Source organism: Oryzias latipes, chromosome 6 (assembly GCF_053564925.1).
Source record: "Oryzias latipes strain Hd-rR chromosome 6, Olatipes_Hd-rR_3.1".
NCBI classification, from domain to species: domain Eukaryota; kingdom Metazoa; phylum Chordata; class Actinopteri; order Beloniformes; family Adrianichthyidae; genus Oryzias; species Oryzias latipes.
In genome coordinates, this window is record NC_136242.1 from 35,423,218 (window position 1) to 35,566,307 (window position 143,090).

At 42.9% G+C, this 143,090-nt stretch overlaps 3 protein-coding genes and 3 long non-coding RNA genes across 38 annotated transcripts; 3 read left to right on the forward strand and 3 right to left on the reverse strand.

Annotated features, from left to right (window-relative positions):
- Window positions 1-40,634: 40,634 nt before the first annotated feature.
- On the forward strand, window positions 40,635-44,065 carry LOC144992585 (zona pellucida sperm-binding protein 3-like). The gene is made up of 9 exons (XM_078949437.1): window positions 40,635-40,894; window positions 41,432-41,739; window positions 42,193-42,311; window positions 42,385-42,488; window positions 42,567-42,744; window positions 43,211-43,328; window positions 43,428-43,510; window positions 43,679-43,764; window positions 43,955-44,065. Exons 1-9 carry the CDS (start codon window positions 40,741-40,743, stop codon window positions 44,026-44,028), a joined length of 1,224 nt encoding a protein of 407 aa, XP_078805563.1. The 5' UTR covers window positions 40,635-40,740; the 3' UTR covers window positions 44,029-44,065.
- A 9,298-nt stretch (window positions 44,066-53,363) lies between these two features.
- On the reverse strand, window positions 53,364-56,871 carry LOC144992586 (uncharacterized). The gene is made up of 2 exons (XR_013656656.1): window positions 54,574-56,871; window positions 53,364-54,495 (listed from the first exon to the last, which is right to left on the reverse strand). It is a non-coding gene; the product is annotated as an uncharacterized LOC144992586 (long non-coding RNA).
- Window positions 56,872-63,453: 6,582 nt separating this feature from the next.
- On the reverse strand, window positions 63,454-75,777 carry LOC101155654 (uncharacterized). Of its 26 annotated transcripts, none has more exons than XR_013656541.1 (15): window positions 75,419-75,771; window positions 74,814-75,092; window positions 74,530-74,717; window positions 73,539-74,331; window positions 73,291-73,434; window positions 72,935-73,073; window positions 72,680-72,847; window positions 70,456-71,061; window positions 69,892-70,260; window positions 69,343-69,528; window positions 69,061-69,241; window positions 68,491-68,985; window positions 65,598-68,415; window positions 64,084-64,217; window positions 63,454-63,468 (listed from the first exon to the last, which is right to left on the reverse strand). It is a non-coding gene; the product is annotated as an uncharacterized LOC101155654 (long non-coding RNA). The 26 variants fall into 26 exon arrangements; XR_013656539.1 differs by having other exon boundaries at window positions 69,626-70,260; window positions 70,456-70,513; window positions 72,666-72,847; XR_013656540.1 differs by having other exon boundaries at window positions 72,666-72,847.
- A 436-nt stretch (window positions 75,778-76,213) lies between these two features.
- Window positions 76,214-81,277, forward strand: LOC144992507 (uncharacterized). Of its 7 annotated transcripts, XR_013656550.1 has the most exons (10): window positions 76,217-76,655; window positions 76,768-76,900; window positions 77,071-77,162; window positions 77,246-77,620; window positions 77,719-77,958; window positions 78,077-78,171; window positions 78,629-78,708; window positions 79,200-79,394; window positions 79,478-79,852; window positions 79,951-80,854. It is a non-coding gene; the product is annotated as an uncharacterized LOC144992507 (long non-coding RNA). The 7 variants fall into 7 exon arrangements; XR_013656549.1 differs by having other exon boundaries at window positions 76,214-76,655; window positions 78,629-79,394; XR_013656548.1 differs by adding an exon at window positions 80,861-81,277 and having other exon boundaries at window positions 76,214-76,655; window positions 77,719-79,394; window positions 79,951-80,403.
- A 1,147-nt stretch (window positions 81,278-82,424) lies between these two features.
- Window positions 82,425-96,403, forward strand: LOC144992521 (uncharacterized). Its single transcript, XM_078949222.1, has 18 exons — window positions 82,425-82,734; window positions 82,929-83,047; window positions 84,637-84,735; window positions 85,096-85,291; window positions 85,486-85,604; window positions 87,194-87,292; window positions 87,653-87,848; window positions 88,043-88,161; window positions 89,751-89,849; window positions 90,210-90,405; window positions 90,600-90,718; window positions 92,308-92,406; window positions 92,767-92,962; window positions 93,157-93,275; window positions 94,865-94,963; window positions 95,324-95,519; window positions 95,714-95,832; window positions 96,353-96,403. The coding sequence occupies exons 1-18, from the start codon at window positions 82,575-82,577 to the stop codon at window positions 96,401-96,403; spliced, it is 2,400 nt and encodes a 799-aa protein (XP_078805348.1). The 5' UTR covers window positions 82,425-82,574.
- Window positions 96,404-96,463: 60 nt separating this feature from the next.
- LOC144992587 (uncharacterized) lies at window positions 96,464-98,911 on the reverse strand. 2 transcript variants are annotated; one of them, XM_078949439.1, is made up of 2 exons: window positions 97,292-98,911; window positions 96,464-96,852 (listed from the first exon to the last, which is right to left on the reverse strand). In XM_078949439.1, exons 1-2 carry the CDS (start codon window positions 98,498-98,500, stop codon window positions 96,820-96,822), a joined length of 1,242 nt encoding a protein of 413 aa, XP_078805565.1. In that variant the 5' UTR covers window positions 98,501-98,911; the 3' UTR covers window positions 96,464-96,819. The 2 variants fall into 2 exon arrangements, with proteins under 2 accessions (XP_078805565.1, XP_078805564.1); XM_078949438.1 differs by having other exon boundaries at window positions 96,464-97,861; window positions 98,108-98,909.
- Between the last annotated feature and the right edge of the window lie 44,179 nt (window positions 98,912-143,090).

Here is a 143,090-nt window from a genome sequence, read left to right on the forward strand (position 1 = left end):
GGAGTGAAGTTGTGGAACAGAACCAGTAAATGCTTGAAACAATGTCCAAACATAAAAGAATTTAAATATAGATACAGGAAGATGATCATGGACAAATATGTGCAAATACAAAAAAATACAGAATGTCAGCATTTATAAATCTGCATACTTTGACAATACGTTTTGTTATTCATTTGTATGTTGTTTGGAAATGAAAATTACATGTATATATGTACATATACACTTGGGTAGGGCACTGGACTCTGATGGTGGGAAAGTAAGGGCTTAGGGTAAAGGGGGGTGAGAGTTTATAAGATTTTTCTTCTTCTCACTCCCTTTTGGACTGGTGTTTATATCATTTTGTTTTGTTTTGTATAATTTACTCGTCTTTTTCTTGTTTTTGTAAGTTTTGTCTCGTTCTTGTCTTATTCTGTTATTTTACATTTGTTTCACTAGTCCAAAATAAAAAAGACTACTACTACTACTACTACTAAACTTAAATCACAAGACAACATGAAGCTGTTCATCACATTATTGACCTAAACATGTAAACATATGCTTGGCTCTGCAGCTAGGAAATGGTTTTTGGGAATCTCTTCATTCCAGGAGCCAGCTTGGCTATAGGAACATCGCCACAGCACCAACCCAGACTGGGACAGCAACGGGGTCCACTTCACAGCCGGGAGGCTGCAAAGTTAAACCCCAGCTGTCCCAGCAAGGGCGACAACTGCAGCTACAACCACCGACCAAGCCGACAAGCCCTGGCAGAAAAGATCCCCACAAGAAACACTGGTTCGGGCAGGCTGTTCCATAAAAAATATATAGTTTTGTCATTGCCTTGCAGCTCGCAGATCAAGTGGTTTAGTTTTCCAGTAATGTCAGTCAAGAATGCAAGTTCAGATTCACAATGTTCATATTCACCAAATTCAACAGACATCTCCTCCAATAGCACCTTAAAAATCCTGTGCTGTTTTGCTTTTTAGCTGAGGTTGTTTACGATTTTCAGAATAAGAGTCATTATATGTCAGGAGCCAATCACTTCTGCACATAAGGCCTGCTTGTGAATGAAGCAGCAGTAATGCAGACATTTTGGAAAGTCTGGGTCAGCTTTACAGTGAGTGATGAAACCTGTTTGTCTATTGATCATAGTAGGAGCCCCGTCTGCAGTCACTGCTACCAGCTTTACTAATGGTACCTTTTTCTGAACAAAAACTCCTTCACCATGTTATACATTTCAACTCCTCTTGTAGTTGTCCGTAGGGCAGTTGTGTCAAGAGTTCTTCTCTTGTGGAAACCAAAAGCTATGTACTGCTGCTGTCCACAGACTCATCACACTGGACATTAAACCACCTGCACTTTGCAAGATCCCGGTCCACCTGATCGGCCAAGTTATCAGACATAGCTGACACTTGTCTAGACATTGTAGTGAAAATTAGATCAGTTCCATTTTTCTCATCCTTAGGTACAGTGTCAGTAATTATCATCATTGCTTGATTGACACCTTCTTAATCTGAAAATGCCTTTCTAATCAAGGCTTCGGTTGAAGATTTTTTTCATGCTATATGCAAAAGTGTCTGTCCTTAAAGCCAACAGATTACAGCCCCAGCCCCCCCCCCCCCCCCCCCCCCACTGACATGCTGCTATCATGTTAAATGTAGCTTGCAGCTCCAGAAACCAGAAGGAAGAATGAAGCCAAACAGTTCGAGCAGGGCGTTGCTCTTGGGGCGGTCGCCCATGCCAGGCGGTCGCACGTGCTCGGGCCCGCTAAATGCTACTTGTAGCTTTAATTTTTATTGAACCTTTAGCAGCAGCTATACGAAAGAACCTCAACATAATTGGAATCCAGACGTCTCTAACCCAACATAAAATTAGATTATATGCTGATGATGTTTTATTGTTTCTACAAAATCTTTAATCAATTCTCAAAAATTGCTGATTACTCGGTTAACTACAACAAATCAGCTATCCTTCCGCTGAATAAAACTAAATGGGGAAAATACAGCCTTTATTGGTCGGCTGGTCGGGTGTGTGGCGCTGGGGGGGTCGGTCGGCCGGGGGGGGGGGGGGTCACTGCGTGGCAGCAGGGGGTGGGGGGTAACCAGAAGATTGGGAATATGTGTGCGAGAGTGCATGGGTGGGACGGACCTGGGTCGCTGGGATCCTCTGGGGCTCTCCCTCCCCATCACAGAGGGGGGAGGGCACTAAGGGGGTTGGGGAGGGGGGCTTAGAAAATATGGCGGGGGAGGAGGGTTGTAGAGGGTAGGGTTATGGGGGGTGGCTGTGGTTGCGCGGCGATCTCTGGGATGCTCAGGCCGGGTGCCGAGGCTGGCTCGCGGAGGCGGGGCGCCGGTTGGGTGGTCGGCGGCCCATGGGTTCTCGGGGCCCTGGCGTCGTCCCTGGCCCTTGTCTGGGTGTCCGGCGCCCGGTGGCCCCCATGGCTGCCGCCTGGTACGGCCAAGCGCTCCTATCCTGTGGCCTGGGGGCCGGACGCTGGGTTCGCTTATGCCTTTGGGCGTCAGGGGGGCCCCTGTAGGGGGGCATTCTCTGCGCCTGGCTGGGCGATCCCCTTCTCCCCCCCTCCCGGGCTGCCTGGGTCTGGCTGGGTAGGATCTGGTTCCCCTTATGAACACGGTTCACTTCGGCAGCATGCATGTATCTCCACCCCCACGTGCACACTGCCACACTGCTCCCTGTCTGCTTCACCCCTCCTCCTAACCCACAGTGTATTGATGGACAGATGTCTTCAGAATTTCACCTTTGATGTAACATTCGTCTTTCCAGCAGATCTGGTATAATTGTTACAGCTTAAAATAATAACTTATTCAAATCAGTGCTTGTATCCCCCACTTTCTCACCTCTTCTCCTTTTACTGTCTTCCACCCCCTCCCCCTCACATTCTTCCCCTCTCCCCCCCCACACACACTAAATGTAACAAATAAATAAAAATAATACAACAAAAAGGGGTTTCTACAAATCTACACCCTGGTTTCTCGAAGCCATATAACCTCTTTTTGTGATAGTAAAACCTGTCCAACACAAAAAGCCTTCAGCTCTAGTCTGTCTGCTCAGCTGTTGGACAGAACAAGTTAGAGAAAAGAAGAAAAAAAAAAAGGAATAGTCAATTTTTAGAATACCTACAACTTAAATCTTCAATAGAAGCTAAAATATCTGTAACTACAATAAATCTAAATCTTCCACCTGCAGTAACAGATTTAATAAAAATAACCTCAAGAAGGAAACTTCTCTGTAAAATATATAACAAAGTGGGAAAACGATCTTTCTATTTCTGGTAACACTGAGTTCTGGGTTCAATTATGTAAAAACATCTATACTATGACAAAAAACACTAACTTACAACTAATACAACACAAAACCCTCCATAGAATTCACTACACAAGAGAGAAAATATCAAGAATGAGATATGATTCAGAGATCTGCTCATTTTGCACTCAAAATACCTCGGACACATATATTCATGCAACTTGGGACTGCACACCGTTGAAGAAATCATCCAAAACTTATCTCCCTTCTTGGCCTGCCCCATCCCTTTATCACCCTCATTGTGTCTTTTGGGAGACCTATCAGAATGAACTCATTCCAATATTGACCTGTCTACGATTAAATTTACTCTTGTAGCAATAACAATAGCTAAAAAAACAATTTTCATGAGCTGGAAATCAAAGGACACCATAAACCTATCTTTATGAAAACATTTATTTCTTGAATATATTTCTTTAGCCAGTTTATTACCTTCTCTCCCAGACACGACCAAACCACTATCAGTACGGTCAGCCTTCATGGAGTTCCTAGACGAATATTAAGTTTCATCTGAGAATCAAATATGTGACTGTCGTGTGTCCTCACCTTTATCACCCTACTCTCTCTATAATGTCCTATTTACTTCATTTGCAGGCGTCTGTCTGATGGTTATGCGTAATTACTCTCAACTTTGTTTATTTGTTTTATCTATTTCTTTGTTTTTTTTAAACAATTTCAAGATGATTATTTACAGAGTGGGTTCCAGGAGGGAGACCGCTATGGTTTTTTGTTTTTCTTTATTTTTTTTTTCCTGTATCAAGAATACAATGAATGCATAATTATATATGTCTCAAGCCTTTCCGGTCTATCTATATGATTCTCTAATAATGTACCCCTAAATATGTATAGTGAACAGAATGTGTGAGGGTTAGTTCAAGCTTGGGGTGGAATTCTCTCTCGTTGCCCTTAGATCACACACACACACTCACGTTAGCACACACACACACACACACGCACACACGCACACGCACGCACACACACACACACACACACACACTTTATGTGTTAGTATTGGTAGCTTTCTGTGTTTGTCAGATCTGTTTTTTCAAGTGTTTGTTGTTTTGATTTGTTTTGTGTTGTTTTGTTATGTTGTTCTGTTGTCTCACTTAACCCTTGTTCTATCCTAGGCACTTTAACGTTGGGAGTTGGGTCATCTAGACCCACTAGACAGAGCTCTGAACCTTTTTTCTTCAATGATTTGTGATCTTCACTGGTGTCCATGGATTACATGAAATCTTTCCACCTTTATCCACCTTTGTCATTGTAGGGAGAACACGTCAATGGAAGGAGGGGGTCATCTAAGGCTACGTTCACACTGCAGGGCTTAATGCACAATTCCGATTTTTTGAAAAAATCCGAATTGTTTGCTAGACCGTTAACATTTCCAAGTAAATCCGAACTTTTGTGATCTACAGTGTGACTGTGAAACGACCCAGAGTTGACCCGCATGCGCAGAAGAGTACTCAACGTCGAATGACGTCACTCGTTGTTTGCGGGAGTAGCTTGCGTTAACATTGATGTCAACAACAGTGTTGTCAACAGTGGAGCTCTTTTTTCATTAATAAATTTATTTTCACAAAGGAGCCAACACAATAACAATCTTCCCATTTTTAAGAAGGCATTGGAGCCGGGATCGTTTGTAACCACTGTTGTGGAATGGGAATGTGTATGTATTGGGCCCATGTGTAAGGGACAGGAAAAGAGTGCGTGCAGTGGAAGAGAATGGGGGGGGGGGGGGTAGTGTGGGCGCGCATTCATGTTGTGTGTTACGGAGGAAGACAACGGTAATAAACGAAGGTTTCCCCCAGAATAAATGCTATGGACTCTTTATTAACCCATTCCGGAGAATCCTGGAGAATCTAAGGGTCAGAACAGGGAGGAGGAGGAGGATCCGCCTTGGGTCCCCCGCGCTTCTGATGATCACGGTCGGGAAGGGGAGAAAGAAAAAAAAATACTCGCGAGAAATGTTCAACACCACACTCGGCCATTTATCTGTTAATTTTTTTCAAAAACCGCCTGGTTGCGATAAGAGCCCTGGAGTTTGGCCTGAATAGTGCTGTCACCCCAAATATTAATCCAATCCGTGACTTTGCTTCCCTTCCGCTGACGGGTCTCTGCAGCATCGTCCGCCATGGTTGCTGTTTACGTTCTCGTTCCCGCCTATTTCAACGCAGAATGATGACGTTTGTTGCGTATCGATGACGTACGATTCGGATATAGGTGGCCTGGCCGGTCAGATGGCGGTCGCAATTGAAAAGATCGGATACGTTTCGGATTCAGGACAGCAAACCCAAGTGGCCTGGGTCGCATTTGAAAAGATCGGATCTGTGTCATTCAGACTGTCATGAAAAGATCGGAATTGGGTCGCATAGGGGCAAAAAAATCGGAATTGGGTCGTTTCAGCCTGCAGTGTGAACGTAGCCTAAGATAGCACAAGGGTTAAATAAAAAAAAAAAAATTAAATAAAAAAAGAGGAGACTGATGTAATTTAACTGTCTTAACCACCAAACCAAAGACCGGTTTGATGCAAATATACATTTTAGCAGTTATATGAACCCAAAATTATACGTAATATTTTTTCATAGCTGGAAATAAATTCAGGCTAAGAATTCCTTTCGCTGTAACTTGAGGGCAAGACCAGCACCTGACAAACATCTACACACCATAATGCTCCCTCGCCCAAACGTACTTGTCTTATTTCTAATTTGTCCCAAATATTAGTCTTCTGAAAACTTCTAGAACCAGACTTGTCCATCAGAATGTCAGATGAAAAAGAGGTGTGCATTCTACATCATTGTCTCAACACTTTGCAGTGCTTATAGTTGCATTCTGCTTGACATGGAAACCAATTCCAAAAACACCAACCTGGTGGATCTGCTGAACCTTTTTTGACCTGTTTTTATCAAATTCTTTTGTTTCTTCTTTCGAGACTGTCTCACATGTCAGGAGGGGTCATTTGCTAGTGTCCCACCTGTGAAACATCTACATGATGTTCTAGGAAATGAATAGTGGACTGATTATCTTGAACCTCATAAAAAAGCCAAACTTAAAGTATTTTGATCCCAAGCTCCTCCCCCTATCTCCAAGGAGCGCCCAGCCACCCTGTGGAGCAAAGTCATTTTAGCTTCTTGTATTTGGGACCTGGTTCTTTGGCCCTTGACCCAGAACTCATGTTCACAAATGAGTATTGGCTCAAAGAAAGCACGGTAAACTGAGAGCTTCGCTTTCAGACTAAGCTCCTGCATGTACAGTGGATGCCGCAACAATCCACCTGTCAATCTCAAACCGATCCTTCCTCTCTCATGAGCAAGAAATTTAAACTCCTCCACCTGGAGCAGCAGCTCTCCACCAACCCGGAGAGGAAAAACTACCTTTAACCCTTGTTCTATCTTAGATGACCCCCCCCCCCTTGCATTGAGGTGTTCTCCCTACCATGACAAAGGTGGATAAAGGTGAAAAGATTTCATGTAATCCATGGACACCAGTGAAGATCACAAATCATTGAAGAAAAAAGGTTCAGAGCACTGTCTAGTGGGTCTAGATGACCCAACTCCCAATGTTAACGTGCCTAGGATAGCACACGGGGTACGAAAATCTTTTGTTTAATTTACAGATAAACAGACTTTGAGGGGAATTCGGCGACAAATTGTTTATTTTGAGCTACCGTATTTTCTGGACTATAAGCCGCTACTTTTGTCACATGCTTATTCAAAGATGCAGGTAATTTATGCTTTTTTTTTTTACGGCTGCTAGGGGCGCTCGGGTAGATAAGGTGAGTGTGGGACATGTGGAAGATGATGTACATGTTGCTGCCTCAAACAGTCTCAGAGAGGTAGCTCAATGTATAACCCTATTTCCGGCAACAAGTCTATTTATATTTACACACCCATAAGCAGCCAAACAGCAGGTACGTCACTTCTGCTCTTACACCCCTCAGTCATGGTGCAACAAAAAGAAACACCCATGCTCAGCCCTATTTTGGCTGCATCCCACAATCCCTTGCTGCCATTAGACCCAACATGCATGTGACCGCCACTACAATATGACGCAGCTTTCAAGTTAAAAGCAATCGTTAAAGGCCGTTAACATTTCTGGGGGAATATTCTCATCCTCAGGTACAACCTGGAGGTTTAATAAATCTCTGTTAAAAGACCAGGAATTTATTGAATTCTTTAAAAAAGAGTGGGCAACCTTCTTAGAATCCAACAATACTCCAGACATGTCAGCATGTCTTCTTTGGGAAAGAGCAAAAGCAGTCATGAGAGGGGAAAATCATTTCTTACTCAACTCATAAAAAACGCAAAGAGAAAGCAGATTTATTAGAATTTGAAAATAAAATCAAAACCCTGGAGACTGCTTATGCTGCTTATGCTGAATATATGACGCTATTCCAATCCCACACTGAGGAGGAAGACTTCCATGGTTTCAGTGCACAGGAGGAAGATGAAGAAAGCTCTCAGTGACGTTCATGGTTTTTAAACCAGCCCTGTTAGCGCTGTGTTACGGTGTGTCACTGTAGTGGGAGGAAAATTCTGGCGCACGCGCTGTGCAGCGCTTGCCTCTGGGACGCGCGCTTATAAGTCACTGTTGCTCTGAGTGACTTTTACCGGGATGTTTTTTTAACCAGACCTGCTACCATATTGCTGCCGTGTTACTGCCGTGTCACAGACACTGTTTGGAAAGAAAAGCTCAGGTACATTGTTAAGATGTAAAGATTAAAGTGCGCCCTTACTCAAAGTGTTATGGTAAAGTTAGAGTCTATGTTTATGTATGTGTTCATACAAGGTGCTTTACAGTAAACTGTTGACAGTGAAGTCTGTCATTCTGCAGCAGAGCTGCGCATGTGCAATGTTCGGTGTGTATGGCAGACTCCCTGATCGGAGGAGCATGTTCTACATCTTTCCAATGTGAATAAACGTGCCTGTTATGCACAAAAAAGAAAGTGGCTCTACGTTTCTTCTTTCACGCAAAGAGGACACGGATGCAGACACCGTTCCCTCCATCCCTCTACATATGTTATTAAAATTTTGAAAACTCTTTCTGTGTACCATCTTTCTTTGTAAATATTTCACGTGTTGAACCTATCCTGCCATTTCCTGTTAATGATGCCTTACAGCCCTCAAGAGTACACTCGATGTTGTTGCCCCCCTGAAACCTAAGTTCGTCAGAAAAAAACGAGTAGCACCGTGGTTTAACGCTGAAACACGTTGTCTTAAACAAGAAACCTGTAAGTTGGAAAGAGAATGGCGCCGCTCCGGTTCAGAGCAGTCTCTGGATACCTGGAAACATAGCCTATTAAATTATAAAAAAGCTCTGCGTAGAGCTAGAAGCCAGTACTATTCAACCTTAATATCAGAGAATGGAAATAATCCAAGATTTCTTTTTAGCACTATTGCTAGATTAAATCGCAGTCAGAGCTCAGTAGAACCACATGTTCCTGTTTCTTTCAGCTCCGATGATTTTCTTGCATTTTTTTATGGTAAAATTTCAAATATTAGACATAAGTTGAATCAAGTTATTCCTTCTTTCAGCCCAGAGCAGGCTGAAGCGGTAGAAGTGGAGGCATCCATAGAAACCTCTGTAACATTAGACTGCTTCACTATTGTGGATCAAGTGGAAATAGCATCAGTTATTACGTCCTCCAAATCCTCAACTTGTCTGTTAGACCCAATTCCCACTAGATTTTTTAAAGGAACCTTTCCCCTAATTAACGATTCCATATTAACAATGATAAATACCTCTCTGGAAACGGGTTACGTGCCACAGTCTTTTAAATATGCATTTGTTAAACCTCTTCTGAAAAAGCCCAGTTTGGATCCTAGCATCTTGGCCAACTATAGACCGATATCAAACCTGCCCTTTATTTCTAAAATCCTCGAAAGAGTTGTAGGTAACCCTTGTGCTATCCTAGGCACTTTAACATTGGGAGTTGGGTCATCTAGACCCACTAGACAGTGCGCTAAAACCTTTTTTCTTCAATGATTTGTGAACCTCACTGGTGTCCATGGATAACATGAAATCTTTCCACCTTTATCCACCTTTGTCATGGTAGGGAGAACACGCCAATGTAAGAGTGGGGTCATCTACGATAGCACAAGGGTTAAGCAGCTTTATTGCCACCTACAGGACAATAGCCACTTTGAAGACTTTCAGTCGGGGTTTAGACCCTACCACAGTACGGAAACTACACTAGTTAAAGTCTCTAATGACTTGTTATTGGCCTCAGAAAAGGGACTACTTTCTATTCTGGTCCTGTTAGACCTCAGTGCAGCCTTTGACACTATCGACCACAGTATTTTACTCCATAGATTAGAGCAGGACATAGGGATCAGAGGATCTGCTCTCCTGTGGTTTAAATCCTATTTATCCCATAGGCATCAGTAAACATCATCAGGCATGTAAATGGACATTCCTCTCAGTGCACTCGAGTCAACTATGGAGTCCCACAGGGCTCAGTTTTAGGACCCACCCTGTTTACGCTTTATATGCTACCCCTAGGAAACATAATCAGGAAAGACAGCATTAATTATCATTGTTATGCCGACGATACACAGTTGTATTTATCCATGAAGCCTGACCAGAATGACCAGATAGAGAAACTGAACGCCTGCATCAGTGACATCAAGACCTGGATGACAATTAATGACCTCCTCCTGAAGCCAGAAAATACTGAGGTCATTATACTAGGTCCTAAAAACCTCAGAGATGCTCTGTCTGCTCAGATAGTCTCCCTGGATGGCATAAGTATAGCCCCCAATTCCACAGTTAGAAACCTTGGGGTTTTACTTGACCAGGATTTGTCATTTAAGGCTCACATATCTCAGGCGTGTAGAACTGCCTTTTTTCACCTGTGGAATATTGCTTTATCAGAAATCTACTTTCTAAGAGTGATGCTGAAAAACTCATCCATGCATTTGTTACGTGGAGGCTGGATTACTGTAACTCCTTGTTAGCAGCGTGTCCTAAGAGTTCCTTAAGAAGTCTCCAGCTTGTTCAGAACGCAGCAGCTAGATTGTTAGCAGGAACTAGCAGAAGAGATCACATCACTCCTGTGTTGGTTTCACTCAATTGGCTCCCAGTTGATTCTAGAATCAAGTTCAAGATCCTCCTGTTAACCTATAAGGCCTTACAAGGAATGGCCCCGTCCTATATTAAGGACCTCATAGTCCCTTACCATCCAATCAGAACACTTCACTCACTAAATGCAGGACTGCTTGTGGTTCCTAGAATTAGTAAAAGTACGGTTGGAGGTAGAGCGTTTAGCCACCAAGCCCCTGTTTTATGGAATAAACTCCCAGCTCATGGAAGAGAGGCCGACTCAGTTTCTACATTCAAAGTTAGACTGAAAACATTCCTCTGTGGACAGGCTTATTGTCAGACTAGTTAGTATTCAGAGATTATTTAACTTAATGTTAATTTGTTTAAATTAAACTTAATAGTAAATATTTGTTTTAAAGGCTGCTAGAAGTTGAAGCTGGGGTAACTATGGTGCTCTGGGGTTCTGTCCTCTTTTCTCATCTACTTCTACCCTTCCTCTCTTCTCTATTCTTGATCATTATTCATCATTTAGTTCTCCATGCCTCTGTTTGGTGCAGTGATTCATGTATTGTCCCTCTTTCCCCTCCTGGGCAGTGGGAGTGCTTCCAGACTCCAGTTGTTTCATCCGTGCTACAGTTCCTGACCGTCTACCTCGCCTTTGCTCCCGCTCCTACACCTGGCTGTGGATCCTCCCTCTAGCTCATCTCTGGCTCGTCTCTGCTCTGTACCTGACTGAGTACCTCGCCTCTGCTCCTGCTCCTACACCTGGCTGTGGTTCCTGTCTCCGGCTCGACTCGCGCCTTTGACTGTCCCCCCAACCACAGCTGGATGAAGCTCGTCTGCTGGACTTTATATATGTAGTTGTAGTGTTAGATAAGTTAATTCTTCTCTAAGAGTTCTGGTAAATCGCCTGTCCGTCCTGGGAGAGGATCCCTCCTTCATGTGGACACCCCTGAGGTTTCTTCGTTTTTTTTCGGAATCCGTTTTTTTTGGGGAGTTTTTCCTTACCACGAAGGGGGGTCTAAGGGCAGGGATGCCAGTATAGCTTAGTCTTTTTGTTAATTCATTTTAGTATTTTCCTATTGAACTCTTTGTATTCGTGATCCTTTTGAGTTCATGTTTTACTTCGAAGCCCATCGAGACAACTGTTGTTGTGATTTTGGGCTATACAAATAAAATTGAATTGAAATGAATTGATAGGCCGTCTCTCTTTCTCTGCGCGACCAAATCGCTGCCGGTCCAAAAATGTCTTCATAAGCTTGACGCCTCAGCCGCGTGTGGGAGGAGCTACCCCCAGATGTTCTTAGCCTCCACTTCATGGAGTGGTGTCTGTGTTGATCTCATTTACAGACACAGAAGATGTTTAGAGATCAGGTTTCTTTATTTTGAAAAGTTCTTCAAAGGCATTGGTAATTCCGTCTGCTTCATGAGATCATTCAGAGACTCTCCCGGTCCCGGACACTGGATAAGTACGGCGACTACTTTGCTGCAGCACCTGTTAATCTCAAACTCCATCTTTCCATTGTTAATCTTAACACCCCCTTGTCGGGGCAGGAGCTCTCCGGTTATCTGGTGGGGGCAAACCCCCTTTTTCAGGCCTTTAACTTGGGAGTGATAATAAGAGGAGTCAATTCTGTTATAAGGATGATGTTTGCTGTTAATTTCAACTTCAAAGTCAGTTTACTGAACATTTTTATCATAAGATTTAAACTAAACAAAGGTTGAATTGTCAATAATAAAATTGTGGGCGTCTATTAAACACATCCTAGTTTGTGTTATTTGGGAAGCTTAAGGTATGGCCGACTTCTGAGATATGTGGTTGTTGAGTCAGTACCCCACCCCCAACACTCACAAAAACCTTTGCTTTAGCTATCTTTTAAACTTTAAAGGATGAACAGAGCTTCCGGTCCGGCTTTCAGAACGTTCTGTGGCCCACCAGTCGAAAAGTTTGACCCCCCTGTTTTAAAGGCTCATTCATCCGTAGTTTCTTCACAGCATGGGGCCCAAGGGGCAGAGTGCGGTTCACCTTTGTCATGGCAGCTTGTCCATCACCAACAAGTCCTTCCTCCTCTGAGGAGCATGAACCTGTGAGGAGACAGACACCTGAAGGGCAATTAAACAAGCGTTCAGACATTGTTCTCTAAATTAATTAGACTGATTTAAGTGCAGGAGTGAAGAGTTTTTCTCAGGAAATACTTTTTCACTTCCTCCTTGTTTTATTCAACAAAACTTTTCCAGCAGAATGTCACTTCAGGGTCTCACTGTGGTGGTATTGACTCTACCCCATGGTTGTGTGCAGATCCAGCCTGACTGGTGATCCAGAAGGTGGCAGGCTTCCTCTTTCAGACATGGAGACATCTCACACCACTGTCGAGTCCTGACCACGCCCTCTGAGGATGAAGGCATCTCACAATTAAAGATTCCTCCCATTTTGTAAACACAAACAGTGAAGGCACGACGTCACCAAAGCACTGAGGTCCTTTGGTGTGTGCAGGCCACTACTCAGGACCTTCTACGAGACTGTCGTTGCATCAGCAACTTTCTATGCTGTGGTCTGCTGGTGTGGAGGCATTAGTGAAAGGGGTAAAAAGAAACTGGACAAGCTGGTCAAGAGAGCTAGCTCTGTCCTGGGCTGTCCCCTGGACTCAGTAGACTCTGTAGGTGAGAGGAGGATGCTGACCAAGCTGTCCAGCATCCGGAACAACCCCTCCCACCCCCTGTATGCGACGGTGAGGACCATGAGTAGCTCGTTCAGCCAGAGACTGCTGCACCCACAGTGCAAAAAAGAGCGTTACCGGAGGTCCTTCATCCCAACAGCAATCAGACTATACAATAACACGGTCTAGGACTGATGAAACCGCTGCTGCTATTTATTGCCTTATTTAATACGTTATTTATGACCTGTACTTTTACTTCCACCTTGTATTATTTTTATTCTTAATCATTGCTACTGTGTTTTTTTGTACTTTCCAACTGCTATTTTTTCTTGTTTTTGGCTGCTGTGACAACCTAATTTCCCCCCTGGGGATCAATAAAGTCCTATCTATCTATCGTATAAAAGGGACTGGAATCTGGAGTTTTATAGATGAGTTCGCTCTGCCCTTCTTTAAAAGGCTGGACTCCACAGATGAAGCCACGTTACTTTTTTTTTAAGTGATTTTATTTTAAAAAGCTTGTTTTTCTTAATTTATCAATGAAAATAAGAAAAACATCATAAATCATAAACAGGATGGGAGTCCTTAAACTGAGCCCTGTGGGACTCCGTAGCTAAATCGAGTGTAGTGAGAGGACTGTCCATTTACCTGAACATTGGATAAATAGGATTCAAACCACTGGAGGGAGGATCATCAGGGGGGGTATTCCAGAAAGCATGTTATGCTAGCTCCCACGGTAAGTTTGAGGCTTAGGAAGTGGATAACCTCAGCTTTCTGTTCCAGAAACAGAGGTATGTTTCAGGGTAAGTCAAGTTGCCATAGCAACTCATGCTCTGAACATAACCTGGTCTGGAGCAGGTTTAGTTGAAGGTTAGTTTGTTTACAGAGAGGTGAAGCAGCATGGCATGTCCATTTGAGGATGATTTGATTTTGATTTAATTGATTTATTTCAAGCATTCTAGTCAAAGCAATAAAGAATTTACACATATTTATTAATCATTAAACTCATTACAGAAATGATGAAACGCATAGATTAAAAAGACAGAAAACAAAATACATAAATCACATTTGCTTAATTAAATACAGTGATAGTTAACTAAAGTATAAGTAGAGTTTGATCTATTGCTTGAAAAGGAGTGGTAAGAAGGGAGTTGGTATAACCCCCCCCCCCCCCCCTACTGAGTTCATTCATTTGATAGTTTTACAGTGTTTTTAAATCCGGTTCTGATCAGATAGATTCTCTTGAAGTAACAAAATCCAGTGCCTAGAAATTATTGATGATCTTCAGAAAACATTCATTCATGATTTCAGTAAACAGTAACGATACGATATGTAATAATCATTGATTATCATTAGAACACATTAAACCAGTAATTATTGCTACACATTGCAGATCAAGTAAATAAAATCAATAGTTATTGATTTTAATTTAAACCTTTCAGTAATCATTATTGCACATTACAATGTAACACTCAGTGGTTGTAATTAAAAGAGCTTTGATTATTTCACCACAGTCAAGTTCACACATAGATTTGGAATTATTCAAACACCTGTTGATCCTTAAATCCTCTTATCTTCATATCCTGAAATAAGAGTTTCTTTATACCTTTTCTTGAATATTTGAACATTTCTTGAGCTCATTACTTAAACCGTTCCAGAGTTTAGTGCCACACACCGACACACAGAAACTTTTCTTTGTGGTTCTTAGTTTGATCTTGAAGTTCCTACATCCCCTCAGTCTGTAGCCTCCTTCATTTTCTAAGAGTTGTTTTTGGATATTGAACGGTTACGATTTCCAACTGGCTCTGTATAAAAGTTGCGCAGTGTAAAAATCCACAAGGTCATGCAGTTTTAAAAGTATTGATTGATAGAATAGATTGTTTGTATGATCAAGATATCCGGCTTTATGTAAAATTCTGACGGCTCGTTTTTGAAGTAGAAAGAGAGGATGTAGAGAGCTCTTGTAATTATTCCCCCAAATTTCTATACAGTAAGTGAAACATGGTAATATTAAGGAGCAGTACAATAAATATCTATTGTTGTATCCTAATATATGTTTAGATTTATTTACGATTGAAATACTTTTTGAGACTTTAGTTTGTATGTGTCTGATGTGTGGCTTCCAACTTAGTTTGTCATCGATAAAAACCCCTAAGAATTTGATTTCTGTAACACTTTCGATTAAGACATTATTTATTTCAATTGAGAGCTCTTTATTTGCATTGTAGTTTCCAAAAAACATCACTTTGGTTTTATCTAGGTTCAAAGATAATTTATTGGAAAGCATCCTGTTAGGAAAGCATCCTGTTGGCTGAGTTGACATGAACTCAGCCAACATAATTCTTCTTCTAAAACCAGACAAAGATCCCACTAGTCCTTCAAGCTATCGCCCTATTTCTCTAATCAATGCAGATGTAAAAATTATCTGCAAAGCACTAGCACAGAGAATAGAAAAAATCACTCCTCACATAATTCACTTCGACCAGACTGGATTCATCAAAGGCAGACACTCGGATGATAATGTCCGTAGACTAGTTAATATAATAGACTTTGCCACCATTAAAAACCAGGAAATGACGGTACTATCGCTGGATGCTGAAAAAGCCTTTGACAGAGTTAATTGGAAGTTCCTTATTGCTGCCCTCCAGAAGTTTGGTTTTGGAGAAGCATTCATCAATTGGATCAAAATATTATATCACAACCCCAATGCATCAGTTAGAACTAATAAACAGACTTCAAACAGGTTTTTTCTTGGAAGAGGAACCAGACAGGGCTGCCCACTCTCTCCTTCTCTTTTTGCTATATTCATTGAGCCTTTAGCTGCAGCAATAAGACAGAATGAGAGCATTATAGGAATAAAAACCAAACACAGCCATCATAAAATTAGTCTTTATGCGGATGACATATTACTGTTTTTAAGGAATTTACATTCTGTAAATGAAACAGCAATGATCATAAATGAATTCTCCTCCATATCAGACTATTCCATTAATTGGAATAAGTCTGTTTTATTACCACTCAACAGGAATATGGAACAAAGACTCACAATTCCAGTTAAAACAGGAAATATCAAATATCTGGGTATCTACTTTTCCCCCAAACTATCAGAACTGGTGCAGCTAAACCACACCCCATTACTGAAAAGCATACAGGACGATCTAACACGCTGGACCAACCTGCCTTTGTCCCTTATGGGCAAGGTAGCCACGGTTAAAATGAAAATCTTACCCAAGGTTAATTATCTCTTCTCAATGATTCCCACACAACCGCCATTAAAATGGTTCAAAACATTAGACTCATCCATATCAAGCTTTCTATGGAACAACAAACCTGCAAGAATTAGTCTAAAAACTTTAAAATCTGCAAAAAACTGTGGAGGATTAGAATTACCTAACTTCCACAAATACTTTCTTGCAAATAGATTACAATACATCTTAAAATGGTTAAAAAATAATCCAGATACCAACTCATGGTTAGACTTGGAACAGGCGTTATGTGGAAAGATCAACCTGTCACAGCTACCATTTATTAGCCAAACAGTTAAAAAACAGGATTGTTTCAAAAGCATTAATATAAATGCCACCTTAACAGCCTGGTGGGAATTTCTCAAAATATCAAAATCATCAATTCAACCGTGCAAAATGACACCCATCTGGAACAACCCGGACATCCTTATTAACAAAAAAATGATTCACTTCCCAGCTTGGCAAGCAGGGGGCATAAAACAACTAGAGCACGTAATTATTGATAGAAGATTCATAACCCCCCAGGAACTTCAAGACAAACATGGAATAAATAACTTCTTGGAATATCAGCAACTTAAATCAAGTATTACTAAAAAGTATAAAATTAAAGACGACGATTTAAAGCTACCAGATGTAGTTACCACTCTGATTAATTTTTCAATGAATAGAACTCTCTCCAAAATATACAAACTTTTATGTAATTTAGATAACAATATTGCCCTTCCAACAAAAAAATGGGATGCAGATTTGAGCATCAGCACAGATGAAAGCTTCTGGTCAGAACTTTGTCTAAACACCTTTAAACTGACAAAAAGTCCAAATCTGCAGCTAATCCATCTCAAAACTCTTCACAGAATTTACTACACTGGACAGAGGATGTTCAAGATGGGTCTCAGTAACTCAGACATTTGCGAGCACTGTGATAATAATCTACCCGACAGCTACATGCACGCACTGTGGTTCTGCACTCCTGTCCAGGCTCTCTGGCAGCAGGTATGTGCCGATTTATCAGTCTGGCTTAAGGTTTCAATCACTGCCTCACCGTCACTTTGTGTGCTTGGTGACATGAGTGCCATCGATAAAGAAGAAGGATTAGCTTCTATCATTTTCATAACTCTTTGTATTGCCAAAAAAACTATTCTAATAAATTGGAAAAACAAGAAAAATATAAACATAAGTCAACACAGAAATCTGCTGTTTGATCATATCAGCTTGGAAAAAATGTCAGCCCAAAGCTCAAGTAACTTTGAAAGAATTCAGTCTCTCTGGTCTCCTGTGGTTGACTTCATGACTTAGGGGGTGGGGGGCTTGGTCGTCGCTGCTCCTTGCCCTTCTGCCGTGGTTTGGGGTGGGGGTCGGGGCTTCCGGTGCCTGGCGGGGGCGGTGGGGGGCTCCGTTGGTCGGGGGGTCTGGTCCGGTGCCTGGGTGGGGCGGGCTGGGGCGCTGCGTGGTCCTCTGGGCTTGGGTTCGGGGGTGCGTGGTGGGGGGGTGGGGTGGTGGTCTGGCTTGGCTTGGGGGGGTGGTCCCTTTGCCTGTGCTGGGGGGGGTTGGCGGGGGGCCCTGCCCGGGTGGGGGGGGCCCAGCGGCGCCGGATGGGCAGCCCATCTGCACCTGGGGCTGGGATCGGCCCTTCCCTGGCTCTGGGGCGGGACGGGACAACCCTCTCGGGGCCCCCGGTCGCTCTGGGTGTCACCCGCTTCGGCTGCGGGGTCTGGGGTGGGGTGGGGTGGGGGGCTTGTCGGCCCTGTCCTGTGGGGGGGCGTTCTGGGGGGGAGGGGGGCCCATTATTAGTACGGTTCGGGGGGGCTAGCAGGTCGGGGTCTCCGCTGAGGCAATCAGTGGTTGCCTCGGCCGGTTGGCCTCCTCGGTCCCGTCGAGGCCTGACCAGAGCTCTTCTAGGGCCGGCGTCTGGGGGTGGGGGCCTGGGCTTGCTCCGGGGGGGGCGACGCTTTCTGGCTCCTCTCTCTCTGTGTGGGGTGGGTGGTGCCGGGCCTGGGGTGTCGGCGCCTCCGGGGGTGGGGCCCCTGGGCTGGGTGGCCCTGGCCCCTTTGCTGGGGGTGGGCTGGGGGACGGCTGTTTGACCACCGGGGGACAGTCTACCAGCTGTCCCCAACTTACCCCCTTCCTTATATAACCTCATATTAGGGTGAGGGGGTGGGGGGTCTAGCCTGCGATGCGCCTTGGGGGGGGGCTACTTGGGAGTGGCCCCCCTCCTATGGTTGCCGTATGGAGTGGGCCCCCCCTCTTTCGGTTTTATTTGCACCTTAGACATGTAGGGTCCTTGGTAGGGGGGGTGCTTGGACATCACTGCAAGCAAGCAGCAGATGTCCTCCTGGCACCCTACCCGCCAATTTTAACCGCACCTTAGACATTTAGGGGCCCCTTGGTGTGGAGGGTGAGGGGACATCACTGTGAGTAATCAGGAGATGTCCCCTTAGTGCCCTACTCGCCAATTTTAACTGCACCCCCCTTAGTACACACACACCCCTCCCCCTTCAATATATACATTCAAACATAAACACACACACATGCACACAAACACCCTCTCAAACACCCATACACGCACACACATTTTACAAGGAAGGTGGGACCTGGGTCCATCTGTCCCCTACCCCTTCCCTGGTGGGGGGTGCGGGCCCCTTGGCGATGGCGGCCGTGTCCCTTGGGTGCCGGCTCCCTGGGCCCGGCGGTGCTCTCTCCGCACGGTGGGGGGGTTCATATTACACCTGAGCCGGGGGTGTTCGTGTCCCTGGGGGGTGGGTCCTGGTCCTTGCCCCTGGGCGCTGGGCCCCGCCAAACTTCCAACATGGCCGAGCCTGGTCGGGCCATATTTATAACATCCCTTGTGGGCCGCCCTTTTTTCCCCGGGGTTCCCCCCTCCTGGGCGGGGGCGCCGGGCCCCTGCCTTGCTCCTACCTGGACCAACCGTGGGCCGGGTGGGTGGCTGCCTGGAGTGCGGAGCGGGTCTCCCTTGGGGGGTCCTGGCTCGTACCTGGGGTCGGGGCGGGGGGATGCCCGGAACTCCTGGGTGGTGGTGGGGTGCTCGTCTGGGGCTGTGGGCGTCCCTCTCCGGTGGGGCCCTGCGTTGGGCTCTTCCGGCGCGGCGGGGGGCTGCTTTCCTGGCTGGGCTGGGGCGGCGCTCTCTTTCCCTCTGCGCCTCCCTGCTCTCTGGCTCTGGGGGCCTCGCGGCGGTCCGGCTGGCCCTGGCCTGGGTGGCGGTCTTGGTCGCCCGGGGGGCGGTTGTTCCCTGCCTGTTCCCGTGTGGCGTTGGGGGAATTCCGGCTGCCGCTGCTGCTGCGGCGGGGGTGTGGGTGTGGGGGTGGCTGGGCGCTCCTCCTCCTTCTTTTCACATTCCACCATCCATTTTAGAAGAACATAAACACTCACCTGAGCACAGGTGTTAGCTCACCTTTGCACTAATAGTTTGCATGATTGAATGAATGAAAGATTTCACACTAGTTGGTTTAAAGGCATAGGTATGCGTTCGTGAACACTATCTGTTTTGTGTGCATGTTGACATGTGGACATTTTTGCGGCTAGCAGGTGTGTTGATAATATTTGAGTGTGTGTGTGAACAGGCCCCGCCCTTTTTGTACTACATTTGAACCGTACCGTAACGATAAACAACCAGTAAACCTGTCTGCTCTATGCTGCTTCATGGTCTTACCCCCCTTCCCCTCCTATTATCACCCTCCTACCCCCCCCCCCTCTCTCTAACGTCCCTCTCTCTTCTTCCCCTCTTTCCTTTTCCGTCCGGTCCAACACCAAAGATTTTCAAACATGATTGAAATTAATAAATTTTGGCCTCAATTACAAAAGGGGTTTATTCAGACATACCTTTGGTTTGTCTGAAGATGAATAACCCCTCTTGTTAAAATAAAATATGTCCAACACAAGAGGCCCTCAGCTCTCATCTGTTTGCCTAGCTGTTGGACAGGACAAGTTAAAAAAAAAAAAAAAAAAAAAAAAAAAAGGAAAGCATCCTGTTAGGGGTAGGACACGTGATGCTGTAGTATCGCGAGAGCCGACGAGAGGAGTGTGGTGAGTTTACTTGGCGGCGCGTAAGTTGTGAACAAACATTTTTGATTTATTTTATTACACCGCCATATTTAAATAATCCAGAAAGTTAAAAAATAAAAATCTGAAAAAGTTTGTCAAGCATTTGCCAGCCTGGATGACCTGGAGGATCTGGAGAATTACATCGACGAGTGTTTCAATACCTGCCTCATGAAGAAATCCAACACCGCCACTCCGTCCACCAAACGCAACCGTCCCGAAGACTCCCCGGGGGCTGTCTCCTCTCCAGGCAGCAACATGAGTACATCCTGGATTCAATTGATAAAAGGCTCTCCAGCCTTGATTGCCGTTTAAATCTGCTGGAGATCCTCCATAAGGAATTCCCAGGTCTGCGAGAGTCTCTGGAGTTCAGCCAACAGCAGGTGCAGGAGCTCGCAGCGGAGAACCAGGCCCTCAGAGAGACCGTCAAGACCTTGGGCCACGACACCGCCCGTCTCTCTGAGGAAAACCGATCCATCGAGGAAACCCTCCTGGATCTTCAGGCGAGGAGCATGAGGGACAATCTAGTGTTCGCAGGGATTCCAGAAGAGGCAGGAGAAGTCCCGGAGAACATTGTTAAGTCCTTCATAGAGGTCCACCTGAAACTCCCCAAGGAAGAAGTCCAGAAGCTCTCCTTCCACAGGGTTCACCGGCTCGGAGGAAAGAGGCCGGACAATCAGCGTCCCCGTCCTATTGTTGCTAAATTTGAACATTATAAACAAAAGATGCAGGTAAAAAGCAGAGGGCGAGAGCTGAAAGACACACATTACAGCGTGAATGATCAGTTTCCAGGCGAGATCCTCCGCCGGCGGAAAATCCTCTTCCCGCTGAGGAGGAAGCACCTGTCTGCTGGAGCCCGTGCGGTGGTTGCCGTTGATAAACTTTTTGTGAATGGCAAGCTGTTCCGGGACCCAGAGGTAACACCCTGGCTGTGCTGAAGGCTTTCAGAGGCGCACTGACATCTGCGCCGCCCAGAAGAAACCCGCAAACTTATTTAATTGAATAGGAAATAATCGGATCATCAATAATCCACACCTCTCAGGAAAAGGTTTTTTTCTTTCTCTCACATTCATGTTTCTGTTGTTGTTTCGTTGTTTTTGTTTTTTGTTCTTTCTCTTTCCCTCTCTCTTTTCTCTTGTCCCCCCCCCCCTTCCCATGTTCTCATATGTGAATCAGGTAAAGTCAACGCAACCACGGTGAGTATTTATTTATGCACGGAACGGGCGCGCGCGCATACTAGCGCGCATAAGAGCATGCACACGCGATCCCGCACACACACGTTGATAAACTGCAAAAACCTCACTTAGGCTCACACGGGACGCACGCAACATGCAGCTCATAGCCAAGACACGTTCACCCACAACGCACAGCGCTTGTCAGTGTAGCAGGTACGCACAGCGGGCACGGGCACACGGACGGGCACACGCACTATTTAGCCTTGCACTCTCCCGGTTAGAACAGCTATGAACAGTCTTAACATCGTTAGCTGGAATGTGCGTGGACTTGGTTCTGGGCCAAAGAGATTGAAAGTGTTAAATCACCTGAATGATCTTAAAGCAGATATAGCTCTGCTGCAGGAGACCCATTTATCTTTATCAGCTGGTCATCTCCTGTGCTGTTCCCAGTATCCAGTTATGTATTCTGCCAGTTTCAACTCCAAACAAAGAGGGGTTGCAGTTTTGATTAATAAAAATGTTACATTTACTCATAAGGATACAGTTACTGACCCAGAAGGCAGATTTGTAATCATTAATATATCCATTCAGAATAAGGACTTTTGTATAGCGAGTGTTTACGGCCCTAATGTTGACGACTCTTCCTTCTTTCACAGATTCTTCACCTCACTCTCAGCTCACTCTGACTCCACAATCATTATAGGAGGAGACGTCAACCTGGTTTTGGACCCTGAACTTGACAGACTCAGCACAGCAGCAAATCAGCGTACATGGCAGTCTGCAAGTATTCTAAAGCAGTACATGAATGATCTGGGTCTCTGCGACGCGTGGCGCTCATGTCATCCAAGCACTAAGGGGTTCACCTTTTTTTCTCCAGTTCACCACTCACACTCGTTTAGATTATTTATTAGTCAGTAACTCCCTTTTGAAAGAAATTAAAAGTTCCAACATTCATCCAATTATTATCAGTGACCATGCACCAGTTTCTGTTGCTATTTCAAGGGAAGTACCCAGACCCTCGGGTTCAACCTGGAGGTTTAATACGTCTCTGTTAAAAGACCAGGAATTTATTGAATTCTTTAAAAAAGAGTGGGCAACCTTCTTAGAATTCAACAATACTTCTGAAATATCACCAAGTATTCTTTGGGAAGCAGCAAAAGCAGTCATGAGAGGGAAAATCATCTCTTATTCAACGCATAAAAAACGCAAAGAGAAAGCAGATTTATTAGAATTAGAAAATAAAATAAAAACTCTGGAGACTGCTTATGCTGCTTCTGCACAGGAACACATACTGGGCGACATGAAAAATTTAAAGCTACAGTTAAATGACATCATCAATAAACAAACACAATTCCAGATACAAAGGCTTCGACTGGAAAGATACGAAAACTCAAATAAATCTGGCAAATTTCTAGCTAATCAGCTTAAAATTAATAAAGAAAAATCAACAATCACTTCTATTATGGACCAAACAGGGAATGTCACCCATGACCCGGTAAAAATTAATAATGCTTTTAAAGACTTTTATCAAAACTTATACACTCCACAGATCAATCCATCAGAACAAAGCATCAACTCTTTTATCAACAATATAAACCTGCCCAAGATAAACGAAGATCAAATCACAAATTTAGACTCTCCGCTCTCGTTGTCTGAGCTTCATGAAGCTCTGTCACTTATGCCTAATGGTAAAGCACCAGGGCCTGACGGCTTTCCTACAGAGTTTTATAAGGAATTCTGGGAACAACTGGCACCAACGTTTTATAAAACGGTAAAATTTATCAATGAAAGCCAATCTCTACCACCTAACATGAACTCTGCCAACATTATCCTTCTTCTAAAACCAGACAAAGACCCCACGAGTCCTTCAAGCTATCGCCCCATTTCTTTAATTAATGCAGATGTAAAAATTATCTGCAAAGCACTAGCACAGAGAATAGAAAAAGTCACTCCTCACATAATTCACTTTGATCAAACTGGATTCATCAAAGGCAGACACTCGGATGACAATGTCCGCAGACTCGTTAACATAATAGACTTTGCCACCATCAAAAACCAGGAAATGACTATACTATCACTGGATGCTGAAAAAGCCTTTGATAGAGTAAATTGGAAGTTCCTCATTGCTGCCCTCCATAAGTTTGGGTTTGGAGAATCATTCATCAATTGGATCAAAATATTATATCACAACCCCAATGCATCAGTTAGAACTAATAAACAGACTTCCAACAGGTTTTTTCTTGGAAGAGGAACTAGACAGGGTTGCCCACTCTCCCCCTCTCTTTTTGCAATATTTATCGAGCCTCTAGCTGCAGCAATAAGACAGAATGAGAGTATTAAAGGAATAAAAACCAAACACAGCCATCATAAAATTAGTCTCTATGCAGATGACATATTACTGTTTTTAAGTAATATACATTCTGTAAATGAAACGGCAACAATCATTAATGAATTCTCCTCTATATCAGACTATTCCATTAATTGGAATAAATCTGTTTTATTACCACTGAACAGTAATGCGGAGCAAGGACTCACAATACCAGTTAAATCAGGCAATATAAAATATCTAGGTATTTATTTTTCCCCCAAAATATCAGAACTGGTGCAGCTAAACTACACCCCATTACTGAAAAACATACAGGACGATCTAACACGCTGGACCAACCTGCCTTTGTCCCTTATGGGCAAGGTAGCCACGGTTAAAATGAAAATCTTACCCAAAGTTAATTATCTCTTCTCAATGATTCCCACACAACCGCCATTAAAATGGTTCAAAACATTAGACTCATCCATATCAAGCTTTCTATGGAAAAATAAACCTGCAAGAATTAGTCTAAAAACTTTAAAATCTGCAAAAAGCTGTGGAGGATTAGAATTACCTAACTTCCACAATTACTTTCTTGCAAATAGATTACAATATATCTTAAAATGGTTAAAAAATAATCCAGAAACTAACTCATGGTTAGACTTGGAACAGGCGTTATGTGGAAAGATCAACCTGTCAGATCTTCCATTTATTAGCCAAATAGTTAAAAAACAGGATTGTTTCAAAAGTATTAATATAAATGCCACTTTAACAGCCTGGTGGGAATTTCTCAAAATATCAAAATCATCAATTCAACCGTGCAAAATGACACCCATCTGGAACAACCCGGACATCCTCATAAACAAAAAAATTATCCACTTCCCAGCTTGGCAAGCAGGGGGCATAAAACAACTAGAGCACATAATTATTGATAGAAGATTCATAACTCCCCAGGAACTTCAAGACAAACATGGAATAAATAACTTCTTGGAATATCAGCAACTTAAATCAATTATTACCAAAAAGTTTAAATACAGAGACAACGATTTAAAGCTACCAGATGTAGTTACCACTTTGATCAATTTCTCAATGAATAAAACTCTCTCCAAAATATACAAACTTTTATGCAATTTAGATAACAATATTTCACTTCCGACAACAAAATGGGATGCGGATTTGAGCATCAGCACAGATGAAAGTTTTTGGTCAGAACTTTGTCTAAACACCTTTAAAATGACAAAAAGTCAAAATCTGCAGCTAATCCATTTCAAAACTCTTCACAGAATTTACTACACTGGACAGAGGATGTTCAAGATGGGTCTCAGCAACTCAGACATTTGTCAGCACTGTGACAGTAATCTACCCGACAATTACATGCATGCACTATGGTTCTGCACGCCTGTCCAGGCTCTCTGGCGGCAGGTATGTGCCGATCTATTAGTCTGGCTTAAGGTTTCAATCACAGCTTCACCGTCACTTTGTGTGCTTGGTGACATGAGTGCCATCGATGTAGAAGGAGGATTAGGCTCTATCATTTTCATAACTCTTTGCATTGCTAAAAAAACTATTTTAATAAATTGGAAAAGCAAAAAAAACATAAATATAAGTCAACACAGAAATCTGCTGCTTGATCATATCAGCTTGGAAAAAATGTCAGCCCAAAGTTCAAGTAACTTCGAAAGAATTCGGTCTCTCTGGTCTCCCATAGCTAACTCCGTGACTTAGGGGGTGGGGGGGGCCTGGTCGTCGCTGCTCCTTGCCCTTCTGCCGTGGGCCGGGGTGGGGGTTGGGGCCTCCGGTGCCTGGCGGGGGTTGTTGGGGGCTCCGTTGGTCGGGGGATCGGGTCCGGCGCCTGGGTGGGGCGGGCTGGGGCGCTGCGTGGTCCTTTGGGCTTGGGTGTGGGGGTGCGTGGTGGGGGGGTGGGGTGGTGGTCTGGCCTGGCTTGGGGGGGTGGTCCCTTTGCCTGTGCTGGGGGGGGTTGGCAGGGGGCGCTGCTCGGGGGGGGGGGGGGGGCCCAGCGGCGCTGGATGGGCTTCCCATCTACGCCTGGGGCTGGGATCGGCCCTTCCCTGGCTCTGGGGCGGGACGGGACAACCCTCTTGGGGCCCCCGGTTGCTCTGGGTGTCCTCCGCTTCGGCTGCGGGGTCTGGGGGGGGGTGGGGTGGGGGGTCTTGTCGGCCCTGACCTGTGGGGGGGGCATTCTGGGGGAGGGGGGGGGTCCACTATTGGTACGGGGCCGGGGGGTTTACGGGTCGGGGTCTCCGCTGAGGCCATCGGCGGTTTCCCCGGCCGGTTGGCTGCCTCGGTCCCGTCGAGGCCTGACCAGAGCTCTTCTAGGGCCGGCGTTTGGGGGTGGGGGCCTGGGCTTGCTCCGGGGGGGGCCGGCGCTTTCTGGCTCCTCTCTCTCTGTGTGGGGGGGGTGGTGCTGGGCCTGGGGTGTCGGCGCCTCCGGGGGTGGGGCCCCTGGGCTGGGTGGGCCTGGCCCCCTTGCTGGGGGGGGGGGCGGGGGACAGCTGTTTGACCACCGGGGGACAGTCTATCAGCTGTCCCCAACTTACCCCCTTCCTCATATAACCTCATAATAGGGTGAGGGGGTGGGGGGCTTAGCCTGCGATGAGCCTTGGGGGGGGGGTTACTAGGCAGTGGCCCCCCTCCTATGGTTGCCGTATGGAGTGGGCCCCCCCTCTTTCGGTTTTATTTGCACCTTAGACATGTAGGGCCCTTGGTAGGGGGGGTGCTTGGACACCACTGCCAGCAAGCAGCGGATGTCCTCCTAGCACCCTACCCGCCAATTTTAACCGCACCTTAGACATTTAGGGCCCCTTGGTGGGGAGGGTGAGGGGACGTCACTGTGAGTAATCAGGAGATGTCCCCTAAGTGCCCTACCCGCCAATTTTAACTGCACCCCCCTTAGTACACACACCCCTCCCCCCTCAATATATACATCCCAACATAAACACCCACACATGCACACACACACCATCTCAAACACACATACACGCACACACATTTTGCAAGGAAGGTGGGACCTGGGTCCATCTGTCCCCTGCCTCTTCCCTGGTGGGGGGTGCGGGGCCCCCTTTGCAACGGCGGCCGTGTCCCCGGGGTGCCGGCTTCCTGGGCCCGGCGGTGCTCTCTCCGCGCGGTGGGGGAGTTCACATTACATCTGAGCTGGGGGTGTCTGGTCCCTGGGGGGTGGGTTCTGGTCCTTGCTCCTGAGTGCTGGGCCCCGCCAAATTTCCAACTGTGGCCGAGCCTGGTCGGGCCATATTTATAACACCCCTTGTGGGCCCTCTTTTTTTCCCCGGGGTTCCCCCCTCCTGGGCGGGGGCGGCGGGCCCCCTGCCTCGCTCCTCCCTGGACCAACCGTGGGCCGGGCGGATGGCTGCCTGGAGTGCGGAGCGGGTCTCCCTTGGGGGGTCCTGGCTCGTACCTGGGGTTGGGGCGGGGGGATGCCCGGAACTCCTGGGTGGTGGTGGGGTGCTCGTTTGGGGCTGTGGGCGTCCTTCTCCGGTGGGGCTCTGCGTTGGGTTCTCCCGGCGCGGCGGGGGGGCTGCTCTCCTGGTTGGGCTGGGGCGGCGCTCTCTTTCCCTCCGTGCTTCCCTGGCCTCTGGCTCTGGGGGCCTTGCGGCGGCCCTGCTGGCCCTGGCCTGGGTGGCGGGCTTGGTCGCCCGGGCGGCGGTTGTTCCCTGCCGGTTCCCATGTGGGGTTGGGGGGATTCCGGCTGCCGCTGCTGCTGCGGTGAGGGTCTTGGGGTGGGGATGGCTGGGCACTCTCCCTCCTTCTTTTCACGTTCCACCATCCATTTTAGAAGAACATAAAACCTCACCTGAGCACTGGTGTTAGCTCACCTTTGCACTAATAGCTTGCATGACTGAATGACTGAAATATTTCACACTAGTTGGTTTTAAGGCATAAGTATGCGTGTGTGAACACTATCTGTTTTGTGTACATGTCGACAGGTGGACATTTTTGCAGCTAGCAGGTGTGTTTATAACATTTGAGTGTGTGTGTGGACTGGCCCCGCCCTTTTTGTACTGCATTTGAACCTTACCATAATGATTAACAACCAGTAAACTTGTTGCTGTATGCTGCTTCATGGTCTTATCCCCCTTCCCCTCCTATTATCACCCCCTACCCCCCCTCTCTCTAGCGTCCCTCTCTCTTCTTCCCCTCTTTCCTTTTCCGTCCGGTCCAACACCAAAGATTTTCAGACATGATTGAAATTAATAAAGTTTGGCCTCAATTACAAAAGGGGTTTATTCAGACATACCTTTGGTTTGTCAGAAGATTAATAACCCCTCTTGTTAAAGTAAAATATGTCCAACACAAGAGGCCCTCAGCTCTCGTCTGTCTGCCCAGCTGTTGGACAGGACAAGTTAAAAAAAAAAAAAAAAAAAAAAAAAAGATAATTTATTGTAATCCATCCATGATTTTATTTTGTTTAAATCTGTAACAAATTTATCATTGAGTATTTTTTGTAAATTTTTTGAGAATTGTGGAAGAAGAGAAACAGGTGTATAGTTTGTAAATTGGTGTTTGTCTCCACTCTTATAGATAGGAATCACTTTGGCTATTTTCATTTGGTTTGGGAATCTCCCAGTTCGTAATGATAAGTTACATATGTATGTTAAAGGCTTAGATAAACTATAAATGTCCTTTTTCACCACCTTCATATCTATATCCTCACAATCTTTTGAGTTTTTACTCTTGAAATTATTCACATTGATATCAGTTCATTTTCGTTCACATCAGAGAGAAAGATTGAGTGTGGGATCCTTTCCATGGGTGGATTATTGTCTTTGCTAGTTTTGCATTTTGGAATTTCCGCTGCCAACTCTGGACCCACGTTTACAAAGTAGTTATTGAGACCGTTTGCTGCTTCATTGATGTCATAGCTTTGACCCTTCTCATCTGTAAAGTAATCTGGATAAGTTCGCTTTTTTGTCCCATTTTTAATGATGTTATTTAATATTTCACAAACTCGCTTTAAGTTGTATTTATTTTCATTCAGTAGATTATTGAAGTACACTTTTTTACTGTACCGTGTCATTTCAGTTAGTTTATTTTTATATGAATTATATCTTTGTTCAGTTTCTCTTGTCCTCTGTTTTAAGAATTTTTTATGGAGGTTATTTTTCTTTTTACAAGCATTTTGTAGACCGCTGGTTAACCAAGGGCATTTGGCATATTTGTTCTTGAATTTATAAATTGGGCAGTTCTTATTGTAAAGTGAGCTAAATATTTCTAAAAAACATTTATAAGCAATATCGACATCTTTCTCTCTGTACACAGAGTTCCAGTTTTGTCTGGATAAGTCATTATTCAGAGCATTCATGGTTTTTTCATTTCTTAACCTTTTGTAGACTGGTTCTTTTATAATTTTCTTTGTCTTCATCTTGATGTCAAATAGTGCAAAAACTGGTAAATGATCAGTTATGTCACATATCATTAGTCCACTCATATGAGTGTATTCTATATTATTTGTAAAAATATTATCAATAAGAGTAGAACTTTGAGTAGTGATTCTGCTGGGTCTTGTTATGGTTGGATAGAAACTCATAGCATACATTCTGCTGATAAAGTCGTCGGTGGCTTTATGTTTGCTGGGGTTTATCAGATCGATATTGAAGTCCCCACAGATGTAGAATATTTTGTTATTTAGAGAGGTAAACATCTTTTCCATCCAGTCTGTCATGGTCTGTCAGCTAGTCCCTCCTCCCCCCTCCTTCCTGTGTTGGACGCGACCAGCTGGATCCACTTACCTCATCTACACCTGCCTTCATAAGCTCCTCCAGGATCATCAGCCGGTGCCAGTTCGTTGTTCCTCCTATGGTGCATAGTCTGGTCAGCAGTTTTTGACTCACGTCTTGTTGCCTCATGCTCATGGTTTGCTCTCGCTCTGCTTCAGGACTAAAAACCTGTTGGATCCTCACCTGGTCGCTGTCCTCCTACGCTGCTGTCACGCCGCCTCAAGAAACCTACAGCCAGCCGCCTCTCCTCGTCTTGGTTCAGGCCTCGCCTACGCCACTGTTCCCCCTCAAGGAAATTCCACCTCAAGATTCCTCTAGCCTGCCCCCGCTCTCTTCCTAGGGAAAAACCTGTCAAGATCTGGTTCTGATTAAATCTCTTGAAATTTACCGTTGAGTCCTAGCCTCCTTCCGGGTTCCAGCATCTGGGTCATTCAGAACTCTCGTCCGAATCATGACACAGTCACTGAACACCTCTAAGCTTGACCCTGGTGACCTATAAATCAGAATCAGAGATACTTTATTGATCCCACACGTGGGAAATTTGTTTGTCACCATAGCAACTGACAGCAGAGGGGAAAAAAGACTTAGAATTAAGTAAAAAAAAAAGCAAGAACAAGAAAATGTAGCATAAATACAGACATCAAGGTATTATAATTTAAAAAGCTATTTACAGAACAGTAAGTAAAAAGATGTGCAAAATAGAAAACAACTAAATAAAGAGATAATAAAAAATGTGCAAAGGTTATCTTTTGCATAGTGAGTTGAACACAGCATATGATGAATCGTTACATATTTCAATTGTAAGACATTCCAGTATTCCATCCACTGCGACAGACAATTTATCAATTACCATAAACTTCATATTTTTTTTCCACATATATTGCGACTCCTCCCCCTTTTTGTTCACTCTGTTCACATAGTTAAGTTCATAGTTTTCCAATTCAAAGTCAGCGTCCTTGTCGCGGCTGAACCAAGTCTCAGATGTGGTTATATCAAAGGAATACCCGATGTTCTGTAAATAGTCCTTGATGTCTTCAAAGTTGGTATACATGCTTCTGCTGTTAAAGTGAATGATTGACAGTTTTTCTTCTGGGTTAACAGAGTTTTTAAAGTCATCTATGCTGTAATATTTGCAGTCCATATTAACAGTGGAAAAGAATTGATCAGGGTCGATGTCTTGAGGGTTGTTGTCATTATCACTGAATATTTGAAGGTCGGTTTGCTCACCATTCAGATCTCTCTGAGAGTTGTGGTTGCGGGTGATTGTTGTAGAAAAAGTGTTTTTTTCAGAAGCCATGGATAGTAGAGTTCGTCTCCTCATCTTGTAAGACCAGCATCTTCATGTATCTCTTGTTTAGACTGTAGTGGGTAAATATTTTTCCAAATCTTGCAGGCTCCTGATAAGAACAACCTTGGACTGCTCAGGGGAGCCACAGAGTTTGGCATAAATTTTACAGTCTTTCACCCAGGTTCCCTGAATTTTCCCCTGCTTTTTCAAGTAACGTGCTCTTCTGGCGATGTCGGCATTCCTTTTCGTGAGGTTGTCATTCATGAAAACGTTGGTTCCCCTCAGATTTCTTCCTTGCTTCAATAAAGCTGCTTTGTGTTTCCGATTGACAAACTTTAAGAGGATTGCTGGTTTGTCGGTGTCTCTTTTCCTGGGCAGCGGTCTGCAGATCTCCACATTGTTGGTGTCCAGAAAAATTGCATTGGACTTTAGGAACTCCTCCACCTGTTTTTCCACAGAGCTCATCTCCTGCTCGTCGGATTCCTCACCGTTCCCAGCGGTCACTGCATGCGGTTATGACCGGGGTTTGATTTTCAATCCGGTGATTATCACGTCTTTAGATCTGGAGATCTGCTCTTGGTCATCCATTCGTTTTTCAATTATATCCATCCTGTTGAAACACTGCTCCTGCAGAGCCCGGACCTGCTTCACCTCTCCGATAGCATCCATAATTTGTCCGTGAACAATATTCCTAGCTTTGATCTCTTCCAGCACGAAATCAAGCATCTTCCTCAAGTCCTCATATTCCTCATACACTGGGTTTCTTCTTGGTGGCATGTTTAGGAATTGCTTTTCTCAATATTTACGCTTTTATGCGGTAAATAGAGTTGAGAACTGCAGCTGCTCTATGCCTGCGTGGCGTCTTCTCCGAGAGCCGGAAGACAAACTCTGAAAAGTTCATCCACGCCTCAGCCTCAGCTCCGCCAGAGATCCAGTCTCACTATTCACCAAGACCCGCTGGTTCTACAAATAAAACTCATGACTTATCTTTCCACCTGCTGCCTCTTCCTTCCGGGTTACAGCATCTGGGTTCGTCTCGTGGTCTGACCATGACAGAATCTATGTTTCACGTTGTAAATCCGCATTGAATAATTCATTTTAATGTTATAATAATGTGAATATCTGAGGCCCTAAAACTTAGACATATGAGAGTTCAAGTACTACAATAAATTAAGATGGAAAAATATTTAATTTAACTGGAGTAAAAAGACATTTAGTTAGATAAATATGTAAATTTGAGTTGTATAAACAACCATTGAGTTGGATAGACGTAATAATTTAGGTTGGATAAATGTATTACTTGTTACCAACTGAATTCATTCATTTAAGTTGGATAAGTTTTATATATATGTATATATATATATATATATATATATATATATATATATATATATATATATATATATATATATATATATATATATATATATATATATATACACGAAAAGATTCTCACCATGCCTGGAGGGTTCCATCCCAGATCCAGCACCCTGAGGCTGTATGCTAGCCGCAAGGAAGGAGGCCGAGGACTAGTGAGTGTAGAAGCGACTGTCCAAGATGAAACATCCAAGATGCATGAGTACATCAAGCTCAAGGCCCCAACTGACAGTGTGCTCACAATGGAGAGTGTGCTCAGTGAATGTCTCAGGCAATGGAGAGCAGAGGATACAGTGCTGGAGGACAGATCCTCATGGGAGGACAAACCCCTGCATGGGATGTACCTCCGGACCATAACTGAAGTGGCTGATATCAAGAAGTCCTACCAATGGCTAGAAAGGGCTGGCCTACAGGACAGCACTGAAGCGCTCATCCTGGCAGCTCAGGAACTAGCCGTGAGCACCAGAGCAATAGAGGCTCAGATCTACCACACCAGACAAGACCCAAGGTGTAGATCTACCACACCAGACAAGACCCAAGGTGTAGGCTATGCAAAGAGGCGCCTGAAACAATCCAGCACATAACTGCAGGATGTAAGATGCTGGCAGGTTAAGCATACATGGAGCGCCACAATCAAATGGCTGGAATAATATACAGGAACATGTGTGCAGAATATGGACTGGAATCCCCAAGGTCAAAATGGGAAACACCTCCGAAGGTGGTAGAGAATGAGAGGGCAAAGATCCTGTGGGACTTCCAGATCCAGACTGATAGGATGGTAATGGCGAACCAACCAGACATTGTAGTGGTGGATAAAGAACAGAGGAAAGCCGTTGTGGTGGATGTGGCAGTGCCAAGCGATGGGAACATCAGGAAGAAGGAACATGAGAAACTGGAGAAATACCAGGGACTCAGAGAAAAACTGGAGAAAGCCTGGAAAGTGAAGGTGACAGTGGTGCCTGTGGTAATTGGAGCACTCGGGGCAGTAACCCCCAAGCTGGAGGAGTGGCTACAACAGATACCTGGAAAGATCTCAGACATCTCAATCCAGAAAAGCGCAGTGCTAGGAACAGCTAAGATACTGCGCAGAACCCTCAAGTTCCCAGGCCTCTGGTAGAGGACCCGAGCTTGAGTGAGAAACCACCCACGAAAGGGTGAAAGGGGCAAGTTTTTTTTTTTTTTTGCGCTTTTCTGGACTGAGAGGTCTGATGTCTTTCCAGGTATCTGCTGTAGCCACTCCTCCAGCTTGGGGGTTACTGCCCCAAGTGCCCCAATTACCACAGGCACCACTGTCACCTTCACTTTCCAGGCTTTCTTCAGTTCTTCTCTGAGTCCCTGGTATTTCTCCAGTTTCTCATGTTCCTTCTTCCTGATGTTCCCATCGCTTGGCACTGCCACATCCACCACAACGGCTTTCCTCTGTTCTTTATCCACCACTACAATGTCTGGTTGGTTCGCCATTACCATCCTATCAGTCTGGATCTGGAAGTCCCACAGGATCTTTGCCCTCTCATTCTCTACCACCTTCGGAGGTGTTTCCCATTTTGACCTTGGGGTTTCCAGTCCATATTCTGCACACATGTTCCTGTATATTATTCCAGCCACTTGATTGTGGCGCTCCATGTATGCTTAACCTGCCAGCATCTTACATCCTGCAGTTATGTGCTGGATTGTTTCAGGCGCCTCTTTGCACAGCCTACACCTTGGGTCTTGTCTGGTGTGGTAGATCTGAGCCTCTATCGCTCTGGTGCTCAGGGCTTGTTCCTGAGCTGCCAGGATGAGCGCTTCAGTGCTGTCCTGTAGGCCAGCCCTTTCTAGCCATTGGTAGGACTTCTTGATATCAGCCACTTCAGTTATGGTCCGGTGGTACATCCCATGCAGGGGTTTGTCCTCCCATGAGGATCTGTCCTCCAGCACTGTATCCTCTGCTCTCCATTGCCTGAGGCATTCACTGAGCACACTGTCAGTTGGGGCCTTGAGCTTGATGTACTCATGCATCTTGGATGTTTCATCCTGGATAGTGGCTTCTACGCTCACTAGTCCTCGGCCTCCTTCCTTGCGGCTCGCATACAGTCTCAGGGTGCTGGATTTGGGGTGGAACCCTCCATGCATGGTGAGGAGCTTTCGTGTTTTAACATCCGTGGTCTGTATCTCTTCCTTTGGCCATCTTATTATTCCTGCAGGGTATCTGATAACTGGCAGTGCGTAGCTGTTTATTGCCCGGGCCTTATTTTTGCCATTGAGCTGGCTTCTCAGGACTTGCCTCACTCGTTGTAGGTATTTAGCTGTTGCAGCTTTCCTTGTTGCCTGCTCAAGGTTGCCATTTGCCTGTGGAATTCCAAGGTACTTGTAGCTGTCCTCAATGTCTGCTATTGTTCCTTCTGGGAGTGAGACCCCTCCTGTGTGGACTACCTTGCCTCTTTTTGTCACCATCCGGCTGCATTTCTCGAGCCCGAATGACATCCCAATGTCAGTACTGTAGATCCTGGTGGTGTGGATCAGGGAGTCAATGTCACGCTCGCTCTTTGCATATAGCTTGATGTCATCAATGTAGAGGAGGTGACTGATGTTGGCCCCATTTCTGAGTCGGTATCCATAGCCAGTCTTGTTGATTATTTGGCTGAGGGGGTTCAGACCTATGCAGAACAGCAGTGGGGACAGAGCATCACCTTGGTATATCCCACATTTGATGGACACTTGTGCAAGTGGCTTCCCATTGGCTTCAAGGGTGGTTTTCCACAGCTTCATTGAGTTTCCTATGAAGGCTCTTAGAGTCCTGTTTATGTTGTACAGCTCCAAGCATTCAGTGATCCATGTGTGTGGCATTGAGTCATAGTCCTTCTTGTAATCAATCCAGGCTGTGCACAGGTTGGTGTGTCGTGACTTGCAGTCTTGAGCGACTGTTCTGTCGACCAGGAGTTGGTGTTTGGCTCCTCTGGAGTCTCTACCAATGCCCTTCTGTGTGTTGCTCATGAATTGATCCATGTGCCTATTTATCTTGGTTGCAATGATGCCAGACATGAGCTTCCATGTTGTGGACAGACAGGTTATTGGCCGGTAGTTGGATGGGACTGCACCCTTTGAGGGATCAGGATCCTTCTGGATCAGGATCGTTCGCCCTTCCGTTAGCCATTCGGGGTGAGTCCCATCTCTTAGCAGCTGGTTCATTTGTGCTGCCAGGCGCTCGTGGAGTGTGGTAAGCTTCTTTAGCCAGTAGGCATGTATCATGTCAGGGCCCGGTGCATTCCAGTTCTTCATACCTGAGACTCTTTCTTAGATGTCTGCCACTGTGATGGTTACTGGATTCTGTTCAGGGAGGTTGCTATGTTCTTTTCTTAGAGAGACCAGCCACTGGGCATTGCTGTTATGTGCTGTCTCTTTCTCCCATATACTTTTCCAGTACTGTTCAGTTTCCAGCCTTGGTGGGTCTGCTCGGCTGTTTTGACCCTGCCACTGAGCGTACACTTTTGCAGGTTGAGTTGCGAACAGCCTGTTTATCCGTCTGGCTTCATTGTCTCTTGTGTACCTCTTTAGGCGGCTGCTCAAGGCTAGGAGCCTTTGTTTGGCAGTTTCCAGTGCTTCAGGTATGGGCATCTGGCTGTATCTCTTAGGTACTTGCTTTCTCCTTGTACCTCTTTGAGCCTCTGTCAGCCTACTCACATCCTTCCGAGTTGCCTTGATTTTAGCCTCTAACCGTTGCTTCCATGGTGGGTACTGTTTTCTTCCATGGTTGCTCTTATAGCCAAGCATCTCAAGGATCACTGCTGCTGAAGTGTAAACCAGTTCATTGGTTTCTGTGATGGTTGTGGTAGGAATTGCCCTCAATGCTTCATTCACAGTTTCCAGTAGACTTTCAGGTGGTACATCACTTAACTGTTGTAGCTGGTGTCGGGGTTGCCTAGTGTTCATTGTAGACATGATCTTGTCTTTCAGGTCAGTTGCTGCCTCACTCAGCGGAATTGTGGTTGTTGGGGCTGTGTACCCAATCTCAGGGTGGGATTGTGGTATAACCTCCTCTCTGACCTGTTTTTCTGGCTCTCCCGTGGAGTTGTATTGTATTGCTTCAATCTCAAGTTGTGATAGGAGTTGCCGTTTGTGGATGTTAGAGCACTGGGCTACCAGTTGTCTGGCAGTTAGCCTTGATTGTGGGTTTCGAAGCATCCATTCATTCCACATTCTCTGGGTGATGTTAATTGCCCGTCATTGTTATAGTAATTGCCCCATTTCCATTAAGCCCTGGGAATTGTACCCGTCTTTCCCGCATGACAGTCCTGCACCTTACCCACCGAGCTACCCAGACGGTTTTATACACATATATATATATATATATATATATATATATATATATATATATATATATACATACAGTAAACCCTTGTTTTTCACGGGGGTTACGTTCCAAAAAGAACCCGTGATAGGCAAAATCCGTGAAGTAAAAACCTCTATTTTTTTTTTTTTTACAATTATTATCCAATTAAATACTCTATTATACATTGAAAAGAAAGAACAAACCATTTTACAAGCTCAAGCATTTCTTTCACTAATTAAAGTAATTTAAAACGTTTTTTCAACAAATAACTTCTGTACTGTACCGTCAAATAATTTTAATCATCGATGTGAACAGAAGGCTTCAAATCGCGGAGATTACCCCCGCCCACCACGACCCGAGTGTCATTGAATTAAACGGGAGAAAATTTAAAATGATAATAAAAAAAAATACAAAATACAGTGGGACAAATAGTGACTCAGGTGTATTTCACTGCTATTCAGACTGAGCCGCTGCATCCTGACTCCGCTCTGCAGTGTTTTCTTCTTTTGAAGGCCGCGGTGCAGCTGTGTTTGTTCGGGAGAAGAACACAGTGAGAGGCAGTTGTTGTCGCTCTTTTTTCTTCTTTGAAAAAAGACCCCTATACACCGACATGCCACCATCAAGAGAATTTGCACGTACATAATATAAAGTTGGCAAGCTGTTTTACGTACGTGTACATATTGAACTGCAACGTTATTGACGGACAGGTAGAGAAGAAGCAGAGTGACTTTTTAGCCAATCAGAATGCAGAACACAATGCACGATGCAAATCCGTGAAGTAGCGAAACCGTGAAAAGTAAACCGTGTTATAGCGAGGGATCACTGGATCGTACCTGGGCTTGGGGCGGGGGGATGCCCGGAACTCCTGGGTGGTGATGGGGTGCTCGTCTGGGGCTGTGGGCACCCCTCTCGGGCAGGGCCTTGCGTTGGGCCCTTCCGGCGCGGCGGGGTTGAGCTGGAGCTGCGCTCTCTGTCCCCCCATGCCTCCCTGCTCTCTGGGGGTCTCGTGGCTGCCCGGCTGGCCCTGGCCTGGGTGACGGATGGGATCGCCCGGGGGGTGGTTGTTCTCTGCCTGCTGCTGTGTGGCGTTGGGGGATTCTGGCTGCCGCTGCTGCTGTGGCGGGGGTCTTGGTGTGGGGATGGCTGGGCACTCTCCCTCCTTCTTTTCACATTCTACCATCCATTTTAGAAGAACATAAACACTCACCTGAGCACAGGTGTCAGCTCGCCTTTCCACTAATAGTTTGCGTGATTGAATGAAATATAATTTCACACTAGTTGGTTTGAAGGCATAAGTATGCATGCGTGTGTGAACATTATCTGTATTGTGTACATGTTGACATTTGGACATTTTTTGCAACTAACAGGGGTGTTTATAACATTTGAGTGTGTATGTGGACAGGCCCCGCCCCTTTGAGATTTGTATTACTTCTGAACCTCACCGGAATGATAAACATCCAGTAACTTGTTGCTTTATGCTGCTTTATGGTCTTACCCCCCCCCCCCCCTCCTATGACCACGTCCTATCCCCCCCCCCCCCCCTCTCTAACATCCCTCTCTCTTCTCCTTTCCTTTTCCATCCGGTCCAACACCAAAGATTCTGAAATATGATTCAAATGAATAAAGTTTGGCCTCGATTACAAAAGGGGTTTATTCAGACATACCTCTGGTTTGTCAGAAGATTCAGAACCCCTGTTGTTAAAGTAAAATATGTCCAACACAAGAGGCCCTCAGCTCTCATCTGTCTGCCTGTCATGGTTTGGGTTTCTTTTGTATTGGTTTTTCCTTTATATCTTTTTCTGTCATGATTGAGTTCTGTTTCCTGTTTTATTTTGAAAGGTTTCCTGTTTTGTCATGTTTTTGAGTTTTACTTCCTTTGTCCCAATCTGTCCTGATCATGTTCACCTGTGTCTTGTCTGCCCTGTCTGTATATAAGTTTTGTCTCTGCCTTCCTCTGGTGCTGGTCCATTAATGTCTTAATGTCTCTAATATCTCTAATGTAATGTCTCTAACGTCTCTTCCCTGACTCCCTTCTGCCATGTTCATGTTTTACCACAGTGAGTTTAGTTTTTGCTTTGTTACCCTGCTCTGCAGCGCCTTTTGTTAAATTAATAAACCACTTGGTCTGGAACTGTGTGCCTCCCGTATCTGCATTTTGGGTCCTTCACGCTACCACAGCCTCCCCACCTGACACTGCCCAGCTGTTGGACAGGACAAGTTTAATAAATAAATAAAGATTTCTAATGGGTTTATTTTTGAAATTCCACATCAGATCCTTCGTATTACTGGGTACCGGTGAGTACTGGCCCACTTAAAGCACTGCTAATAAAAAAGTGAACAAAGTTTCTTTTTATACAAATGATAATTAAAATCAGAATCCCTCAGATTACTTTATCATTAGAAATTATTGTACTCAAAACATTTTATTCTTTAATATTTTCCGCTGATAATCATTTTGGTTTTATTGCTAAACATCAGACCGGCGTTTGCATTTATGCATCAAAAGGAAGTCATAAGTACAGGCATCACAAATCATCTGTGGCTCTGTGTTTTATTGTTCACCCTAGAAGTTCACTTTTATTTCTCAGGGAAATAGCACATGAAGCCAGAGTTAGCGGCTCTTTGTCATCTGTTTTCCCCGAAACAGATGTTAACTTTTTTATTTGACCTTAAAAGCTAAAAGAACAGTTAAAAAAACAATTGAAAATATCAATAAAAGGATATACAAGAAAAATGCAATGATGAGACAATGAAAATTAAAATACCTATTCATTCATTCATTCAATTCATTCATTCTATTGATAAAAAAAATATGCAACATACATTACAAATGCATATAAAAGATATCTGAGTACAGATCAAACTAAGAGGGAGAGGAATATTAAAATTCAACTCCAAATTCCTGTTCTCGTTCAGTCTCGTTCAGTCTCGCTGCAGCTCAGCATTCACCTTTATTTCAGCCAGGCGAGGCGCTGGTTCATCTCAAACAGGCCTATAGTCTATGTGTTCTAAAGCCCCCTAGAACGCCAACCTGTTGTCCCACATTTTCCCTTTTGATCTTTGTATATAAACATAAGTTTGTTTCAATCTGAGAAAGTATGATTGCATCACTTAAGCTGAAAATAGTTTTGAGTTTAAACCGTGACCGCTAACCTGATGATTCTCATGTACGGTATTTGTTTCGTTTTGTGTTTAGAGGGTTTCCTAACCCTGATCCCCGGGGAACACTGTCTTGGATTTTTTTCAATCTTGCTCAAACCCTCTGCCTTTGACAGTCAAAGTTTGACTGTCATTGCCAGGCTTCTGCAGAGCCAGATGATGAGCTGCCAGGTGAGCATAGGCAGGGCAACATGGAAAACATACAGGACAGTCCTAATGTATAGTTACCCAATCCCATATTTCAAGTCAAATTCCCCCTATACATGAATAAATACACGCCAATTTTTATTTTTTATTTTAAGAAATTAAAAACTTCTATCCTCTCGTGGGCCACATAAAATGACAAGGAGGGCCACATTTGGCCCGTGGGCCTTGAGTTTGACACATGTGGTTGCATTCATTTATCTTCTCATCTGTTTTGTCCCTTTTGGGGGTCACTGGGCTGCTGGAGCCTATCCTGGCCACTTGTGGGCAAAGGCAGGGGACACCCTGGACAGTTTGCCAGTCTGTCACAGGGTAGAGCATCCACAATCACACACCCATTCACTCTCAATGTAGATTAACCAATGAAGCATGTTTGGATGGTGGGAGGAAGCCGGAGACCCCAGAGAGAACCCACAATTACACAGGGAGAACATGCAAACTCCACACAGAAAGGTCCCCATTGATGTTGTGTTTCAGTTCCAGCCATGACTTGAACTGGGGGCCTTCTTGCTGTGAGGCAAGAGCGCTAACCACTGCGCCACCGTGCATCACTGTATGATTTGCAGATTAAATAAAATGCGCTCTTAAGTGCTTTCTCTGCTTATAAGTAAATCATTTTACTCAAAAACATTAAATTTAGCCAAACTCATCTTGAAACTTTTGTTTAGAGTGTCTTAGGGAAGAAAATGAATCCAGAACTTTCCATGTTTGAATGAAGGTCTGCTGATTCTGGAGAACAGAGCTCAATGACGCACAGGTGGAACTCCATCAGGCTCGTCAGGTGTGGGTGGCTCAGGGTTCATTCAACTCTACAAAACCACATCTTGAACAGGGCAGGTTGTTTCAGATCTTACAGACATAATTACATACTTTGAACATAATGTGGTTTACAGTGGGCTTGTTTGGCCTGTTTTGGGCAGTTTTTAAAGCTGTAGTTACGGCTCAGCTGGGTAATGAGAACATGCTGTCAGGAGCTGTCCACAGCAGGATGCAACCTCAGAGAAGATCCCAGTTGGATGCTTCACAGCCACAAGGTATGTGTGAATCTTTATGTTGAGGCTAATGCAACACCTTGTATTTCTTATGGAATTCAAGGACACTTATTTATTGCATTTCATTTCTCCAAAGTGTTGTCAGCTTAATTAGAAGTGACTGAGTTCATTTTCAAAAATTAATTCAATAACCAGTAGAAAAGGCCTTTCTTGAAAATGTGTAGCATGGACCACAAGTGGCCTTGCAAGTTCTAGATCTACCTTTGCATATTATGGTTAATTTGGCAGCTTCAACTTTGTGTTGGCTGTTAATCATTCTTATACTTCTGTTAGTGTTTAGTGAAAATTAAATAAATGGGACACTGTTGTGGTGAACCTAGTATGTTTAATTATTTTAACTGTAGCTGTTGCCTTTCAGATCTTTAATAGGCTCAATATTGCCTCTGGTGTTAAAGAGAAACTGATCAATAGAAACAGGAAAGTTGTAAAATGTTAAGAACTCTCGAGCTGTTTGCTTTCATAATTTAAGTGGAGGTATTTTTTTTTTCTGATCTAATTTCAATAAAAATTTTCTCCCAGCTTTCCATCAAGAGAAACAGACTTTCAGTGAGCCTTTAACCTGGAGGTACCCTAACCCACCAGCTGAGGAGGAGCCTCACTTTCCCCCAAACTATGAGATCAGGGTTCCCACACCAGCTGAGAGTGTTAACGTCTTATGCGGGGAGAACACTGTCCGGGTGGAGGCCAAGAAAGACTTGATGGGGATTGGTAAACCTGTCCTGGCTTCAGATGTGACTCTGGGAGGATGCACTGCCACAGGGGAAGATTCTGAGGCTCAGGTCCTGATCTTTGAGTCAGAGCTGCATGGCTGTGGCAGTCGACTGCAGGTAAGTTATCTTGGGGGGGGGGGGAACTAAATAGATCTGTGCTGTCTGATAAGTCCTTTGCAAGAGTGAGAGCTGAGGGTGGCTTGGCTAAATGCAGTACAGTTGCACTAGACCTTGTCTTTTGAAACCCTATAGTTTGTTTCTTGGCCGTGGAACTGGTTTTGCTTATAGTTAACTATGTTGTATGTTATGTAGGAGAGGCATGCCGCATCGCTAACGAGTGCAGGAAGTCCTTTCAACCTGTCAGTATATTTTATGCTTTGAAACAATGGTTTAGAAAATGCATGTTTTTACTGACCTGGATGTCTTTGTAGCTTTAAGCTAAATTCATTTGCATTAGTGGATCTATCAATATCTGCCTATAGGACTTGGTGTTTTAAATTGGTAGTGCAGTACTGAAGTTGCCATTTTCAATCAAGATTTAAGGAACAGCACCTTTTTTATATTTTTTAGATGTTTGAGGACACATTCATCTACATGTTCACGCTGATCTACACTCCCAGCCCTTTGGGTGACGGTTCAATCACTCGGGGGAGAGAGCTGTCCATCAACATCCAGTGTCACTACCAGAGGTGAGTTTATTTTATTTTTTTTTTTAATTTAAGCACAGGTTTTAAAGTTTTTCAGCAACGCGTCTTCTTTCAGAAAACATGCCGTGAGCAGTGGCCAACTGAAGCCAGAATGGATTTCGTACATTGACAGCAAAGAATCGGAGGATAGTCTGTCCCTGTCCCTACAGCTGATGTCCGGTGGGTTTGTCCTTCTACCCTGTAGGAAGGACTTTCTACACAGTTGGCATCATTTACAGTTTCTGATTGTGTTGGCAGATGACTGGCAGTTTCCTCGCCCAGTTCCCGAATTTCTGCTTGGTGACATGATGAAGTTTGAGGCATCAGTCAAACAGTTGCACCACACCCCCCTCAGAGTGAACGTGGACAGCTGTGTGGCAACCGTGGTTCCAAATGCAGATGCCATTCCACGTTACGGCTTCCTGTTTAACAGTGGGTCGGTAATTTTTTAAAGATGTAAATCACGCATTTTTACCCAATTCTGTGTGTTTTGACAAATTACATTTGAAGAGCAAAATAATCTTAATTTGTATCATCTGGCTATTTCTGCTAACTTTTTTGTAATTGACTGCCAGTTAGAAGGCAAATTCTTGAAACCACATTTAAAACTTGCCAACTGACTAGTTGATCTTGGTTTACTGTCATGATCTGTTCTGCACCCACTCTACATTTAAGGAGAGTTTGAGTCCAGTCAAAACACTTGGTTATTTTTGTATAAATCTGAGGCAGAGAACCATACACCACTTCCAAAGTTTGTCAAGCAACAAAACTCTCGTAAGAACTGAACTGCCTTAAAGCATTTGGAATATTTTCTGTTTCTGCAGAAGCTGGAACAGTTGCGCTCAATTAGTGAATATGCACATCTACTCAAAGTTGACTGCATATCATTTCTTTTGGTTCAGATGTCTCTTTGACAGCAAGCTGACTAGCTCCAGCTCGCGCTTCCTGCCTCGGACTCATGATGACAAACTGCAGTTTGAGGTGGAGGCTTTTAGGTTTGAGCAGGATGAAGGTGGCATGGTGAGTAGTGAAGACTTCTTTGGTCATCTGAGACTTGTTTGCTGAACTTTTTTTTTTTTTTTTCTTTTCTCCCCTCCTGGAAATGAATAATTTCCTCAGCTTTACATTACCTGTAGCCTTAGGGCTGTTGCTGCTACTGCTCCCATTAGCGCCACAGACAAGGCCTGTTCATTCTCCAATGGGTGAGACCAACATTTGTTAAACTTCGAAGGGATTTAAGGGGAACTGTTTTGAATAATTTATATGGCGCCTTTCTGAGCACTCTAGGTTGCCACCAACATGTATGTAAATACAATCCATGCAAGATTATAAGTGATATGAATGCACTAAGCTTATGCTAACTTTGACAGGTGGAGGGAAGCTAGCGGCAACCACCGTGCCTGTTCCTGCTGCGACACAGATTGTGGGCAGGCAGATGGGATAATTAGCAAACCGGGTAGGTTCCTCAAAGCTGACACTTATCAGTGGAGAATTATTTAGCACAAACTGCTGTTGGCTTCAAATGACATGTTAATATTTGAGGAGTGTGCATTTTCATAGCCTAGAACTGTTCATTATCAGCTAGTTGTATGTATTTTCCTATGAAATAATATTTAGCATCGACTTTTTTTTATTTTTCCCCCTAGGTACTCAGTTAAGACATAATGCACTCGTTGGACCAATTGTGGTAAAAGAGACTTATCAGAGGAAGAACCTTTAAAAATTGTCTAAACAATAAAACTTGTACGATGAATGTACTTTGAGACTTGGTTTATTTTCTCTTCTGGCATGAAGAAAAGCAGCTTTAATGTTTTTTCTCCTTTTTTTGATGTATTCACTGTAAAAATTCTTAGTCAAATAAAATTTTCTGGATGTCTACTTTCTGTTTCAGACAAAACTCAGATTTTTAAGTGGAAGAACAGAATCTGTAGCAGAAAAATACTTTATGTACTTATTTCTTGCTTTCATTAAAATATTTGCTAGTCGCATCGCCCAAAAAGTAGAAAACTTGGTTACTGCATCTTAAAAGTAATTACTCAGACTCCAGCTACAAATTTGTTAAACTGCAGCAATTAGAGATTCTTTATTGATCTCACGTTGGGGAAATTCAATTGCTACAGCATTTCAGTGCAAAAAAGCGAACAGCAATGTGCAAAAGAATGAAGGGTGTTCAAAATGTGCTAAAATACAAAACGTAATACTTATGACATAACGTATGTTATGCGTAATAAAATTAAAGTAAAAAGAATATACAGATGGACTGTGATTAGACTTTTCCTCAGCTGCCTGCAAATAACTTGGGTGCAATACTTTAATGAATGTGACTTCCATGATGGCATAGTTCTGCCAGACATTTCCTTTTTTTCTTCCCAATAGAGGTCATTAAAGTGTACAAGTTGAATTTAATGATTATATAATCACTGCATGGTATAAACATTTACTTAACAAAAACCCCAAAAACTTTGCATAAAACTTAGCAAATGTTTCCCAATGTTTTTAAAAACCTGTAATGGAAATGAAAAAAATTAGCAACACCCTAACATCTCTTCCACTTGAGTAATTCACATTTTACAGATCATCACTACAAAATGTAAATTATTTCACCTAAAGGAAAAGACACTTTGCAGAAGTTTTTTTTTTGTATAAACATAATTGAAGTAACTTAAAATTTGGCTTTGGCTGAGTTTTCAGTTTTGAAGTAATGTAATTATGAAAGTGTTCCCGCATGGAGGGGAAAGTCTGACCAGGACTCCACAGTGGGCAGCAGTACCATGTCTTCAACATTGCAATAATTTTCAGCTCTGTGCAAACGACTAGTTTCTGGGCTGTAAAACAGTTGTGCTTGTTTAGTGGCGTTGCTTTGTCACAGGAGCACACGCTGCAGCACTTTCAGCGGCTCTGTGGAGAGGAGGGTGGGTGGGAAGTTCGCGGGTTTGGTGCTACATTAAATTGCAGGAGACTCTTTGTACTAGGATGCAATGTGAATTTGACGTAACAATTTAGGTTTCAATTAAAGAATAGACAAATGTTCTGTTTACTCCAGTCACTAAGGCACAGAGGCTAAACCAGTAATTTATAAAGCATGGCTTTTTCTTCGAATGAAGCGAGTGGGGGGGGGGGGGGGGGGGCATTTTCTTTGGTGGTAGAAATGAGTTTTAGACTTAGAAGTGGTATAGTCCATTCAACCTTAAGAGACAATTAATCAAATACTATATCCATTGAAAGTGCAACAAGCCCTTAGACCCAAAAGTCCATTAGGGACTTGAAACAGTTTTCATTTCAAAACAGATTTACTTTTCATACATGCATCAGTAACTATTTTTTTACACAATCATTGTGCATACACACTCAAAACATTCAGAAAAATTGAGAATTGAACAAAACCAGTTCTTAAACCTTTTTTTTGTGGCAATTAAACTTTATAAAAAATTTGACGTTGTATAAAGTCATTCAACTTTTTTGAGGGGGAGGGGGTATTCTTCAGGATTTACAGAACTTCAATCAACCACACTTTAGCTAGAACCTTTAAAATCAGTTGACCAAAGTACTGCAAGAACCATGAAGTAATGAAATACTTGAAACAAAAAAAGGCAATGCCTGAAGTTGGGTTAGGGTTGAAGTTAATACAATATTTTTTCCCACCAACAGAGCTAATTGATCTGTGGGCAACTTTTGGAACCTAAAGTTTGGGCAAAAACAAAACTTCCATTCTGAACTAAGATGAGTCGTCTCCTCCCCCCAAAAGCAGTTTTGTAGACAAACTTCTAAACCATGCTGGACCAGCCAGTTGCTTAATGTGCAGCCACTTTTAAACTAATTGAACCTCCAGAGATGTGATTAGGTAGTTTGATAAAAGCATAGAAGCTTTTTTGGCTAATTTTTATTTTTTGTTTTTCTCAGTTCATGACGTTGAGGTGAAACTGAGGGTCTTTAAAGCTTACTGAAACATTTTCTGTCTGCCAAATCCCCCATAAAGTTGGAATAACAGACTGGGATACTTTTCAGCCCCTCTAAATTCAGGTAAGAGTCCAATGCTCCTTCAGAGCACAGTAAGCTTTTTCTTGATCTTTGCTCTACAATATAAGGGAGCATTTATGCCTTCATCATGTTCAATAATTTTTTTTCATTGAAATGTTTGTTTTTGTTTACAGCTTCCTTCAAAGTTGAGTGAATCCAAATCCAAAATCCAAACACAAATTGTAAGCCATATTAAAACTTTCATCAACAATAATTTGTTTAGACTTCTTCAGGCCTCTATTCTACAGAAGCTAACTGCCGTTGAAACTGTTCTGTGGTTCTTGTCTCTGCTCTGTTTTACTTTACTAGCAGCGATGTTTAGTTGGCGCATGAGAGAATAAACCTTAACGTTCAGAAGGCAAGAAGTCTCTTCATCATTGCCTCAGATTTTGTCAATGATCCCACCTCCTGGTTCCAGCATGTTAGGGCCCTTTTTCATCTGTGCGGCGTGCACACAGATGTCGCCAGGTCCTGACTGGCCTGGGAGACACTTTGGTTGTGGACTTGGACTCTCGCTGCTCGGATGCAGTATTGGCTCACTCTCAATTCTCAGCAACGGGAGATTTCATTGTGCAGCATGAGGACATACTGGTGTCGGTGTCTGCAGTCGGCCATTTCCGTCCCGCCATGTGCATTTTCGAGTTTGGGAAACTAGTCGGCCGGCACTCGGTGGGAGTTGTGGGTGCTTGCAAATATGGAGAACTGCATTTTTTTAGACTCTCGCTCCTTTTGTTACACTCTGCCTTGGTGGACTCTGTGGCTCCCAGAAGAGTTTAGTTCCCCCATCGGCTCGGAGACGTCCACCAGTGGACCGCTGCTATGTGTGGGCAACAGATCTGTTATTAGGAATTTTTGGACCGAACAGAAATCTGTTTATTCTCAGGGACGTAAGTTTAGTTGGGAATTTGTTGCCTCTGTTTCTCTTCCCATTGTTGGTGCAGATTTTTTGTGTGAACATGGGTTATTAGTGGATATGGCTAACCGCAGGCTAATTGACGTGATCACTTTTGCAACTGTCCCATGCAGTTGGGGGATCTGGGCCAATCATGTGTGCACATTTTTTGTCTTGGGACGTTTTCCAGTGTTCAGTGGCAGAGTTTCAGTTTTTAACCACCCCTGCTTTTTCCTACACTGAAGCTAAGCACGGAGTGGAACCTTCCAATTGCATGCTCCCTCAAAACTTGCGACATCTGTGGCATTGTGCTGTGTGATACAACTGAAGATTTCAGAGTGGCCTTTTCTTGTGGCCAGTCTAAGGCCCACCTGTGCAATAATCATGCTGTCTAATCATCATCTTGACATGGCACACCTGTGAGGTGGGATGGATTGTCTTGGCAAAGGAGAAGTGCTCACTATCACAGATTTAGACAGATTTGTGAACAATATTTCAGAGAACTGGTTATTTTGTGTATGTGGAAAATGTTTCACATCTTTGAGTTCATACCATAAAAAATGGGAGCAATAACAAAAGTGTTGCCTTTATATTTTTGGTCAGTGTATATTTTTAATGTAACATTAGGCACTCAAAAAATGACATTCCCAAAACTCCAACTTATTAAAAACAGCAACTTAATAGAAAATCAAATAACGATAAAACAATCCAAAATAAAGAACACAACAGCTCAATGAGGGGCAGTCTGCTCCTGCTCCTACACCTGGCTGTGGTTCCTGTCTCAGGCTCGACTCGCGCCTTTGACTGTCCCCACATCCACGGCTGGATGAAGCTCGTCTGCTGGACTTTTATATATGTAGTTGTAGATTTAGATAAGTTAGTTCTTCTCTAAGAGTTCTGGTAAATCGCCTGTCCGTCCTGGGGGAGGATCCCTCCTTCATGTGGGCACCCCTGAGGTTTCTTCGTTTTTTCCGGAATCCGTTTTTTTTGGGAGTTTTTCCTTACCGTGAAGGGGGGTCTAAGGGCAGGGATGCCAGTATAGCTTAGTCAGTTTGTTAGTTCATTTTAGTATTTTCCTATTGAACTCTTTGTATTCGTGATCCTTTTGAGTTCATGTTTTACTTCGAAGCCCATCGAGACGACTGTTGTTGTGATTTTGGGCTATACAAATAAAATTGTATTGAATTGAATTGAATTTATCAGTATGAAAAGGACCTCTATGCACCAAATCCAAAGTTTTAAGATTGCCGGTCTGGATTGCACCACATCATCAATCTCGCAGGAGGGGGATCTGCGAGATTGAGGATGTGCGGCAATCCGCCACGGTGGTCTCACCATGTCAATCCACACCAGACACCTCCGCAGAAGCCCTTCATCTGACATTGAGAAACTTCAGGGAAAGACGGGCATCAGCGAGGCCACACTCTGGCTCGTGCTCCTCCACCAACCTCCGTACGTCGGATGAAAGCACATTCGGCAGCTGCTCCATGATGGCGACCCTTTTGATCTGCTCTTGGGTGCGTCGCTCTGGTCGGATCCAGCAACGGCAAAGGCCCCTCAGTAGACTACACCCCCCCACCGGCTTCTCCCCGATGGCACCCCAACAGACCGGAAACGCCAATAACAAGTCTCTGGCTCTCGCCAAGCCGGACCTGGAGTGCTCCATTCATCCGTTTGTAGACGCGGGCCCACACCTTGTTCATCACCGTGCAGGCCCTCAACGCCTGGGTAGGCAGCAGTGGGACTGGGCGGTATGCCCATCCAGACTCCGGCCACCTCTGTGTTCTGGCAGTCCGCTGTTAACCAGAAAGGCGCTGCAAGTTGGGGATAGATGCTTCCAAACCCTGAACCGCTGAAACGATGCTGTCCTCCCACTCTTGCTGTCGGCGAAATCTGCTGCTCATCATGGGCGCCTGGGCCGTTGGCCATGTCTGATGCACTGGGGGGAACACCCGATTTCACCCCCTCTTCCTCAGAGGATGAACCGCATGACGGACGAGCTGAGCCTGAGTGAGTTGGAAATGGAAAAGCTTCCATTTCATCGCACAAACTCCGCAGAAACGATGCTGTCCTCCCGCTCTTGCTGTCCGCGTAGTCTGCTGCTCATCATGCACAGCGAATCGGATGCCAAAAAGTCACTTTCCGGGTCCCAGGCCAGGCTTGATGCACTGGCTGAATAGAATAGTGTAGATTAGAATACAGCCACATTTAAGCTCTGCTTCAGCAAGAAAAGTCATAACTCCATAACGACATTTGGAAATATTTATTGCAAAACTGAATAAAAAGTGTATCTTTTTCGCCCCAAATATTTTTAGACAAAAATTTAGTAAACTAAAGAGAAAAATGAAAACATCGGCACAGTGGCCAAACCAAGAAATGAAGAACTCACAGGTTGAAGATCTTCCTGAATTTGTTTAGAAGTTGACCCATAAAGAAGAGCTGCACTTCCAAAACCGCCATGCTCGGCCATCTTTCAGGTTTCTGATTGGACCTAGTGCTACACCAGTAACCTGTTTGTTCTGTTCTTTGTGTGCTTGACGTCCAGTTAATTTTCCTGAACAGGTGCCGGATTTCCAGCAAGGAATCCTGGGAAGTAAAGCAGAATTAGAATAGAGCCATATTTAAGCATTTCAACGCAAATGAAATTTGCACGCAAACGTAACGCAAATAAAATTCGCAATTAAAATGCAATGATAATGAAATTTGCACTGACAATGCATTGAAAATGAAATTTGCACTGAAAAAACATTGAAAATAGAATTCATAATAAAAATGCATTGAATATGTAATTAAGATGCCATGAAAATGAAATTTGCTAGGAAAATACAATGAAAATGCTCTTGTTCTGGAATGAAAAAGGAACGCCCTCACCTTGGCTCCTCTGCTTGCTTTATTTCCCTGAGGGACCCGCGTGGTGTCAGAACTGGGATTGCAGATGGCCAGCCACAAAAAGCTGGAGAAGCAGAGGTCTGGGGATGAAAAAACACTACATCAGGCTCAGACCCGCCGTTGTGCAGTTCATCCTCCAAGTTGGATCCGGGTGCCCCCCCAAGTGCATCAGATCTGGCCAAGGGCCCGGGAAGTGACTTTTCGGTGTCCGATTCGGCGCCCATGATGAGCAGCAGATTTCGCCGACAGCAAGAGTGGGAGGACAGCATCGTTTCAGCGGTTCAACGTCTGGAAGCATCTATCCCCAACTTACAGATGCACTGGTTGAATAGAATAGTGTAGATTAGAATACAGCCAAATTTAAGCTCTGCTTCAGCAAGTAATGTCATAACTCCATAACAAATTTTGGAAATATTTAGCGCAAAAACCAACTAAAAAATTTAGTGTTTTTTGCCCCAAATATTTTTAGACAAAAATTTAGTAAACTAAAGAGCAAAATGAAAACATCTGGACAGCGGCCAAACCAAGAAATGGAGAACTTACAGGTTGAAGATCTTCCTGAAGTTGTTTAGAAGTTGACCCATAAGGAAGAGCTGCACTTCCAAAACCGCCATGCTCGGCCATCTTTCAGGTTTCTGATTGGACCTAGTGCTCCACCAGTAACCTGTTTGTTCTGTTCTTTGTGTGCTTGAGGTCCAGTTCATTTTCCTGAACAGGTGCCGGATTTCCAGCAAGGATTCCTGGGAAGTAGAGCAGTATTAGAATTCAGCCGTATTCAATTGTCTTGAACAATCGAAATGGTTGTGCATCTATTACAATCATAACCACCAATTCAGAATAAGGTTCTTGCTTTCTGGACACTGAAAAACATCCATCATATGAAGATTTAAAAAACAAAAAATCATATGAGCTGAGCGTTAAACTCATGACCTGAGGTTGCACATGCCACTAACTATATCACTGAGCTATCTGTTTAACTCCCTGTAACATGTGCCATTTGTTATATATATATATATATATATATATATATATATATATATATATATATATATATATATATATATATATTGTTATTACCGACATGAGGAGGATTGAAGGTTTGGTTTGCCACCTGCGGAGTTTCAAAATGATGAGCGGAGATGTCGCATCATGGAGGATGTACTGTCATTAAATGCCAATTAATGTTTGCAAATCAAACGTTGCACCTAAAAAAGAAATGGAAAGAATAAAAATTATTCATTTAAACTGACAGACATACCTATAAAACTAACAATCAGCAGTGGCTATTAATAAAATAACATTAATAGTGTATTACCTTCTTAGGAGAATTCAAGATGAAATGATCCCAAGCCATAGAACGTTTTTTTACCGGGTGCCATGACGTTGATTCTGACGATAAACACGGGAAACAACAGAACTGGTCGGGAAACGTTTCGCTAACCACAGATCCTGAGAGACTACTACCAAAATAAAGGAAAAGCCTCGTATCATGATCAGTCTTTATACTGAACTGACTTCACTGAAAAAGCTGGACAATGAAAGCGTGACAGAATATATAATCAGCGCTGAGACAGCTATCACGGCCTTGAGAAACGCCGGTGAAACCCTGAGCGATGGTCTGGTGGTTGCCGTCGTCCTGAAGGGGCTACCTGAGTCATTCCAACCATTTGCAATCCATGTGACACAACAGCATAAGACCATGTCATTTACAGAGTTTAAAAAAAGCTACGGAGCTCTGAGGACGCGACCGCAGCAGGTGACAAGGTGATGAACGCCCGCGTGCACCAGAGGGGGAGATCTGCCAGCCCAGGTGAGCGAGGAGCAGGGAAGGCGACAAAGGACTTTGTATGCTTCAGATGCGGCCTGAAGGGACACCTGGCCAGAACCTGCCAGCGCAAACTGTGGTGCAGCTTGTGCAAAAGCAGCACGCACCGGGATAGCACCTGCAGACGCGGACGGCACCTGCAGACGCGGACGGCACCTGCAGACGCAGACGGCACCTGCAGACGCGGACGGCACCTGCAGACGCAGACAGCGCAGAGGACGAGACGACGCACACAAAGCCTGCAGCGAGACGGAAAACCAGGAGAAGGAGTTGCTTTCCGAGTGAGCGAGGGAGCAGACATTAACCTGAAGGGCCTGATGGTCGACTGTGGAGCAACTTCACATATCATCACTGATCTCCGGAAGTTCAGACGTTTTGATGAGAAGTTCCAGGCTGGACCACACTGTGTGGACCTGGCTGACGGCACAAAGTGTAAAGAGGTCGTGGTGACGCGCAGAGGCGCATAGGCAGACGTGTGAAGGCTGTGTTGGAGCAGGCCTTGTACATCCCATCCTACCCACAGGACATCTTCTGGCTGAAAGCAGCAACAGCTGGTGGAGCAACTGTGATCTTCAAGAACAGGAAGAACGTTCTGATTCACAGAGACGAAATTTCTTATTTATGTACATGAAAGGTTATATTATTTACACACAAGTAAAGATGAAACTTATGCTATTCAGTGTGATGAAACGTGTAAAGGATGCTTTAACATGCAGACGTGGCATGAAAGTCTGGGACATTGTAATTATGCAGATATTCAGAAGTTGCAGAATGTCGTTGATGGCATGAAAATCAAGGGTTCAACTACCAAACTTCCAACATGTGAAGTGTGCACTGAGGGTAAACTTTACCAAACCAGAAATGGAGAGCCTGACGGAAGAGCTAAAAAGCCTTTAGAGCTTGTTCATACCGACCTGGCTGGACCACTGCACCCAGAGTCCAGAGATGGTCACAGATATGCAGTTTTCATTGACAGACTTATTTGATGTTGGAGAAATTTCTCCAAGGTAAAAGTTGACACGGTAGTCCAGGTGCCAGCAGCACCGCAGTGCAGTTACCAACCTGCTAACACGGAGGAGGATTTTCTAACAGCAGTTATAACAACTGTGAAGAATAGTTAGAAACTGCCTTTAACTTTTATTACACTAATGGTTTAAACTTAATTCACTGAGCATGTATTGTCATCTCAAAATTATATTACATTTGAAGAAAGCACAGCCAAGCTATTGTTTTCACAGTTTATTGTCATCCTCCCTTTTTCTGTGCATGTGTTTTCTGCTGAGCAGGCCTCAGACTTATCTTCACTTTAGCCTTGAAGCGCCTTTCCAGCAGTAACCTGTGGGCGTTATTTTCACACGAGGTCCATCGGACGATCTTCTGAATATGCAAATGCAGGGTTTTTATACCAAAGCCCATCCCTGAGCTCGTTGGTTCGGACTTTGAATGTACCATGTTCATCTGTCTGTCCCCTTCGTGTTTGTGCGAAGTAAAACCTCCACAAAAGCTAAGTAACTGTCTCTGAGTCATTATTCATTATTTCTGTGTGCAAGAAACTGACGGGTACGAACCTAAAATTTAATACAGTCCTTTCTAGAGAATCCAGTTTCTTCACAACAACGCTCACAATAAAGTAAGAAAAAGTGTGGAGATGTCAATTAACTCTGTATGAATGACTGAGTTGTAGAGAAATAATTTGGTAAACTGTAGTTTTGTCAAGAGGTTTAGCCGTTACTGTATGAGAACTGGACTGAAGGACCCCCCCCCCCCCCCCCCCCCGCCCCTGGATCCGGTTTTGCCCTCGGCCACGTCGGACCCTCATCAAATAACGAGGTTTATTGCTTGAAGTGAGTACGCCACACAGAAAGTCTGTCCTCTCTTTACTTGTTAGGGCTTTATGTTGACTGTGTCTGTGTCTTTGTGTGTGCGTGCATCAATGTTGGGGGAAGAATAGAGAAACGGCTGCAGTCCGCTGCGCGAGCACGCTGAGCAAAGCACCGCTTGCAGGCCCCGCTTGCAGGCAAGGTGCTGCGCGTGCACGAGTCATCTTGCGCAGACGGGACAAGTGTGGTTCGGCGCGCGAGGCCGTCATTGTAGCCGCCTTCCTTCCGCGGAGGAATGGCAGTTTAGGGATGGAAGTGTAGGCACAAGTGTAGGGAAATAAGTCCTCCAGGGAAGGAGAAGAAGTGTAGGGACGTCAGTGTAGGCCGGAAGTGTAGGCATAAGTGTAGGTGCAGCCGCGGCGAGTGAAGCCGAAGAAATAGAGCCTTGGGATGGCTGAGTATGACTTTTGAGACGAAACGGAGCTCCGGGGAAACTATGTGTGTGTAACGCTTTTTGTGTCTCTCTGTCTGTGTCTGAGTTTGCCCTTTTTTTCGACAGCCCCTGTGGTGTGTGCTCGCTTTGATTAATGCCTCGTTCTAAAACAAAATAGTGACTCAGTTGACAAATAATTAGGTTTCTTTTCTGATTCTCCAAGCTTTTTCTGCTGATTAGATTCAGTGCTGGAGAATCCATAAAAAGGGTTACTTGGGTGGGAACTCTGGTTTGTGATTGAAATTGAGAAGCTGGTTGTCAGGACAGCCACATCCGCAAGGGATTTAGCTCTTGTAGAAGCATGGTGTGGTCTATGAATTCCTGAGAACGTTGTGGCTGATCGTCGATCAAAAACCTCAAAAAGATGGGTGGGACTCATTCACAAAATCTCACTAAAAAGAAAGACGGCACATTGGTCAGGTCCAGAAAGCTTTTCATGAAGTTTGGAAGTATGTGGAAAGTCAGGATCAGACATTAATCAAGTATTTTGATAAATTGGTTAAAGATTATGGATTTCATGGAAAGTTAAGCAGCCCCAGAGTGCAGGACAGAGCAGAAGGAGGGGGGAACAGCTTCACAGATCAGAGTGCGCGTGCCCGATCCTGCAGACAGGCTGATGAGAACTCGCAGAAAGGAGGGGTGATTTCTCCGTTGTAAGCAGATATAACAGCTTTCTCTGCTCTCCGAATACTGATAGGACGTGTTTTACTGTGTATTTTAGTGTGTATTTTAGTGTTTAGGACATGGACTAGGGTGGATGTTCAGAAAAAGCTATAGAAAGTATCATTTCTTACAAAGCAGACGTGGATCATTTTCTGCAGTACACACCTCCCTCTTGAATAAACATGATCAGACTCAGATGGCTGATGCCGCTTCCCTTTTTTAGTTCATTTTCCCCTGTTCATAAAAAGTTTGATTGCAGCCTTCTGACCCCACTTCTCAGGTCCCTGCATTTCTGCTTGTAAATCAGGATTGACCCCTTAAAAGCATTCCTGAGGATCTCTGGTTCACTAACTCGTCCTTACATTTTTTTTTAATGGACATGTCTGCTAATCTTTCTAAGTTTCAACTCTCAGGGCAATAAGTGCGGTAAAACTAAACTCCAGCTGGCCCAAGCACTGGTTAAAATTTTTGGGACATTTAGTTTCTGTTTCTAGCAAAATTATTTCTCTCCCTGGACCTCACCACCTTATCTGATCAGCCCCCCACCTTTACTCACTCGCTGTAAGCTGTAGCTGCTTGCGCGGCTGATAGTTGAAACAATGTCACCTGTGATTCTCTTGTGCGAATTCTCCAGAATCACATGCAGTGTGCTCTACTCCCTTCCGTTCAAACTTTCCCATTAGTGAACGTGCCTGTTTTTACCGTTTTACTGTTTCCGTGTATGATTTATTTATTTACGACCTAACGCTCATGGTGCTGTTAAAATGAGACGCAGTTCTTGTCTGTTTCACTTTCAATGTGTTTTTTTTCCCCACAATTTTATTTTTATTTTATTTATTTATTTTCCTGATTTTTTCCTACTCTCATGCCTGGCTCTACTGACACCATTGATGATTTACATGATTGTTTGAAGAAAGCTGTGAGAACAAAGGAACGCATTGAGTCTGCCTCCAGTTCTCTCCTCCCCACAGACTCTGCATCCCGACCAGAAGGCCCCTGTTGGTGACCTGCTTTACTCGAAGGCCATTCAACGGACTGATTGGTCTCACCCGAGGTGGACAGGACCCTTCAAGGTTCTCCTCGCTATGCCAACTGCAGTACACATAGCTGACTGACCCTCCTGGATTCACGTAAGCCACTGTAAATTGCTGAGAGCCTATGAGACTGACAGTTTGAGACGCACCCCTGGTTGAAGTCCAACTACGAAGTGTGACACTACTCCTGGCGAGGGGAGCTCCCTGATGTGTTTCCTCTAGCGCTCCTCTCTTCCAGCTACAGTGAGCTTCGAACCAGCTAACATGGGTCCAGCTGTTCCTCGTGGTTTCATCTTGTACTTTTATTCCCTCTTCCTCTGGAGATCTCATTCACATCATCAGTGAGGTCAAGGCCCTTAAATCAAACATTTCTTCTCAGATGACTGACGCCTACTGGTCTGGGTCCCCACTTTATTGGCTTACTTCTGGTGGAGTGTACTGATAAAACTAGTCACTCCGGTCCTCTGTGTGTTGTTTTTCTTTTTTCTTTTCGTCACCTGTTTGATTCCATGTGTCAAATGAATTATCGCTGCCAGGCCGACTCTATCAGCATTATGCCAACAATTAACCTAATGCGCATCCGCTCATGGTTGAAACTGGTCTTTACAGATTTATTTTATCGTTTTTCTTTTGTTTGATTTGATTTTTTTTTATTTTCTTTATTTCTTAATTTGTTTCTTGTTCTATGTAAATTTAATTAATGATTTTGTGCCGAGGTTTGGACTGGTGATGCATGCGTATCCTTACGGATGACTACTGAGGGGCACAGAGTCGTTGATGAGTTTTGCCCTCCCTGATTGCTCAATGAAGGTTTCCTACAGATGGTATAAGTTTAGCCCTGGAGGTTTTCGCATCAACACTCATGTATCACCTACCACCTCTGATATGCTCATTTATTCACGTTGATTTTATGTTTTCTTGTGTATTTACCTGTGCCTCTACACTTTTTTTTCGATGCAGAGCCAAAATGCTGCCTATACTGATGATCTTCGTGAAATGGTATATGGTTGATGATAACAGGAGTTCTGCTGACTTTCCATGTATAATTTTGATATGACAAACAGGGGGGTATGTGAAGAATAGTTAGAAACTGCCTTTAACTTTTATTACACTAATGGTTTAAACTTAATTCACTGAGCATGTATTGTCATCTCAAAATTATATTACATTTGAAGAAAGCACAGCCAAGCTATTGTTTTCACAGTTTATTGTCATCCTCCCTTTTTCTGTGCATGTGTTTTCTGCTGAGCAGGCCTCAGACTTATCTTCACTTTAGCCTTGAAGCGCCTTTCCAGCAGTAACCTGTGGGCGTTATTTTCACACGAGGTCCATCGGACGATCTTCTGAATATGCAAATGCAGGGTTTTTATACCAAAGCCCATCCCTGAGCTCGTTGGTTCGGACTTTGAATGTACCATGTTCATCTGTCTGTCCCCTTCGTGTTTGTGCGAAGTAAAACCTCCACAAAAGCTAAGTAACTGTCTCTGAGTCATTATTCATTATTTCTGTGTGCAAGAAACTGACGGGTACGAACCTAAAATTTAATACAGTCCTTTCTAGAGAATCCAGTTTCTTCACAACAACGCTCACAATAAAGTAAGAAAAAGTGTGGAGATGTCAATTAACTCTGTATGAATGACTGAGTTGTAGAGAAATAATTTGGTAAACTGTAGTTTTGTCAAGAGGTTTAGCCGTTACTGTATGAGAACTGGACTGAAGGACCCCCCCCCCGCTGGCTCCAAGACGCCAAAATCCCACATGGAGAAAAAAACATCTGTTACTGTTTATGCTTCTTTTTTAACATCTTATTATCCTCAATTTTTTTCATATTTTTTTATGGACTGAGAGTGTCTGGCTCTTTCTCTCCAACCTGGTGCTGTTCATCCCACCCAGAAAATGGGGACTGAATTGACTTTGGTTGGTTTTCTGTTTTTTGATTTGATTTGAAATGGTTTATTTCAAGCAATTAAGTAGAAATAATACACAACAGCAATATAATCATCAGTTATACATTCATACAGTAACTAATCAAACTTAGGATAATTAGACATTAATAAATATTGCTTGAAAGGGAGTGGAAGGAAGCGAACTTATATAATCCCACCCCGTTATACTATAACCATTTTATTACATGATTTATCAATATCTGGTTCCCAGTTTTTATCAGACAGAATTAAAAATCATAAGATATCAATAAAGCACATGACAAAGATGAATTACTTAAGTATTACGTCAAAAATAAATATTTTTGAAATCAACATGGCAAATGCAGATCAGTCATCTGAAATATATGCAGATTATGTTACTTATAAAAACCATTCATATGAATAAAACATAATACTATATCAGTAAAGTAGACACTGTTTCAGGAATTTTCATAGCAAAATTTGATCAAGTATCAAAAGTTAAAAACATGTGCAAAATTATGCTACATTAGGAAAGATTTTTGAATCAATTTATAAATTTTTGGAGAAAGTGAAGTAATATCATTAAAAGTCAATCAATTTAACAATTTTCAATAAGTGATTAATCATTTGTTTTACTTTTTTTAATATTTTTTTTTGTACTTTTATTTATTTTTTTACAATAAAGTAATGCTGTAGGGGAAAAATAAAAGGCTCCATAACTGTCGATTGTCCAAGGTTGGTATTTCTTCTTTTACTGATAACAACCGTTCTTCTGGGTTCAAAACAGTTAATAGTTCTCTTCGATGTTATGTCTGCAGACATTAGATTCAGGTCCATATCCTTCTTCAGCTGATATCAGCGACGGTGAAAGTTTATGTCAAGTTGTCTGCATGTCAGAACTCTGCTGTTATTCAGGTTACGTCAGACATACAGAGAAAGTGATGAATCCACGTGTCATATTTCTTTAAATTATTTGGCTCTTTGGTTTATTACTCCACGTTGTTTCAGACGACCGTGATCAAACACTTCTCAAAGTCTGTCATGGTGTTCACAACCAGAACCTTGGACCGGTCCTCTGGACCGAGCGGTTTGACATAAATCCTGCAGCCTTTAACCCAAGTGTTCTCAATCTGCTTACGTTTCCTGAGAAGCCGTGCATGTTTTGAGATTTCAGCATTCCTTCTAGTCAGATGGTCATTCAGATAAGCAGCCGAACCTTTCAGGTCTTTCCTTTGGGTCATCAAAGCTAGCTTGTGTTTTTGATTCACAAACCTGATGAGGATCGCTGGTTTATCCGTCTCCTTTCTCCTGGGAAGCGGGTGGCAGGTCTCGATGGTATTGAGATCCAGGGAAATCCCTATAGATGTGAGAAATGAATGTATTTGCTGCTCCAACTCTGCACCGTTCTCCGTATTAGCACTGCTAGCTACGCTAGTGCTAGCATTAGCAGTGCTTGCTCCTGCTGCATTCAGTTTCGCTCGAGGCTTGATTGGTACTCCAGTGAGAATGACATTATTCATCCTTACTTGCTGTTCCACATCGTCCAGTCTTTTCTCCAGAATCTCGACCCGGTTTTCTCGCTGCTCGTTTTGAGCCCGAAATCTTCGGAACTCTTCCATCATTTGCCAAAGTGGCGTTAGCTTAGCCGACACTTGTTCCATAAAACTTTTCAGCGTTTCTTGAATAATGTCAAGAGTCTTTTTGAGGTCTTCGTATTCCTGGGGTTTCTTCGGGGGCATGGTCAGCTCTCTTTTTTGGGGAAAATCAACCTTTTAAGTAATTTGAAGACAGTAGTATTCGCAGAGAGGCACGCCACGCGTCCAGCTGTGTAACCCGGAACCGGAAGTTGAGGGCGGGGTCGAGGTTTCTCCTGGGGGAGGAGGTGTCCCCCACACATGACTTACTGTCATCATGGGTTATGGCAGTGTTTATTATCACATGATTATTATCAATTATTATCCATGAAGGAGGCTTATGAGGACGAGAGCAAGGAGGCCCTCATCAACTATTTGGTTACGGCACAAGCCAACATGGCAATTTTCAAGACATACGTCATAAAAAGACGGGTACCATCTTGTGCTACTGCCTCTCCAGCTGCATCTTCTTTTGCCACTGCAACTCCATCCTCCACTGCAACTCCATCCTCCAGTGCCACCACCCCTTCATCCACCCAGATCCGAACCGGCGTCCAGCAGACTGCAGCTGTGAAGGCACTCTTAGGACTTGGCAAAAATATCCCTACTTCTTAGCTCATTAAAAAACTCGCATCACCAGCTAAGCACTGTGAGTATACATGGATATTTATTTGTTCTCAGAGCAATTCCACGTGCATCCACCCATTCAGCAATATGCTAAAAATGTCCATTTGCTCTTTTTTAGATCCTGTAGTGCCTCCTCCCAGAGGAGGAGAACCTCCAGCCAAACCTTTGGCCCAAAGGCAGCTTTTGACTGCTGGTGAGGAAGTTTGTCTGTGTGTGTTTCTTAGAGTAATATGTTTCTCATTTCCTCTAGACACACTCCCATGACGAGGAGCTGCTTTTTGCTGCAGCACAATGTGAAGCACAGCTAAGTGCATGTGTGTTGTCTTCTTCTTCTTCCACTTTCGGCTTCTCCCATCAGGGGTCGCCACAGCGAACGAGTCGCATGGTAAATTTGGCAATGTTTTACGCCGGATGCCCTTCCTGACGCAACCTTCTCAAACCGGGCTTGGAACCGGCAGAGGTAGAGAAGGGAACAGGGAGCAGCCCGGAGTCGAACCCGGGTTTCACGGACGGAAGGCGCCGCAAACCAGCACGAACTAAACTGGCTCCCAGATGTGTGTTGTAGTCTGGGTAATATAGGAGACAGTTTTTTTTTAATCAAAAGCACATTTAGAAGCCTTTTTAACAAAACAGTTTGTTTGCCAAAAAGCCTTGTTTAGAGTCTCATTTCTTTGATCCTCTCTCTGTTCTCCACTGTCATTTATGTCATTTATGAAATGACAGCTGGAAGAGTCATTCTTCTGTTTCCTCAGAGGCCTGTCCTGGTCCCTCTCCATCTGTGGCAGCAGCAAAGTCAGCGCTGGAGCTTCCAGTCCACTGGAAAGAACAACTGCCTCGCTTCCAGCACCAGCGGATTGCAAAGATGCAAAGAACCGGCAAGGCAGAACTTGTGTCGCTGCTAAAGCTTTGGTGGCATCCTCCTCAGCCCGCTCTGGTTCACACTCAGCCTCCCGCCTCACCAGACATCTTCTTGTGGACGCCAAAGAAAATGTGGTCATTTCTTTTTGTCCCCAAAAGTGACGTACGTGGACAGAGACTACTGCAGCAGACGCGGCCAGTCTCTGGTGAAGACCCCATTTTCAGAGTGGGATGAGCTTGAGGTGCGCCTGGACATCTGGCATTTCATGCGGCAATTTGCTGCAGGTGTCACGACAGAGGCTCATCCGCTCTACGGGTATGTCTGAGTGCATTTTTGAGTGGGATCCAGAAGGTGTGGCTGCTCTTTGCTATGCCAAGGAGGCTGAGCTGGCCTCAAAGAAAAGTGGCCATGTTTCTAGAAGGACAGTCAGTGCTCCACTGTGGGAGGAGGATCAGGGGAGTGGAGGAGACTGCAGCATTGATTGGAGCACTCATCCATCGATGGTGCAGATGGGAAGGACACCCTTGGACCACGAACGGATACAACAGATTAGTAACGAACAGCCAAACCACCATCCGAGGACGTCCCACTCTACGTGAAGACGGGAACACTAAAGAGAGGAGGGGTGGAGCTGTCTTGCTACAGGTGTCCCCATGGGTCGACCTCCACCTGAACCGTTTTCTACCAGGTAATGTGTGCTGAACATCTGGATTCCTAACCTTTCTGTAAACATTTCTAACATTTCCTTTCATATGGTTCAGAGACTTTTGAAACCCTGTTTGTTTCACCCTTTTTGTTTCACAGTGACGCACATTTCCATCCATATCTCCTTGAGGGTTTGGTGCGTTGGAATGATGAAGGGATGGAGGACGCTGTCAAAGGAAATTCCTCCTTCCGGTTATTTGAAACTACAATGAGAGAGGCCGTGGACCAACTCAGCCAAGCAGAGCTTGGAAGCCCTGGGATGAGCGTTATCGTCCTCCTGGAGCATAAACAGGTAAGAAATATATACATTAGTTATTCTGCAATTGATCTATGTAGCTCCTAATGTCACGACAGCACTAACAGCTTTTTTCCTTTGTGTGGGTGAATTGCTTGACTGGCCATGCTCCAGACCCCTGAAGAGGAGGACAGGCTGCTGGAGAGAGTCGATGAGCAGGACTTCCAAGACGAGGGGTTTGGGGAAGACACCATGGAGGACATCCCTGTCCCAGTGTTAGATGACCCCCACCTTGATGTTGTTGCCAGCCCCTCATCTTCACCTCAGTATCACCAGGTGAACCTGAATGTTCTGCTCCTCATCTTTCCTCTGTGGTGGAGTCACAGCCAACTGAGACTGAAAGCAGCCCTTCAGACGAGGCAGAGGTGAGACGTTTTAGTCTGTTTATAGGACCTCCTTTCATTTCAGTGTCATTCCTAACATTCCTTTGCATTTATTAGTGGGCTGTTGTTGGACCCAATGGCATAGCTGGCTGGGACAAAGTCCAGGATCTGGCTTCTTACTCGGTGGGACTCTGTGAGGCTCCTTACCTCACTGACTCACAAGTTACAGAGGTCATTGGATCATGGACGGCTCTCCTGGATGTGGATAAAGAGCGGGTCAACTACCAGCCCTGGCACCAGCCTCAACTTACACACGGCCGCTTTAAGGCACCAAAACGCTCCGGGGTGACACCAGGAGTGGAAAATGTCAAAAGGTGTCTCAGAGGACATCCTGGGGTCCAGCTCAGTGGCCAAGCACCAGCCGCTTGGTCCTATTCAATTCAGTTTTATTTGTATAGCCCAAATTCACAACAACAGTCGCCTCGATTGGCTTCGTATCAGTTGAGGATGTATGCATCAAGCTTAGCAGTTTACATAAGACTCCCACCAAATAGGATCAAACTGGTGAAGAAAATGGATGGCTGGATAGAAACTTCTCTTTCTAGGGTCAGCATCCTCAGCAGGTCACATTTCTTTGTGTTGTTGCCTCTTTTGACTGTAAACGTGGTAACTCCTTAGTATGAAAAGTTTATTTGAATTTATGAACCCATTTTTCATTATGTGTTAGTGTCCAACAGTAAAAGTTTTCTCATATTTGACCAGAATGTGTCTTTGAGTCAAAGCTTTTCAAATGAAGGGCCTTAACTTGAGTGAAGAGATGAATGCATGAATCTTCATTCAGATAACAGTTCATTTGACTATAGCTCATAGAATCAATGTTATTGTAGGTCTAATGCTAATATGTGAAAACAGACATGAATGAAAAACACCTGTTCATTTCTCCAGTGTTAAGAGACTTTTATTTCTGAAACAGTTATTTACAAGATTTTTACTTTCATCACTGTCACAATCTGAAACCAATATGAACAAAAAAGGCTTGTAGACACAAACGTCAGTGTAATTGTGTGTGTGTGTGTGTGATTGTGAGGATGTGCAGACTTCCATCCTTGGAGGAGCATGAAGAGTCCATCAGCGTCTTCATCACTGCAGCTTCACTGCAGCTTCTGCTTTCCATCACCTGATGTAGAAAAGAGAACTCCCTTTAGAACAGATCAGGAATTTTATCTGTTCAATGAGTTCACATCAGGGTTCCTGGAAGTTTCTTCTAGTTCACTTGAACACTTGAGAACTTTTTAAAAAATTCAGACCAATGTCTCAGCCTGTTTCCCAGGACCTCTGACAAAGAAAAGCAAATCCTGCAATGTCCCATCAGAAAATTCTTCAACAAAACCACAGCACTTGTGAAAGAGGAACAAAATCCACTTGGGTGGTCAACAGCATGTTTGTAGTCCAGCCAGGGGTCTGACCTGGGTACCACCTCCATGTTGTATGATGTCATCACGATCAGCTCATCACTGTCATTATTTCTTCATTTCAGGTGTACTTGAGAGATTCTTGAGATTTATTTTTGAAATGACTTTTTCCCTTTTCCTGACAAGAGCTGTAATACGCAGAACTTTCCAGGCTCAGCCATCACATTTTCAGACTTTATAAGGCTTTTTCAGGTATAATGTCCACATTCCTAAATATAATGTTTTTGAGACTTTTTAGGAGCCCACAGGAACCCTGCTACACACTCACATCCACACACACAACCATGCTGAAAGTCTGCACTGCGTGACTTTGGAGTGACCTGGTTCAGGAGTGCACACCTCACTGCTGTCCCCGTGTCACTGTCACATGACTGTCCACAGGTGAAGGCCTGGGCCGAGCTCCGTGTGCTGCTGGGAATAGGAGGGATCCATGTTCATTGTTAGATGGACAGATCTGAAGAGAAAGAATGGATAGAAATGATATTCAAATCCCACCACAATATTTCTGTGACGACAATGGCAATTTCTAAAGAAAATACACAAGTGTTGAACCATTACAGCAGTGAATGAGATATTTAGCAAGTGTGAATAAAATATTAGTACTATTTGGGAACAGTGAATCTAAACTGTTCTGAAATCTTTATTAAATGACTAAAAAGACCAGTTTCAACATGAAATTGGTTTCTGCTTTTAAAAATGCTGCAACATTAGACATTTTGCTACAGACTCTCTGTTAATAGAGTTTGTGACACGTCACATCATTCAAATGAATGAAGTTACGTGTCCAGCTGGTACACAATGCTGACTGAGGTTTTGTGTTGTGGACCGTGCCAAAGGCAGTCAGAAACAAATAGGGCGGCACAGTGGGGCGCTGGCTTGCATGGGATCATGTCATTCTGTCCCAGCTCAGCAATGCTCATCAAGCCAAGTTTCCTGCTGTTCTCACCTGCAAGAGACCGTTACCAGCAGCACGAGAGGGAATTTGAAATGAATCATCTAACAACTGGCTCTTCTCCGAGGCGTGGCGTGGAAAAAAACGTTTGCCTTGTGGGGGACAGAACTGGGGGCAACACCATGGTGAAGGTGTGGCAGCAGGTCCAGGAAAATGAAAATCTTAATGGTAAGAATCTGTACACCACCCTTCTGATGAGCACTGTGGAGCTGGGTGGCATTGTTTCCTCTTTGGGGCACACCTTCCCTCCACGACTCCTGTGGCACGCCTTTCTGCTAGCAGAGGCTGACAATGTGCAGGACTACAGGAACCAGATCTCTCCACCTTTGGCACTGTGCTGAAAATGGATTCCACCAAAAAGGTATTTCAAAGTTTCACTGTATCACCATTTCAGACATATTGCAGTCATTTTCACCACTTAAGATGAAATACACCTCATATTGCTGTGGTTGGATGACAAAAGATGGCATGTGTGACGGGGTCCCGCCAGAAAGGATGCAGAGGAGCCAAGGTGAGGAGGTTCTGTCTTTATTCAGACCAGTTGACACCACTATTGCTTCACGCAGGGCCACACAGCGCATGACACCTCCGTCTCACTCCTCATTTCACCACCTGTGATGCTCCCTTTTGAAGAGCGGCCCCTCCCATTGGGCGTGGCTCTTAATTATTGTCCAGGTGGCACCACAAGTAGTCATTTTAAAACATAAAATACATGAATACATACAAAATAAAACAGTGTGGCCCCCCTCGTCATCTGACGGTGCCACACCGTCACAGCATGTTTCAGGTGGTTAAGAAGCTGTCTGGAGAGGTCCATGACTCAGCCAAGTGGTGCACCAGTGTTGGGAACAAACACTCCCAAATTGTGACCTTCGTGCTGACCTGCGAGGAATCCACAGGCGAGCTTCGGCCCATGTGTCTGGACATCTTCCACTGGATCCACCGGTTCGACGCAGCCGTCCGGACCGACAGCCACTCCAAATGCGCTGCGTTCAAGTCTGCACTGGCTGGAGCTGTTCTGGCCTACAATAAAGGCGACCCGGATGTGCTGACAAAGGCTGTCAGGGCTAAAGGGGAAGCCTTGAAGTCTTTGTCGGCTGACTCCGGGGGCAGCAGAAGCACCACGTGTGGAGGGTGACTCTAGGACCACAGGAAACCGTCCAGCTCATCCAGGGGGCGATGGAGGAGCCGAAAGGTCCTGCTGGTCTGGATGAAAGTGGAGTGAGCCTCTTCAAGACGCCAGGTAAACAGAAAGCTTTCTTAGTGAATTACTATAGAGCTAAATGTTGAATGTTTGTTAGCAGTTAAAAGATTCTCTGAGTACCAAACAACTAAACACACCGAGGATCATTAACTCAAAGCAGCTGTTTTGACTGACAACCTGAAAACAGAACTAAAATAAAAAAAACAACAGTTCACAATCATCCCTGTTTGTGTTGAATGTGTTTTGACTGAACTGCCTTATTTCTGAACTCCTTTCTGCATTTGTAGAGGCCGTTGATGAGGTGTGGGCATGCCAGCAGCGGCATCTGGGCTGCATTCAGGATCCACCAGACATGTGCGTGTCTTGTGTTACCAACATCAGTGGTGTGGATGTGCCTTTTTACAAATGCCTCCAGGGAGGAACAGCTTGGAGGGTTTCCACAAAGTGCTGCCACACATGATTCCAGGAAGAACACTCTGGCATGCACAGAAGCAGCGCTTGAAATGTTATTGAAAAATAACAATCTGTACCGCTGATTGACAGGAAGATGGAGCAGGAAGAGGAGAAGTGGAGGATGAGGCCTACCACAGCGACGTTCTCCACGCCACCCCAGCCCACATCAGCATCACCAGCCACGACACCTCCAGCCTTTGTGAGTAGCTTCTTTTTAAATATTTGAAGAGACTGCAAGTCTCTTTATTCTCTGAAAGGTTTTTAACTTTTGTTCTTTCAACAAGAGGATGTCTGCAGTGCGAATCTTCTTCCTGATTGGCATGACAGAGAACAAGCTGTCCCTCAGCACAGAGCAGAGGTTGTGGAAGCCTGGAACGCCGTGGAGGAACACGATAAGCAGCCGCAGAAGTTACACCAGCTGGACAGGACGGTATGCACCAGCTCAGCAAGACAGGCTGATGTACACACTGGTGAAAGTGTTGTGGCTGCAGACACCTCACGGCTAACCCTCAAAGCAGCCCGGAGAAGACCAACATCCTCAAAGCGTCTGACTGCATCCAGCACTGTCTCCTGGTGGAGGACCTAATCCTGTCCAGGGCGGGGATCCCTCTACCCAAGTTTGGATCACTAATAGGCCTGCACAATATAACGCAAATTTATCGTTATCGCAATATCCAATTGTAATAAATTGCAAACCCAAAATGTGTTAAAACAATCTTCAAGCATTTAAGGAATCAAATAAATCCCTTTATGCTTTGACCAATCAGATGGACGCCTTCCCATTGTTGACCAATCAGATGGAGACCTATTATGGTAGATTTTTGGCCCCCATGTTGATGAGGGTCATTTGGAGTATATTTTTTAAACTGTTGCAATGAAATGGGAATGATGTTTTTGTTTATTTTTCTATTTGTTTATTTACCGCAAATTTATCGTTATCGCATTATTGATCACTAATATCGCATATCAAGTTTTCCTCATATCGCGCAGCCCTAATCACTAAGAATGCTGAGTTATTTTTCCAAAAAAAACAAGCCTTTGACATGTTTACTTTATCAAACATAACTTATTTAAAAACAAGTATTTTTTTCTTGATAACAAATTCTGGGAAACTGTAAGCTTATTTTTTTGATTTAATACATCAAATGTTATTAAAATGAACACAGTAAACTTCCATGAATCACACACGTTTCAAAAGTACAATTTAGAAAATAGAACTAAAGAATAGATGTACATCCAACAATAATGTAATATCTACATGACGATGGTATTACTGAAGAGGAGGAGCTGATCTGCCTTTGTGCTGTTCTGCCAACCATCCAAATGATCGTCCATTTGAAGCCTTGGAGCTAAATGTGGCATTTTTGGAGCGACTATTCTTTTCTTTTGGGCTGTCCACATTTGCTGCAGGTATTATAGTTCACACCTCGTATGCATTTCCTTTTGTGGAGGCCGCTTTCTTCCTCTCAGGCCCGTCTTTGCCTGTTCCTTTGTGTGGAGCGTGACGCAGGGACAGCAGGTGAAGCAGGGGGAATGAAGCCGCCACTGCATGTTGTGGCTCCAGGAAATGCATAAGCGGTGGGCACCTGGGTTTAGAATGATGGCCCCAACAGTAAGCCAGGTGCTGACACAGGTGGAATCATTCCAGTTACACTGCTGGCAGGTGTGATGGGGCACTTCATCCTGTCAGCAGCAGCAGCAGCAGCAGCAGCAGCAGCAGCAGCAGCAGCAGCAGCAGCAGCAGCAGCAGCAGCTGCAGCAGCAGCAGCAGCAGCAGCAGCAGCAGCAGCAGCAGCAGCAGCAGCAGCAGCAGCAGCAGCAGCAGCAGCAGCAGCAGCAGCAGCAGCAGGTCTCAGAACAGGAGCCTGTCCTGCTCTATTTAGAGGGAGAATCCATTTGAAGTTTGGCCCAGATGTGGATGTGGTGCCTCATCCATTTTTTCCCTTGGAGCTGGAAGGTCGCTTGCAGCTACAGCAACTGGCTCGGGTGGAGTCAATGAGTGTCCTCGGCCTCATTTCTTGGTTTTTCTGCCCCCGCTGAAACCTGAAATGAATCAAAGGTATTATGATAATGTTGGAAAAGTCTGTGAAATAGAAGAAAATAACGAGCTGTGCTCACCACTGAAGGAGTTTCCTCTGATTGAGCTCAAACAGCTGGATCATGGATCCATCAGCCTCTGCACTAAATCCGGGGTATGGTAGTAATCCGTGAGGGTTTTGGACCACCTCCAACCTTTTTGGTGGGAGTCTCATGTAAACTGCTAAGCTTGATGCATACAGCCTTAACATGGAGACGACTGTTGTTGTGAATTTGGGCTATACAAAGAAAATTTAATTGAATGAACCAAGCGGCTGGTGCTTGGCCACTGAGCTGGACCCCAGAATGTCCACTGAGACACCTTGTGACACTTTCCACTCCTTGTGCCGTGTGCAAGTTGAGGCTGGTGCCAGGGCTGGTAGTTGACCCGCTCTTTATCCACATCCAGGAGAGCCGTCCATGATCCAATGGCCTCTGTAACTTGGGGGTCAGTGAGGTAAGGAGTCCCACCGAGTAAGAAGCCAGATCCTGGACTTTGTCCCAGCCAGCTATGCCATCGGGTCCAACAACAGCCCACTAATAAATGCAAAAGAATGTTAGGAATGAGACTGAAATGAAAGGAGGTCCTATAAACAGATTAAAACGTCTCACCTCTGCCTCGTCTGAAGGGCTGCTTTCAGTCTCAGTTGGCTGTGACTCCAGGTGCGGTCGTGGCTGAGGTGAAGATGAGGGGCTGGCAACAACATCAAGGTGGGGGTCATCTAACACTGGGACAGTCTTGGAAGTCCTGCTCATCGACTCTCTCCAGCAGCCTGTCCTCCTCTTCAGGGGTCTGGAGCATGGCCAGTCAAGGGAAAAAAAGCTCTCAGTGCTGTCGTGACATTAGGAGCTACATAGATCAATTGCAGAATAACTAATGTATCTATTTCTTACCCGTTTATGCTCCAGGAGGACGATAACGCTCATCCCAGGGCTTCCTGAGTTGCTCCACGGCCTCTCTCATTGTAGTTTCAAATAACTGGAAGGAGGAATTTCCTTTGACAGCGTCCTCCATCCCTTCATCATTCCAACGCACCAAACCCTCAAGGAGATATGGATGGAAATGTGCGACAGTGGCTCCTGAGTGAAACAAACAGGGTTTCAAAAGTCATGTTCACACAAAGTGTTTTGAATTCTTACAAAAGGTGAAAATTGTCAATCACTATCACACAATTACATGTCAATCATTGCAGGTTATGGGAAGCATTCAGGCATCTTCACTCAGTGAGAAAATGACAAAATACCACGCTGACTTGATTTCTTCATATCATAAAGAACACAGGTTTCAGTGACAGATAACTGCTTTGCCATCCCGTCTCTGCTGACGCTCACAGCATCTCCTCATCAGCTCAGTCATCTCCTGCTCCAGCTCCTTCTGAAGAAGACCTTTGACCCGCCTCGCTTCAGTTAGCTGTTGGAATCTGATCTTGTTCTTCACTTCACCTCTTCTCTTCTGGATGAGACGGATCATCTAAGTGAAGACCTCCCGACTCTCCTCCACCTGCTGTTGAAGCAGCTGTGAGATGAGACAGTGTTATGTTCTTCCACAGAGCAGAGAGAACAGATTGTGATCAGTGTGACAGAACATCCTCATCTCCTCATCATGACTGAAGGAGCAGATGTTCTCCTGCAGGTTCTTGGAGGGTTCCACCAGCTTGTGTTTCTTCAATGCAGCTGCTTTCAAATGAGGCTGAAGGTGTTCCTCCCAGGAAGGAGAAAGGCAGGTCAGACAGGACTTCAGGGCGTGTCGTTTTTTCCAGTGCAGACGTCACAGACCACATCTGCTCCGCATCTCTAAGCAGCTTGAAGTTCCTGTGACCACAGTGGCACATATTAGTCAGAAGTTTAAGACCCACGGGACAGTAGCCAACCTCCCTGGATGAAGAGGAACATTGATGACAAACTGAGGAGACAGATAGTTGGACCTGTATCCAAAGAGCCCAGAACAACCTCCAAAGACATTAAAGGTGAACTCCTAGATCAAGGTACATCAGTGTCAGATCGCACCATTCGTGGTTGTTTGAGCCAGAGTGGACTTCATGGGAGACGACCAAGGAGGACACCACTGTTGAAAGGAAATCAGAAAAAAGCCAGACTGGAATTTGCAAACATGCATGTTGACAAGCCACAAAGCTTCTGGGAAAATGATGAGACCAAACTGGAGCTTTTTTGGTAAGAAACATCAGCTCTATGTTGGTAGACTCTCCAACCAAAAGAACACTGTCCCTACTGTGAAACATGGAGGAGGCTCAGTTCTGGTTTGGGGCTGCTTTGCTGCATCTGGAACAGGCTGTCTGGAAGTTATGAAGGTCAAATGAAATCTCCAGATGATCAAGGCATTCTGGGTAGAAATGTGCTGTCTAGTGTCAGAAAGCTTGGTCTCAGTCTCAGGTCATGGGTCTTCCAACAGGACAACCATCCAAAACACTCAGCCAGAAACCCCCAAGAATGGCTCAGAGAAAAGCGTTGGACTATTCTGAAGTGGATTCTATGAGTCCAGATCTGAATCCCATTGAACATCAGTGGAAGGAGCTGAAACATGCCATTTGGAGAAGACACCGTCAAACCTGAGACAACTGGAGCAGTTTGCTGATGAGGAGGGGGCCAGAATACCTGTGGACAGGTGCAGAAGGCTCATTGACAAATACAGAAACCGTTTCATTGCAGTGATTGCCTCAAAAGGTTGTGGGTACCATCATTTTGGTCCAGCCCTATTTCATTAGTTTGTTTTTCAAATAATTCTGTTAATCAACTCAAAATTAATGGCTGATTGTGATTATTTAACTTTCAATACATTTTAATTTATTGTTACTTTTGAACGTTTCAAGTCATTTCAATGAGCATTGAGGACTTTCTTTAACTGGGGGGAACCAGCTATTTTGTTCACCACTTTTGGCACCATCTAGTGGACAAAAAATGTACTACACTCAGAGTGAACAAAGCGAATAAATATGTAAATCTTTAAATTACGGAGCCCGTGTCCTGACATTAAGATATAAAAATATATCTTGTTCCCACAGATTAATATCTTGTTCCCACAGATTATTATCTCGTTCGCACGAAATACTATTCCGTTCCCACAAGATACTATTGCGTTCCCTCAAAATACTATTCCGTTCCCTCGAAATGATTAACTCGTGCGAACGCAATAATTATGTCGTTCGAACGCAATAATTATGTCGTTCGAACGCAATAATTAATCCGTTCGAATGCAATAATTATTCGGGCGGCCGTGGTGCAGCGGTAGGGCGGTCGACCCATGATCATAAGATTACAGGTTTGATTCCCGCCTTGCACGCCCATGAGTCGAAGTGTCCTTGGGCAAGACACTGAACCCCACCTTGCCTCTGGTGGTAGGCGGGCGCCTGTGTTTGGCAGCGGAGCGACCACCAGTGTGTGAATGTGAACTACAATATCAGCTGTCTGTCAACCGACCAGCCAGTTGCCCAAATGCCGGCATACATCAAAGAGCTCTGCGGCGGCGCTAGTAGTAGCCTAGCAGGAGCTATCGAATGACAAAGCAGCCTAGTTATCATAAATCTTTTGATATTTTTCTTATATTCATTGAGACAGTAATAAAGTGATCATTTTTGTTTTTCATGTTCCTTTTTTGAACGAATATGGGTCACAGAGACACAGAAGTTACCGCTGAAAGCGGCTTTTGCTGGCGTACAGAGAGCATATCCGCGTCAATGACTTATGACGTGAATAATTATTGCGTTCAAACGGATTAATTATTGCGTTCGAACGACATAATTATTGCGTTCGCACGAGTTAATCATTTCGAGGGAACGGAATAGTATTTTGAGGGAACGCAATAGTATTTTGAGGGAACGCAATAGTATTTGTGCGAACGAGATAATCTGTGGGAACAAGATATATTTTTATATCTTAATGTCAGGACACGGGCTCCGTATTAAATATATCTGTTAATATAAATGTATTTGTAAATACTTGTAAATAAAAATTGTTAAAATTATTTCTGGAAGATCCTGCTACTTTGTTCTCCTCAGAACAAGGACAGAACTTTAGACAATAAAGCATCCACAAAGACCTTCATGCAGCAACAAACTACATCAGGTTTCTCACTCCAGGCCACTGCAGAGCAGGAAACCTGCAGCATCAGAATTTATCTGCCACCAGCTGCCGAGGAACTTTGCAGAGCATCTCTGTGATGTACTCACATGTACACTATAGTACCAAAAGTATACGCTCACCTGCCTTGACTCACATGAACTGAAGTGTCGTCCCCCACTAACCCATCCAGTTCAGACTCTGTGCAGGTCAGTCCAGGTCATCCCAGCAGACTGTCCTCCATGTCTTCATGGACCGTGTTGGAAGAGGAAGGGATGCAGTCCAAACTGCAGCACCTGGCAGATGGAGCCCCCCCTTGAAGATTCTTAGAGGCAGAAACACACATCATGAAAAACAGAAACCTCCTCCAAATATCATTTCCTATCGATGAACAGAGAACAGCAGAGTGTACCTGTCCTCTGGAGCTGGAACAATGTTTGCTGAGGATGGAGCTGAATGTCTGTGTGTAGCGTCTAGACCAAATGTTCAAATCCTGCATCCTCACTCTGGAAAAGTCGACTGAGAATCCAGCAGCTGCAGGTTCATGATGACTGGAAAAGACAAACACATTTATCAAATACTCACATTTCAGGTGTGTCTAAACATTTTTCTGTCACTGATTTCTGCTAAAAAACACAACAAGAATGTTAGAATTACATTAGGTATTTAAAAAAAGCCCCAAAATGAACTTTGAACCTAAAGTGGGATTTTTTGATTCAGGAAAAAACTTTTTTGTAACATGTTACAAATGTAAATTATCAACTTTACAAAGGAAGTTTCTTCAGTCTGAATCTTCTGATCAGTCAGCTCAGACTCAGCCGTCTGTTTGATGAGGAGCTCAGCAGACACATCCAGAGATTTCAGGCATCAAACCCTGAAGGAGATATGGCTGGAAATGTGCGTCACTGGCTCCTGAGTGAAACAAACAGGGTTTCAAAAGTCTCTGAACCATATGAAAGGAAATGTTAGAAATGTTTACAGAAAGGTTAGGAATCCAGATGTTCAGCCCACATTACCTGGTAGAAAACGGTTCAGGTGGAGGTCGACCCACGGGGACACCTGTAGCGAGACAGCTCCACCCCTCCTCTCTTTAGTGTTCCCGTCTTCACGTAGAGTGGGACGTCCTCGGATGGTGGTTTGGCTGTTCCTTCCAAATCTGTTGGATCCGTTCCTGGTCCAAGGGTGTCCTTCCCATCTGCACCGTCGATGGATGAGTGCTCCAATCAATGCTGCAGTCTCCTCCACTCCCCTGATCCTCCTCCCACAGTGGAGTGGACTGTCCTTCTAGAAACATGGCCACTTTTCTTTGAGGCCAGCTCAGCCTCCTTGGCATAGCAAAGAGCAGCCACATCTTCTGGATCCCACTCAAAAATGCACTCAGACAGACCCGTAGAGCGGATGAGCCTCTGTCGTGACACCTGCAGCAAATCGCCGCATGAAATGCCAGATATCCAGGCGCACCTCAAGCTCATCCCACTCTGAAAATGGGGTCTTCACCAGAGACTGGCCGCATCTGCTGCAGCAGTCTCTGTCCACGTACATCACTTCTGGGGACAAAAAGAAATGACCACATTTTCTGTGGCGTCCACAAGAAGATGTCTGGTGAGGCGGGAGGCTGAGTGTGAACCAGAGCGGGCTGAGGAGGATGCCACCAAAGCTTTAGCCGCGACACAAGTTCTTCCTTGCCGGTTCTTTCCATCTTTGCAATCCACTGGTGCTGGAAGCGAGGCAGTTGTTCTTTCCAGTGGACTGGAAGCTCCAGCGCTGACTTTGCTGCTGCCACAGATGGAGAGGGACCAGGACAGGCCTCTGAGGAAACAAGAATGACTCTTCCAGCTGCTATAGCATAAATGATATATGACAGTGGAGAACAGAGAGAGGATCAAAGAAATGAGACTATAAACTAGGCTTTTTGGCAAACAAACTGTTTTGTTAAAATGCTTCTAAATGTGTTTTTGATTCAAAAAAACTGTATCCTATATTACCCAGACTACAACACACATGCACTTAGCTGTGCTTCACATTGTGCTGCAGCAAGAAGCAGCTCCTCGTCATGGAAGTGTCTAGAGGAAATGAGAAACATATTACTCTAAGAAACACACACAGACAAACTTAATCCCCAGCAGTCAAAAGCTGCCTTTGGGCCAAAGGTTTGGCTGGAGGTTCTCCTCCTCTGGGAGGAGGCACTACAGGATCTAAAAAAGAGCAAATGGACATTTTTAGCATATTGCTGAATGGGTGGATGCACGTGGAATTGCTCTGAGAACAAATAAATATGCATGTATACTCACGGTGCTTAGCTGGTGATGTGAGTTTTTTAATAAGCTAAGAAGTAGGGATATTTTTGCCAAGTCCTAAGAGTGCCTTCACAGCTGCAGTCTGCTGGACGCCGGTTCGGATCTGATTGGTCTTTTCCTTTATTGTTGATCTGTAGCGCCTTGCGGCCGTCATCTGCTGCCTCACGCGTCACCAGCGACAGGATCTTGTCATCCAGAAGGAGTTTTCTGCTCTGCGTTGTGTTCCAGTGAATAGAAGACCACGCTTGGATGCTGAGTCAATGTCTTTCAATCCTGGTTAACAGAAAACAAAATTCACAATGCTGTCCAGAGTTTCTTCTGTGTTTTTCCCCCCTTAACAATTGAAAAATGCACAAAAAGAAATAAAGAAGAGTTAACTTAAACATCAAAGAAAATGTCACGAACCTCAACTAGCTCCCACGAAACAGTGCAAATGTGCAAATATATAGAGCGACAAAAAATAAATAAAACCACACAAACTACGTAAAATTGACACCACACAATTCCCGACTTTGTGAGTTATGATTGCAACAAACTAACAAGCAATTGACAGAAAACTAAAACTAGTTAGGGCGAACACACGCAGATTCACGTCTTACCTCGGACACAGCTTGCAGCAGTCTGAGCGCGCATGCTCATTAGCACCAGCTAGCGTGCTTGTGGTGAGTTCAAGTACCCTCAGACCGATTAATACTCTGGTGCAAACTTACGATGGATTTGGCGGAATTAAACGTATACTAACCTAACACTTGTTACACTGCGTGGCACCTGGACTACCGTGTCAACTTTTAACTTTGATAAATTTCTCCAAATTCAAACAATTCCTCTTTCTCTGACTTCACGCTCAGCCAACAACGCAGCTGGGAGTGATTGCCTCATTTGTTTAGACACTCCCATAATGAATAATAAAGAGGGCGCCCGCAGCTCTGTCCAAACTCTGGGTCCTTACAATATAAAATAAACGTCTTAATGCCAATGAATAAAAAGTTCGGTCTGCAAAAACGGTTTTTTTTTAACAAACTTTATTGCATATCTTGCCGTTTTACAAATATACAGTTTCAGGCTTCCATTAAAAAACTGTTCCAGACGGGATTCGATCCCCAAACCTCTATATTCGCAACCCAATGCTTTTATCGCTAGACCATCACATCCACATGCTGATGTTGTGGAATATTTATCAGTAAGGACAACGTTGTTACAGGGTGGAACCACTGGGACGAACTGTGTAGCGGAAATGCACTAAATAATACTAATAAGAGCACGTTTAGAAGACAATCTAGCTCCACGTCGGAGCTCTGTTTGTTTACAAAGGACCACATAAAATATTTTTCAATGGTAGTATCATAATTTGTCCAGATCACTGACACGTCATCTGACCAACGGACATTACATAATGTGACTTATACCGGAACTTCTTTTTTGGCGAGTATTTTTGCGCAAGAAGGCGTGGCTATCCAAACTTCAAACGGATTGGTCCCCGAAGAGCGCATGGTCACGTGCTCAACACACCTGCTCATAAATTTGTTTGGGTGCAGGTGCACTGGTTTGGACTCAGTTCATTTTTGATTTGTTTGATGTGTGTTATTATTATTATTTATCTAATTATTTAGTCTTTGTTTAAACATACCAACTTATTCTTTTTATATTTCAGGTGTTTAGGCTTTTTATGCATTAACTTATCTTAAGTTTTTATATTTTAACAGTTTTTATATTTTAACGTTTGTTAAAAAGTGTTTGTGATGCACAAACATTTTCAATTGTTGAAAACAAAGGCTTCCAGAAAGCAAGAACTTGATGCTGCATTGGTGGATATTTCCTAAGAATTCTCCTAAGAAGGTAATACACTATTAACGTTATTTTATTAGTAGCCATTGCTGATTATGTTAGATTTATAGGTATGTCTTTCAGTTTAAATTAATCATTTTTATTCTTTCCATTTCTTTTTTAGGTGCAATGTTTGATTCACAAACGTGAATTGGCATTTAATGACAGTACATCCTCCATGATGAAACATCTCCGCTCCGTTCATCATTTTGAAACTCCGCAGTTGGCAAACCAAACCTTCAATCCTCCTCATGTCGGTAAGAATAATAATATAAATATATAAAAAATGGCACATGTTACAGGGGGTTAAACAGATGGCTCAGTGGTACATTTAGAGGCATGTGCAACCTCAGTTCATGAGTTTGATGCTCAACTCGTATGATTTATTTTTTATTTTTTTAAACTTAATATGATGGATGTTTTTCAGTGTCCAGAAAGCAAGAACTTCATTCTGCATTGGTGGATATGATTGTAATGGATGCACACCCATTTTCAATGGTTGGAGACAAGGGCTTCAAGGTAAGGTGGCTAATGTTATATAGCATTTACATTATTTATGCTTTTGTGTACATAATAAGCTGTATTTTATTTGTCACCATTAGGCTCTTGTCAACCTTTTGGACCACTCCTACATAATTCCTAATAGGAAGGCCTTGAGGACAATGGTGGAGGAAAAGTACAAAGCCTAAAAGGAGAAGGCCTTAGCTGTGGTCAGCAGGACCTCTGCTGTCAGCCTGAGAGCAGACATGTGGACATCAATTAACATGGATGCTTACTTGGCTGTAACATGCCATTTTATCACCGAGGAGGTAGGTATCCCCTGCTTTAATTTATGTATCTCAGTTTGGTTTTGTTCATTCTAGGTGGAGCTGGCCTCTTTGGTCTTGGGGGTTCTTAAGTTTCTCCAAACCCACACTGCAGCTCACTTGACTTAGGCCAAAAATCTCCTCATGGAAGAATGGGGATTTAAAGGAAAGGTGCGTGCCAGTTCAATAAAGTACAAGATCATTCATCAATATGGCCTCCCACTACCTAATGTACACGATTTGTGAACATGTTGTAATCTTTCTTCCAGGTGACAGGCCTTGTTACAGACTGTGCTCCCAACATGGTTGCATGTGCTTATATACATTACTACTTCGGCACATAATGTGTTTTGCACATATGCTTCATTTGGTGGTGAAAAACCCCTGAACTAGAGGACATCCAAAGTAAGGGGCGTAGGATTGTTGGTCTTGCTAAATCCAGCACCACAGCGAAGGAGAAGCTGTCAGAGATACAGCTGGCCAGACCAGAGCACAAATTGATTCAAGAGGTGATTACTATTTTTCTTTTTCTTTTAACTAAGATTTTACATTTGTTTGCAGTGATGGTTGTTGTGTTTTCTTCTCTCCTTAAAACGTGCTTGTTGTCTTGTCTATGGTGGAAATGAGATGGAACAGCACATTTAATGTTAGGGGGCAGCTCTGGCCACACTCAATACGGACCTTCCTCCTCTTGTTGGATCTTCTCCAAAGCTGGCGAAATAGTAAGCAAAAAATACAAAACGGGATGAAGCCCAGCACAGTGGAGAAAATACAGTTTTAAATAAAACATCTATCCCACCCAGTCATTTTAGATAGACCCCGGTTCACAAGCACTCATTCTCACTTTATAGTTGGCAGTCACAATGTAACACAAGCACTTCTCACAAATCTTCAAACATTATCTTTATATTTTAATTCCGCACTGAAGTGTTACAAGGGCAACAGGCTTAGTGGAGTAGATGATATACGTCCAGTCCGCCACCAGATGCAGCTGTTCTGTGTGGTTTCAAATCCCCAAATGCTTCATCCATTTTTCTGGCACATTTACATGAAGCCCCATGAGCGCTTCACAGGGCTTCGATTTTCTTCCCTAATTTTTATGCATTAATTTATCTGAAGTTTTTATATTTCAGCTGTTTTTCTATTTTCACTTTTTTAATGATCACGTTTACATTTCAGACTGTTTGAGAGTGTTTGTCACGCTTGGCAGGGTGTCTGTCTATGCTGACTTCCGGGCCAACAGGAGGTTCTCTCTTAAGGTTTTTTTTTTTAAATCATTCCTCTTTTACTTGTGTTTGTTTTTGTGTATTTTATTAGGAGCTGCTTATTATTTTATTTAAACTTTTTTGCAACGGTGCATCCTTGTTTGTTTTTTATATACAGCACCTTGAGCTGTTTTCTTAACATGAAATGTGCTATATAGATAAAAGTATTTTGAATTTTGAAATTCTTTATGCAGTTATGATTTTTCTTGCTGGAGCACAGCTTAAATATGGGTGTATTCTAATTCTGCTTTACTTGTACAAAACCCACTAAATTTTTAGTGGGTTTTGCTCTAAATATTTCCGAAATTTGTTATGGAGTTATAACTTTTCTTGCTAAAGCAAAGGTTAAATGCAGTGAGTTGGAAATCCTGGTGACAGCGCCGTGGTGGATTGCCGGTCCGGATAGCCGCACATCGTCAATCTAGCAGATCCCCCTCCTGCGAGATGCGGGGCTGAGCTTACTGTAGTGTCCTTTTCATCCCCAGATCTCTGCTTCTCCACCTTTTGTGGCTGGCCATCTGCAATCCCAAATCTGACACCAGGCAGGTCCCTCGTGAAAAAAAGCAAGCATGCAAGGATGTTTTTCAATGTCCAGAAAGCAAGAACTTCATTCTGCATTGGTGGATATGATTGTAATGGATGCACACCCATTTTCAATGGTTGGAGACAAGGGCTTCAAGGTAAGGTGGCTAATGTTATATAGCATTTACCTTATTTATGCTTTTGTGTACATAATAAGCTGTATTTTATTTGTCACCATTAGGCTCTTGTCAACCTTTTGGACCACTCCTACATAATTCCTAATAGGAAGGCCTTGAGGACAATGGTGGAGGAAAAGTACAAAGCCTAAAAGGAGAAGGCCTTAGCTGTGGTCAGCAGGACCTCTGCTGTCAGCCTGAGAGCAGACATGTGGACATCAATTAACATGGATGCTTACTTGGCTGTAACATGCCATTTTATCACCGAGGAGGTAGGTATCCCCTGCTTTAATTTATGTATCTCAGTTTGGTTTTGTTCATTCTAGGTGGAGCTGGCCTCTTTGGTCTTGGGGGTTCTTAAGTTTCTCCAAACCCACACTGCAGCTCACTTGACTTAGGCCAAAAATCTCCTCATGGAAGAATGGGGAATTAAAGGAAAGGTGCGTGCCAGTTCAATAAAGTACAAGATCATTCATCAATATGGCCTCCCACTACCTAATGTACACGATTTGTGAACATGTTGTAATCTTTCTTCCAGGTGACAGGCCTTGTTACAGACTGTGCTCCCAACATGGTTGCATGTGCTTATATACATTACTACTTCGGCACATAATGTGTTTTGCACATATGCTTCATTTGGTGGTGAAAAACCCCTGAACTAGAGGACATCCAAAGTAAGGGGCGTAGGATTGTTGGTCTTGCTAAATCCAGCACCACAGCGAAGGAGAAGCTGTCAGAGATACAGCTGGCCAGACCAGAGCACAAATTGATTCAAGAGGTGATTACTATTTTTCTTTTTCTTTTAACTAAGATTTTACATTTGTTTGCAGTGATGGTTGTTGTGTTTTCTTCTCTCCTTAAAACGTGCTTGTCGTCTTGTCTATGGTGGAAATGAGATGGAACAGCACATTTAATGTTAGGGGGCAGCTCTGGCCACACTCAATACGGACCTTCCTCCTCTTGTTGGATCTTCTCCAAAGCTGGCGAAATAGTAAGCAAAAAATACAAAACGGGATGAAGCCCAGCACAGTGGAGAAAATACAGTTTTAAATAAAACATCTATCCCACCCAGTCATTTTAGATAGACCCCGGTTCACAAGCACTCATTCTCACTTTATAGTTGGCAGTCACAATGTAACACAAGCACTTCTCACAAATCTTCAAACATTATCTTTATATTTTAATTCCGCACTGAAGTGTTACAAGGGCAACAGGCTTAGTGGAGTAGATGATATACGTCCAGTCCGCCACCAGATGCCGCTGTTCTGTGTGGTTTCAAATCCCCAAATGCTTCATCCATTTTTCTGGCACATTTACATGAAGCCCCATGAGCGCTTCACAGGGCTTCGATTTTCTAACCTAATTTTTATGCATTAATTTATCTGAAGTTTTTATATTTCAGCTGTTTTTCTATTTTCACTTTTTTAATGATCACGTTTACATTTCAGACTGTTTGAGAGTGTTTGTCACGCTTGGCAGGGTGTCTGTCTATGCTGACTTCCGGGCCAACAGGAGGTTCTCTCTTAAGGTTTTTTTTTTTAATCATTCCTCTTTTACTTGTGTTTGTTTTTGTGTATTTTATTAGGAGCTGCTTATTATTTTATTTAAACTTTTTTGCAACGGTGCATCCTTGTTTGTTTTTTATATACAGCACCTTGAGCTGTTTTCTTAACATGAAAGGTGCTATATAAATAAAAGTATTTTGAATTTTGAAATTCTTTATGCAGTTGTGATTTTTCTTGCTGGAGCACAGCTTAAATATGGGTGTATTCTAATTCTGCTTTACTTGTACAAAACCCACTAAATTTTTAGTGGCTTTCCCTCCCCATCACAGAGAGGGGAGGGCACTGAGAGGGTTGGGGAGGGGGGGACAGATATTATGGCGGGGGGGGGGGGGTTGTAGTGCGTAGGGTTTTAGGGGGGTGGCTGTGGCTGTGGGTGCGTGGCGATCCCTGGGTTGCTAGGGTCGCATGCCTGGGCTGGCTTGCGGGGACGGGGCGCCGGTCGGGTGGTGGCCGGCTCATGGGTTCCGGGGGCCCTGGCTTCGTCCCTGGCCTTTGTCTCGGTGTCCGGCGCCCGGTGGCCCCCATGGCTGCCGCCTGGTACGGCTAAGCGCTCCTGTCTTGTGGCCTGGGGGCCGGACACTGGGTTCGCTTGTGCCTCTGGGCATTGGGGGGGCCCCTGTAGGGGGGCCCTCTCTGTGCCTGGCTGGTGGGGTGGGCGGTCCCCTCCTCCTCCCCTCCCGGGCTGCCTGGGTCCGGATGCTGGGGGGGCTTCTGGCCTGGGGGGCTCTCCTCCCCTCTCCTGGTCTGGCTGGTCTCGCTGGGTAGGATCTGGCTCCCTTTATGAACACACGGTTCACGTCGGCAGCATGCATGTATCTCCACCCCCACGTGCACGTGCACACTGCCACACTGCTCCCTGTCTGCTTCATCCCTCCTCCTTACCTACAGTGTATTGATGGACAGTTTTTTTTTCGCTCATCTTAGTGTCAGATTTTCACCTTTGATGTAACATTCGTCTTTCCAGCAGAACTGGTATAATTGTTACAGCTTAAATTAATAACTTAGTCAAATCAGTGCTTTTATCCCCCACCTTTTCACCTTTCTTCCTTTTACTCTCTTCCACCCTCCCCTCACATTCTTCCCCTCTCCCTCCCCACACACACTAAATGTAACAAATAAATAAAAAATAATGCGACAAAAAGGGGTTTATACAAATCTACACTCTAGTTTCTTGAAGCTATATAACCTCTTTTTGTGATAGTAAAACCTGTCCAACACAAAAAGCCTTCAGCTCTAATCTGTTTGCTCAGCTGTTGGACAGAACAAGTTAAAAGAAAAAAAAAAAAAAAAAAAAAAAAAGGAAGTGCAGCTCCTTCAATGGGTCAACTTCTACACTACTTCAGGAAGATCTTCAACCTGTAAGTTCTATTTTTCTTGGTTTGGCCGCTGTGCCGATGTTTTCGTCTTACTACATAGTTTACTAAATGGTTTCCTAAAAATATTTGGGGCAAATAAGACTAAATTTTTATTCTGTTTTGCTCTAAATATTTCCAAAATTCGTTATGACTTTTCTTGCTGAAGCTTAAATGTGGCTGTATTCTAATTCCGCTTTACTTCCCAGAATTCCTTGCCTGAAATCCGGCACCTGTTCAGGAAAATGAACTTGACCTCAAGCACAAAAAGAACAGAACAAAGAGGTTACTGGTGTATCACTGCGTCCAATCAGGAACCTGAAAGATGGCAGAGCTTGGCGGTTTTGGAAGTGCAGCTCCTTCAATGGGTCAACTTCTACACTACTTCAGGACGATCTTCAACCTGTAAGTTCTCCATTTCTTGGTTTGGCCGTTGTGCCGAAGTTTTTGTCTTTCTCTTTAGTTGACTAAATGTTTTCCTAAACATATTTGGGGCAAAAAAGACTCAATTTTTAGTCTGTTTTGCACTAAATATTTCCAAAATTTGTTATGACTTTTTTCGCTGAAGCAGAGTTTCTAATCTACTCTATTCTATTCAGCCAGTGCATCAAGCCTGGACTGGGACCTGGGAAGTGACTTTTTGGCATCCGATTCGCCGTCCATGATGAGCAGCAGACTACGTGGACAGCAAGAGCGGGAGGACAGAATGGTTTCTGCGGTGAGTCGGAAATCAAAGCTTTTCCCTTTCCCACTCACTCAGGCTCGGGTCGTCCGTCGTGCTGTTTATCCTCCAAGGAAGAGGGGGTGGAATCGGGTGCCCCCCCAGTGCAGCAGACCTGGCCAAGGGCCTGGGAAGTGACTTTTCGGTGTCTGATTCGGCCTCCCTGATGTGCAGCAGATTTCGTGGACAGCAAGAGCGGAAGGACGGCATCGTTTCAGCGGTTCAACGTCTGGAAGCCTCTATCCCCAACTTGCAGCACCTTTCTGGTTGGCGGCGGACTGCCAGAACACTGAGATGGGCGGAGGCTGGATGGGCATGCCGCCCGGTCCCACTGCCGCCTACCCAGGCGTTGGAGGCCTGCACGACAATGGACAAGGCGCGGTCCAACCTCTACGAACGGATGACTGGACCGCTCTGGCTGAGGCTTGACGTGTCTCCAGAGACTTCTTGTCGGCGATTCCGGTCTGTTGGGGTGCCATCCGGGAGAGGCTGGCGGGGGCGGGGCGTATAGCCGACTGAAGGGCCTTTGCCCTTGCTGGATCCGACCAGAGTGACGCACCGAAGAGCAGTTCAGAAGGGTCGTCCTCATGGAGCAGCTGCCGTATGTGCTTTCATCCGACGTACGGACGTTGGTGGAGGAGCACGACCCAGAGGTAGGCCTTGCTGATTCCCGGCTTTCCCTCTAGAGCCTCAATGTCAGATGAGGGGCTTTTGCTGAGCTGTCTGGTGGGGATCGATGTGGTGACACCTCCGTGGTGGATTCCCCATCCGGATTGCCGCACATCCTCAATCTCGCAGATCCCCCTCCTGCGAGATTGACGATGTAGTGCGATCCAGACCGGCAATCTGCCACCGAGCTGGCACCACGTCCATCCCAACCAGACAGCTCCACAGAGGCCTTTCGTCCAACGTTGATGCACTGCGGGGCCAGCCAGGCATCAGCGGGGCCACCATCTGGCTCGAGCTCCTCCACTAATGTCCCTACGTCGGATGAAAGTACATGCGGCAGCTGCTCCATGACGACGACCCTTCTGATCTACTCTTCGCTGCGTCGCTTCGGTCAGATCCAGCAACGGCAAAAACCCTTCAGTCGGCTACACGCTCTGGCCAGCCTCTCCCCAGATAGCACCCCAACAGAACAGAACCGTCGACAACAAGTCTCTGGCCACATGTCGAGCCTCACTCGGAGTGGTCCATTCATCCCTTCGCAGACGTGGGCCGGCCCCTTGTCCATTGTCGTGCAGATCTCCAATGCCCAGGTAGGCAGCATTGGGACTGGGCGGCATGCCCATCCAGCCTCCGGCCATTTTTGTGTTCTGGAAGTCCGCCGCCAACCAGAGAGAAGCTGTAAGTTGGGGATAGATGCTTCCAAACCTTGAACCGCTGAAACGATGCTGTCCTCTCGCTCTTGCTGTCATTGAAATCTGCTGCTCATCATGGACGCCGAATCGGACCTGGAAAATCACTTCCCGGGCCCTTGGCCACGTCTGCTGCACTGGGGGGGGTACCCGGATCCAACTTGGAGGATGAACCTAACAACGGAGCGGCTGAGCCTGATGTAGTGTCTTTGTCCTTCTCATCCCCAGACGTCTGCTTCTCCACCTTTTTTGTGGCTGGTCCTCTGCAATCCTAGTTTTGACACAATGCTGGTCCTTCAGGGAAATGAAGCAAGCAGAGGAGCCAAGGTGAGAGCGTTTCTTTTTTTATTCAAAAACGAGAGCATTTTGATTGCGAATTTCATTATCAATGCAATTTCTTAGCAATTTCCTTTTCATCGCATTTTCATTGTAAATTTCCTTTTCATCGCATTATATTTTCATATTCAATTCGTTTTTATTATGAATTTTTTTTCAATGTATTTTCAGTGCAAATTTAATGTTTAATGCATGTTCAGGGCGAATATCATTTTCGTTGCATTTTAATTGCGGATGTCATTTGTAAAGTGGTTGCATTGAAAATCTTATTTGCATCGCGTTTGCTGGCAAATTTCATTTGCGTTGAAATGCCTAAATGTGGCTGTATTCTAATTCTGCTTTACTTCCCAGAATTCCTTGCCTGAAATCCAGCACCTGTTAAGGAAAATGAACTGGACCTCAAGCACACAAAGAACAGAACACAGAGGTTACTGGTGTATCACTGCGTCCAATCAGGAACCTGAAAGATGGCAGAGCTTGGCGGTTTTGGAAGTGCAGCTCCTTCAATGGGTCAACTTCTACACTACTTCAGGACGATCTTCAACCTGTAAGTTCTCAATTTCTTGGTTTGGCCGCTGTGCCGAAGTTTTCGTCTTTCTCTTTAGTTGACTAAATGTTTTCCTAAACATATTTGGGGCAAAAAAGACTAAATTTTTAGTCTGTTTTGCACTAAATATTTCCAAAATTTGTTATGACTTTTTTCGCTGAAGCAGAGTTTCTAATCTACTCTATTCTATTCAGCCAGTGCATCAAGCCTGGACTGGGACCTGGGAAGTGACTTTTTGGCATCCGATTCGCCGTCCATGATGAGCAGCAGACTACGTGGACAGCAAGAGCGGGAGGACAGAATGGTTTCTGCGGTGAGTCGGAAATCAAAGCTTTTCCCTTTCCCACTCACTCAGGCTCGGGTCGTCCGTCGTGCTGTTTATCCTCCAAGGAAGAGGGGGTGGAATCGGGTGCCCCCCCAGTGCAGCAGACCTGGCCAAGGGCCTGGGAAGTGACTTTTCGGTGTCTGATTCGGCCTCCCTGATGTGCAGCAGATTTCGTGGACAGCAAGAGCGGAAGGACGGCATCGTTTCAGCGGTTCAACGTCTGGAAGCCTCTATCCCCAACTTGCAGCACCTTTCTGGTTGGCGGCGGACTGCCAGAACACTGAGATGGGCGGAGGCTGGATGGGCATGCCGCCCGGTCCCACTGCCGCCTACCCAGGCGTTGGAGGCCTGCACGACAATGGACAAGGCGCGGTCCGACCTCTACGAACGGATGACTGGACCGCTCTGGCTGAGGCTTGACGTGTCTCCAGAGACTTCTTGTCGGCGATTCCGGTCTGTTGGGGTGCCATCCGGGAGAGGCTGGCGGGGGCGGGGCGTATAGCCGACTGAAGGGCCTTTGCCCTTGCTGGATCCGACCAGAGTGACGCACCGAAGAGCAGTTCAGAAGGGTCGTCCTCATGGAGCAGCTGCCGTATGTGCTTTCATCCGACGTACGGACGTTGGTGGAGGAGCACGACCCAGAGGTAGGCCTTGCTGATTCCCGGCTTTCCCTCTAGAGCCTCAATGTCAGATGAGGGGCTTTTGCTGAGCTGTCTGGTGGGGATCGATGTGGTGACACCTCCGTGGTGGATTCCCCATCCGGATTGCCGCACATCCTCAATCTCGCAGATCCCCCTCCTGCGAGATTGACGATGTAGTGCGATCCAGACCGGCAATCTGCCACCGAGCTGGCACCACGTCCATCCCAACCAGACAGCTCCACAGAGGCCTTTCGTCCAACGTTGATGCACTGCGGGGCCAGCCAGGCATCAGCGGGGCCACCATCTGGCTCGAGCTCCTCCACTAATGTCCCTACGTCGGATGAAAGTACATGCGGCAGCTGCTCCATGACGACGACCCTTCTGATCTACTCTTCGCTGCGTCGCTTCGGTCAGATCCAGCAACGGCAAAAACCCTTCAGTCGGCTACACGCTCTGGCCAGCCTCTCCCCAGATAGCACCCCAACAGAACAGAACCGTCGACAACAAGTCTCTGGCCACATGTCGAGCCTCACTCGGAGTGGTCCATTCATCCCTTCGCAGACGTGGGCCGGCCCCTTGTCCATTGTCGTGCAGATCTCCAATGCCCAGGTAGGCAGCATTGGGACTGGGCGGCATGCCCATCCAGCCTCCGGCCATTTTTGTGTTCTGGAAGTCCGCCGCCAACCAGAGAGAAGCTGTAAGTTGGGGATAGATGCTTCCAAACCTTGAACCGCTGAAACGATGCTGTCCTCTCGCTCTTGCTGTCATTGAAATCTGCTGCTCATCATGGACGCCGAATCGGACCTGGAAAATCACTTCCCGGGCCCTTGGCCACGTCTGCTGCACTGGGGGGGGTACCCGGATCCAACTTGGAGGATGAACCTAACAACGGAGCGGCTGAGCCTGATGTAGTGTCTTTGTCCTTCTCATCCCCAGACGTCTGCTTCTCCACCTTTTTTGTGGCTGGTCCTCTGCAATCCTAGTTTTGACACAATGCTGGTCCTTCAGGGAAATGAAGCAAGCAGAGGAGCCAAGGTGAGAGCGTTTCTTTTTTTATTCAAAAACGAGAGCATTTTGATTGCGAATTTCATTATCAATGCAATTTCTTAGCAATTTCCTTTTCATCGCATTTTCATTGTAAATTTCCTTTTCATCGCATTATATTTTCATATTCAATTCGTTTTTATTATGAATTTTTTTTCAATGTATTTTCAGTGCAAATTTAATGTTTAATGCATGTTCAGGGCGAATATCATTTTCGTTGCATTTTAATTGCGGATGTCATTTGTAAAGTGGTTGCATTGAAAATCTTATTTGCATCGCGTTTGCTGGCAAATTTCATTTGCGTTGAAATGCCTAAATGTGGCTGTATTCTAATTCTGCTTTACTTCCCAGAATTCCTTGCCTGAAATCCAGCACCTGTTAAGGAAAATGAACTGGACCTCAAGCACACAAAGAACAGAACACAGAGGTTACTGGTGTATCACTGCGTCCAATCAGGAACCTGAAAGATGGCAGAGCTTGGCGGTTTTGGAAGTGCAGCTCCTTCAATGGGTCAACTTCTACACTACTTCAGGACGATCTTCAACCTGTAAGTTCTCCATTTCTTGGTTTGGCCGCTGTGCCGAAGTTTTCGTCTTTCTCTTTAGTTGACTAAATGTTTTCCTAAACATATTTGGGGCAAAAAAGACTAAATTTTTAGTCTGTTTTGCACTAAATATTTCCAAAATTTGTTATGACTATTTTCGCTGAAGCAGAGTTTCTAATCTACTCTATTCTATTCAGCCAGTGCATCAAGCCTGGACTGGGACCTGGGAAGTGACTTTTTGGCATCCGATTCGCCGTCCATGATGAGCAGCAGACTACGTGGACAGCAAGAGCGGGAGGACAGAATGGTTTCTGCGGTGAGTCGGAAATCGAAGCTTTTCCCTTTCCCATTCACTCAGGCTCGGGTCGTCCGTCGTGCGGTTTATCCTCCAAGGAAGAGGGGGTGGAATCGGGTGCCCCCCCAGTGCAGCAGACCTGGCCAAGGGCCTGGGAAGTGACTTTTCGGTGTCTGATTCGGCCTCCATGATGTGCAGCAGATTTCGTCGACAGCAAGAGCGGAAGGATGGCATCGTTTCAACGGTTCAACGTCTGGAAGCCTCTATCCCCAACTTGCAGCACCTTTCTGGTTGGCAGCGGACTGCCAGAACACTGAGATGGGCGGAGGCTGGATGGGCATGCCGCCCGGTCCCACTGCCGCCTACCCAGGCGTTGGATGCCTGCACGACAATGGACAAGGCGCGGTCCAACCTCTACGAACGGATGACTGGACCGCTCTGGCTGAGGCTTGACGTGTCTCCAGAGACTTGTTGTCGGCGATTCCGGTCTGTTGGGGTGCCATCCGGGAGAGGCTGGCGGGGGCGGGGCGTATAGCCGACTGAAGGGCCTTTGCCCTTGCTGGATCCGACCAGAGTGACGCACCGAAGAGCAGTTCAGAAGGGTCGTCCTCATGGAGCAGCTGCCGTATGTGCATTCATCCGACGTACGGACGTTGGTGGAGGAGCACGACCCAGAGGTAGGCCTTGCTGATTCCCGGCTTTCCCTCTAGAGCCTCAATGTCAGATGAGGGGCTTTTGCTGAGCTGTCTGGTGGGGATCGATGTGGTGACACCTCCGTGGTGGATTCCCCATCCGGATTGCCGCACATCCTCAATCTCGCAGATCCCCCTCCTGCGAGATTGACGATGTAGTGCGATCCAGACCGGCAATCTGCCACCGAGCTGGCACCACGTCCATCCCAACCAGACAGCTCCACAGAGGCCTTTCGTCCAACGTTGATGCACTGCGGGGCCAGCCAGGCATCAGCGGGGCCACCATCTGGCTCGAGCTCCTCCACTAATGTCCCTACGTCGGATGAAAGTACATGCGGCAGCTGCTCCATGACGACGACCCTTCTGATCTACTCTTCGCTGCGTCGCTTCGGTCAGATCCAGCAACGGCAAAAACCCTTCAGTCGGCTACACGCTCTGGCCAGCCTCTCCCCAGATAGCACCCCAACAGAACAGAACCGTCGACAACAAGTCTCTGGCCACATGTCGAGCCTCACTCGGAGTGGTCCATTCATCCCTTCGCAGACGTGGGCCGGCCCCTTGTCCATTGTCGTGCAGATCTCCAATGCCCAGGTAGGCAGCATTGGGACTGGGCGGCATGCCCATCCAGCCTCCGGCCATTTTTGTGTTCTGGAAGTCCGCCGCCAACCAGAGAGAAGCTGTAAGTTGGGGATAGATGCTTCCAAACCTTGAACCGCTGAAACGATGCTGTCCTCTCGCTCTTGCTGTCATTGAAATCTGCTGCTCATCATGGACGCCGAATCGGACCTGGAAAATCACTTCCCGGGCCCTTGGCCACGTCTGCTGCACTGGGGGGGGTACCCGGATCCAACTTGGAGGATGAACCTAACAACGGAGCGGCTGAGCCTGATGTAGTGTCTTTGTCCTTCTCATCCCCAGACGTCTGCTTCTCCACCTTTTTTGTGGCTGGTCCTCTGCAATCCTAGTTTTGACACAATGCTGGTCCTTCAGGGAAATGAAGCAAGCAGAGGAGCCAAGGTGAGAGCGTTTCTTTTTTTATTCAAAAACGAGAGCATTTTGATTGCGAATTTCATTATCAATGCAATTTCTTAGCAATTTCCTTTTCATCGCATTTTCATTGTAAATTTCCTTTTCATCGCATTATATTTTCATATTCAATTCGTTTTTATTATGAATTTTTTTTCAATGTATTTTCAGTGCAAATTTAATGTTTAATGCATGTTCAGGGCGAATATCATTTTCGTTGCATTTTAATTGCGGATGTCATTTGTAAAGTGGTTGCATTGAAAATCTTATTTGCATCGCGTTTGCTGGCAAATTTCATTTGCGTTGAAATGCCTAAATGTGGCTGTATTCTAATTCTGCTTTACTTCCCAGAATTCCTTGCCTGAAATCCAGCACCTGTTAAGGAAAATGAACTGGACCTCAAGCACACAAAGAACAGAACACAGAGGTTACTGGTGTATCACTGCGTCCAATCAGGAACCTGAAAGATGGCAGAGCTTGGCGGTTTTGGAAGTGCAGCTCCTTCAATGGGTCAACTTCTACACTACTTCAGGACGATCTTCAACCTGTAAGTTCTCAATTTCTTGGTTTGGCCGCTGTGCCGAAGTTTTCGTCTTTCTCTTTAGTTGACTAAATGTTTTCCTAAACATATTTGGGGCAAAAAAGACTAAATTTTTAGTCTGTTTTGCACTAAATATTTCCAAAATTTGTTATGACTTTTTTCGCTGAAGCAGAGTTTCTAATCTACTCTATTCTATTCAGCCAGTGCATCAAGCCTGGACTGGGACCTGGGAAGTGACTTTTTGGCATCCGATTCGCCGTCCATGATGAGCAGCAGACTACGTGGACAGCAAGAGCGGGAGGACAGAATGGTTTCTGCGGTGAGTCGGAAATCAAAGCTTTTCCCTTTCCCACTCACTCAGGCTCGGGTCGTCCGTCGTGCTGTTTATCCTCCAAGGAAGAGGGGGTGGAATCGGGTGCCCCCCCAGTGCAGCAGACCTGGCCAAGGGCCTGGGAAGTGACTTTTCGGTGTCTGATTCGGCCTCCCTGATGTGCAGCAGATTTCGTGGACAGCAAGAGCGGAAGGACGGCATCGTTTCAGCGGTTCAACGTCTGGAAGCCTCTATCCCCAACTTGCAGCACCTTTCTGGTTGGCGGCGGACTGCCAGAACACTGAGATGGGCGGAGGCTGGATGGGCATGCCGCCCGGTCCCACTGCCGCCTACCCAGGCGTTGGAGGCCTGCACGACAATGGACAAGGCGCGGTCCGACCTCTACGAACGGATGACTGGACCGCTCTGGCTGAGGCTTGACGTGTCTCCAGAGACTTCTTGTCGGCGATTCCGGTCTGTTGGGGTGCCATCCGGGAGAGGCTGGCGGGGGCGGGGCGTATAGCCGACTGAAGGGCCTTTGCCCTTGCTGGATCCGACCAGAGTGACGCACCGAAGAGCAGTTCAGAAGGGTCGTCCTCATGGAGCAGCTGCCGTATGTGCTTTCATCCGACGTACGGACGTTGGTGGAGGAGCACGACCCAGAGGTAGGCCTTGCTGATTCCCGGCTTTCCCTCTAGAGCCTCAATGTCAGATGAGGGGCTTTTGCTGAGCTGTCTGGTGGGGATCGATGTGGTGACACCTCCGTGGTGGATTCCCCATCCGGATTGCCGCACATCCTCAATCTCGCAGATCCCCCTCCTGCGAGATTGACGATGTAGTGCGATCCAGACCGGCAATCTGCCACCGAGCTGGCACCACGTCCATCCCAACCAGACAGCTCCACAGAGGCCTTTCGTCCAACGTTGATGCACTGCGGGGCCAGCCAGGCATCAGCGGGGCCACCATCTGGCTCGAGCTCCTCCACTAATGTCCCTACGTCGGATGAAAGTACATGCGGCAGCTGCTCCATGACGACGACCCTTCTGATCTACTCTTCGCTGCGTCGCTTCGGTCAGATCCAGCAACGGCAAAAACCCTTCAGTCGGCTACACGCTCTGGCCAGCCTCTCCCCAGATAGCACCCCAACAGAACAGAACCGTCGACAACAAGTCTCTGGCCACATGTCGAGCCTCACTCGGAGTGGTCCATTCATCCCTTCGCAGACGTGGGCCGGCCCCTTGTCCATTGTCGTGCAGATCTCCAATGCCCAGGTAGGCAGCATTGGGACTGGGCGGCATGCCCATCCAGCCTCCGGCCATTTTTGTGTTCTGGAAGTCCGCCGCCAACCAGAGAGAAGCTGTAAGTTGGGGATAGATGCTTCCAAACCTTGAACCGCTGAAACGATGCTGTCCTCTCGCTCTTGCTGTCATTGAAATCTGCTGCTCATCATGGACGCCGAATCGGACCTGGAAAATCACTTCCCGGGCCCTTGGCCACGTCTGCTGCACTGGGGGGGGTACCCGGATCCAACTTGGAGGATGAACCTAACAACGGAGCGGCTGAGCCTGATGTAGTGTCTTTGTCCTTCTCATCCCCAGACGTCTGCTTCTCCACCTTTTTTGTGGCTGGTCCTCTGCAATCCTAGTTTTGACACAATGCTGGTCCTTCAGGGAAATGAAGCAAGCAGAGGAGCCAAGGTGAGAGCGTTTCTTTTTTTATTCAAAAACGAGAGCATTTTGATTGCGAATTTCATTATCAATGCAATTTCTTAGCAATTTCCTTTTCATCGCATTTTCATTGTAAATTTCCTTTTCATCGCATTATATTTTCATATTCAATTCGTTTTTATTATGAATTTTTTTTCAATGTATTTTCAGTGCAAATTTAATGTTTAATGCATGTTCAGGGCGAATATCATTTTCGTTGCATTTTAATTGCGGATGTCATTTGTAAAGTGGTTGCATTGAAAATCTTATTTGCATCGCGTTTGCTGGCAAATTTCATTTGCGTTGAAATGCCTAAATGTGGCTGTATTCTAATTCTGCTTTACTTCCCAGAATTCCTTGCCTGAAATCCAGCACCTGTTAAGGAAAATGAACTGGACCTCAAGCACACAAAGAACAGAACACAGAGGTTACTGGTGTATCACTGCGTCCAATCAGGAACCTGAAAGATGGCAGAGCTTGGCGGTTTTGGAAGTGCAGCTCCTTCAATGGGTCAACTTCTACACTACTTCAGGACGATCTTCAACCTGTAAGTTCTCAATTTCTTGGTTTGGCCGCTGTGCCGAAGTTTTCGTCTTTCTCTTTAGTTGACTAAATGTTTTCCTAAACATATTTGGGGCAAAAAAGACTAAATTTTTAGTCTGTTTTGCACTAAATATTTCCAAAATTTGTTATGACTTTTTTCGCTGAAGCAGAGTTTCTAATCTACTCTATTCTATTCAGCCAGTGCATCAAGCCTGGACTGGGACCTGGGAAGTGACTTTTTGGCATCCGATTCGCCGTCCATGATGAGCAGCAGACTACGTGGACAGCAAGAGCGGGAGGACAGAATGGTTTCTGCGGTGAGTCGGAAATCAAAGCTTTTCCCTTTCCCACTCACTCAGGCTCGGGTCGTCCGTCGTGCTGTTTATCCTCCAAGGAAGAGGGGGTGGAATCGGGTGCCCCCCCAGTGCAGCAGACCTGGCCAAGGGCCTGGGAAGTGACTTTTCGGTGTCTGATTCGGCCTCCCTGATGTGCAGCAGATTTCGTGGACAGCAAGAGCGGAAGGACGGCATCGTTTCAGCGGTTCAACGTCTGGAAGCCTCTATCCCCAACTTGCAGCACCTTTCTGGTTGGCGGCGGACTGCCAGAACACTGAGATGGGCGGAGGCTGGATGGGCATGCCGCCCGGTCCCACTGCCGCCTACCCAGGCGTTGGAGGCCTGCACGACAATGGACAAGGCGCGGTCCGACCTCTACGAACGGATGACTGGACCGCTCTGGCTGAGGCTTGACGTGTCTCCAGAGACTTCTTGTCGGCGATTCCGGTCTGTTGGGGTGCCATCCGGGAGAGGCTGGCGGGGGCGGGGCGTATAGCCGACTGAAGGGCCTTTGCCCTTGCTGGATCCGACCAGAGTGACGCACCGAAGAGCAGTTCAGAAGGGTCGTCCTCATGGAGCAGCTGCCGTATGTGCTTTCATCCGACGTACGGACGTTGGTGGAGGAGCACGACCCAGAGGTAGGCCTTGCTGATTCCCGGCTTTCCCTCTAGAGCCTCAATGTCAGATGAGGGGCTTTTGCTGAGCTGTCTGGTGGGGATCGATGTGGTGACACCTCCGTGGTGGATTCCCCATCCGGATTGCCGCACATCCTCAATCTCGCAGATCCCCCTCCTGCGAGATTGACGATGTAGTGCGATCCAGACCGGCAATCTGCCACCGAGCTGGCACCACGTCCATCCCAACCAGACAGCTCCACAGAGGCCTTTCGTCCAACGTTGATGCACTGCGGGGCCAGCCAGGCATCAGCGGGGCCACCATCTGGCTCGAGCTCCTCCACTAATGTCCCTACGTCGGATGAAAGTACATGCGGCAGCTGCTCCATGACGACGACCCTTCTGATCTACTCTTCGCTGCGTCGCTTCGGTCAGATCCAGCAACGGCAAAAACCCTTCAGTCGGCTACACGCTCTGGCCAGCCTCTCCCCAGATAGCACCCCAACAGAACAGAACCGTCGACAACAAGTCTCTGGCCACATGTCGAGCCTCACTCGGAGTGGTCCATTCATCCCTTCGCAGACGTGGGCCGGCCCCTTGTCCATTGTCGTGCAGATCTCCAATGCCCAGGTAGGCAGCATTGGGACTGGGCGGCATGCCCATCCAGCCTCCGGCCATTTTTGTGTTCTGGAAGTCCGCCGCCAACCAGAGAGAAGCTGTAAGTTGGGGATAGATGCTTCCAAACCTTGAACCGCTGAAACGATGCTGTCCTCTCGCTCTTGCTGTCATTGAAATCTGCTGCTCATCATGGACGCCGAATCGGACCTGGAAAATCACTTCCCGGGCCCTTGGCCACGTCTGCTGCACTGGGGGGGGTACCCGGATCCAACTTGGAGGATGAACCTAACAACGGAGCGGCTGAGCCTGATGTAGTGTCTTTGTCCTTCTCATCCCCAGACGTCTGCTTCTCCACCTTTTTTGTGGCTGGTCCTCTGCAATCCTAGTTTTGACACAATGCTGGTCCTTCAGGGAAATGAAGCAAGCAGAGGAGCCAAGGTGAGAGCGTTTCTTTTTTTATTCAAAAACGAGAGCATTTTGATTGCGAATTTCATTATCAATGCAATTTCTTAGCAATTTCCTTTTCATCGCATTTTCATTGTAAATTTCCTTTTCATCGCATTATATTTTCATATTCAATTCGTTTTTATTATGAATTTTTTTTCAATGTATTTTCAGTGCAAATTTAATGTTTAATGCATGTTCAGGGCGAATATCATTTTCGTTGCATTTTAATTGCGGATGTCATTTGTAAAGTGGTTGCATTGAAAATCTTATTTGCATCGCGTTTGCTGGCAAATTTCATTTGCGTTGAAATGCCTAAATGTGGCTGTATTCTAATTCTGCTTTACTTCCCAGAATTCCTTGCCTGAAATCCAGCACCTGTTAAGGAAAATGAACTGGACCTCAAGCACACAAAGAACAGAACACAGAGGTTACTGGTGTATCACTGCGTCCAATCAGGAACCTGAAAGATGGCAGAGCTTGGCGGTTTTGGAAGTGCAGCTCCTTCAATGGGTCAACTTCTACACTACTTCAGGACGATCTTCAACCTGTAAGTTCTCCATTTCTTGGTTTGGCCGCTGTGCCGAAGTTTTCGTCTTTCTCTTTAGTTGACTAAATGTTTTCCTAAACATATTTGGGGCAAAAAAGACTAAATTTTTAGTCTGTTTTGCACTAAATATTTCCAAAATTTGTTATGACTATTTTCGCTGAAGCAGAGTTTCTAATCTACTCTATTCTATTCAGCCAGTGCATCAAGCCTGGACTGGGACCTGGGAAGTGACTTTTTGGCATCCGATTCGCCGTCCATGATGAGCAGCAGACTACGTGGACAGCAAGAGCGGGAGGACAGAATGGTTTCTGCGGTGAGTCGGAAAGGGTTAGGGTTAGGGTTGGGGTTGGGGTTGGGGTTGGGGTTGGGGTTGGGGTTAGGGTTAGGGTTTAGGGTTTAGGGTTAGGGTTTAGGGTTAGGGTTAGGGTTTAGGGTTAGGGTTAGGGTTAGGGTTAGGGTTAGGATTTGAGGGAGGAGCCCTACCCCAGCCAGAGTTCGGGAACCTCGGTGCCCTCCTCCAGCCGGAGACGGGAAATGCACGGTCCATCCCGATGTCCGGTGGGTCCTGATGATAAACATAGTGCGCACGGGGATTTCTGTAGCGTCTCCTCCCGTAGCGCACTGTGGTCCAGTCACCTCCATCCTGCTCTCCATCATAAAAACGCATGGCAGGTGAGGGTTAGGGTTAGGGTTAGGGTTAGGGTTAGGGTTAGGAATATGAAAAATAAGAACCCCACGCTGTAAGCACGGGGCCCTGAGGCACTGGCCATTTCTGTCCCCACCATGGTTCCACCCTCATCCCCCTTGAATAAAATGTTTTCCTTGTGTTTCAGGATCATCCCGCTCCTGAAAAGATCGGTCTGGTGGCCGCTGCAGGTAAGTAGATTACACACGGTTAGGGTTAGAGCAATTAAGTCACTTGGTTGGGGGTCATAAATCACAAATTAGGGTTGGGGGGGGCAAAAATTACACACGGTTAGGGTTAGAGCAATTAATTCACCTGGCTGGGGATCAGAAATCACAAATTAGGGTTAGAAAATATACTCCATGGTTGGGATTAGAGCTACCTGAATGGGGATGATTGAAATGAAAGTCAGAAAACCATAATAAAACCCAAAAGAAATGACATTTTAAAATCAAACCTTAAGACTAGGTTGCTCTTTACCACCCTCTGTTGGATGAAGACAAGGGGGGCGAGGGACCTGATTGAATTACTCATTCACTCCCTCTGTCGGACCAAGAGGGAGAAACCTAGGACTCCAATATTTCAGCATCCTCATGGCCGTATCTGCTGTCCAGTTCACATTGTCCTGGTCTGTCTCCACTGGATCATCTGAAAGGCAAATGTGGTTACACAGCTCCCCGATGTGTTCATTCAGATGATCCAGGACCGCTTTTTCTTGTGGTGGCAGGCGATGTGAATAACCAATCATGGGAATAACAATATTGGCTTCTGGGAATAATTGTTCTGCCACTTCAAATGTATGAAACATCTCAATTACTGGGATGTCCTTGTCCTTATGTGTCCTCTGATGGATGCCAAAGGACAAAAGGATGGTCTTTGGCTGAGTATGGCAGGTGGCGTTCTTTAACAGGAACTCAGCATCCTGCCATGTCGCTTGAGGAAAGCTGTCCACTTGAATGTGGTCAGCTTTGAAGGATGGGAGTCTGCCAACATTCGAATCTCCCACAATGACCGTCTCCTGATGTATGTGGAGATGCCAGTCTCTGAATTTGCGTGGAGTGATGAGATGTTGTGTTGGAGTGCATACCTGCACAGCTGCTGCAGAGAATGCTGCAGGTCCAGCTGGGGTGGGGTGAGGAGCTTCTGTGCTCTGCTCCTGCGATGCACGCTGAGCATCTACTGGCTGCAGCTCTGGGATGAGAAATGATTTTGCTGCAGGGATGGTCTTTCTTCGTGTTGGTGGAGGAGTCATCGGAGAATGATGATGAGGAGGAGGAGGAGATGCTGCAGGGGATGAACACTCTGTGTCTCCCATCTCTGTGAGTTCAAGCAGGGGTGACCAGTCCCGTTCTGTGCTTTTCCTCTTGGTCTTTTTGGGGGCACGTTTACGTGCTCCTGCTGGGCTCTGTGGCCTTGGGGTTTGGGGCTGGACTGCTGGTGAAGGTGATGGAGTCAGCTCCAAGCTTAAATCCTCCTCTAGTTCTTCTATGTGCTCTGAAACAGAGGGAGGAGGAGAGGGGGGGACCGGTTCTCTTAACCTGGTGTTCAGCATTCTGTGGCAGCGGTCCAGGGTTTCCTGTTTCAGACGCGTGCCCAGGTGTCTTCTGGCCCAGCAGGTGGCGATCTCAAAAGGTCCTCTCCAACCTCCTGTGGAAAGCTGAGAGAGTCTGTTCAGCTCCTCGTTGATATTGTTCTGATAATGTTCCCTCAAAATCAGGATGGTAGTAAAAGCCCAGTTTTCAGTATTCCCCTGTATTAGAGTCTGTGTCTGTGAGCTGGGGGAAGCAGGTTTGATGATTGTTGCCAAATATCGGCTTATTCTGTTTAGGGTTGGAGGGTAACCTTCTTTTGACACATTCATGGAGTGATGCACTGCTTTTATCAGTCTGTTGATGACACGCACCTTCTGAGTGAAATCCGGGTCATCTGACTGCACTCTGTGGGGGGGCGCTCCAGCTGCGTCTCCCCGTGTTGTGATCCAGTGGCTGCCATATTGGTTTGCAGGTGTGGCGTAGCGTTGAGGTCTCTGAGCACGTGGCCTCTCCTCCCCGTCAGGGTAAACGTGCCAGTGATCAGATGCTGGCGGTATGCTGCGGTGTCTTACGTGCTGCGCTCCGAAACAGCTGGGCTCCCTAAGCAGCGGGTCCTCTCTGACGGCCTCAGCATAGGAGCGTCGTGGCCTCCCTTCTGGATGACGTACAAATGTGCTCCTGTCTCGATCAAAAACACGACCTCTTGTGCTGCTTTTCCTGGATTGGACCAGAATCCAGTCGTTTTCATGCGGCCTCGGTGGCATATTTGCACTTTCAGACTTAGCTGGTTATGCTCATGCAAAAACAAAATGGAGGTCGAGTCGTGTTTTCACCGACGAATTTCGGTTTATTTTCAGGAGCGTTCAGGTAAAAAACATATATATGTACAAGCCGAAGTTGCAACGTTTCGAACAATGAAAAGTCTTCATCAGGCAACGGCTTTGAATAAATTGAAAAACAATGACAACCTGCCAATGCAGCTGCGCTCCGAGAAAGGTCCGCTCCGTGTGGAGATCAGAGTCAAAAGACCGTCTGCAGGGCGGATCCACACCCAAAATGCACCTGGGGTCATCAGTGACCAATCAGTCCTTGTCTCCGGGCAGGATGCGCCCTCCACTGGCACGGTGGAGAATAGGAATATGCCAACTCGGAGGGTTGCATTACCAATCAGTCCTTGTCTCCGGGCAGGATGCGCCCTCCACTGGCACGGTGGAGAATAGGAATATGCCAACTCGGAGGGTTGCATATAGTTGTTGTTGTTTCTCTTTTGGCTTTTCCCATCAGGGGTCACCACAGTGAACGAGTCGCATGGTAAACTTGGCAATGTTTTACGCCGGATGCCCTTCCTGACGCTAGTTGTTGTTGTTTCTCTTTTGGCTTAGGGTTAGGGTTAGGGTTAGGGTTAGGGGTTAGGGTTAGGGTTAGGGTTAGGGTTAGGGTTAGGGGTTAGGGGTTAGGGTTGGGGTTAGGGTTGGGGTTGGGGTTAGGGTTAGGGTTAGGGGTTAGGGTTAGGGGTTAGGGGTTAGGGGTTAGGGTTAGGGTTAGGGGTTAGGGTTAGGGGTTAGGGTTAGGGTTAGGGTTGGGGTTAGGGTTAGGGTTAGGGGTTAGGGTTAGGGGTTAGGGGTTAGGGTTAGGGTTAGGGGTAGGGTTAGGGTTAGGGTTAGGTCGAAAGGCTGTAGCCCCCCTTCCGCGGAAGTTGGGCGGTGCGCGGTCCATCCCTAAGCGGGCCTCGCTGCTACGTCCCCATTGGTTTTGTTGGAAGGTCTGTTTCCTTCCCCTCCGTGGACGGACAAGAATCCAGTCACCATCCATGCTTCTTTTAATGTCACCTTTGTTATTCTAATTTAATCAGATGTCAATGAAATTTATGTTTTTTTTGTTTGTTTTTATAAACTTTAATTTTTTGTAAGTTTTTTTTAATTTTTTTAAAGAAAATAGAACAAAAAACTGAAAAAATGTGAAAAAAAAGAAAGGTGTTCAATACAAATGAAAGGTGTTCAATAAAAAGAAAAGAGCGTGCTTTAGCAGCGACGTTTCGACCTGTATTCAGGTCTTCCTCAGGCCTATATAGCACGCTGGTGAAGTTGGCTGGGTTTGCTGGCACTAAGAGAGATGTTGTCCCTTCGAAGACCAGAGCAGAAATGAGCCCTGCTCAGCCTCTCTGTATATATAGGCTCTGGGCTCCACCCCCTTGTATTTTCCCAGCTTTTATTTTTCACAGTTTCATTTAATTCTTGCCCTTTATTTTAAAGTTACTTTTTAAACTTATTTAATATCCCAATCAATTACCAAATGAAATTTTAATGCCTTTAAATTGTAAACTTAATTAATATATTAATTTTGTAAAAGAAAATAGTAATGATTTTAAATTTTAATCAATTTAACTGTAACTCAAGCCAATTTTTATCTCTATACATTTATACGTATATCTTTTTAGGATCTTAATTTTGTGTTGCATGTTTTTAATAATCCCATCTTTAAACTGTGATGTTTTTTAACTAATTATTTATATAATTTATTGATTTGTAAAGGATTTGATTAGGGTTAGGGCTATATTCTAATTTTGCTTTAATGTTTCAATAATTTGGTTAGGGTTAGGGCTATATACTCAATATGGTTAGGGTTAGGGCTAAATACTCTGGTTAGGATTCTATTAAAGGGCCAGGTTAAGAAGATCCAATCAAGGTAAGTAATTTACAAGGAAAGTAATTTTCTAATTAGGGGCTGGACTAAATTAAGGGGTTAGGGTTATATACTTATTATGATTAGGGTTAGGGCTATGTACTCAATTTGGTTAGGGTTAGGGTTAGGGTTAGGGTTAGGGGTTAGGGTTAGGGTTAGGGTTAGGGTTAGGGTTAGGGTTAGGTTAGGTTAGGGTTAGGGTTAGGGTTAGGGTTAGGGTTAGGGTTAGGGGTTAGGGTTAGGGGTTAGGGGTTAGGGTTAGGGTTAGGGTTAGGGTTAGGGTTAGGTTAGGTTAGGGTTAGGGTTAGGGTTAGGGTTAGGGGTTAGGGGTTAGGGGTTAGGGTTAGGGTTAGGTCGATGGGTTCTGGCCCCCCTTCCACGGAAGGTGGGCGGTGCACGGTCCATCCCTAAGCGGGCATCATTGCTACGTCCCCTCAGGTTCCGTTGGAAGGTATGTTTCCTTCCCCTCCGTGGCTGTACAAGGATCCATTCAGTGTCCATGTTTTGTTTTTCAGGTTCGCCTTTGTTATTATAATGTAATAAGGCGTAAATGAAATTTGTTTTTTGTATGTTTTTATAATGTTTTTAATTTTTTGTGTGTGTTTTATTTTTTGTGAAAGAAAATAAAACAGCCGAATGAAAGCAAAAAAAAGGTTTGTAAAAAAAGAAGAAAAAAGAAAAAAAGACAAGTGCAAAATTGAAACCAAATTAGCGTGCTTTAGCGGCGACGTTTCGACCTGTATTCAGGTCTTCCTCAGGCCTATATAGCACGCTGGTGAAGTTGGCTGGGTTTGCTGGCACTAAGAGAGATGTTGTCCCTTCGAAGACCAGAGCAGAAATGAGCCCTGCTCAGCCTCTCTGTATATATAGGCTCTGGGCTCCACCCCCTTGTATTTTTCCAGCTTTTATTTTTCACAGTTTCATTTAATTCTTGCCCTTTATTTTAAAGTTACTTTTTAAACTTATTTAATATCCCAATCAATTACCAAATGAAATTTTAATGCCTTTAAATTTTAAACTTAATATATTAATTTTGTAAAAGAAAATAGTAATGATTTTAGATTTTAATCAATTTAACTGTAACTCAAGCCAATTTTTATCTCTATACATTTATACATATATCTTTTTAGGATCTTAATTTTGTGTTGCATGTTTTTATTAATCCCATCTTTAAACTGTGATGTTTTTTAACTAATTATTTATATAATTTATTGATTTTTAAAGGATTTGATTAGGGTTAGGGCTATATTCTAATTTTGCTTTAATGTTTCAATAATTTGGTTAGGGTTAGGGCTATATACTCAATATGGTTAGGGTTAGGGCTAAATACTCTGGTTAGGATTCTATTAAAGGGCCAGGTTAAGAAGATCCAATCAAGGTAAGTAATTTACAAGGTAAGTAATTTTCTAATTAGGGGCTGGACTAAATTAAGGGGTTAGGGTTATATACTTATTATGATTAGGGTTAGGGCTATGTACTCAATTTGGTTAAGGTTAGGGCTAAATACTCTGGTTAGGATTCGAGTAAAGGGCCAGGTTAAGAAGATCCAATCAAGGTAAGTAATTTATTCAAGGTAAGTAATTTACAAGGTAAGTGATTAAATATTCTAATTAGGGCCTCAACTAAATTAAGGGGAACAATCATTGAAACTGCAAAATGGGACTTTATGATAGTGGATAATTTCTTTTCATGTTTAAACCATTTGGTTCATTTGTGTTCAATAAATATATCCATTGTCTCTCTTTTGACTTTCTTTCTTTGTCTGTCCAAATGGAATTGTTTTGTATACCTGCAACCTTTACACTATGCCATCCGTGTAAAATAAAATGTTTGACCAAATTTGTGTCTGTGTCCTTTTTATTAATAATATTGTATTTGTGTTGAGCCATTCTTGTGGAAAGTGAGTTTTTAGTTTCTCCAATATATTGAATTCTGCATTTGGCACAAAAAATGACATATACACAATTCCTTGATTTTAAAGTAAAGGTTTGGGGAAGTTTGAAGATTTTTTTGTTTACCTGATTTTGAATGTATTGTAATTTAATAAAGTGGTCTTTAAGGTTTGTATGTTTTTGATTTTGTTGTAAGGGTTGTACTTTTGCCTTCACCAAATAATCTCTTAGACTGTTATTCCGTCTATATGCAGAGATTACTTGATGTTTTTTGAGTAATCCCTGGTCTGTAATAAAGTGTTTGAAGTTATTTTTTATTTTATGATTGAGTGTTTTACATCCTGTAGAGAAATTTGTAATCAATGGGATTTTTTCTTTTACATCGTTATGTTTTTGTCCAGAATCCTTGAGAGTTTTGAAACAACGTCGTAGAAATGATCTGGAATATCCCCTATGTCTTAAGGCAGAGAATAATATTTTCACAGCAACCCTAAAATCTTTGTCTTGGGTACAAATACGCTTAAATCGGAGTAGTTGTGACTTTACCAACCCGCTATATGTATGTTGTGGGTGAAAGCTTGATTTGAATAATAAAGAATGTGTGTCAGTGTCTTTGAAAAAAACTTTAACTTCCAATTTACCAGATTGTTCAAAAGAGTTTCCTTTGTAAATAGTTGTGTCTAAAAAATCAATAGAATGCTCATGAAAGGTATATTTTAAGCGAATGGATGAATCATGGGTATCAAGTACTTTTATAAATGTCAGAAATTCTTCTTTAGAATTTGTCCAGATTCCAAAAATGTCATCAAGGTATCTCAGATATACCAAAGGTTTTACTCTACATTTCTGTAGTGCGTTTCCTTCCCAATCAGCCATAAAAATGTTTGCATAAGACGGGGCAAATCGTTTCCCCATTGCTGTCCCTTTAATTTGTAAAAAATACTCCCCATTAAATTCAAAATCATTTCTTTTCAAATTGATTTCCAATAATTGTAGTAATTCCCAATCAGGTCGATTCTCATCTGGATATTTATTAAATATGTTTTTGATTGATCTCATGCCTGCTTGAATGTCAATGTTTGTATAGAGACTCTCAATATCAACAGTAAAAAAGAAAGAGTTGTTAGGGATAGTCAAGGTTTTAATGATGCTAATGAAATGATATGTATCTTTGATGTAGGAGGGATGTTTGATAGACAGTGGATTCAAAAAATGATCTAAATATTCTGCTGTTTGGTAAGTTTCACTCCCACAATCTGCTACGATGGGTCGTCCGGCAGGCACTTTGAAAGGCACAGTCCAATTTTTAGGATCCTTGTGAATCTTGGGTAGAATGTAGAATCTTCTCAGTCGTGGCTCTACGTCTCCTTTTAAATATTTTAGTTGTTTTTCATTAATAAATTTCTTTTCATGTAATTGGGCCAAAATTGTATGTACCTTGGGTACTGTGTTTAAATAAATAGGTTTTCTCAGTTGTTTATAATATTTTCTGTCATTTAACTGTCTTTTTGCCTCCATTATATATTGGTCTCTACCTAATATTACTACAGTACTACCTTTATCGGCAGGTTTAATAACTATATGTTTATTTTGGGCCAATTCTGTAAGTGCTCTTTGTTCCAGTAATGTTAAGTTTGGTGTTTCATCTTGCATTTTAAAGTGTTTGTAAAAGTCCTTTTCATCCTTTTTAATTAAAGTTTTGATTTCTGGAGGTAATTTGTCATTGTCAGGGATCCAGAGAGAGGTTGGCATAAATTTTTGTTGTTGTTGGTTAGTATCATTTTTATCCCCAAAATATGCAGCTAATTTTAGTTTCCTATGATAGTTTTGAAGATCATATTGAAGTTGGGTTGTGTCAAATTTACTTTTTTTAATAGTGGGAACAAAGGTTAGTCCTCTATTCAGAAGGTTCCACTGAGCCTGGGTTAGAGTGAAATTCTCAGCTAAAAGTAGAACATTCTGAAGGAAAAGTGGTGTAGAACCTTTTGTCCCCTCTTGAAAAAGACTTATGGGGCTGTCAAGTTTAAATAACTAGTCCAGTGGTTAAGCATGGCTCTAGCTGTTGTTCGAGTCCAATGCACATCATCTGGTTCTGTTTCAAAGTCAGTTTCCGGAAGAGGGGGAATGAAAGGAAAGTTGCGTCTGATGTGTTGATTCAACAAATGCAGAGTTTTTCGTTCTGCATGACGTAGGTCCTTGGAAAAATTCAAAAGTGGTATCCACACTTCTGCATATGGGAACTGTTTTTTGGCAGTTCTCAACGCTGCCTGTGCTTGTTTGATTGTGGTCTGTTTTGCCTTTTGTCCTCTGTGGTTTATACCAAAAGACAGAACCACTTTCTCCACAGTCACATGGCTAGTAGATTTTTCCATCAGTGCTTGAGCATGACGAAAATTGGCTCCAGGGTAGCTCTCAACCTGTAGGTCACTGACCTGGTGTTCCTGAATCCTAGATAGGTTGGAATCTCCCAGTATCAGCCACCTTTTCCGTACGCTCAAGTCCCAGTCAATCATTTTACGATCAGAGTTCGGATGCCTTGTAACTTTATAGCAGTGCGGTCTGGGTGTGGAAAAGAGGTCCTCCGAATTCCCCATTTGGGAATCGTCATGAGAGTCATCAAAAGAAGCATGGACTATGGCCGACACTCTTTGCACATTTGGAGAAGTGCTCCTGCTTCGTAGAGGTGTTCGGTGTATGCTGTCTACTTCTTCGTGGTCAGAAGTGATTGACTCTTCCTCTGAAAAGTGTGGTGTTTCCCTGCGTCCTCTGACTCGAGGAGGTCTCTGTTGAAGTGGACTGTTACTTCTTTCTGAGACATCCTGAAGGTTGGAGACTTCCATAATGACTGCGTTGCTGTCTTCGTCCTCCTGGCGTCTATTGCAACGAACTCTCTCCTCAGGTGATGGCATTTCCTCTGGGAGGGATTGAATTTCCAAGTCCTCCTCCTGTATGACTTGTTCTGTCATGGTAGCAACTGCTCGAGTGCAGGTTTTCTTTCCAGTAACTGCCACCCTGTTTTTATTTATTTCCTGTCTAGGTGGTTCCACCTGTGTAGCAAATGTTCTGTGCTCAGGTACTGCTCGTACTTCTTGTTCACTGTCCTCCATAGTAGAAGTAATGAGTGCCTCCACATGATCCACCACACTAGACGACATACGAGGCAGGTTTCTGTAGGCCCATCTTGTGGCCACTTCAAAGGCTGGCCTCCAGTTTGTAACCAGGTCAGTTTTCAAATCCTGCATCAGGTGCTTCAGACTGGTCTTGTAGTGATCCTCCAAAATCACTAAGGTATTATAACCCCAGTTCTTAGCATTGCCTCTGATTAAATCAATGGTGTCATTTGTTGGAGCTGCAGGTTTGATCATAGAGGACAGAACATCAACCATGCGGGAGATCATCCTTGGCTCAGTCTTTCCAGGCTTAGGAGCAACATTTTGTAAGTGGTGAACTGTTTTTATCACCTTGTGCATCTTGCGGACCAACTGTCCGAAACGTGGGTCGGTTTGTTCTGGTCTCCAATTGTCCTGTCTTACAGGTCTACCAAAATGAAATGCAGTTTGGTTCCTCCTTGGACCATCACGGACCACTGATGCATAGGAACGAGGCTGTTCACGATAGCGATACCCAGCCAAGGGAGGCACAGGCTGGTTAGGTCGATGGGTTCTGGCCCCCCTTCCACGGAAGGTGGGCGGTGCACGGTCCATCCCTAAGCGGGCATCATTGCTACGTCCCCTCAGGTTCCGTTGGAAGGTATGTTTCCTTCCCCTCCGTGGCTGTACAAGGATCCATTCAGTGTCCATGTTTTGTTTTTCAGGTTCGCCTTTGTTATTATAATGTAATAAGGCGTAAATGAAATTTGTTTTTTGTATGTTTTTATAATGTTTTTAATTTTTTGTGTGTGTTTTATTTTTTGTGAAAGAAAATAAAACAGCCGAATGAAAGCAAAAAAAAGGTTTGTAAAAAAAGAAGAAAAAAGAAAAAAAGACAAGTGCAAAATTGAAACCAAATTAGCGTGCTTTAGCGGCGACGTTTCGACCTGTATTCAGGTCTTCCTCAGGCCTATATAGCACGCTGGTGAAGTTGGCTGGGTTTGCTGGCACTAAGAGAGATGTTGTCCCTTCGAAGACCAGAGCAGAAATGAGCCCTGCTCAGCCTCTCTGTATATATAGGCTCTGGGCTCCACCCCCTTGTATTTTTCCAGCTTTTATTTTTCACAGTTTCATTTAATTCTTGCCCTTTATTTTAAAGTTACTTTTTAAACTTATTTAATATCCCAATCAATTACCAAATGAAATTTTAATGCCTTTAAATTTTAAACTTAATATATTAATTTTGTAAAAGAAAATAGTAATGATTTTAGATTTTAATCAATTTAACTGTAACTCAAGCCAATTTTTATCTCTATACATTTATACATATATCTTTTTAGGATCTTAATTTTGTGTTGCATGTTTTTATTAATCCCATCTTTAAACTGTGATGTTTTTTAACTAATTATTTATATAATTTATTGATTTTTAAAGGATTTGATTAGGGTTAGGGCTATATTCTAATTTTGCTTTAATGTTTCAATAATTTGGTTAGGGTTAGGGCTATATACTCAATATGGTTAGGGTTAGGGCTAAATACTCTGGTTAGGATTCTATTAAAGGGCCAGGTTAAGAAGATCCAATCAAGGTAAGTAATTTACAAGGTAAGTAATTTTCTAATTAGGGGCTGGACTAAATTAAGGGGTTAGGGTTATATACTTATTATGATTAGGGTTAGGGCTATGTACTCAATTTGGTTAAGGTTAGGGCTAAATACTCTGGTTAGGATTCGAGTAAAGGGCCAGGTTAAGAAGATCCAATCAAGGTAAGTAATTTATTCAAGGTAAGTAATTTACAAGGTAAGTGATTAAATATTCTAATTAGGGCCTCAACTAAATTAAGGGGAACAATCATTGAAACTGCAAAATGGGACTTTATGATAGTGGATAATTTCTTTTCATGTTTAAACCATTTGGTTCATTTGTGTTCAATAAATATATCCATTGTCTCTCTTTTGACTTTCTTTCTTTGTCTGTCCAAATGGAATTGTTTTGTATACCTGCAACCTTTACACTATGCCATCCGTGTAAAATAAAATGTTTGACCAAATTTGTGTCTGTGTCCTTTTTATTAATAATATTGTATTTGTGTTGAGCCATTCTTGTGGAAAGTGAGTTTTTAGTTTCTCCAATATATTGAATTCTGCATTTGGCACAAAAAATGACATATACACAATTCCTTGATTTTAAAGTAAAGGTTTGGGGAAGTTTGAAGATTTTTTTGTTTACCTGATTTTGAATGTATTGTAATTTAATAAAGTGGTCTTTAAGGTTTGTATGTTTTTGATTTTGTTGTAAGGGTTGTACTTTTGCCTTCACCAAATAATCTCTTAGACTGTTATTCCGTCTATATGCAGAGATTACTTGATGTTTTTTGAGTAATCCCTGGTCTGTAATAAAGTGTTTGAAGTTATTTTTTATTTTATGATTGAGTGTTTTACATCCTGTAGAGAAATTTGTAATCAATGGGATTTTTTCTTTTACATCGTTATGTTTTTGTCCAGAATCCTTGAGAGTTTTGAAACAACGTCGTAGAAATGATCTGGAATATCCCCTATGTCTTAAGGCAGAGAATAATATTTTCACAGCAACCCTAAAATCTTTGTCTTGGGTACAAATACGCTTAAATCGGAGTAGTTGTGACTTTACCAACCCGCTATATGTATGTTGTGGGTGAAAGCTTGATTTGAATAATAAAGAATGTGTGTCAGTGTCTTTGAAAAAAACTTTAACTTCCAATTTACCAGATTGTTCAAAAGAGTTTCCTTTGTAAATAGTTGTGTCTAAAAAATCAATAGAATGCTCATGAAAGGTATATTTTAAGCGAATGGATGAATCATGGGTATCAAGTACTTTTATAAATGTCAGAAATTCTTCTTTAGAATTTGTCCAGATTCCAAAAATGTCATCAAGGTATCTCAGATATACCAAAGGTTTTACTCTACATTTCTGTAGTGCGTTTCCTTCCCAATCAGCCATAAAAATGTTTGCATAAGACGGGGCAAATCGTTTCCCCATTGCTGTCCCTTTAATTTGTAAAAAATACTCCCCATTAAATTCAAAATCATTTCTTTTCAAATTGATTTCCAATAATTGTAGTAATTCCCAATCAGGTCGATTCTCATCTGGATATTTATTAAATATGTTTTTGATTGATCTCATGCCTGCTTGAATGTCAATGTTTGTATAGAGACTCTCAATATCAACAGTAAAAAAGAAAGAGTTGTTAGGGATAGTCAAGGTTTTAATGATGCTAATGAAATGATATGTATCTTTGATGTAGGAGGGATGTTTGATAGACAGTGGATTCAAAAAATGATCTAAATATTCTGCTGTTTGGTAAGTTTCACTCCCACAATCTGCTACGATGGGTCGTCCGGCAGGCACTTTGAAAGGCACAGTCCAATTTTTAGGATCCTTGTGAATCTTGGGTAGAATGTAGAATCTTCTCAGTCGTGGCTCTACGTCTCCTTTTAAATATTTTAGTTGTTTTTCATTAATAAATTTCTTTTCATGTAATTGGGCCAAAATTGTATGTACCTTGGGTACTGTGTTTAAATAAATAGGTTTTCTCAGTTGTTTATAATATTTTCTGTCATTTAACTGTCTTTTTGCCTCCATTATATATTGGTCTCTACCTAATATTACTACAGTACTACCTTTATCGGCAGGTTTAATAACTATATGTTTATTTTGGGCCAATTCTGTAAGTGCTCTTTGTTCCAGTAATGTTAAGTTTGGTGTTTCATCTTGCATTTTAAAGTGTTTGTAAAAGTCCTTTTCATCCTTTTTAATTAAAGTTTTGATTTCTGGAGGTAATTTGTCATTGTCAGGGATCCAGAGAGAGGTTGGCATAAATTTTTGTTGTTGTTGGTTAGTATCATTTTTATCCCCAAAATATGCAGCTAATTTTAGTTTCCTATGATAGTTTTGAAGATCATATTGAAGTTGGGTTGTGTCAAATTTACTTTTTTTAATAGTGGGAACAAAGGTTAGTCCTCTATTCAGAAGGTTCCACTGAGCCTGGGTTAGAGTGAAATTCTCAGCTAAAAGTAGAACATTCTGAAGGAAAAGTGGTGTAGAACCTTTTGTCCCCTCTTGAAAAAGACTTATGGGGCTGTCAAGTTTAAATAACTAGTCCAGTGGTTAAGCATGGCTCTAGCTGTTGTTCGAGTCCAATGCACATCATCTGGTTCTGTTTCAAAGTCAGTTTCCGGAAGAGGGGGAATGAAAGGAAAGTTGCGTCTGATGTGTTGATTCAACAAATGCAGAGTTTTTCGTTCTGCATGACGTAGGTCCTTGGAAAAATTCAAAAGTGGTATCCACACTTCTGCATATGGGAACTGTTTTTTGGCAGTTCTCAACGCTGCCTGTGCTTGTTTGATTGTGGTCTGTTTTGCCTTTTGTCCTCTGTGGTTTATACCAAAAGACAGAACCACTTTCTCCACAGTCACATGGCTAGTAGATTTTTCCATCAGTGCTTGAGCATGACGAAAATTGGCTCCAGGGTAGCTCTCAACCTGTAGGTCACTGACCTGGTGTTCCTGAATCCTAGATAGGTTGGAATCTCCCAGTATCAGCCACCTTTTCCGTACGCTCAAGTCCCAGTCAATCATTTTACGATCAGAGTTCGGATGCCTTGTAACTTTATAGCAGTGCGGTCTGGGTGTGGAAAAGAGGTCCTCCGAATTCCCCATTTGGGAATCGTCATGAGAGTCATCAAAAGAAGCATGGACTATGGCCGACACTCTTTGCACATTTGGAGAAGTGCTCCTGCTTCGTAGAGGTGTTCGGTGTATGCTGTCTACTTCTTCGTGGTCAGAAGTGATTGACTCTTCCTCTGAAAAGTGTGGTGTTTCCCTGCGTCCTCTGACTCGAGGAGGTCTCTGTTGAAGTGGACTGTTACTTCTTTCTGAGACATCCTGAAGGTTGGAGACTTCCATAATGACTGCGTTGCTGTCTTCGTCCTCCTGGCGTCTATTGCAACGAACTCTCTCCTCAGGTGATGGCATTTCCTCTGGGAGGGATTGAATTTCCAAGTCCTCCTCCTGTATGACTTGTTCTGTCATGGTAGCAACTGCTCGAGTGCAGGTTTTCTTTCCAGTAACTGCCACCCTGTTTTTATTTATTTCCTGTCTAGGTGGTTCCACCTGTGTAGCAAATGTTCTGTGCTCAGGTACTGCTCGTACTTCTTGTTCACTGTCCTCCATAGTAGAAGTAATGAGTGCCTCCACATGATCCACCACACTAGACGACATACGAGGCAGGTTTCTGTAGGCCCATCTTGTGGCCACTTCAAAGGCTGGCCTCCAGTTTGTAACCAGGTCAGTTTTCAAATCCTGCATCAGGTGCTTCAGACTGGTCTTGTAGTGATCCTCCAAAATCACTAAGGTATTATAACCCCAGTTCTTAGCATTGCCTCTGATTAAATCAATGGTGTCATTTGTTGGAGCTGCAGGTTTGATCATAGAGGACAGAACATCAACCATGCGGGAGATCATCCTTGGCTCAGTCTTTCCAGGCTTAGGAGCAACATTTTGTAAGTGGTGAACTGTTTTTATCACCTTGTGCATCTTGCGGACCAACTGTCCGAAACGTGGGTCGGTTTGTTCTGGTCTCCAATTGTCCTGTCTTACAGGTCTACCAAAATGAAATGCAGTTTGGTTCCTCCTTGGACCATCACGGACCACTGATGCATAGGAACGAGGCTGTTCACGATAGCGATACCCAGCCAAGGGAGGCACAGGCTGGTTAGGTCGATGGGTTCTGGCCCCCCTTCCACGGAAGGTGGGCGGTGCACGGTCCATCCCTAAGCGGGCATCATTGCTACGTCCCCTCAGGTTCCGTTGGAAGGTATGTTTCCTTCCCCTCCGTGGCTGTACAAGGATCCATTCAGTGTCCATGTTTTGTTTTTCAGGTTCGCCTTTGTTATTATAATGTAATAAGGCGTAAATGAAATTTGTTTTTTGTATGTTTTTATAATGTTTTTAATTTTTTGTGTGTGTTTTATTTTTTGTGAAAGAAAATAAAACAGCCGAATGAAAGCAAAAAAAAGGTTTGTAAAAAAAGAAGAAAAAAGAAAAAAAGACAAGTGCAAAATTGAAACCAAATTAGCGTGCTTTAGCGGCGACGTTTCGACCTGTATTCAGGTCTTCCTCAGGCCTATATAGCACGCTGGTGAAGTTGGCTGGGTTTGCTGGCACTAAGAGAGATGTTGTCCCTTCGAAGACCAGAGCAGAAATGAGCCCTGCTCAGCCTCTCTGTATATATAGGCTCTGGGCTCCACCCCCTTGTATTTTTCCAGCTTTTATTTTTCACAGTTTCATTTAATTCTTGCCCTTTATTTTAAAGTTACTTTTTAAACTTATTTAATATCCCAATCAATTACCAAATGAAATTTTAATGCCTTTAAATTTTAAACTTAATATATTAATTTTGTAAAAGAAAATAGTAATGATTTTAGATTTTAATCAATTTAACTGTAACTCAAGCCAATTTTTATCTCTATACATTTATACATATATCTTTTTAGGATCTTAATTTTGTGTTGCATGTTTTTATTAATCCCATCTTTAAACTGTGATGTTTTTTAACTAATTATTTATATAATTTATTGATTTTTAAAGGATTTGATTAGGGTTAGGGCTATATTCTAATTTTGCTTTAATGTTTCAATAATTTGGTTAGGGTTAGGGCTATATACTCAATATGGTTAGGGTTAGGGCTAAATACTCTGGTTAGGATTCTATTAAAGGGCCAGGTTAAGAAGATCCAATCAAGGTAAGTAATTTACAAGGTAAGTAATTTTCTAATTAGGGGCTGGACTAAATTAAGGGGTTAGGGTTATATACTTATTATGATTAGGGTTAGGGCTATGTACTCAATTTGGTTAAGGTTAGGGCTAAATACTCTGGTTAGGATTCGAGTAAAGGGCCAGGTTAAGAAGATCCAATCAAGGTAAGTAATTTATTCAAGGTAAGTAATTTACAAGGTAAGTGATTAAATATTCTAATTAGGGCCTCAACTAAATTAAGGGGAACAATCATTGAAACTGCAAAATGGGACTTTATGATAGTGGATAATTTCTTTTCATGTTTAAACCATTTGGTTCATTTGTGTTCAATAAATATATCCATTGTCTCTCTTTTGACTTTCTTTCTTTGTCTGTCCAAATGGAATTGTTTTGTATACCTGCAACCTTTACACTATGCCATCCGTGTAAAATAAAATGTTTGACCAAATTTGTGTCTGTGTCCTTTTTATTAATAATATTGTATTTGTGTTGAGCCATTCTTGTGGAAAGTGAGTTTTTAGTTTCTCCAATATATTGAATTCTGCATTTGGCACAAAAAATGACATATACACAATTCCTTGATTTTAAAGTAAAGGTTTGGGGAAGTTTGAAGATTTTTTTGTTTACCTGATTTTGAATGTATTGTAATTTAATAAAGTGGTCTTTAAGGTTTGTATGTTTTTGATTTTGTTGTAAGGGTTGTACTTTTGCCTTCACCAAATAATCTCTTAGACTGTTATTCCGTCTATATGCAGAGATTACTTGATGTTTTTTGAGTAATCCCTGGTCTGTAATAAAGTGTTTGAAGTTATTTTTTATTTTATGATTGAGTGTTTTACATCCTGTAGAGAAATTTGTAATCAATGGGATTTTTTCTTTTACATCGTTATGTTTTTGTCCAGAATCCTTGAGAGTTTTGAAACAACGTCGTAGAAATGATCTGGAATATCCCCTATGTCTTAAGGCAGAGAATAATATTTTCACAGCAACCCTAAAATCTTTGTCTTGGGTACAAATACGCTTAAATCGGAGTAGTTGTGACTTTACCAACCCGCTATATGTATGTTGTGGGTGAAAGCTTGATTTGAATAATAAAGAATGTGTGTCAGTGTCTTTGAAAAAAACTTTAACTTCCAATTTACCAGATTGTTCAAAAGAGTTTCCTTTGTAAATAGTTGTGTCTAAAAAATCAATAGAATGCTCATGAAAGGTATATTTTAAGCGAATGGATGAATCATGGGTATCAAGTACTTTTATAAATGTCAGAAATTCTTCTTTAGAATTTGTCCAGATTCCAAAAATGTCATCAAGGTATCTCAGATATACCAAAGGTTTTACTCTACATTTCTGTAGTGCGTTTCCTTCCCAATCAGCCATAAAAATGTTTGCATAAGACGGGGCAAATCGTTTCCCCATTGCTGTCCCTTTAATTTGTAAAAAATACTCCCCATTAAATTCAAAATCATTTCTTTTCAAATTGATTTCCAATAATTGTAGTAATTCCCAATCAGGTCGATTCTCATCTGGATATTTATTAAATATGTTTTTGATTGATCTCATGCCTGCTTGAATGTCAATGTTTGTATAGAGACTCTCAATATCAACAGTAAAAAAGAAAGAGTTGTTAGGGATAGTCAAGGTTTTAATGATGCTAATGAAATGATATGTATCTTTGATGTAGGAGGGATGTTTGATAGACAGTGGATTCAAAAAATGATCTAAATATTCTGCTGTTTGGTAAGTTTCACTCCCACAATCTGCTACGATGGGTCGTCCGGCAGGCACTTTGAAAGGCACAGTCCAATTTTTAGGATCCTTGTGAATCTTGGGTAGAATGTAGAATCTTCTCAGTCGTGGCTCTACGTCTCCTTTTAAATATTTTAGTTGTTTTTCATTAATAAATTTCTTTTCATGTAATTGGGCCAAAATTGTATGTACCTTGGGTACTGTGTTTAAATAAATAGGTTTTCTCAGTTGTTTATAATATTTTCTGTCATTTAACTGTCTTTTTGCCTCCATTATATATTGGTCTCTACCTAATATTACTACAGTACTACCTTTATCGGCAGGTTTAATAACTATATGTTTATTTTGGGCCAATTCTGTAAGTGCTCTTTGTTCCAGTAATGTTAAGTTTGGTGTTTCATCTTGCATTTTAAAGTGTTTGTAAAAGTCCTTTTCATCCTTTTTAATTAAAGTTTTGATTTCTGGAGGTAATTTGTCATTGTCAGGGATCCAGAGAGAGGTTGGCATAAATTTTTGTTGTTGTTGGTTAGTATCATTTTTATCCCCAAAATATGCAGCTAATTTTAGTTTCCTATGATAGTTTTGAAGATCATATTGAAGTTGGGTTGTGTCAAATTTACTTTTTTTAATAGTGGGAACAAAGGTTAGTCCTCTATTCAGAAGGTTCCACTGAGCCTGGGTTAGAGTGAAATTCTCAGCTAAAAGTAGAACATTCTGAAGGAAAAGTGGTGTAGAACCTTTTGTCCCCTCTTGAAAAAGACTTATGGGGCTGTCAAGTTTAAATAACTAGTCCAGTGGTTAAGCATGGCTCTAGCTGTTGTTCGAGTCCAATGCACATCATCTGGTTCTGTTTCAAAGTCAGTTTCCGGAAGAGGGGGAATGAAAGGAAAGTTGCGTCTGATGTGTTGATTCAACAAATGCAGAGTTTTTCGTTCTGCATGACGTAGGTCCTTGGAAAAATTCAAAAGTGGTATCCACACTTCTGCATATGGGAACTGTTTTTTGGCAGTTCTCAACGCTGCCTGTGCTTGTTTGATTGTGGTCTGTTTTGCCTTTTGTCCTCTGTGGTTTATACCAAAAGACAGAACCACTTTCTCCACAGTCACATGGCTAGTAGATTTTTCCATCAGTGCTTGAGCATGACGAAAATTGGCTCCAGGGTAGCTCTCAACCTGTAGGTCACTGACCTGGTGTTCCTGAATCCTAGATAGGTTGGAATCTCCCAGTATCAGCCACCTTTTCCGTACGCTCAAGTCCCAGTCAATCATTTTACGATCAGAGTTCGGATGCCTTGTAACTTTATAGCAGTGCGGTCTGGGTGTGGAAAAGAGGTCCTCCGAATTCCCCATTTGGGAATCGTCATGAGAGTCATCAAAAGAAGCATGGACTATGGCCGACACTCTTTGCACATTTGGAGAAGTGCTCCTGCTTCGTAGAGGTGTTCGGTGTATGCTGTCTACTTCTTCGTGGTCAGAAGTGATTGACTCTTCCTCTGAAAAGTGTGGTGTTTCCCTGCGTCCTCTGACTCGAGGAGGTCTCTGTTGAAGTGGACTGTTACTTCTTTCTGAGACATCCTGAAGGTTGGAGACTTCCATAATGACTGCGTTGCTGTCTTCGTCCTCCTGGCGTCTATTGCAACGAACTCTCTCCTCAGGTGATGGCATTTCCTCTGGGAGGGATTGAATTTCCAAGTCCTCCTCCTGTATGACTTGTTCTGTCATGGTAGCAACTGCTCGAGTGCAGGTTTTCTTTCCAGTAACTGCCACCCTGTTTTTATTTATTTCCTGTCTAGGTGGTTCCACCTGTGTAGCAAATGTTCTGTGCTCAGGTACTGCTCGTACTTCTTGTTCACTGTCCTCCATAGTAGAAGTAATGAGTGCCTCCACATGATCCACCACACTAGACGACATACGAGGCAGGTTTCTGTAGGCCCATCTTGTGGCCACTTCAAAGGCTGGCCTCCAGTTTGTAACCAGGTCAGTTTTCAAATCCTGCATCAGGTGCTTCAGACTGGTCTTGTAGTGATCCTCCAAAATCACTAAGGTATTATAACCCCAGTTCTTAGCATTGCCTCTGATTAAATCAATGGTGTCATTTGTTGGAGCTGCAGGTTTGATCATAGAGGACAGAACATCAACCATGCGGGAGATCATCCTTGGCTCAGTCTTTCCAGGCTTAGGAGCAACATTTTGTAAGTGGTGAACTGTTTTTATCACCTTGTGCATCTTGCGGACCAACTGTCCGAAACGTGGGTCGGTTTGTTCTGGTCTCCAATTGTCCTGTCTTACAGGTCTACCAAAATGAAATGCAGTTTGGTTCCTCCTTGGACCATCACGGACCACTGATGCATAGGAACGAGGCTGTTCACGATAGCGATACCCAGCCAAGGGAGGCACAGGCTGGTTAGGTCGATGGGTTCTGGCCCCCCTTCCACGGAAGGTGGGCGGTGCACGGTCCATCCCTAAGCGGGCATCATTGCTACGTCCCCTCAGGTTCCGTTGGAAGGTATGTTTCCTTCCCCTCCGTGGCTGTACAAGGATCCATTCAGTGTCCATGTTTTGTTTTTCAGGTTCGCCTTTGTTATTATAATGTAATAAGGCGTAAATGAAATTTGTTTTTTGTATGTTTTTATAATGTTTTTAATTTTTTGTGTGTGTTTTATTTTTTGTGAAAGAAAATAAAACAGCCGAATGAAAGCAAAAAAAAGGTTTGTAAAAAAAGAAGAAAAAAGAAAAAAAGACAAGTGCAAAATTGAAACCAAATTAGCGTGCTTTAGCGGCGACGTTTCGACCTGTATTCAGGTCTTCCTCAGGCCTATATAGCACGCTGGTGAAGTTGGCTGGGTTTGCTGGCACTAAGAGAGATGTTGTCCCTTCGAAGACCAGAGCAGAAATGAGCCCTGCTCAGCCTCTCTGTATATATAGGCTCTGGGCTCCACCCCCTTGTATTTTTCCAGCTTTTATTTTTCACAGTTTCATTTAATTCTTGCCCTTTATTTTAAAGTTACTTTTTAAACTTATTTAATATCCCAATCAATTACCAAATGAAATTTTAATGCCTTTAAATTTTAAACTTAATATATTAATTTTGTAAAAGAAAATAGTAATGATTTTAGATTTTAATCAATTTAACTGTAACTCAAGCCAATTTTTATCTCTATACATTTATACATATATCTTTTTAGGATCTTAATTTTGTGTTGCATGTTTTTATTAATCCCATCTTTAAACTGTGATGTTTTTTAACTAATTATTTATATAATTTATTGATTTTTAAAGGATTTGATTAGGGTTAGGGCTATATTCTAATTTTGCTTTAATGTTTCAATAATTTGGTTAGGGTTAGGGCTATATACTCAATATGGTTAGGGTTAGGGCTAAATACTCTGGTTAGGATTCTATTAAAGGGCCAGGTTAAGAAGATCCAATCAAGGTAAGTAATTTACAAGGTAAGTAATTTTCTAATTAGGGGCTGGACTAAATTAAGGGGTTAGGGTTATATACTTATTATGATTAGGGTTAGGGCTATGTACTCAATTTGGTTAAGGTTAGGGCTAAATACTCTGGTTAGGATTCGAGTAAAGGGCCAGGTTAAGAAGATCCAATCAAGGTAAGTAATTTATTCAAGGTAAGTAATTTACAAGGTAAGTGATTAAATATTCTAATTAGGGCCTCAACTAAATTAAGGGGAACAATCATTGAAACTGCAAAATGGGACTTTATGATAGTGGATAATTTCTTTTCATGTTTAAACCATTTGGTTCATTTGTGTTCAATAAATATATCCATTGTCTCTCTTTTGACTTTCTTTCTTTGTCTGTCCAAATGGAATTGTTTTGTATACCTGCAACCTTTACACTATGCCATCCGTGTAAAATAAAATGTTTGACCAAATTTGTGTCTGTGTCCTTTTTATTAATAATATTGTATTTGTGTTGAGCCATTCTTGTGGAAAGTGAGTTTTTAGTTTCTCCAATATATTGAATTCTGCATTTGGCACAAAAAATGACATATACACAATTCCTTGATTTTAAAGTAAAGGTTTGGGGAAGTTTGAAGATTTTTTTGTTTACCTGATTTTGAATGTATTGTAATTTAATAAAGTGGTCTTTAAGGTTTGTATGTTTTTGATTTTGTTGTAAGGGTTGTACTTTTGCCTTCACCAAATAATCTCTTAGACTGTTATTCCGTCTATATGCAGAGATTACTTGATGTTTTTTGAGTAATCCCTGGTCTGTAATAAAGTGTTTGAAGTTATTTTTTATTTTATGATTGAGTGTTTTACATCCTGTAGAGAAATTTGTAATCAATGGGATTTTTTCTTTTACATCGTTATGTTTTTGTCCAGAATCCTTGAGAGTTTTGAAACAACGTCGTAGAAATGATCTGGAATATCCCCTATGTCTTAAGGCAGAGAATAATATTTTCACAGCAACCCTAAAATCTTTGTCTTGGGTACAAATACGCTTAAATCGGAGTAGTTGTGACTTTACCAACCCGCTATATGTATGTTGTGGGTGAAAGCTTGATTTGAATAATAAAGAATGTGTGTCAGTGTCTTTGAAAAAAACTTTAACTTCCAATTTACCAGATTGTTCAAAAGAGTTTCCTTTGTAAATAGTTGTGTCTAAAAAATCAATAGAATGCTCATGAAAGGTATATTTTAAGCGAATGGATGAATCATGGGTATCAAGTACTTTTATAAATGTCAGAAATTCTTCTTTAGAATTTGTCCAGATTCCAAAAATGTCATCAAGGTATCTCAGATATACCAAAGGTTTTACTCTACATTTCTGTAGTGCGTTTCCTTCCCAATCAGCCATAAAAATGTTTGCATAAGACGGGGCAAATCGTTTCCCCATTGCTGTCCCTTTAATTTGTAAAAAATACTCCCCATTAAATTCAAAATCATTTCTTTTCAAATTGATTTCCAATAATTGTAGTAATTCCCAATCAGGTCGATTCTCATCTGGATATTTATTAAATATGTTTTTGATTGATCTCATGCCTGCTTGAATGTCAATGTTTGTATAGAGACTCTCAATATCAACAGTAAAAAAGAAAGAGTTGTTAGGGATAGTCAAGGTTTTAATGATGCTAATGAAATGATATGTATCTTTGATGTAGGAGGGATGTTTGATAGACAGTGGATTCAAAAAATGATCTAAATATTCTGCTGTTTGGTAAGTTTCACTCCCACAATCTGCTACGATGGGTCGTCCGGCAGGCACTTTGAAAGGCACAGTCCAATTTTTAGGATCCTTGTGAATCTTGGGTAGAATGTAGAATCTTCTCAGTCGTGGCTCTACGTCTCCTTTTAAATATTTTAGTTGTTTTTCATTAATAAATTTCTTTTCATGTAATTGGGCCAAAATTGTATGTACCTTGGGTACTGTGTTTAAATAAATAGGTTTTCTCAGTTGTTTATAATATTTTCTGTCATTTAACTGTCTTTTTGCCTCCATTATATATTGGTCTCTACCTAATATTACTACAGTACTACCTTTATCGGCAGGTTTAATAACTATATGTTTATTTTGGGCCAATTCTGTAAGTGCTCTTTGTTCCAGTAATGTTAAGTTTGGTGTTTCATCTTGCATTTTAAAGTGTTTGTAAAAGTCCTTTTCATCCTTTTTAATTAAAGTTTTGATTTCTGGAGGTAATTTGTCATTGTCAGGGATCCAGAGAGAGGTTGGCATAAATTTTTGTTGTTGTTGGTTAGTATCATTTTTATCCCCAAAATATGCAGCTAATTTTAGTTTCCTATGATAGTTTTGAAGATCATATTGAAGTTGGGTTGTGTCAAATTTACTTTTTTTAATAGTGGGAACAAAGGTTAGTCCTCTATTCAGAAGGTTCCACTGAGCCTGGGTTAGAGTGAAATTCTCAGCTAAAAGTAGAACATTCTGAAGGAAAAGTGGTGTAGAACCTTTTGTCCCCTCTTGAAAAAGACTTATGGGGCTGTCAAGTTTAAATAACTAGTCCAGTGGTTAAGCATGGCTCTAGCTGTTGTTCGAGTCCAATGCACATCATCTGGTTCTGTTTCAAAGTCAGTTTCCGGAAGAGGGGGAATGAAAGGAAAGTTGCGTCTGATGTGTTGATTCAACAAATGCAGAGTTTTTCGTTCTGCATGACGTAGGTCCTTGGAAAAATTCAAAAGTGGTATCCACACTTCTGCATATGGGAACTGTTTTTTGGCAGTTCTCAACGCTGCCTGTGCTTGTTTGATTGTGGTCTGTTTTGCCTTTTGTCCTCTGTGGTTTATACCAAAAGACAGAACCACTTTCTCCACAGTCACATGGCTAGTAGATTTTTCCATCAGTGCTTGAGCATGACGAAAATTGGCTCCAGGGTAGCTCTCAACCTGTAGGTCACTGACCTGGTGTTCCTGAATCCTAGATAGGTTGGAATCTCCCAGTATCAGCCACCTTTTCCGTACGCTCAAGTCCCAGTCAATCATTTTACGATCAGAGTTCGGATGCCTTGTAACTTTATAGCAGTGCGGTCTGGGTGTGGAAAAGAGGTCCTCCGAATTCCCCATTTGGGAATCGTCATGAGAGTCATCAAAAGAAGCATGGACTATGGCCGACACTCTTTGCACATTTGGAGAAGTGCTCCTGCTTCGTAGAGGTGTTCGGTGTATGCTGTCTACTTCTTCGTGGTCAGAAGTGATTGACTCTTCCTCTGAAAAGTGTGGTGTTTCCCTGCGTCCTCTGACTCGAGGAGGTCTCTGTTGAAGTGGACTGTTACTTCTTTCTGAGACATCCTGAAGGTTGGAGACTTCCATAATGACTGCGTTGCTGTCTTCGTCCTCCTGGCGTCTATTGCAACGAACTCTCTCCTCAGGTGATGGCATTTCCTCTGGGAGGGATTGAATTTCCAAGTCCTCCTCCTGTATGACTTGTTCTGTCATGGTAGCAACTGCTCGAGTGCAGGTTTTCTTTCCAGTAACTGCCACCCTGTTTTTATTTATTTCCTGTCTAGGTGGTTCCACCTGTGTAGCAAATGTTCTGTGCTCAGGTACTGCTCGTACTTCTTGTTCACTGTCCTCCATAGTAGAAGTAATGAGTGCCTCCACATGATCCACCACACTAGACGACATACGAGGCAGGTTTCTGTAGGCCCATCTTGTGGCCACTTCAAAGGCTGGCCTCCAGTTTGTAACCAGGTCAGTTTTCAAATCCTGCATCAGGTGCTTCAGACTGGTCTTGTAGTGATCCTCCAAAATCACTAAGGTATTATAACCCCAGTTCTTAGCATTGCCTCTGATTAAATCAATGGTGTCATTTGTTGGAGCTGCAGGTTTGATCATAGAGGACAGAACATCAACCATGCGGGAGATCATCCTTGGCTCAGTCTTTCCAGGCTTAGGAGCAACATTTTGTAAGTGGTGAACTGTTTTTATCACCTTGTGCATCTTGCGGACCAACTGTCCGAAACGTGGGTCGGTTTGTTCTGGTCTCCAATTGTCCTGTCTTACAGGTCTACCAAAATGAAATGCAGTTTGGTTCCTCCTTGGACCATCACGGACCACTGATGCATAGGAACGAGGCTGTTCACGATAGCGATACCCAGCCAAGGGAGGCACAGGCTGGTTAGGTCGATGGGTTCTGGCCCCCCTTCCACGGAAGGTGGGCGGTGCACGGTCCATCCCTAAGCGGGCATCATTGCTACGTCCCCTCAGGTTCCGTTGGAAGGTATGTTTCCTTCCCCTCCGTGGCTGTACAAGGATCCATTCAGTGTCCATGTTTTGTTTTTCAGGTTCGCCTTTGTTATTATAATGTAATAAGGCGTAAATGAAATTTGTTTTTTGTATGTTTTTATAATGTTTTTAATTTTTTGTGTGTGTTTTATTTTTTGTGAAAGAAAATAAAACAGCCGAATGAAAGCAAAAAAAAGGTTTGTAAAAAAAGAAGAAAAAAGAAAAAAAGACAAGTGCAAAATTGAAACCAAATTAGCGTGCTTTAGCGGCGACGTTTCGACCTGTATTCAGGTCTTCCTCAGGCCTATATAGCACGCTGGTGAAGTTGGCTGGGTTTGCTGGCACTAAGAGAGATGTTGTCCCTTCGAAGACCAGAGCAGAAATGAGCCCTGCTCAGCCTCTCTGTATATATAGGCTCTGGGCTCCACCCCCTTGTATTTTTCCAGCTTTTATTTTTCACAGTTTCATTTAATTCTTGCCCTTTATTTTAAAGTTACTTTTTAAACTTATTTAATATCCCAATCAATTACCAAATGAAATTTTAATGCCTTTAAATTTTAAACTTAATATATTAATTTTGTAAAAGAAAATAGTAATGATTTTAGATTTTAATCAATTTAACTGTAACTCAAGCCAATTTTTATCTCTATACATTTATACATATATCTTTTTAGGATCTTAATTTTGTGTTGCATGTTTTTATTAATCCCATCTTTAAACTGTGATGTTTTTTAACTAATTATTTATATAATTTATTGATTTTTAAAGGATTTGATTAGGGTTAGGGCTATATTCTAATTTTGCTTTAATGTTTCAATAATTTGGTTAGGGTTAGGGCTATATACTCAATATGGTTAGGGTTAGGGCTAAATACTCTGGTTAGGATTCTATTAAAGGGCCAGGTTAAGAAGATCCAATCAAGGTAAGTAATTTACAAGGTAAGTAATTTTCTAATTAGGGGCTGGACTAAATTAAGGGGTTAGGGTTATATACTTATTATGATTAGGGTTAGGGCTATGTACTCAATTTGGTTAAGGTTAGGGCTAAATACTCTGGTTAGGATTCGAGTAAAGGGCCAGGTTAAGAAGATCCAATCAAGGTAAGTAATTTATTCAAGGTAAGTAATTTACAAGGTAAGTGATTAAATATTCTAATTAGGGCCTCAACTAAATTAAGGGGAACAATCATTGAAACTGCAAAATGGGACTTTATGATAGTGGATAATTTCTTTTCATGTTTAAACCATTTGGTTCATTTGTGTTCAATAAATATATCCATTGTCTCTCTTTTGACTTTCTTTCTTTGTCTGTCCAAATGGAATTGTTTTGTATACCTGCAACCTTTACACTATGCCATCCGTGTAAAATAAAATGTTTGACCAAATTTGTGTCTGTGTCCTTTTTATTAATAATATTGTATTTGTGTTGAGCCATTCTTGTGGAAAGTGAGTTTTTAGTTTCTCCAATATATTGAATTCTGCATTTGGCACAAAAAATGACATATACACAATTCCTTGATTTTAAAGTAAAGGTTTGGGGAAGTTTGAAGATTTTTTTGTTTACCTGATTTTGAATGTATTGTAATTTAATAAAGTGGTCTTTAAGGTTTGTATGTTTTTGATTTTGTTGTAAGGGTTGTACTTTTGCCTTCACCAAATAATCTCTTAGACTGTTATTCCGTCTATATGCAGAGATTACTTGATGTTTTTTGAGTAATCCCTGGTCTGTAATAAAGTGTTTGAAGTTATTTTTTATTTTATGATTGAGTGTTTTACATCCTGTAGAGAAATTTGTAATCAATGGGATTTTTTCTTTTACATCGTTATGTTTTTGTCCAGAATCCTTGAGAGTTTTGAAACAACGTCGTAGAAATGATCTGGAATATCCCCTATGTCTTAAGGCAGAGAATAATATTTTCACAGCAACCCTAAAATCTTTGTCTTGGGTACAAATACGCTTAAATCGGAGTAGTTGTGACTTTACCAACCCGCTATATGTATGTTGTGGGTGAAAGCTTGATTTGAATAATAAAGAATGTGTGTCAGTGTCTTTGAAAAAAACTTTAACTTCCAATTTACCAGATTGTTCAAAAGAGTTTCCTTTGTAAATAGTTGTGTCTAAAAAATCAATAGAATGCTCATGAAAGGTATATTTTAAGCGAATGGATGAATCATGGGTATCAAGTACTTTTATAAATGTCAGAAATTCTTCTTTAGAATTTGTCCAGATTCCAAAAATGTCATCAAGGTATCTCAGATATACCAAAGGTTTTACTCTACATTTCTGTAGTGCGTTTCCTTCCCAATCAGCCATAAAAATGTTTGCATAAGACGGGGCAAATCGTTTCCCCATTGCTGTCCCTTTAATTTGTAAAAAATACTCCCCATTAAATTCAAAATCATTTCTTTTCAAATTGATTTCCAATAATTGTAGTAATTCCCAATCAGGTCGATTCTCATCTGGATATTTATTAAATATGTTTTTGATTGATCTCATGCCTGCTTGAATGTCAATGTTTGTATAGAGACTCTCAATATCAACAGTAAAAAAGAAAGAGTTGTTAGGGATAGTCAAGGTTTTAATGATGCTAATGAAATGATATGTATCTTTGATGTAGGAGGGATGTTTGATAGACAGTGGATTCAAAAAATGATCTAAATATTCTGCTGTTTGGTAAGTTTCACTCCCACAATCTGCTACGATGGGTCGTCCGGCAGGCACTTTGAAAGGCACAGTCCAATTTTTAGGATCCTTGTGAATCTTGGGTAGAATGTAGAATCTTCTCAGTCGTGGCTCTACGTCTCCTTTTAAATATTTTAGTTGTTTTTCATTAATAAATTTCTTTTCATGTAATTGGGCCAAAATTGTATGTACCTTGGGTACTGTGTTTAAATAAATAGGTTTTCTCAGTTGTTTATAATATTTTCTGTCATTTAACTGTCTTTTTGCCTCCATTATATATTGGTCTCTACCTAATATTACTACAGTACTACCTTTATCGGCAGGTTTAATAACTATATGTTTATTTTGGGCCAATTCTGTAAGTGCTCTTTGTTCCAGTAATGTTAAGTTTGGTGTTTCATCTTGCATTTTAAAGTGTTTGTAAAAGTCCTTTTCATCCTTTTTAATTAAAGTTTTGATTTCTGGAGGTAATTTGTCATTGTCAGGGATCCAGAGAGAGGTTGGCATAAATTTTTGTTGTTGTTGGTTAGTATCATTTTTATCCCCAAAATATGCAGCTAATTTTAGTTTCCTATGATAGTTTTGAAGATCATATTGAAGTTGGGTTGTGTCAAATTTACTTTTTTTAATAGTGGGAACAAAGGTTAGTCCTCTATTCAGAAGGTTCCACTGAGCCTGGGTTAGAGTGAAATTCTCAGCTAAAAGTAGAACATTCTGAAGGAAAAGTGGTGTAGAACCTTTTGTCCCCTCTTGAAAAAGACTTATGGGGCTGTCAAGTTTAAATAACTAGTCCAGTGGTTAAGCATGGCTCTAGCTGTTGTTCGAGTCCAATGCACATCATCTGGTTCTGTTTCAAAGTCAGTTTCCGGAAGAGGGGGAATGAAAGGAAAGTTGCGTCTGATGTGTTGATTCAACAAATGCAGAGTTTTTCGTTCTGCATGACGTAGGTCCTTGGAAAAATTCAAAAGTGGTATCCACACTTCTGCATATGGGAACTGTTTTTTGGCAGTTCTCAACGCTGCCTGTGCTTGTTTGATTGTGGTCTGTTTTGCCTTTTGTCCTCTGTGGTTTATACCAAAAGACAGAACCACTTTCTCCACAGTCACATGGCTAGTAGATTTTTCCATCAGTGCTTGAGCATGACGAAAATTGGCTCCAGGGTAGCTCTCAACCTGTAGGTCACTGACCTGGTGTTCCTGAATCCTAGATAGGTTGGAATCTCCCAGTATCAGCCACCTTTTCCGTACGCTCAAGTCCCAGTCAATCATTTTACGATCAGAGTTCGGATGCCTTGTAACTTTATAGCAGTGCGGTCTGGGTGTGGAAAAGAGGTCCTCCGAATTCCCCATTTGGGAATCGTCATGAGAGTCATCAAAAGAAGCATGGACTATGGCCGACACTCTTTGCACATTTGGAGAAGTGCTCCTGCTTCGTAGAGGTGTTCGGTGTATGCTGTCTACTTCTTCGTGGTCAGAAGTGATTGACTCTTCCTCTGAAAAGTGTGGTGTTTCCCTGCGTCCTCTGACTCGAGGAGGTCTCTGTTGAAGTGGACTGTTACTTCTTTCTGAGACATCCTGAAGGTTGGAGACTTCCATAATGACTGCGTTGCTGTCTTCGTCCTCCTGGCGTCTATTGCAACGAACTCTCTCCTCAGGTGATGGCATTTCCTCTGGGAGGGATTGAATTTCCAAGTCCTCCTCCTGTATGACTTGTTCTGTCATGGTAGCAACTGCTCGAGTGCAGGTTTTCTTTCCAGTAACTGCCACCCTGTTTTTATTTATTTCCTGTCTAGGTGGTTCCACCTGTGTAGCAAATGTTCTGTGCTCAGGTACTGCTCGTACTTCTTGTTCACTGTCCTCCATAGTAGAAGTAATGAGTGCCTCCACATGATCCACCACACTAGACGACATACGAGGCAGGTTTCTGTAGGCCCATCTTGTGGCCACTTCAAAGGCTGGCCTCCAGTTTGTAACCAGGTCAGTTTTCAAATCCTGCATCAGGTGCTTCAGACTGGTCTTGTAGTGATCCTCCAAAATCACTAAGGTATTATAACCCCAGTTCTTAGCATTGCCTCTGATTAAATCAATGGTGTCATTTGTTGGAGCTGCAGGTTTGATCATAGAGGACAGAACATCAACCATGCGGGAGATCATCCTTGGCTCAGTCTTTCCAGGCTTAGGAGCAACATTTTGTAAGTGGTGAACTGTTTTTATCACCTTGTGCATCTTGCGGACCAACTGTCCGAAACGTGGGTCGGTTTGTTCTGGTCTCCAATTGTCCTGTCTTACAGGTCTACCAAAATGAAATGCAGTTTGGTTCCTCCTTGGACCATCACGGACCACTGATGCATAGGAACGAGGCTGTTCACGATAGCGATACCCAGCCAAGGGAGGCACAGGCTGGTTAGGTCGATGGGTTCTGGCCCCCCTTCCACGGAAGGTGGGCGGTGCACGGTCCATCCCTAAGCGGGCATCATTGCTACGTCCCCTCAGGTTCCGTTGGAAGGTATGTTTCCTTCCCCTCCGTGGCTGTACAAGGATCCATTCAGTGTCCATGTTTTGTTTTTCAGGTTCGCCTTTGTTATTATAATGTAATAAGGCGTAAATGAAATTTGTTTTTTGTATGTTTTTATAATGTTTTTAATTTTTTGTGTGTGTTTTATTTTTTGTGAAAGAAAATAAAACAGCCGAATGAAAGCAAAAAAAAGGTTTGTAAAAAAAGAAGAAAAAAGAAAAAAAGACAAGTGCAAAATTGAAACCAAATTAGCGTGCTTTAGCGGCGACGTTTCGACCTGTATTCAGGTCTTCCTCAGGCCTATATAGCACGCTGGTGAAGTTGGCTGGGTTTGCTGGCACTAAGAGAGATGTTGTCCCTTCGAAGACCAGAGCAGAAATGAGCCCTGCTCAGCCTCTCTGTATATATAGGCTCTGGGCTCCACCCCCTTGTATTTTTCCAGCTTTTATTTTTCACAGTTTCATTTAATTCTTGCCCTTTATTTTAAAGTTACTTTTTAAACTTATTTAATATCCCAATCAATTACCAAATGAAATTTTAATGCCTTTAAATTTTAAACTTAATATATTAATTTTGTAAAAGAAAATAGTAATGATTTTAGATTTTAATCAATTTAACTGTAACTCAAGCCAATTTTTATCTCTATACATTTATACATATATCTTTTTAGGATCTTAATTTTGTGTTGCATGTTTTTATTAATCCCATCTTTAAACTGTGATGTTTTTTAACTAATTATTTATATAATTTATTGATTTTTAAAGGATTTGATTAGGGTTAGGGCTATATTCTAATTTTGCTTTAATGTTTCAATAATTTGGTTAGGGTTAGGGCTATATACTCAATATGGTTAGGGTTAGGGCTAAATACTCTGGTTAGGATTCTATTAAAGGGCCAGGTTAAGAAGATCCAATCAAGGTAAGTAATTTACAAGGTAAGTAATTTTCTAATTAGGGGCTGGACTAAATTAAGGGGTTAGGGTTATATACTTATTATGATTAGGGTTAGGGCTATGTACTCAATTTGGTTAAGGTTAGGGCTAAATACTCTGGTTAGGATTCGAGTAAAGGGCCAGGTTAAGAAGATCCAATCAAGGTAAGTAATTTATTCAAGGTAAGTAATTTACAAGGTAAGTGATTAAATATTCTAATTAGGGCCTCAACTAAATTAAGGGGAACAATCATTGAAACTGCAAAATGGGACTTTATGATAGTGGATAATTTCTTTTCATGTTTAAACCATTTGGTTCATTTGTGTTCAATAAATATATCCATTGTCTCTCTTTTGACTTTCTTTCTTTGTCTGTCCAAATGGAATTGTTTTGTATACCTGCAACCTTTACACTATGCCATCCGTGTAAAATAAAATGTTTGACCAAATTTGTGTCTGTGTCCTTTTTATTAATAATATTGTATTTGTGTTGAGCCATTCTTGTGGAAAGTGAGTTTTTAGTTTCTCCAATATATTGAATTCTGCATTTGGCACAAAAAATGACATATACACAATTCCTTGATTTTAAAGTAAAGGTTTGGGGAAGTTTGAAGATTTTTTTGTTTACCTGATTTTGAATGTATTGTAATTTAATAAAGTGGTCTTTAAGGTTTGTATGTTTTTGATTTTGTTGTAAGGGTTGTACTTTTGCCTTCACCAAATAATCTCTTAGACTGTTATTCCGTCTATATGCAGAGATTACTTGATGTTTTTTGAGTAATCCCTGGTCTGTAATAAAGTGTTTGAAGTTATTTTTTATTTTATGATTGAGTGTTTTACATCCTGTAGAGAAATTTGTAATCAATGGGATTTTTTCTTTTACATCGTTATGTTTTTGTCCAGAATCCTTGAGAGTTTTGAAACAACGTCGTAGAAATGATCTGGAATATCCCCTATGTCTTAAGGCAGAGAATAATATTTTCACAGCAACCCTAAAATCTTTGTCTTGGGTACAAATACGCTTAAATCGGAGTAGTTGTGACTTTACCAACCCGCTATATGTATGTTGTGGGTGAAAGCTTGATTTGAATAATAAAGAATGTGTGTCAGTGTCTTTGAAAAAAACTTTAACTTCCAATTTACCAGATTGTTCAAAAGAGTTTCCTTTGTAAATAGTTGTGTCTAAAAAATCAATAGAATGCTCATGAAAGGTATATTTTAAGCGAATGGATGAATCATGGGTATCAAGTACTTTTATAAATGTCAGAAATTCTTCTTTAGAATTTGTCCAGATTCCAAAAATGTCATCAAGGTATCTCAGATATACCAAAGGTTTTACTCTACATTTCTGTAGTGCGTTTCCTTCCCAATCAGCCATAAAAATGTTTGCATAAGACGGGGCAAATCGTTTCCCCATTGCTGTCCCTTTAATTTGTAAAAAATACTCCCCATTAAATTCAAAATCATTTCTTTTCAAATTGATTTCCAATAATTGTAGTAATTCCCAATCAGGTCGATTCTCATCTGGATATTTATTAAATATGTTTTTGATTGATCTCATGCCTGCTTGAATGTCAATGTTTGTATAGAGACTCTCAATATCAACAGTAAAAAAGAAAGAGTTGTTAGGGATAGTCAAGGTTTTAATGATGCTAATGAAATGATATGTATCTTTGATGTAGGAGGGATGTTTGATAGACAGTGGATTCAAAAAATGATCTAAATATTCTGCTGTTTGGTAAGTTTCACTCCCACAATCTGCTACGATGGGTCGTCCGGCAGGCACTTTGAAAGGCACAGTCCAATTTTTAGGATCCTTGTGAATCTTGGGTAGAATGTAGAATCTTCTCAGTCGTGGCTCTACGTCTCCTTTTAAATATTTTAGTTGTTTTTCATTAATAAATTTCTTTTCATGTAATTGGGCCAAAATTGTATGTACCTTGGGTACTGTGTTTAAATAAATAGGTTTTCTCAGTTGTTTATAATATTTTCTGTCATTTAACTGTCTTTTTGCCTCCATTATATATTGGTCTCTACCTAATATTACTACAGTACTACCTTTATCGGCAGGTTTAATAACTATATGTTTATTTTGGGCCAATTCTGTAAGTGCTCTTTGTTCCAGTAATGTTAAGTTTGGTGTTTCATCTTGCATTTTAAAGTGTTTGTAAAAGTCCTTTTCATCCTTTTTAATTAAAGTTTTGATTTCTGGAGGTAATTTGTCATTGTCAGGGATCCAGAGAGAGGTTGGCATAAATTTTTGTTGTTGTTGGTTAGTATCATTTTTATCCCCAAAATATGCAGCTAATTTTAGTTTCCTATGATAGTTTTGAAGATCATATTGAAGTTGGGTTGTGTCAAATTTACTTTTTTTAATAGTGGGAACAAAGGTTAGTCCTCTATTCAGAAGGTTCCACTGAGCCTGGGTTAGAGTGAAATTCTCAGCTAAAAGTAGAACATTCTGAAGGAAAAGTGGTGTAGAACCTTTTGTCCCCTCTTGAAAAAGACTTATGGGGCTGTCAAGTTTAAATAACTAGTCCAGTGGTTAAGCATGGCTCTAGCTGTTGTTCGAGTCCAATGCACATCATCTGGTTCTGTTTCAAAGTCAGTTTCCGGAAGAGGGGGAATGAAAGGAAAGTTGCGTCTGATGTGTTGATTCAACAAATGCAGAGTTTTTCGTTCTGCATGACGTAGGTCCTTGGAAAAATTCAAAAGTGGTATCCACACTTCTGCATATGGGAACTGTTTTTTGGCAGTTCTCAACGCTGCCTGTGCTTGTTTGATTGTGGTCTGTTTTGCCTTTTGTCCTCTGTGGTTTATACCAAAAGACAGAACCACTTTCTCCACAGTCACATGGCTAGTAGATTTTTCCATCAGTGCTTGAGCATGACGAAAATTGGCTCCAGGGTAGCTCTCAACCTGTAGGTCACTGACCTGGTGTTCCTGAATCCTAGATAGGTTGGAATCTCCCAGTATCAGCCACCTTTTCCGTACGCTCAAGTCCCAGTCAATCATTTTACGATCAGAGTTCGGATGCCTTGTAACTTTATAGCAGTGCGGTCTGGGTGTGGAAAAGAGGTCCTCCGAATTCCCCATTTGGGAATCGTCATGAGAGTCATCAAAAGAAGCATGGACTATGGCCGACACTCTTTGCACATTTGGAGAAGTGCTCCTGCTTCGTAGAGGTGTTCGGTGTATGCTGTCTACTTCTTCGTGGTCAGAAGTGATTGACTCTTCCTCTGAAAAGTGTGGTGTTTCCCTGCGTCCTCTGACTCGAGGAGGTCTCTGTTGAAGTGGACTGTTACTTCTTTCTGAGACATCCTGAAGGTTGGAGACTTCCATAATGACTGCGTTGCTGTCTTCGTCCTCCTGGCGTCTATTGCAACGAACTCTCTCCTCAGGTGATGGCATTTCCTCTGGGAGGGATTGAATTTCCAAGTCCTCCTCCTGTATGACTTGTTCTGTCATGGTAGCAACTGCTCGAGTGCAGGTTTTCTTTCCAGTAACTGCCACCCTGTTTTTATTTATTTCCTGTCTAGGTGGTTCCACCTGTGTAGCAAATGTTCTGTGCTCAGGTACTGCTCGTACTTCTTGTTCACTGTCCTCCATAGTAGAAGTAATGAGTGCCTCCACATGATCCACCACACTAGACGACATACGAGGCAGGTTTCTGTAGGCCCATCTTGTGGCCACTTCAAAGGCTGGCCTCCAGTTTGTAACCAGGTCAGTTTTCAAATCCTGCATCAGGTGCTTCAGACTGGTCTTGTAGTGATCCTCCAAAATCACTAAGGTATTATAACCCCAGTTCTTAGCATTGCCTCTGATTAAATCAATGGTGTCATTTGTTGGAGCTGCAGGTTTGATCATAGAGGACAGAACATCAACCATGCGGGAGATCATCCTTGGCTCAGTCTTTCCAGGCTTAGGAGCAACATTTTGTAAGTGGTGAACTGTTTTTATCACCTTGTGCATCTTGCGGACCAACTGTCCGAAACGTGGGTCGGTTTGTTCTGGTCTCCAATTGTCCTGTCTTACAGGTCTACCAAAATGAAATGCAGTTTGGTTCCTCCTTGGACCATCACGGACCACTGATGCATAGGAACGAGGCTGTTCACGATAGCGATACCCAGCCAAGGGAGGCACAGGCTGGTTAGGTCGATGGGTTCTGGCCCCCCTTCCACGGAAGGTGGGCGGTGCACGGTCCATCCCTAAGCGGGCATCATTGCTACGTCCCCTCAGGTTCCGTTGGAAGGTATGTTTCCTTCCCCTCCGTGGCTGTACAAGGATCCATTCAGTGTCCATGTTTTGTTTTTCAGGTTCGCCTTTGTTATTATAATGTAATAAGGCGTAAATGAAATTTGTTTTTTGTATGTTTTTATAATGTTTTTAATTTTTTGTGTGTGTTTTATTTTTTGTGAAAGAAAATAAAACAGCCGAATGAAAGCAAAAAAAAGGTTTGTAAAAAAAGAAGAAAAAAGAAAAAAAGACAAGTGCAAAATTGAAACCAAATTAGCGTGCTTTAGCGGCGACGTTTCGACCTGTATTCAGGTCTTCCTCAGGCCTATATAGCACGCTGGTGAAGTTGGCTGGGTTTGCTGGCACTAAGAGAGATGTTGTCCCTTCGAAGACCAGAGCAGAAATGAGCCCTGCTCAGCCTCTCTGTATATATAGGCTCTGGGCTCCACCCCCTTGTATTTTTCCAGCTTTTATTTTTCACAGTTTCATTTAATTCTTGCCCTTTATTTTAAAGTTACTTTTTAAACTTATTTAATATCCCAATCAATTACCAAATGAAATTTTAATGCCTTTAAATTTTAAACTTAATATATTAATTTTGTAAAAGAAAATAGTAATGATTTTAGATTTTAATCAATTTAACTGTAACTCAAGCCAATTTTTATCTCTATACATTTATACATATATCTTTTTAGGATCTTAATTTTGTGTTGCATGTTTTTATTAATCCCATCTTTAAACTGTGATGTTTTTTAACTAATTATTTATATAATTTATTGATTTTTAAAGGATTTGATTAGGGTTAGGGCTATATTCTAATTTTGCTTTAATGTTTCAATAATTTGGTTAGGGTTAGGGCTATATACTCAATATGGTTAGGGTTAGGGCTAAATACTCTGGTTAGGATTCTATTAAAGGGCCAGGTTAAGAAGATCCAATCAAGGTAAGTAATTTACAAGGTAAGTAATTTTCTAATTAGGGGCTGGACTAAATTAAGGGGTTAGGGTTATATACTTATTATGATTAGGGTTAGGGCTATGTACTCAATTTGGTTAAGGTTAGGGCTAAATACTCTGGTTAGGATTCGAGTAAAGGGCCAGGTTAAGAAGATCCAATCAAGGTAAGTAATTTATTCAAGGTAAGTAATTTACAAGGTAAGTGATTAAATATTCTAATTAGGGCCTCAACTAAATTAAGGGGAACAATCATTGAAACTGCAAAATGGGACTTTATGATAGTGGATAATTTCTTTTCATGTTTAAACCATTTGGTTCATTTGTGTTCAATAAATATATCCATTGTCTCTCTTTTGACTTTCTTTCTTTGTCTGTCCAAATGGAATTGTTTTGTATACCTGCAACCTTTACACTATGCCATCCGTGTAAAATAAAATGTTTGACCAAATTTGTGTCTGTGTCCTTTTTATTAATAATATTGTATTTGTGTTGAGCCATTCTTGTGGAAAGTGAGTTTTTAGTTTCTCCAATATATTGAATTCTGCATTTGGCACAAAAAATGACATATACACAATTCCTTGATTTTAAAGTAAAGGTTTGGGGAAGTTTGAAGATTTTTTTGTTTACCTGATTTTGAATGTATTGTAATTTAATAAAGTGGTCTTTAAGGTTTGTATGTTTTTGATTTTGTTGTAAGGGTTGTACTTTTGCCTTCACCAAATAATCTCTTAGACTGTTATTCCGTCTATATGCAGAGATTACTTGATGTTTTTTGAGTAATCCCTGGTCTGTAATAAAGTGTTTGAAGTTATTTTTTATTTTATGATTGAGTGTTTTACATCCTGTAGAGAAATTTGTAATCAATGGGATTTTTTCTTTTACATCGTTATGTTTTTGTCCAGAATCCTTGAGAGTTTTGAAACAACGTCGTAGAAATGATCTGGAATATCCCCTATGTCTTAAGGCAGAGAATAATATTTTCACAGCAACCCTAAAATCTTTGTCTTGGGTACAAATACGCTTAAATCGGAGTAGTTGTGACTTTACCAACCCGCTATATGTATGTTGTGGGTGAAAGCTTGATTTGAATAATAAAGAATGTGTGTCAGTGTCTTTGAAAAAAACTTTAACTTCCAATTTACCAGATTGTTCAAAAGAGTTTCCTTTGTAAATAGTTGTGTCTAAAAAATCAATAGAATGCTCATGAAAGGTATATTTTAAGCGAATGGATGAATCATGGGTATCAAGTACTTTTATAAATGTCAGAAATTCTTCTTTAGAATTTGTCCAGATTCCAAAAATGTCATCAAGGTATCTCAGATATACCAAAGGTTTTACTCTACATTTCTGTAGTGCGTTTCCTTCCCAATCAGCCATAAAAATGTTTGCATAAGACGGGGCAAATCGTTTCCCCATTGCTGTCCCTTTAATTTGTAAAAAATACTCCCCATTAAATTCAAAATCATTTCTTTTCAAATTGATTTCCAATAATTGTAGTAATTCCCAATCAGGTCGATTCTCATCTGGATATTTATTAAATATGTTTTTGATTGATCTCATGCCTGCTTGAATGTCAATGTTTGTATAGAGACTCTCAATATCAACAGTAAAAAAGAAAGAGTTGTTAGGGATAGTCAAGGTTTTAATGATGCTAATGAAATGATATGTATCTTTGATGTAGGAGGGATGTTTGATAGACAGTGGATTCAAAAAATGATCTAAATATTCTGCTGTTTGGTAAGTTTCACTCCCACAATCTGCTACGATGGGTCGTCCGGCAGGCACTTTGAAAGGCACAGTCCAATTTTTAGGATCCTTGTGAATCTTGGGTAGAATGTAGAATCTTCTCAGTCGTGGCTCTACGTCTCCTTTTAAATATTTTAGTTGTTTTTCATTAATAAATTTCTTTTCATGTAATTGGGCCAAAATTGTATGTACCTTGGGTACTGTGTTTAAATAAATAGGTTTTCTCAGTTGTTTATAATATTTTCTGTCATTTAACTGTCTTTTTGCCTCCATTATATATTGGTCTCTACCTAATATTACTACAGTACTACCTTTATCGGCAGGTTTAATAACTATATGTTTATTTTGGGCCAATTCTGTAAGTGCTCTTTGTTCCAGTAATGTTAAGTTTGGTGTTTCATCTTGCATTTTAAAGTGTTTGTAAAAGTCCTTTTCATCCTTTTTAATTAAAGTTTTGATTTCTGGAGGTAATTTGTCATTGTCAGGGATCCAGAGAGAGGTTGGCATAAATTTTTGTTGTTGTTGGTTAGTATCATTTTTATCCCCAAAATATGCAGCTAATTTTAGTTTCCTATGATAGTTTTGAAGATCATATTGAAGTTGGGTTGTGTCAAATTTACTTTTTTTAATAGTGGGAACAAAGGTTAGTCCTCTATTCAGAAGGTTCCACTGAGCCTGGGTTAGAGTGAAATTCTCAGCTAAAAGTAGAACATTCTGAAGGAAAAGTGGTGTAGAACCTTTTGTCCCCTCTTGAAAAAGACTTATGGGGCTGTCAAGTTTAAATAACTAGTCCAGTGGTTAAGCATGGCTCTAGCTGTTGTTCGAGTCCAATGCACATCATCTGGTTCTGTTTCAAAGTCAGTTTCCGGAAGAGGGGGAATGAAAGGAAAGTTGCGTCTGATGTGTTGATTCAACAAATGCAGAGTTTTTCGTTCTGCATGACGTAGGTCCTTGGAAAAATTCAAAAGTGGTATCCACACTTCTGCATATGGGAACTGTTTTTTGGCAGTTCTCAACGCTGCCTGTGCTTGTTTGATTGTGGTCTGTTTTGCCTTTTGTCCTCTGTGGTTTATACCAAAAGACAGAACCACTTTCTCCACAGTCACATGGCTAGTAGATTTTTCCATCAGTGCTTGAGCATGACGAAAATTGGCTCCAGGGTAGCTCTCAACCTGTAGGTCACTGACCTGGTGTTCCTGAATCCTAGATAGGTTGGAATCTCCCAGTATCAGCCACCTTTTCCGTACGCTCAAGTCCCAGTCAATCATTTTACGATCAGAGTTCGGATGCCTTGTAACTTTATAGCAGTGCGGTCTGGGTGTGGAAAAGAGGTCCTCCGAATTCCCCATTTGGGAATCGTCATGAGAGTCATCAAAAGAAGCATGGACTATGGCCGACACTCTTTGCACATTTGGAGAAGTGCTCCTGCTTCGTAGAGGTGTTCGGTGTATGCTGTCTACTTCTTCGTGGTCAGAAGTGATTGACTCTTCCTCTGAAAAGTGTGGTGTTTCCCTGCGTCCTCTGACTCGAGGAGGTCTCTGTTGAAGTGGACTGTTACTTCTTTCTGAGACATCCTGAAGGTTGGAGACTTCCATAATGACTGCGTTGCTGTCTTCGTCCTCCTGGCGTCTATTGCAACGAACTCTCTCCTCAGGTGATGGCATTTCCTCTGGGAGGGATTGAATTTCCAAGTCCTCCTCCTGTATGACTTGTTCTGTCATGGTAGCAACTGCTCGAGTGCAGGTTTTCTTTCCAGTAACTGCCACCCTGTTTTTATTTATTTCCTGTCTAGGTGGTTCCACCTGTGTAGCAAATGTTCTGTGCTCAGGTACTGCTCGTACTTCTTGTTCACTGTCCTCCATAGTAGAAGTAATGAGTGCCTCCACATGATCCACCACACTAGACGACATACGAGGCAGGTTTCTGTAGGCCCATCTTGTGGCCACTTCAAAGGCTGGCCTCCAGTTTGTAACCAGGTCAGTTTTCAAATCCTGCATCAGGTGCTTCAGACTGGTCTTGTAGTGATCCTCCAAAATCACTAAGGTATTATAACCCCAGTTCTTAGCATTGCCTCTGATTAAATCAATGGTGTCATTTGTTGGAGCTGCAGGTTTGATCATAGAGGACAGAACATCAACCATGCGGGAGATCATCCTTGGCTCAGTCTTTCCAGGCTTAGGAGCAACATTTTGTAAGTGGTGAACTGTTTTTATCACCTTGTGCATCTTGCGGACCAACTGTCCGAAACGTGGGTCGGTTTGTTCTGGTCTCCAATTGTCCTGTCTTACAGGTCTACCAAAATGAAATGCAGTTTGGTTCCTCCTTGGACCATCACGGACCACTGATGCATAGGAACGAGGCTGTTCACGATAGCGATACCCAGCCAAGGGAGGCACAGGCTGGTTAGGTCGATGGGTTCTGGCCCCCCTTCCACGGAAGGTGGGCGGTGCACGGTCCATCCCTAAGCGGGCATCATTGCTACGTCCCCTCAGGTTCCGTTGGAAGGTATGTTTCCTTCCCCTCCGTGGCTGTACAAGGATCCATTCAGTGTCCATGTTTTGTTTTTCAGGTTCGCCTTTGTTATTATAATGTAATAAGGCGTAAATGAAATTTGTTTTTTGTATGTTTTTATAATGTTTTTAATTTTTTGTGTGTGTTTTATTTTTTGTGAAAGAAAATAAAACAGCCGAATGAAAGCAAAAAAAAGGTTTGTAAAAAAAGAAGAAAAAAGAAAAAAAGACAAGTGCAAAATTGAAACCAAATTAGCGTGCTTTAGCGGCGACGTTTCGACCTGTATTCAGGTCTTCCTCAGGCCTATATAGCACGCTGGTGAAGTTGGCTGGGTTTGCTGGCACTAAGAGAGATGTTGTCCCTTCGAAGACCAGAGCAGAAATGAGCCCTGCTCAGCCTCTCTGTATATATAGGCTCTGGGCTCCACCCCCTTGTATTTTTCCAGCTTTTATTTTTCACAGTTTCATTTAATTCTTGCCCTTTATTTTAAAGTTACTTTTTAAACTTATTTAATATCCCAATCAATTACCAAATGAAATTTTAATGCCTTTAAATTTTAAACTTAATATATTAATTTTGTAAAAGAAAATAGTAATGATTTTAGATTTTAATCAATTTAACTGTAACTCAAGCCAATTTTTATCTCTATACATTTATACATATATCTTTTTAGGATCTTAATTTTGTGTTGCATGTTTTTATTAATCCCATCTTTAAACTGTGATGTTTTTTAACTAATTATTTATATAATTTATTGATTTTTAAAGGATTTGATTAGGGTTAGGGCTATATTCTAATTTTGCTTTAATGTTTCAATAATTTGGTTAGGGTTAGGGCTATATACTCAATATGGTTAGGGTTAGGGCTAAATACTCTGGTTAGGATTCTATTAAAGGGCCAGGTTAAGAAGATCCAATCAAGGTAAGTAATTTACAAGGTAAGTAATTTTCTAATTAGGGGCTGGACTAAATTAAGGGGTTAGGGTTATATACTTATTATGATTAGGGTTAGGGCTATGTACTCAATTTGGTTAAGGTTAGGGCTAAATACTCTGGTTAGGATTCGAGTAAAGGGCCAGGTTAAGAAGATCCAATCAAGGTAAGTAATTTATTCAAGGTAAGTAATTTACAAGGTAAGTGATTAAATATTCTAATTAGGGCCTCAACTAAATTAAGGGGAACAATCATTGAAACTGCAAAATGGGACTTTATGATAGTGGATAATTTCTTTTCATGTTTAAACCATTTGGTTCATTTGTGTTCAATAAATATATCCATTGTCTCTCTTTTGACTTTCTTTCTTTGTCTGTCCAAATGGAATTGTTTTGTATACCTGCAACCTTTACACTATGCCATCCGTGTAAAATAAAATGTTTGACCAAATTTGTGTCTGTGTCCTTTTTATTAATAATATTGTATTTGTGTTGAGCCATTCTTGTGGAAAGTGAGTTTTTAGTTTCTCCAATATATTGAATTCTGCATTTGGCACAAAAAATGACATATACACAATTCCTTGATTTTAAAGTAAAGGTTTGGGGAAGTTTGAAGATTTTTTTGTTTACCTGATTTTGAATGTATTGTAATTTAATAAAGTGGTCTTTAAGGTTTGTATGTTTTTGATTTTGTTGTAAGGGTTGTACTTTTGCCTTCACCAAATAATCTCTTAGACTGTTATTCCGTCTATATGCAGAGATTACTTGATGTTTTTTGAGTAATCCCTGGTCTGTAATAAAGTGTTTGAAGTTATTTTTTATTTTATGATTGAGTGTTTTACATCCTGTAGAGAAATTTGTAATCAATGGGATTTTTTCTTTTACATCGTTATGTTTTTGTCCAGAATCCTTGAGAGTTTTGAAACAACGTCGTAGAAATGATCTGGAATATCCCCTATGTCTTAAGGCAGAGAATAATATTTTCACAGCAACCCTAAAATCTTTGTCTTGGGTACAAATACGCTTAAATCGGAGTAGTTGTGACTTTACCAACCCGCTATATGTATGTTGTGGGTGAAAGCTTGATTTGAATAATAAAGAATGTGTGTCAGTGTCTTTGAAAAAAACTTTAACTTCCAATTTACCAGATTGTTCAAAAGAGTTTCCTTTGTAAATAGTTGTGTCTAAAAAATCAATAGAATGCTCATGAAAGGTATATTTTAAGCGAATGGATGAATCATGGGTATCAAGTACTTTTATAAATGTCAGAAATTCTTCTTTAGAATTTGTCCAGATTCCAAAAATGTCATCAAGGTATCTCAGATATACCAAAGGTTTTACTCTACATTTCTGTAGTGCGTTTCCTTCCCAATCAGCCATAAAAATGTTTGCATAAGACGGGGCAAATCGTTTCCCCATTGCTGTCCCTTTAATTTGTAAAAAATACTCCCCATTAAATTCAAAATCATTTCTTTTCAAATTGATTTCCAATAATTGTAGTAATTCCCAATCAGGTCGATTCTCATCTGGATATTTATTAAATATGTTTTTGATTGATCTCATGCCTGCTTGAATGTCAATGTTTGTATAGAGACTCTCAATATCAACAGTAAAAAAGAAAGAGTTGTTAGGGATAGTCAAGGTTTTAATGATGCTAATGAAATGATATGTATCTTTGATGTAGGAGGGATGTTTGATAGACAGTGGATTCAAAAAATGATCTAAATATTCTGCTGTTTGGTAAGTTTCACTCCCACAATCTGCTACGATGGGTCGTCCGGCAGGCACTTTGAAAGGCACAGTCCAATTTTTAGGATCCTTGTGAATCTTGGGTAGAATGTAGAATCTTCTCAGTCGTGGCTCTACGTCTCCTTTTAAATATTTTAGTTGTTTTTCATTAATAAATTTCTTTTCATGTAATTGGGCCAAAATTGTATGTACCTTGGGTACTGTGTTTAAATAAATAGGTTTTCTCAGTTGTTTATAATATTTTCTGTCATTTAACTGTCTTTTTGCCTCCATTATATATTGGTCTCTACCTAATATTACTACAGTACTACCTTTATCGGCAGGTTTAATAACTATATGTTTATTTTGGGCCAATTCTGTAAGTGCTCTTTGTTCCAGTAATGTTAAGTTTGGTGTTTCATCTTGCATTTTAAAGTGTTTGTAAAAGTCCTTTTCATCCTTTTTAATTAAAGTTTTGATTTCTGGAGGTAATTTGTCATTGTCAGGGATCCAGAGAGAGGTTGGCATAAATTTTTGTTGTTGTTGGTTAGTATCATTTTTATCCCCAAAATATGCAGCTAATTTTAGTTTCCTATGATAGTTTTGAAGATCATATTGAAGTTGGGTTGTGTCAAATTTACTTTTTTTAATAGTGGGAACAAAGGTTAGTCCTCTATTCAGAAGGTTCCACTGAGCCTGGGTTAGAGTGAAATTCTCAGCTAAAAGTAGAACATTCTGAAGGAAAAGTGGTGTAGAACCTTTTGTCCCCTCTTGAAAAAGACTTATGGGGCTGTCAAGTTTAAATAACTAGTCCAGTGGTTAAGCATGGCTCTAGCTGTTGTTCGAGTCCAATGCACATCATCTGGTTCTGTTTCAAAGTCAGTTTCCGGAAGAGGGGGAATGAAAGGAAAGTTGCGTCTGATGTGTTGATTCAACAAATGCAGAGTTTTTCGTTCTGCATGACGTAGGTCCTTGGAAAAATTCAAAAGTGGTATCCACACTTCTGCATATGGGAACTGTTTTTTGGCAGTTCTCAACGCTGCCTGTGCTTGTTTGATTGTGGTCTGTTTTGCCTTTTGTCCTCTGTGGTTTATACCAAAAGACAGAACCACTTTCTCCACAGTCACATGGCTAGTAGATTTTTCCATCAGTGCTTGAGCATGACGAAAATTGGCTCCAGGGTAGCTCTCAACCTGTAGGTCACTGACCTGGTGTTCCTGAATCCTAGATAGGTTGGAATCTCCCAGTATCAGCCACCTTTTCCGTACGCTCAAGTCCCAGTCAATCATTTTACGATCAGAGTTCGGATGCCTTGTAACTTTATAGCAGTGCGGTCTGGGTGTGGAAAAGAGGTCCTCCGAATTCCCCATTTGGGAATCGTCATGAGAGTCATCAAAAGAAGCATGGACTATGGCCGACACTCTTTGCACATTTGGAGAAGTGCTCCTGCTTCGTAGAGGTGTTCGGTGTATGCTGTCTACTTCTTCGTGGTCAGAAGTGATTGACTCTTCCTCTGAAAAGTGTGGTGTTTCCCTGCGTCCTCTGACTCGAGGAGGTCTCTGTTGAAGTGGACTGTTACTTCTTTCTGAGACATCCTGAAGGTTGGAGACTTCCATAATGACTGCGTTGCTGTCTTCGTCCTCCTGGCGTCTATTGCAACGAACTCTCTCCTCAGGTGATGGCATTTCCTCTGGGAGGGATTGAATTTCCAAGTCCTCCTCCTGTATGACTTGTTCTGTCATGGTAGCAACTGCTCGAGTGCAGGTTTTCTTTCCAGTAACTGCCACCCTGTTTTTATTTATTTCCTGTCTAGGTGGTTCCACCTGTGTAGCAAATGTTCTGTGCTCAGGTACTGCTCGTACTTCTTGTTCACTGTCCTCCATAGTAGAAGTAATGAGTGCCTCCACATGATCCACCACACTAGACGACATACGAGGCAGGTTTCTGTAGGCCCATCTTGTGGCCACTTCAAAGGCTGGCCTCCAGTTTGTAACCAGGTCAGTTTTCAAATCCTGCATCAGGTGCTTCAGACTGGTCTTGTAGTGATCCTCCAAAATCACTAAGGTATTATAACCCCAGTTCTTAGCATTGCCTCTGATTAAATCAATGGTGTCATTTGTTGGAGCTGCAGGTTTGATCATAGAGGACAGAACATCAACCATGCGGGAGATCATCCTTGGCTCAGTCTTTCCAGGCTTAGGAGCAACATTTTGTAAGTGGTGAACTGTTTTTATCACCTTGTGCATCTTGCGGACCAACTGTCCGAAACGTGGGTCGGTTTGTTCTGGTCTCCAATTGTCCTGTCTTACAGGTCTACCAAAATGAAATGCAGTTTGGTTCCTCCTTGGACCATCACGGACCACTGATGCATAGGAACGAGGCTGTTCACGATAGCGATACCCAGCCAAGGGAGGCACAGGCTGGTTAGGTCGATGGGTTCTGGCCCCCCTTCCACGGAAGGTGGGCGGTGCACGGTCCATCCCTAAGCGGGCATCATTGCTACGTCCCCTCAGGTTCCGTTGGAAGGTATGTTTCCTTCCCCTCCGTGGCTGTACAAGGATCCATTCAGTGTCCATGTTTTGTTTTTCAGGTTCGCCTTTGTTATTATAATGTAATAAGGCGTAAATGAAATTTGTTTTTTGTATGTTTTTATAATGTTTTTAATTTTTTGTGTGTGTTTTATTTTTTGTGAAAGAAAATAAAACAGCCGAATGAAAGCAAAAAAAAGGTTTGTAAAAAAAGAAGAAAAAAGAAAAAAAGACAAGTGCAAAATTGAAACCAAATTAGCGTGCTTTAGCGGCGACGTTTCGACCTGTATTCAGGTCTTCCTCAGGCCTATATAGCACGCTGGTGAAGTTGGCTGGGTTTGCTGGCACTAAGAGAGATGTTGTCCCTTCGAAGACCAGAGCAGAAATGAGCCCTGCTCAGCCTCTCTGTATATATAGGCTCTGGGCTCCACCCCCTTGTATTTTTCCAGCTTTTATTTTTCACAGTTTCATTTAATTCTTGCCCTTTATTTTAAAGTTACTTTTTAAACTTATTTAATATCCCAATCAATTACCAAATGAAATTTTAATGCCTTTAAATTTTAAACTTAATATATTAATTTTGTAAAAGAAAATAGTAATGATTTTAGATTTTAATCAATTTAACTGTAACTCAAGCCAATTTTTATCTCTATACATTTATACATATATCTTTTTAGGATCTTAATTTTGT

Excerpts from the sequence above, each read along its gene's own strand:
- LOC144992585 (XM_078949437.1), top strand. The coding sequence starts at position 40,741 with ATGTGGTTTACAGTGGGCTTGTTTGGCCTGTTTTGGGCAGTTTTTAAA. Across the intron at positions 42,312-42,384 it reads ATCCAGTGTCACTACCAGAG|AAAACATGCCGTGAGCAGTG; the intron begins GTGAGTTTATTT and ends GTCTTCTTTCAG. Across the intron at positions 42,489-42,566 it reads GTCCCTACAGCTGATGTCCG|ATGACTGGCAGTTTCCTCGC; the intron begins GTGGGTTTGTCC and ends TTGTGTTGGCAG.
- LOC144992521 (XM_078949222.1), top strand. The coding sequence starts at position 82,575 with ATGAACTTGACCTCAAGCACAAAAAGAACAGAACAAAGAGGTTACTGG. Across the intron at positions 83,048-84,636 it reads AGGACAGAATGGTTTCTGCG|ACGTCTGCTTCTCCACCTTT; the intron begins GTGAGTCGGAAA and ends TCTCATCCCCAG. Across the intron at positions 95,833-96,352 it reads AGGACAGAATGGTTTCTGCG|GATCATCCCGCTCCTGAAAA; the intron begins GTGAGTCGGAAA and ends CTTGTGTTTCAG.
- LOC144992587 (XM_078949438.1), bottom strand. The coding sequence starts at position 98,500 with ATGCCACCGAGGCCGCATGAAAACGACTGGATTCTGGTCCAATCCAGG. Across the intron at positions 97,862-98,107 it reads ACCCGGATTTCACTCAGAAG|CTTTCCACAGGAGGTTGGAG; the intron begins GTGCGTGTCATC and ends AGACTCTCTCAG.